Raw genomic sequence first — 144,179 nt, 5'->3', positions numbered from 1 at the left:
GCTTCCAAAGAAACAAGGGCTCATTTAATTAATATAAAATATATTGTATATATATTGTATATTAGGCTGGCATTTACTTTCGCACCTTATAATATATCATTCTAAACATCTTCTTTAGCACCTTTAATGCCCAGTAAACAGTAGACTTAGTAGCTGGGGTAATGTTCAAAGAAGAACAAGTAAAAAGCACATCAATTAAAATAAAAAGCTAATACAGACAATAATGTTATTGATCTCACTGCCCTAGGAGCAGAAACCAGACGTTTGAGGGAGGTGCTGATGAGAAAACAAAAGAAGGCTTTAATTCCAGTTTTGTTGCTCCACTGCACCAGATTGAAGCCCAGAGAGCTTTCCTCCACTCCCCTGCTGAGACAGGCTGTGGCAGAATAGCTGGGGCTTTCAGTCAGGCTTCACTTCAGGCTCAGAAACAGGGGAGTTGTGAGCTGGTGGGGTTCCTCCTGGGCAGGGGGCGGATGATCTTCCAGGACCCCTGTTCTGTTTCTGCTCCGGGTTACACTGGCGATAGTAGGGGGGTTCTTCATCTTTAAGTCCCTAAAGGGTGTCCTTACCCTCTGGTTGAACCTCAATTAAAAAGAGGTTGATATCAAACAGAACCATTCACCCCTTTAATCAGCCTTTAGAAGGACAATGGAGATGGGAAGAAAGAAAGAAAGAAAGAAAGAAAGAAAGAAAGAAAGAAAGAAAGAAAGAAAGAAAGAAAGAAAGAAAGAAATTTTGACTAATTTAGACTCAATATTAACTGATAGGAGAATTGAATCTATTTCTATTTCTGACGTATGATATTTATCAAAGACAAAATACATAAAAATTACTTACTTTCTTTTTGAAAAAACATTTTCTGTTTTCTGTCTTACTGAGAAAACAGCCACAGCCAATTTTCAATTGCAAATAGAGCAACATCTTCTTGAAAAATCACATATTCTGAAACTGTAGATGAAAATAAATAAATGCAAATCTATCCTTGCTTGCAAGTTTGCCTGTCATTAACTTTCATTTCTTGACAGTCTGAAGCAAAATGAGCAACAACAACAAAAAAAAGCAGTTTTAAACTTTGCTTTTGTCTCCCACACCTTTTCCTGCTCTTGGGGTTAGCTACCTTGTAGGTACAACACAAACACTGCTGGTCTCAATTTCATCAACATTGTTGCTACACTTAAGTGCAGTAACCTAATCCCCTCTGAAACAGAAGGGTTTCAACCTTAGCCAGCGGGCTGGGAGGGGAGGAGAGAGCCGAGTACAAGTGGAGGAGGGTGTTGTCACCGCACTTTACACCATTATAGCATACTGTAGAAGTGGTGGGAGCTGGAGGGTCATTTAGATAGGGTTCCTCTACCCGAGGTGTTAAATTCAAAACCACATTTATTATGGCAAAAAAAAATGCTTTTTCTTTCAGCATCTGCTCACTTAACTTTAATTATAGCTTCCTTTCAGGGAGCGTAGGCCATTAAGCTGGGCTTGGTCCTTAACTCTATTTCCTCTCAGCGTATAGCGTGGAGCACTGTGTCATGGCTGGATACAGCTCTGATATGTGGAAAGGTAAAATTTATTCTTCCTCTTTTGCTGTGCCAGTAAACACTCCACTCGAGATCTATAATCTCATAGGACTGAGACAAACATTTTGAAGTAGATCTTTCAAAAAGGAAGAAAAAACCAGCAGCAATATGAAAGGCTTGCTTGTAGTCACTGTAAACACAATGGACTTATTTATGACTATGCCGCGTGTTTGAATGCCACTAAAGCACATACATGCACATTTGTTTGTGCACATATGTGTTTATCTTTCTATAGGCCTTGCACTTGGCCCATATTTTTCTTCATTGTGCTCCCAGTACCCCACTGGGGAGGAAGAAGAGGGAGATTAACTGTGTTTCCTGTTGGTGAGGCTTTGATGTTAAGTCCTGGGGGAAATGCTGTTCACTCACATTTTCCCTTCATCTACTGTGTGTCATTCAACGTGTACACCACCTCCAAAGTCACCAAGCCCTTCACGCTGTTAGCTACCTGCTTTTAGAGACATCAGTCGTGTTGTAAGCCATTACGTTTGACTTAAACTTGGGGGGAAAGTTTTTTATTCTGCCTGAACTGTTTTCATTAAAAATAAGAGGGAGGTTTAAGGAAGAACAAACAATAAATGATGGCCTGTTGATAGATCTGTAGCACTTAATACACAACGCAGAAATGATCTATTATAAAATAACCAAAGCTTATGACACAGCATTAATTAGTTGCTGTGAGGAGTGTTTGATGGACACTGGGTGTATTTATGGGTGTAGTTCAGGCAGCTTGGTTGTGCAGCACTCAGTACTGCCAACACATGGCAAGAAACTTACAGAGTTCAAGACATCCGTGTTATGTAAGGCACTTTTTCCCACTACCCACACACAGGTCGGATCTCCTTTGCCTCCAGAACTGCCTTAAATTCTTCATGGCATAGATTCAACAAGGTGCTGCTAAGATTTTGGACCATATTGACATGATAGGATCACAACGTTGGTGATGCAAATTTCATATTTCACTGGATTTGAGTACAGTGAAATCATTGTCACGTTCAGGAAACCAGTGAGCTTTGTGACATTATTCTGCTGGAAGCAGCCATCAGAGGGTCGATACACTGTGGCCATAAAAGGATGAACATGGTCAGCAACAACACTCAGGTAGGCTGTGATGATTATCAGCTGGTAGTAAGAGACCCAAGAAAATATCACCCACACCCTTACACCACCATCACAAGCCTGGACCTTTGATGCAAGGCAGGAATGATCCATGGTTTCATGTTGTTAACACAGAATTCTGACCCTGTGTCACAGTTACCAGGTGGATGTGGAGAAAGGGAAGAGAGGACCCAAACGCAGGACTCGCAGGTTGGTTGAAGATGAGTACAGTGTTTATTAACAGAACTGAACATGAACAACTGGGCTGACCGGAACTGGGAACACACACGCAGAATAGACGATGATGCGACCAGGAACCGAGGGAAACTCGGTTCTTGGTCGGCTTAAATACACAGGATAATGACAATAACAAGAAACAGGTGAGTACACAGCTGAACTTAATCTAACTAGTGACAGATAGGTAGTAGAACTGAACATAATGCACACAGACAGATGACTAACACAATAAGATGAGAAACAGGGATGGAAAACTATACAGTGACAAAATCCAACTGAAAACACTGGACCCAGGAACCCTAACACCTTGTGATTCATATGTTGCACCAGAAATCAAGATCAGATAAGTTTTGGTAAGTCTTTGCAAACTGTAGCCTCAGTTCATGTTCTTAGGTAGCAGGAGCGGCACCTGTTGTGGCCTTTTAGCGCTGAAGCCCACCTGCTTCAAGGGCTTGAGAAAGGTTTAATATGTTGTCTGATCAGAGATCATCTTCTGCATACTTTGGTTGTAATGAGTAGTTATTTGAGTTACTGTTGCCATCCAAACAGCCTGAAGCAGTCTGGCCAGTCTCATCTGACATCTAACATCAAAAAAAGGCATTTTTGCCCAGAGAACTGCCGCTCACTGGATATTTTCTCTTTTCAGAGCACTCTCTCAACAACCGTGCCTCATTCAAAGTCACTTAAATCACCTTTCTTCCCTATTGCGGTGCTCAGCTTGAAATTCAGCAGGTTATCGTGACCGCGTCTACATGCCTAAATGCACGTAGTTCCAGCAATGTGATTGACTGTTTAGATATCTGTATTAACATGAAGTTGAACAGGTTTAACTTAAGAATGTAGGTAATGAGTGTATGTAAGGCTTATTGAGTTCAAGTGTAATGAAATTTGTTATAAATGACCAGAATAACACTGAAGCAGAATAAAACACTTTTATCACACACATTATTCTTACCAAAACCTCAAAATGTTACTGTGACCATCATATAGTTAGCCCATCAGCAGCCCGTGACTGGATCATATTACATCAGTAGCAATCAGACCTCACTTCAAACTGTTGACCCATAAATTAATACTCCTCCTTAAGACTTGTAAACAGACTTTGATGTAAAATATGTGGCTACACTTTTAATGCAAGGTCTAACCACATTTAGCTTAGGGGCACCTACCTACTGGTTCCCCATGAATTTTCAAGTTACTCAGGCATTTCTGTATGACTCTAGTGATAGTAATTCCATTACATAACCAAAACTCAATTCGTATAGATCTTTAAAAAAAAAAAAATAATAATAATATATATATATATACGAGTGATACAATATATTCTTCTCATACTAAAGTAATTTCCCCAACAAATTTAATTATCAACTTGGCATTTGCATTCAACAGCATTTCCTTGTCTTACTTCGCCTTGATGACCAAACGGTCTCTGGGTCCAATTTGTTGGGAGCATTTTTAAATATGCTGTTCTATCTGTTTAAGCAAATGTACTTCAAATAATGTGTTTTGACACTGCAGGATTTATGGTTTTGTGAAGCTACCGCATATCAGCTCTTGATATGCATACGCAGTATTACATCTGCAACCTTCTGAGGAACTTTTCTGCAAAGAGGGTATTTTAATACAGCATTTCAGCTTTTTGCACTCTGGTGATTAGGATGGGGACACTAGATGAGCTGCTGTTCTTTCATGTTGGAGACGACCGTGGAAAGCACAGTACTGCGGCTTTTATTATAAGCTCTGGATACTAGACCTGTCATGACACAGCATATTGAGATCGGTGTTTTAAGGTTAATATGGGAACCTCAAAAGCACAAAGAAGTGAGGAGACAGCTAACAATTTAGATGGTGGCACAGCTGCAAAGGCTTGGGACCAGGAATGCTACATATATGCATACATGTCTGCGTTTTCTCTACTTTAGGAAATTCTTTCTTCACTGAAAACTGAAGATACTGTATATTCAAACTATATAATATATCAATATAAAATACAAGTTAGTCATTTTAGTCATAGATCCAGCTTTATAGGAATGCCACTTATTCTAATTGAAGCACCATTTAGTGTTATAGGCAAACTATTAAGCCTTTGGTCTCTGTGGCAGCTGGAGCACTCTTTCGAGCTGTCAGTAAGATTGACGATTGAGACAGTACATGAATTTCAAATCCTAGAGGAACATAAGGGGCTGGCAACATAAACAGGTATGAAACTCCAGTAAAAGGACTCAGAAGAAGGCAATTAAGAGCTCTAAATGTAAATCAGCTGCATGCACCATACTCCCACTTTTCCAGTCTGTGGATCGTGGTGAACTGAAGAGGCCCCCTCCTCTCATTTGTCCAGCCCTCCTGCTCAGTCATCAGGGACTGGCTCAAGAAAAAACTGGGTTCCTGGGCCTTGGCAATCAATTACAGGTCCTCTAACCCCAAAGTAAGAATAGAGGATGCCAGGATGGGGGGTAAATGCAAACAGATAGACATAAGCACGCATACACAAACACAAACAATATTTGTATATCTGAGCATTGAAGTGAAGCCAAGCATGGCTGTGATGACCCCTTTTCACACATCAACAAACACCATTTATCTTGGATGAGTACTGGTCTCATGTTGAGGAGCTTTTTTTGCCTTAAATATCAGTTGTTTATTAAGCATGAGCGTGTATTTAATAGAGTCCCCTCTTTGTTTATTCACAGAGAATGACAAAAAAAAAACCCCAAAGGAATTAGATTTTTTTTTTTTAAAAATGCTGTTAATTTTCTATATAAAAATGTTCCTACCCTCTGGTCTGGTCAAGCTAGTGTATTGATGTCTTTTTTTGTTTTCCTTCTTTTGAGAGAGAAGGAGACTCCAGATTGGACAGGGTTGATGAGAGGACTACGATTTACCAGATGGCACATTGTGTGTTCTTGTTTCTTGGCAGTCTGACCCTACTGAATATTGAGATGAGACACCAGCTTGGGTTTTCAGGAAAAAAGTGTGAAATTTCTTGGAGTCAGTGTATTGATCTGTCACCTTCTGCATTGGATCGGAGGAACGGTCTTAAAAACTGTCAAGGGAAAAAAAATTTAATGAAGCAAATATGAAATCCTTACGATTAAAATAGGCTGTTGAACAGCTACAAGGGCACGATTTAATGATTTGCTAAGCTACAGGTCTAAAAAGAATCGCCGTTCTTTATTCATCCTGCATCCGCACATCAATCAAACACTTGCTATTACTGAACATTGTGTTTAAGGGGATAGTTTTGACTTCCTTCTCATACGCATTCCTCATTAAAGAGAGAAACATATCTGGCTTGCAGGCCTGCCTGAGGTTTTACAAAAGCTAACTTGAAAAGGCCTCGGCACAGGTCTTTTCATCAGGGGACCTGGACTCTTTCATTAACCTCTTACAACAGTGCAGGAGACAACAGGCAGCTGGACTGCATTTGGGCACAGATTGGAACCGACCATGTGTTTGGCTGGGAGCGCGGTGATGAGGTGAACTCGGATGTAGAAAAGGAAGTTTCCAAAAATAACGTCCTTGCCACTTAACTGGATCACTGACTCTCATTACAAAGCAAGGGATGCTATATTGTATTAAATAATAACTCATCTAGCTTATGCTTGAGGATAATATATCTTTCAAAATCAGAAAGAAGAATAGATTTGGTCATGACATAAATATATATACCCCAAAAGCCCTGGTTAACATCAATGAGGCAGTGTGTGTTGGCTGATGACGACATGGCTGTTTATGAGATGCTCTCAGTGGGAAGTAAGGCAGTGGCTGGGGTGCCACCTTGAGGTTTACAAATGTACTCATATTTAGTTTGTGATGTGTGATTGAAGAGTGGAAAAAGCACAGACTGTTAACTGTATTTCAAAAAAAATGAAAGAAATATTCTTATTTTAAACAGGTTTTAAAATATATTTTTGATTTCTACATTGCACTAGAAAGGACTGATAGTGGTTAGTTGATTAAAAGTGGGATGACTGAGTGAAACCTTTCACTGGGAAATTCTTTGGAAAGTGTTTTCTCCTCAACTTTAGCAACTCGGTGACTTTCCTTATTAGGACTCAAGACCGAGAACACCCAACATCACCATGCACTACACAGTAGACGTACTGCACCCTCATTCTGTGCCAGACAAAGAAATGGGTGAACTGGAGAGCGCCCCAGCTGTATGTCACAGTCGGAGACAGTGGAAGTGCATCGACAATTCAGCTTCCAACTGCAGGACACATGCTGGTAAATTTATAGAAGTATTAAACATTAAATGCTCTGATGCAATTGCGATTTCATGACAGGGAAATGGGATACTTAATAACTCTCTGAGTGAACAACTTTCAAGCTTGATATGAGCTACAATTAGGTCAAACTGGCTGGTGCATTAGCAGAAGGACAAGAGGCAGTTTTAGGACTTTTCTTCTCTGGGATGGGTGAAACGCAGCATTAATCACAGTAATGTTGCTGCAGTGGCGCAAGAGACAGCCCATGACGCCTTCTCTGCATAATTTTCTAAAGCGAACACTGTGCTCTCCTATTAATTTATGTACTGCTACCGGGGCTGTACAGTAAAGCCTTCTGAAGATGCTTATAGAGATGTGCTTCACAGGCTGGATGATAATACATTTGGCTCACTGCAGAAACTTTGCTGTAGTGCTGCCATATATATATTCACGGACTTTTGTAAAGTCTTCAGTGCACCCAACTTCTGAGAGCATGGGACAAAGAGGAGATTATCCTGTCCACAATAACTTCAGAATGAAGAAAGAGGCACCAAGCTGTCTTTCTGTTTCTGTTCTGCAGCAACCTATCTTCCAGCTCATTAATCACTGTAGCATTTCTGTTTATTCACAGTATTACTGCTCATTCCCTCATTTATTTCAGTACCATTTAACAAACTACATTAAATAATGGAGTGTGCCTTTTAAAAAGAAAATTAACTGTCAGAGCCATTCATTTAACTCCCAAATCCTTGTAACTCCAGTGTTATACTAGCTGGGAGTGAAATAATGTGCAATGTCACTTTTATGGTGTTTTTTTCAATGCTGAAATATTTTTAATGGACTTAAATCAGCTGTCTCGACATAATAAATACAAATCCTCAAAAGTTTATGAATGTAGCAGTCCATGATGAAAAACAAGCAAGCAAAACAAAACTGCCTTTCTAGAGTACATGATGGATTTCAACCACTTAAGTGGCAGATAGATAGATAGATAGATAGATAGATAGATAGATAGATAGATAAAAGCATTTAAAAATTATTGTATATTTTAAATATGGCAATCTACAGTGCTCACTTGACTAAAGATATTGTATAACTATAGTCTTATTGCACTACTATATTTGCACTCATGGATTATGAATGAGGTATCAGTGCAGCAGGATCAGTTCAAGTGCAGTCCAAGAGCATCACTGCAGCACACTTCACATAATGTGGTGATCCTATTCATATGTCCAGTGAAAACATTAATAAATAAAACAAAAGGAAGCACACTTTTTTTACAACTAAGATTCCGTCAAAATTAAAACAATGTTTGCTTTTATTTCCTTGTTAATAATAAGTTCGGCAAAGTTTCCTCACTTCATTTCTAGCAATTAAAATAATATTACCAAATGTTTCGTTTCTAACAACATGTGTCAGCAGAACAGGACAGAATGAACACAAGACAACGTAGACTGAAATACTAAATCCAATAAGCCATTCTGCAGGTTACACAGAACTGAGCAGTTTAGGAAACAGCACACTGACAAAGATGCTCTCCTCTTCTACATGTCTGCAAGGCAGAAGTCCATACAGTTTGTGCTATCCATCGGATCTGCTGAAACAGCAGTGTACCTCTCAGTGCTTCCCATCTTCTGACAGTCAGCCTGATATGGAAGGCAGCATGGAAGAGAGAATCAATTAGAGGCCCATGCACTGGAATGACAGCAGGGATGGAGTAGGTTTGGAGAGCAAGGACTGGAATATTCTCTGGAAATTGTCAGTTAAGCAAAAATAATGACAATCAGATGTATCTTTATCTCTCCTCCAATCAGTCTCGAGATTCTTTTAGAAGTGCACACACAGCAGACTCGCATGCACTGACACACACGCACACACTTTTTTAAGGTACATCAAGTAACAGCATAAACGTGAAAAGCTTATTGACAAAATCAGGGCAGTCTGGCATTAGAGTTGGCATTAAGGATTAAATTATAATGTTTAACCAGAATTAAATAGGTACAGTTACCTATTTCTAACTTTTTTCTTTTTTTAAATTTACAAATGTGTACATTCATTGATGCAATGGTGCCACACAAAATGCAAACAAAAAGTCAACAGAAAGCAAAAACTACTTGGATTACGGACCCGGTACCTTGTGCATCACTGGATCACTTCACCTACCATCCTCTTGCCATACTATACAGACAAAACGTGCTAAGCTACCTACACATTACACCAAGAGGAGCTGCTGATCCATGAAAAAATACATGCCATGAAGCTCCCGGTTCACAGGTTTTGTGCTGATGTTAATGTCAGAGAAGGTTTGGAGCTCTGCAGTAACTAGTAAGAGAGTTGACAGTATACACTATACACCTCAGCATTCAGTTACTCTGCTATGAAACTTTATGTGATTTGCTACTTTATGGCTGATTTGCTGTGGTTCCTAAACACTTCCACTTTGTGATAATACAACTTGCACTTAATAGTGGAATATTTAGGTCGGAAGAAATTTAACAAGCTGACTTGTTACAACAACTGTGGCATCCTACATCCAACAGTGGTTGTAGGATGCTACTGAACTTTACACTGTGGGTCACATACAGCCCACTTTGATGTGAAGTGGACCAGACCAGTAAAGGGAAATTATATATGTGTAAAGTTACAGAACTGTCCCCTAATTCTACATTTAGAATATAAAGTTTTCCAAGTTCACAGAGAATGTCGGATGGATGGATGGATGGATGGATGGATGGATGGGAAAAGCTGTCAAATATATTTAATTACCGTTAAAAGTTCAAAATCTATGCACTCTTTAACATTTTCTAATGCTGCTGAGTGGTTCGGATTGGAGTTTTTGCCAGGGTAATTCTGGTCCCCAGGCCTAATGTTTGACACCCCTGTTTTAGCCCAACCCATTCTTTTGCAAAGTTTATACAGTAAAGGCAGACTGCATGACTAGGCGTTTGGTTTTGTACACCTGAGTCAATGGGACTGAAAACACAAGAATTTTGGACGTGTGCAGTTAGTGCTTTTAGCTTGAATTTCATTTTGGGAATGATTCAGAGTTGCAGAGAGCCAAATCTGGCAAGTAGCCACATTGTTATTGAATAATGTGTTTGTGTGACTAAAAAAACGTATGATGTTCAAATGAGCTGTGAGAGTGCGCCAACACACATGCACCTGTTTGTGCATGTGTGTTGTTTGTGCCCTCAGACACTTCAGGGGCATGACAGTAGAGATCCTTGCTGACAGTTTTGGGGAATGAATTCTTGGTGCACAACCCTGTTAATGTTTTTTTAGGTGGTAAAAGTGCTCCTGTTTGTGCTTTTGACCTAATGCACCACCTCTGGGTTTGGACACTCAGGACTATTCTGCTGGAGGCTGCTGGTCTCTGGATCATAGCCAGTGAGACCCAGGTTTCACCACCAGTGGCTATCCTAAACTGAAAGGTTGGTCAGTTTGACCAAAAAGTTTGATGTCTGCTTTGTGCAACACTGAGATATATGGTAAATCAAGGGGGGGGAAGTGCTGAAAGTAATCCAGGGTGCACAAGGGGGTGAACAGTTCTACTTGTATATAATATATACATGCAGAAGAAGAAGAGAGTTAGCATAAAGTAAAAAGAATTTAATAATCAATGTAACACCACAATCTAGAACAAGATACATGAAGACAACTTAATGCATACCAATTTATAATTTTATTGTTAAGAAACTTACCTGCATAGCAAAACAACAGTTTTAGGAAACCTTTCTCATTTTGCTGGATTAAATAGATGCTGTGAGAACAATTCATTTATGTTACAATAAGAGAAAATGCACTCAGTGGGTAAATTAAAAAAAAAAATTAAATATAAAACACTCTCTGACTTGCAGGCAAACTATTTATTTCATGACAAAGACGGTGCTGAGATGGTACACAAGCCTTCAAAACCTCTTTGAGTTGTACAAGACTAGCAATCACTTCCCACACTCATTTAAATGGAAGTGAGTTCTGCTATAAGAATCTATCCAATAAAAACAAGGCCGTAGATGAACAGGCTTATTAGTGGCACTGAAATGTATACCTTCCACGTGGCACTGCTAAAGCATTCAATCATCTCCATGATTTTCTCTCTATTAGTCCCAAGTATAAGTCACTTAACCACTTTATATAAATTCAAACACTGTAACTTTTTATTTCCAAGTGATAAGAAAATACAGAAGTGTCATCATACAATGCATTTAATGTTCTGCAGCACAGGGCTCTAAAATGCATTTACTGCTCAGTAAATCTTTTTAATAAATGAAAAAGTAGGAAAAAATCAATACTAAACAAATAGAAATTAGAAAGCACCTGACAGCGCACACACACACACACACACACACACACACACACACACACTGAATATTGTTCATAGCTCTTTTTATTTACTGGAGAATATAACTCATTAATGGATAAAAGCTTATAAGTCTGTACAAGTAAAGTGGCAGAGAACGAATCCATAATAAAATACACATATTTTATGTTTAAAATGTATTTGCCCCTTTGCACCCAAACACATCCAAACAGCATGCAGACATGTGATATACAGAATGTGGGTGAGTAAAGTAAAACGTTAATAGATGCTGGCAAAATTCACTAAAATATCAGTGAATGGCAACAAGGCAGTGCACAGACAGTGTACAGGTGAGCTATAAAGATCTCTCAGCATGGGTGACATACAAAAGGCAGCAATGACATTCTCTAAAGTGTAGGAAATAACAAACATGTCTGCTTTTAAGTTACACTCAAAAAAAACATCATGGCCCGTGACAATGACATTTTAATTAATGAGTCGGGGTGCCAGTCAGATCCGATGAGTAAAATTAAACTTATACAAAAGAAACAAGATGATGAAAGTGATTTTTTCCTCTTTTTTGTGACTGGTTACAATAAAATGTAACGTTCATGTGGCTCAATAATATGAAATAAATATCAAAGGTAACAACAAGACATTAACAGCATTTTGTACACTTGTACATTTGCACATTACCCCCCAGAAAGTCCAAAAACGTCCGGCTGAATTGAGCTAGAGCATTACTGCCTGCATAACTAAGACACAGACCTCATGATGCACACAACACATAAGAGCAGCTAAAACTGGGTCTATCAGTGCCGATCCTAGCTGCTCCCCTCAGATACACATTTTGAACTGTACTGACTGCAGTCGTCTTTTGTGTTGTTTTCACTGTCACGGTCATTCAGACAGACACTCCTTTCTAGTCTGAGTCACAGACAAGATAAGGATGTTCTATTACAGTCATTTACTGACTTTCGACTCACCCCATCTTTTTTCCTTCTTTTTCTTTTTGCATTACTAAAATGAACAAATGCAACTCAGTTAAAATGAAGATGAAAGGAAATCACATTTAAAGAGAGAGAGTGAGTGTTTGTTCAGCTTGCTAATCATGAGGAAATAGCTGAGCATCATAAAGGGCCGTACCATTTACTACAAAGTGCAGTAGCTTACATTCATTTCCACCATACGCATGAGAAGTTGAACATCACAAGTGATACATTTCTTTTCAAAACCTATGCAAAATATTAGTGTTTATTATAAAAGTATTTATCTGTGGTAATCGTGATCAGCTGTTGATTAACATTTGAAAAATCTACACCGCACAACTGCACGGCAGTAATTTAACTTGCAACAGTGAAGGTAATGATGTTCACAGTGATGAACTGTGAACCAGTTGTGGCAGTTCAATGAATGACTGACATATACTTTTATGTATTTAGTTGGGTTGATTAATTTCCCTCACTCATGGTTCCCTGTCAGAATCCACACATTCCCACACTGAGTGCTCGGGCTTTGGATTCCTCAAGAAAGTTCTTCTGGGAGCGAGGCAGCTCTACCAGGCTGGGGTGAAATCCACTAATCGGCTTTCGTGGTCAAACGTGATAAAGCTGCAGCCAGGATCAGGACAATTTGCAGTGCGCCAGTTTCTGCCTGTCCTGTGCAAGCTGCATATCCACAGAGCAGCAGCTCAGCATCTTCCTCTTTTAAAAAAAAAAAGAAAAAAAAAAGATTTCATTATTATCAGGGCTGGATTGGCAGACTCTTGTGGAATAACCCTGTTGTGAAGAGCCCGCTTTGCTCATATCTGCAGCTGGTGGCTCAGTGGAAGCGGAGAGCTAAGATGGAGCTTCTCAGTGTGGGGTCCTTCCAGCAGCTCCGCACACAAGAAAAGGCAGCTATTGCAGCACATCTGTGCAAACGGGGGTTTGTTATCATACAGACAACTGCGGATGGGAAAAGAAATGGTGTATATAAATTTTGAAGAAATGAGACACGAGTGAAACATATAAGTCGTGATATTAAGGCTTGAGTTATTTTTGTTAGTGTTATGATCACTTTCATGTTACTTTTTTTAATTTTTTTCCCCCGAGAGCCAGGATACTGTGGCATTAACTTACAACAAAAATGTTGAAAATGCAAATTGAGTGGCAGGAAATCTGACAGGAGGTCTTCTCAGGAACCCCTCCAGCACTGATGAAAAAAAAGATAGAAATGGTCTCTTTCATTCAGGCCAAATGTTTTTATTACGGAGGAAATTTTGACATGTCACAGTAGGGAAAGCAAAGTTTTAAATGGAAAATGGAAAAAAACAGGCTGACTTCGATTCTCTGTAACGGCTTCAGTTTCAACATGCTACTATTGTACATGATGGCTTTCGATAGACACCTGAAAAAACAAACTCATTAGAATAATAATCAAACTGTGCTTTTCTTTCCTTCTTTCCGTCTTTCTCTTTTTTTCAGATTTACAGCTGCAAACATTAGTTTTTGCAGCTTGCAGGTGTACTGAGCCAACTCTGGATCTGACTGAAATGCTCCAGCTTCTGTGTAACCTGAGCTTTTATACAACTTTAGCCATGAAAGCAAAGACAGCTCTGAAGCCTTTCAAGTTTTTATTTTTGTAAAAAAAATTTGAATTAGACTTTGTACAATGTCAACAAAAAGTCTATTAAATACACAGCCCTTACATGACCACAAACCTTCAATATTTGATCATTAACATTCCACATTCAGCTATCTCAGCTTTGTACAGACAAAGTTAGCTCGGCTTTGAAAAGACAGTGTCTGAATACTGTGCAGTATTCATTATTGAAATCAACCTCAGACCTGAAAGACTTTAAGTATTGACTTTCACTTTGGTTTAAAGCAGCTCTGGTGCAGCTTTTCCTCAACATCTCGATTAGTAATATGTTCTCCCTCTGAGGCTCATTATCAAGCCCAACACCTGACTTCCTTTTGTACTTTAGGACCAGACGTGCCCCTTATCAAAGATACCAGAAATGTTTCAGGCGCATTTTGTATCCTCATTTAATAAAAGGGAGAAATTTCGTCCAGTGCGGGGACACCTCATGTTTTAATTAAGAGAGAACTTGTGGTTTAAAAAATATATATATATTTGCAAAACATAGACAGAGGGAAATTTAAATCCAGATTACAACAAATGAGTTTGTTACACTTTTGGGATCAGCAGCACAAGGTGCACATCAACAGAAAAAAGAGGGAGAAACACTTTATCTGGTTCTTAGACTGATTAATAGTTGCTGAATACTTCAACTTTGGACAGGTTTGCAGTGCAATTAATCACAAGTTTCATTGTAGGTCTTAAATCAAGAGGGGCAATTCTGGACTCAAGTAATTTTTAGAATATTGCTACCATTATTTTTGAACAGGTCCTACTTTCCCCAAAGCCCTTTCCTAGAGAGCAGTTATCTACTTATAGCAGCTGGAGTGTGCACTGAAGCATTTCTGGTGTTAGATCCAGGAAAAGGGCAGAGAGCGCCTATTCTGACTGTGATCAGAAGATGCTGTGACTCAGCTTGTTCAAAGACAATAAACTTGTGTCTCCAGTCAGTGTAAAATGCCTAGAAATATACATAATATTATTGTATTATTGTGTAGTTTTATTATCATAGGGTGGCAAAGTAAGTGGTCAGCACTGTCACCTCACAGCGAGAAGCTCCTTGATTTATTCTGTTTTTCCCACTATGAAAACTGGGATAGGCTCCAGCCCCCCACAGCCTTATGGTGGATAGGCTTTTAGTAAGATGGATGGATTATTATTACAGCCGGTTTTAAAATACCCTTGATTTCTGCAAAGTCAAATCATGAAGTGTTTTGTGCCCATAGGTGGATTATCTGGACATTATGTCAAAGTTCATAACAGCAGTGGACTAAACACAGTCAACGGTCACCTGATCCACAGAAGTGAGGTGGGCAAACCGAATGGCTGGCAGCTGCTGGCCTAAATACCTAACCTTCACTGTTACTTTTAGGCTACCCTGAAAAACATATCTTCAGCTCATACCTTTGGAAATTTATCACAGTATTGCCACGACTGTCATATTATACGATCTAAATTTTTATGTTATATAATTTACAGGTTCAGCTCAGTTCTAGTTTATACTCACAAAACTCACAACAGAAGTAATATCAGTGTTGTACACTACTGTCTAAAAGTCAGTCACCCTTCATTTCTTCATATTTTGCTTCCAGACTTCCAGACTTCTTTTAAAGTGGTCCTGAGCAATAGTTCTCCAAGATTTCTTAAGGTCTTAAGGTAGCTGTCAAGAAGCCATCAAAAGTTATACTGAAAATGAATCCAAACTTGAGGTTTTTGGTTCACAATAATGATCCAAAACACACTCCCAACGCAGTAAAAGCATACTTGGATAGACAAACCCACAGTGGAACACTATCAGCCATGGATTGGCCTCCCCAGAGTCTGGACGGCAACATTATTGAAGCAATGTGAGATCATCTTGACAGAGAATGAATAAAAAGCATCCAACACCGAAACAAGAGCTTTGAATATCCTTAAAGAAGCTTGCAAGCCTGACAAGAAAGCTCGTCTAAGAGAGTTCAGGCTGTGTTTAGGAAGGAAGGTGGTCAAAATGGACTCTGAATGTAAAGAGGGAGTATAAAATGTAAAGAGATGAGGAGTGACTAAAGACTGGAACAGTACTGTATGTATCAGTTATGTTGTAAGGTGAAGACCCTACAAAATTATAGATAGCAGCTCAACAATCTGAAAATCACCTATGAGACCTTGCCAAAAGCAGGCTCACGGAGGGAAGCCATCTGCCATGCGTTGGGTAAGTGGAAAGCAAAACAGGTGCAGCTTAGATTTTTAAAAGCAATTTTTTTAATAGCACAAAGTTCACACATTGTTGACAAACATGTAAAAATTTATTTTCTGCTTTTTAGCATGTTCTTTTTTTCTTTTTTTAAACTTTTGAAGAGAAAATGTAAAGAAAAGGGTGGGAGGAAGAAACTTTAAAAGCAGTAAAAGCAATAAACATGAAGTGAAAAATAGTTATTTGTGGCAGCAGAGAGGTCGACAGGATCCAGACTGGAAAAGAAAGATTAATCCAAAAGGTAGATAACTCAATTTAATTATGGTTTAAGGTTAGGCTATTTATCATTTATCAGAGATAATGGCATAAGTACTACTAAACAATAACAGTGATATAAAAACATTGCTTAATAAGTAAAGGTCAGCTATTACGCTGACTGTTACTACTATGGATCTGTGAAGAAATACTCCAGGTTGAGCTCATTTGAAAAGTAATTTGCTTGATAAAGCCTTCATCTGTTGAAATGTATTTATTCCGGGGGAGTATGTGCACTCTCTGTGTCTGAGTAAGTTTTATGCAGTAAAGGAAGAAAAAAGCACAGCATCAAACTGGCATCTCTGGCATTTATTATTCTATCACACTACTACATAAACATCTCTCTGCTCTTGCAATTAGTCTTTTATCTACTGTTGCCAGTTTTATCTGCACAGAAGCGATTTAGAAATTATTTATTTAAAGCCACGTCAAAGAAAGAAGGGCTTTAATATTAAAACAAAAAGACAGAATAAAGGGAATACAAGTGTTTCAAAAAAGAAGAAGACGTTATGGCTGTGTGTACAGTATATGTGAACAGAAGGGGAGCGCCACGGTTCTGACATCATTTTCAGATAGTGTGCCAGCTCTGCAGCCAGGCACAGATTTCTTGCCACAGCCCTTACACATCACATGTGTAGACGCAAGGACCCCATGCCCTTTGGGTAAATACATCGCAAGACCAGACTGCACGTTAATATCCACAACACATCGGGTAATATCCGCTCTCTGGTCCACTGGGAAAATAGTACTGTTGACTCTCTGTTTTTGAACTGGCTGTGAACTTTTGCCTCTTTTTTTTTTTTCTTTCACTCGCTCTTCCCTAACGTATGAATTTAGGTTTGCAGCGTGGTGTAAAGGGGCAATAACTGTTACATGCTTGTTTAGCAAACACGTCAGCACAAAAAGAAAGGGAATGACTGATCTGAGATTTTTTTTCTTCATCTACTCTGTGGTGAGCAAAATGAAATAAATGATCTATGGGAGTTTGTTTGGGGGTTTTTTTGTTTTTGTTTTTTTTTTTGACTGGTTGCAGTTTTGAAGTAATGCTTCTTGGCCAGTGAGTCAGCTTTCCGCCTTTTAAAATGCAAACATCACAAATTTAATTACCCTAAATAAACACAAATTTCACATATTTGACACTCTGCAGTTAGCTGATGGCCATAACAATCAAATAAAAAGAAATTATGGTGGCCATAACAACTAGCCAAAATATTTCTGCTTCTTTTCTCCCCTCTACTACTCATCCTGTTTAATGGAGTTAGTCCACTATTTTCCTTGTTTCTGTTAACTGCTTCACCGCTGTTGCTTCCTCATCACTAATTTTATTGCTCGTACTTTCTCCTTTGGTTTCATTGCCCCACGCCCTCTCTCGTGTCTACCTCCCCATTCAAAAAAAAAAAGAAAGAAAACACGGGCTCCGAGGCGTCCTTTTTGTCATTGGCAGCGATGACCTCCACGTTCCCCCTGGCACAGGGTCAATTATTCACTGCTCGGGAAATACACCTGTGTCCCTCGTGAATCTCCCCGACAACCAGCCGCCAGAAAAAAATGAGTCTATTACCATGGTGGTGCCAGGTGATGGATTTCATGTTCACTAGTGGAGCGCAGGTAAAATCCTGGGGAAGCCACTCAAGGTGACCTTCACAGCTAAGGCAACTTTACTAGTCGTGTGTGCAGACATACAGACTCCCATAGGGAAGTATCAGAGGAGTGGATTGGCGCATGTGAGGCTTGTTTGTTTATTGTGGGCATGCTGTAAACCTGAACGACCTTGAGCTGTGAATTCCTCTATAAGACATTCCCTGGTGGACTATGATGCCTGCGTAATAGCTATTAGACCAATAAAACCATAGTCCACAAGCCTTTTGCACTGAGCTGTGACTTAATAAAACCTGTATCACTAAATCTTTGCATTGTCCAGTATGAATGATTTCTGCTCCTTTTCAGCTTTAACTGTACAGCATCGCTCAGAATAATATGATAAAACTTTACGACTGCTGTAAAAGAGTATTGTGAAGTGTTAAAAAATGTATTCGAAAGCCGGGGTCTGCTAGGAGTAAAGTATCACCTTCGCTGCACATTCGCATTACCCACTAGTGAGGTGGCATCTGCAGTGCTCAAGGCAGGATGGCAGCAATGCAGGATAGCACCAAACCAAGCTGTTAGGCCTGCTGTCTGCTAATCCATTCCAGTGTGGCAGCACAGCCAGTGACCCCCCTCCCCATGCAAGCAGCACTTCAGGTCAACAGATATGGTCAATACATGTGGTCAGAACATGTGGTCAGGACAACAGTTGTATTGGACCATGTGAGACTCAGTAATAGGGTATTTGTTATGTGCGCGCATATGTGTGTGTGTGTCATTTTTTGGCTTTGTGTTCTTTCCCTCCCTCCCCTGCCTTCATGTCAGCAGCTATACGCCTTCATGTGTACGTTTAAGGCCGTATGTCCTTTTGTCTTTGTGCACGTATGCATGTTCACATGGAGCATGTTTCCAGGGGGACTTGGCTGAATACATGGACAGGTGAGAGATGTAGGGGGAACAGGCAGGTTTTTGGAACAGCCTCGCCTCTCTGTAACTTTGGACTGTAGATGTGTCTGTCTTAATACCAGCGTGTGTCAGCTGTCCTCAGCATGCAGAGGCACTGGAGTGTACAGCTCCAGTCTGCTGCTCCTCGGCCTCACTTGTTTCCCAGTCGCTCCTGGGCCCGCCAACCAGGCCAGACATGGCACAGGCAGAATACAAACGCCACACGACTCAGGCTTGGTCACCCAACTCTTGCTTTTGTTCAAAAACTAATCCTGTTATAGTTTTTGCTCAAAAATTAAGCTATTTTCCTGGAAATGTTCTTACCTTTTTTCACATAAAGGTATTTAATTTATATGCAAAGGTTTCACAAAGCTTGAAAATAATAAAATAAGTTTGGCTTTTTATGGTCAAAATGCAGTTTACTCAATTTATTCATTAGTTTGAGAGTTGATGTAAAAATGAGACCACCGAGTTTTGAACTACATACAGTGGAAGGGTTCAAGGAACACAAGTGTGAAACATTTATAGTACGCTTACAGTTTTATGGGAAGTTTTATTGCCCATCTGCCTTGGGCACAGCTGCAAGTGATTGAATTTACTCATACAGTATTTCTGAAATTCCTATAGAAAAATAATTAATTGCTCAGTTTATATATTTGAATACCTGCTTAATTTTAATCACCACAGAGATCAGAAGCATTAATGTGGTTTTAGCTTTAATCTATATTTTACCCATGATTATTTTATATCCCTTTCAAACAGGCTTATAAAAGCATGCATAAGTCTGGCTAATAAATTCTCTTATATACTGTTACAAAAACCTCTTTATCTTCTAATCTTGTCATGGGTAATGGTGTCTATGAACATGTTGCTCATGACTAATAGGCATGTCAGTTAATGAGATATGAGACAATACGCTTATGCAGCATACTTCAGTATCTGTCATCAATCACTCAGGCCAAGGTCATGTGATTTGGTTTTATACTGACAAAAAAAAGGTCCACACAGAGCACATGGTCAGATGCTCAGACCTCCACAAATACAGATCAGTGCACCATGTTGATTTCTGTCAGTGTTGTTTAGTAATCCAAAAGTGGGCAGTTTTTAAATCCATGCTAACAATACTAATGTTTTTTTTTCCAGCTAGGCCTAGCTGCAGTACAAATAGATGGATTATATTAAAATTTCATGGTTGCATGCATTTTTTTTCTAATGAATGAAGCGCACATTTATGAACTGCACTGGAGTCTGCTGTACTAGATTAGGGTGGATTTCAGACACAAAGCGAACAGCTCTCACTCGTGAGACTGCCAGGTTTGGATCCAGAGTCCCATCTGTGCTGGTTTGGAATGCATTTCCTATTGCAGCGCTGGTGCGTTAAACACACTGACTTTTCTAACATTTATACAATTCATTCAGATAAATAGTTTAAAAGATCTCTGCACCACATGCAGGAGGGTGTGGAGGGGCACAAGTTAGGATTACAGAGTGATAGTGGCTAAAATAGCACCCCCTGAAGGCACGTGGATGAATTATGAATCTGCATGAAAAAGACAAAGCGTGTCTCCACACAAAGGCCCCTGCACACCCACCTACTGAGTATGATGAGCTCAAACAGCTGTTTATTGATTTATTTGGTGCTTAATGACAATAGCCATAATAATGTTGTTGTTATCACTCTTTTGGTAACGAAAAATAGATTTTAATCCAGTGTTTTGAGGGTTGGTAGCCAGGGGAGGAGGGGAGGGCTCCCCTTTTATTTACATTTGTAACACAGAAGGGCATTTAAGCCTCGTCCTCAGAGTTCTGATAATGAACTCATGTGTTACGACATTTAAACAGGCAGGTCTGAGCAGCTTCTCATAACTCAGAAAGGTTATTCTCTGGCAGCAGATAGAGATAAATGTCAGCAACATTGGTGAGGCTTTATACTGAAATGGAGCAGATATGATGCTAGCTGCTGATATTTACAAAGCCCAGTCTAGTGAAGAATTGGGGGAGATTTGGTTTGGTTCTCACAGTGATTCTTGTCCAGCCCTGGAGCTGATTTAAAGAAGAGGCAGAATGATCCCCTCAAATGTCAGTCAAGGTGGGTATTTCTTTCTGTACGGCATGTAAATAAACACAACAGATTTGCTAAATCGGACAAATACAACATTTTGAGGATTCGGTTCATGTATCTGTTGCATTTGGTTAGATTGTGTCCCCTCTAAGTGACATGGCTTGTAGACCAAAATTCATCTCAGTCTAGTGTCATTAATCCGGGGAGAACCTGAGGCATGTCTCTGCAAGAGGTTAACCCCAGAACTCAAATGAGGGATTGCAGGAGGGAAAAGGAGGAGAGAACAGAGGAAGGCCAATTTGTGCGTTAGCCCAGCAGCAGGAGAGGCAGGCACTTAATTCTGTGGAAGCGCATCATTATATGCACCATTTACCAGATGCCTATTTAACATGCAATAATTAGATCACTCAGTTTGGAGAGAGAGAAAAAAAAGAAAAGCAAGACAGGACTACTTAAATAGGGTCCCTTGCCATAACATTAGCAACCCCCCACAGGGTCACTTGTCAAAACTGCTTGTGAGATTAATTCTTTGGAGTGTTGAGGAGAAAAATGTATAGGCAGGCTCCTTTTTTGTCCTTTGTTCTTTGTTCTAAAGTTATACAATCAAATGAAAAATATCACACATATAAACTTTTTACAGTATCACTGACCCATATTTTCAGAAAATGAAAGTGAATTGCATTCAAAAATCAATGTACAGCCTGCATAACAAATATTTTATGGTAATGATTGACAAAATGGTGAATAATAATTAAGACTGGATTCCATTTTTAGGATTTATGTTGATCAAAGACACAGCAGAGGGAGGGCTCTAGAAATGCTCATTTTTTCCCCCTCTGTGATTCATTTAAAATGATTTCTTGGAGTCGGTTTATATATTTTTTTCTCAATCATTGCCAGCTGGGAAAGACTCCAGCACCCTACCCAGACCTTCTACAGGATAAAGCAGGTATAGCTAATGGACGGATAGATCTTTGTGTGTGTTTAACAAATCCCATAATTAGATTTTTAAAGGGGACCTAATATGCTTATCTCCAGCTCCAGATTTTTATTCTGTCACTCCACTAAAGCAGCTCCAGTAAGTAACTGCTAAAGTTCAATTTTATCATAATCGCTCCTAATCTCTCGTGAGATGTCTGCGGCTTCTGCAAACAGAATTTGGTGCTTGTCAGCGCCTCCTTCTTGGCTTGGCATTGCAGTGGTTCTGAAAACAGATTTGAAACCTATTTAAAAAAAAAACAAACATCATTTCTTATTTTCAAAACAAAATGTATACTTTGATGTGCACACTGCACTCATTCCAATCCCCTTTTCCACCCAAATGAAGAATCTAAAAAATAATGACTTTCTTATTTTATATTCTAATAAGAATATTTGAAATCGTGTGTGCCCAGTATGTTTATCGACCAGTACAGGCTGGGCACATGGTTATGTGATATATGACCAACTGGGGAGTGACACATCTAAACCTAGATGTTCTTGGTACCTAAACAGGAAGAGTCCAAATTTTGGGTGATGTTTCAAGTTTTTCATCATCCAGTGTCACAAACAACCACTATGAAAGACACAATAAAACATTATCATAACAAATAAGTTTAAAACTAAAGGCAAGGCAAGGCAAGGCAAGTTTATTTATATAGCACAATTCAACAACAAGGTGATTCAAAGTGCTTTACAGAGACATTAAAAACAAAAACAAATAAAAAGCATGATTTAAAATTGATTAAGACAAGCAAACAAACAAACAAACAAACAAAACAGCATTTAAAATCAAAAATCAAACAGTAGATAAAATCAGAACAGTAGATAAAGTCAGTAGTTAAAATGTAAGTTTTGAAATTTAAGCTTAAAAGTGTGGATTTGGTGTTTTATTCAAATGCAGCTGAGAATAGGTGAGTCTTCAACCTGGATTTAAATAAACTGAGTGTTTCAGCTGATCTGAGGCTTTCTGGGAGTTTGTTCCAGATATATGGAGCATAAAAGCTGAATGCAGCTTCTCCGTGTTTGGTTCTGACTCTGGGAACTGATAAAAAACCGGATCCAGATGACCTGAGGGATCTGGAAGGTTCATACTGGGTCAGGAGGTCACTGATGTATTTTGGTCCTAAACCATTCAGAGCTTTATAGACCAGCATCAGAACTTTAAAGTCTATCCTCTGACGGACAGGCAGCCAGTGTAAAGACCTCAGAGCTGGACTGATGTGGTCCACTTTTTTGGTCTTAGTGAGGACTCGAGCAGCAGAGTTCTGAATGAGCTGTAGTTGTCTGACTGATTTTTTAGGTAGACCTGTAAAGATGCTGTTACAGTAATCAAGCCTACTAAAGATGAATGCATGGACTAGCTTTTCCAGGTCCTGTTGAGACATCAGATCTTTTATCCTTGAAATATTCTTGAGGTGATAGTAAGCTGATTTTGTTATTGTCTTAATGTGTTTTTCTAAGTTTAGGTCTGCATCCATCACTACACCCAAATTTCTCGCCTGGTTGGTGGTTTTTAGGTGTATAGATTGAAGTTCTCTGGTGACCTGTAATCGTTTTTCTTTGGCACCAAAGACTATTACTTCAGTTTTGTTTTTGTTTAGCTGGAGAAAATTGTGGCACAACCAGTCATTAATTTCCTCAATGCATTTACCAAGAGCCTGTACAGGGCCTCGGTCTCCTGGTGACATTGTGATATATATTTGTGTGTCATCTGCGTAGCTATGATAGTTTATTTTGTTGTTCTTTATAATCTGTGCCAGTGGGAGCATGTAGATGTTAAACAGAAGGGGTCCCAAGATGGAACCTTGGGGAACTCCACATGTGATACTTGTCTGCTCAGATGTGAAGTTACCTATTGATACAAAGTATTTCCTGTTTTCTAAGTATGTTTTGAACCAGTTTAGTACAGTTCCTGAAAGACCTGCCCAGTTCTCCAGTCGTTTGAGTAATATGTTGTGGTCAACTGTATCAAATGCTGCACTGAGATCCAGTAAAACTAAGACTGACATTTTTCCACTGTCTGTATTCAGACATATGTCATTAAACACTTTGGTCAGAGCGGTTTCAGTGCTGTGGTTCTGTCTAAAACCTGACTGGAAGGCATCATAGCAGTTATTCTGTGTTAAGAAGTAATTGAGCTGTTGAGAAACTGCTTTTTCAATGATCTTACTTAAAAATGGGAGGTTTGAGATCGGCCTGTAGTTATTCATTTGTGTCTTGTCAAGATTGTCCTTTTTCAGTATAGGTTTAATTACAGCAGTTTTTAGTGATTCTGGAAACACACCTGACAAAAAAAAGTAAACTGTTAAAAAAAAAACCACACATGACAGTAATTGAACCATAACAATAAACTGCTTACTGACTCATGTATCACACAAATAAAATGTCATAAATAATTGGTGGTTTAAAACCATAGAGAGCGGAAGCAAAGAAAAAATATGCATTATAAAATTGATTGGAATGAGAGAAAGCTTCCCTCTTCTTACTAAAAAAATTAACATTACCCCAGTCTCTTGGGGTGAGGGGTGGGGCTGTCTGTAGGGAAAAAATAGCTTGTTAGACATGAGCTAAAACCCTTTTAAGTATGCTAATATAACCTCATTAGCCTGCTGTTACTGTTGACCGCTTTTACACTTTAGCCATTAAGTCAACTTTGTTGGGGGGGAGCAACTCTAGGTCTAGGTGTCAGGGTTGTGAGGTCTTCACTCAAGACCTGCAACAACTGATAATGAACAGTGAAGTGGAGAGCACATTTAACATGATAATCTTTTAGCATCACTCTACGCAAAGAGAAACATACTGGCTTTTGGCTGTGTTTGGTTCCAAAAACTAGACTGTATTATTAATAAGTTAAATTTATATTCCATGTCTTTTTTTTTTTTTTTACAACCAATAAAGCATTTTAAACAGCATTAAAACTTGAACACAGTCCTAAGCGGAGTCAAAATATTTGCACTTCCTGAAAAGTTGATTGATATCCATACAGTACTTAAAAGCAGATTGCTGTTTGTGACTAGGATTTAAGGAAAACTCTGCCAGCTGTTGTGGATAGAGCTGGAAACACAGCAGACTAAAAATATGGAAACGCATAAAAGGTCCACTCTGAACTCTTTCTGTTTTATATGAATATTTAACTACGTACAGTCACAATTACCTGTTTTATCTCGAGCCTGTCGCTGAGTGCAATACTGTTACCTAACTAATACCTTACAACTTCCTACTGTTGTTATCGACTTTTTTGTGTGACGTGTCGTGGTCCTCTTCATGTCTCCAATTTCCTCTTTTCTCCCTACCTTCTGTGCTCCCCTGTCTCAGTCTTATTTGTCTTGTAGTACTTCCTGTTTTACTTTGGAGGTTAGTTGGGGTTTTTGCCCTCCTTGTTCCTGTTTGTCTGTCCAGCTTTAAATTGTTTCTGCCTGTACTGCGTTTCCACCAGTGTCTCATTTCCTAATCCCTCTGTGCATATTTAGTCTTGTTTTTTATTTGTCGCTTTTGACATTGATCAGTTGCTTTTCCTTTGATGTCCATCAGCTGTGTTCGTGTGCTTCTCACTCTGTCCCCTGTGTTTATGTTTAGTTTTTGCATTTTTAATGTTATTTTGTCAGGCTGTGGTAAATCAGCTTTAATTTTAAGAAGAAAGCTCACCTTGGCTGCTTTTCATTGAGTTTTTCATGTGCCTTTGGGTCCTATTCTGAGTAATACTTGATGAGCCAAAACTCGAGCTCTCTGCAAGTCCTAAGAAGCAGATGTTGAGTGCTGTGCCTTTATTGGTGCTGTTATGCAGACATTAATGAAGTAACTTATGGAAGGGAGAAGCCGAAATAGGTCATCATAAACTTTTAGCCCTTTTTGTGGGTGGTCCGTGCTCATTTTAGCCCAGGAGAGCCATGGAGTGCTAGGAACACCCCCTGGGCTGAGGAGAGTGAGTGATACCTGAGGAGGAAATGGCCCGAGGACGACAGTGTCCACCATGCCTATATTCTGTAAAGCTCTATAGAATAGACTAATGCATTAACAGAGGACGGAGCGCGCTTCATTTAGGAGCTGGAAAAGTGTGAAGTGAACCTGTAGTCATTCACTGAAACCTGAGATGTACAGTAGTGTACATACAGTATATATTACAATGAAAAACAGTTTTACATCATAAACCTCTGTAATGATCAAAGTAAGATGTTTGGGGGAAAGAATCAGCCAGCCTGAAACTTCACTTCTTTGTCCCAAAAGTCTGCAGTTGAACGTTGGCTTCATACCACAACATAAAATGTCACTAATTATAACGTGTGATGATAATGCCTAATAATAAATTATAAGCGTTGCTGTCAGCAAAGTCAACAGACAACTTGATTACTTAAACAAATCAGGTTGTTTTCTGGAAACATCACCAAGCAGTAAGTCAGCTCTTCTTCATGTAGAAGTTAAAGGTGTTTTGTTGTTAATGCAGCCATTGTCATCTGAACTGTCAGTGTCAACCTGAAAAGATTTACTCATTTAATAATAGAAAGAGCCTTTATATGACCGTGTCCCTGGGATTGGCCCACTTTGATTGGCCATTTCGCCTTGCAGATAAAATGAAACTACCTTCAACATAATTTATTGATGCAATTTTGTTGGACAGTCCAAAAGCTCATATTTGATATGACAGTTTGATGTGGGTGTGTGTGCACGCATGTGTGCACATGTAAAAGTGTAATAAATACAGACATTACATTTGAAGCCAGCTGTAATTTGTACAGTTCCTGAAAGTCTGCTGACTTCAAACAAACTGTTTCAAGCTGATAAAGTTACAATATTGTCACACAACAAAAACTACATCCCCATGCTGAGCTGCCTCGGGTTGTTTAATTTACTGACAACTGACACTAATAAGATTACATACCAAAAACAGATATTATTTAACAAATTAAAAATGGATTTTCCTCTTTTCTTGTGGCTTTTAGTACAACATTTTACCGTATGAGAGCTTCCCACTTGTAGCAATAACAGCCACGTTTTTGTGTAAACCTTGCTAACATTGGGTTGGACTCAGTGTTAGCTCAATTCTGCATGGCACAGATTCAACAATGTGCTGGAAATATTCCTCAGTTATTTTATCCCTTTTGACATGATAGCATCACACAGTTCCTGCAGATTTGCCGATTTCCATGAAGCGATTCTCCCTTTCTACCACTTCCCAAAAGTGCACTATTGGAATGAGATCTGGTGATTGTGGAGACCATTTAAGTACAGTAAGGTCATTGTTGTGTTCAGGGAACCACTTCTGAGATATTTTGAGCTCTGTGACATGGTGTATTATCCTGTTGGAAGCAGTTATCAGAATATGGTCAAGAAGGCAGTACATGGTCAGCAATAACTGGTAATAAGACACCCTTACACCTCCATCAGCCCGAGCTGTTATGACTCCAAGCTTTCATGTTGTTTACGCTGAATTCTACCTTACCATCTGAATGTTGCAGCAGATTTTGAGAATCCAAGTTTATCAGCCAAGTTTGGTGAGCACTTGTGGCCTCAGTTTCTTGTTCTTAGCTGACTGGAGGAGGTTTTAAGTGTTGTACTTTCAGACATGCTTTCATTGTAATGAACATTTTTTTGTTTTTTTTGTTTTTTTGAGTTAATGTTGTCTTCCTATCAGTTCAAATCAGTTTGTTCATTCTCCTCTGACCTCTGGGATCATTCAGAGAATTGTGGCTGTTGTTTCTGGACCGTTCTCTTAAACCCTAGAGATGGTTTTGTGGGAAAATCCCAGTAGATCAGCAGTTTCTGAAATATTCAGACCACACCTTCTGACACCAACAACCGCATTCAAAGTCACCTAAAATCACCTTTTTCTCTAGTTCCGATACCCAGTTTGAACTGCAGCAGGTTGTCTCAACCACATCACCATGTCTAAGTGTGCTGAGCTGCTACCATGTGATTAGCTGATCAGATATTTGGGGTGTACCTAATGAAGTGGCTGCAAGTGAATAAGGAAGAAACTGATCAAAACATCAGCGAATTAAAAAAAATGTTTTCACCATCTAAGACATAATTATTTCAGTATTATCAGTGTCTTGTTCATAGTACCATGGCTGCAGGTCACTGGAGTGATTAGCATGTGACCTCTCTATAATTCCACGCATCTTTATATAATCAGTACATTATGAAAAGGGCAATGCTGGCTTTTCAACTTGCAGAGACCTTGGAAAGTTAAACCGCTTTCTAGCATGTAAACAGAGTCTATAAATGATCAGCTATGTGAGCATTAAACAGAAAATTACATATATTTCACACCAACACGCTGCTCTTGGACGCGATGTGACAGCATGGTTTGCGCGGGGTTATCTTTACAGACCGAGGGGTCCTATTACTTAAATGAGCGCTATTAGTGTCTCTGTGGGGACTGCTGCATCCACCAAACTCGCAAACCTGCTCACAGACTGAAAAACAGCTTTTGTTATCCCACCCCTCTATTGCCCCGCAGTTTCTTACTGATTTACATACAAATTGATCTTGAGGTAAATCAGATGTCACTTTTCTCCGGGTCACAGAGAACACGCTGAGATAATGAAATCAGGGTCCGCTGAGTGCTACACTTGCACAAGCTACCAGATGGGACTCTCCTTTAATGCAATGCCTCGGATTCGGTGTGTGCGTATGGGTGAGTGCACACACATGTTGGTGCAAATGCACGTATATGCACGCGTGTTTGCTTAGGGAAAAAATTGTTTAACAAATTCTATTTATTTTGCCAATAAAAAGGAAATGTGTGTGCTCATGTGTGATCATTTCCTTGACAGCTCTGTATAGAATACATGCTTCCCCTGTGACTTTGAAGATTGCTCTGATTTGCTCCCTGATTAAATTCGGTGCTTGCTGTCTGCTCTTGCTTGAGATAAAAATTATAAAATCAAAACATTCTGTGATTTTTGTGCTGCTTGATGGCTCCTTTTTTAATATACAGCAGATGAATAGTGTAAAGTTCTTTTTTATCAGCACAGTTAATCACCCCCTCAGTGGATTCCTCTAGGCTTCCCTCAGACAACTAAATGACAGACAGTCTTTTATGAAGATGGAAGGACCAATGAGGTGACAATTATAAGGAAAAGAACCTGACTGATCATCATACTGCATTAATGCAGAGATAGCAAAGAGCAAACCATTATGCCCCACGTTTTAGGAAATGATAAGTGTTGATAAAAGGCACTGTATCTCCTTAAAACAACTTTGGCTCATTTTGGCTATAAATATGCTCAAAAAAATTTTAAAGGGAGGTTTTATCATCTCGGTTTAACACCAAATTAGTTAAATTCAAGGATACCAATTTGTCCAGTAAGGAAGTATTGTTTTTACTGTGAAGTCATTGCACCTGATGTATCTCCCAGCAGTGTCACGAGTGTGGAGGAGACGCCGGGAGACAGAGGTGTAGAAGGATGTCAACTTCAAAGCAGGACCAATATCTGTTCCTCTGTGCCAGGAGAAACAGGAGGAGCACCACCAGAGCCCTACAGCTAAACTGTCAAAATCAGACTCTGTGAGGTCCTGAGATCCTTCAGGGAGACTCATCACATTCTGTGATGATCAGTGTTAGGGCCATTACTCAAAACAAGTAATGCTTTACACATTAGGCTTTACTTTTCTGGAATGGAAAGCAGTATATATATATTTTATTTAATTATAGTAATTAGAGACCTAAAATGCATTGTCGCATATTACCAATTAACAAGGCTAGATCCCATACGCCAATACTACTGTATCCTAACAAAGACACACAAAATCTTTCTCTTAGTGTTTAAATTTGAAGACAAAGAAACACAAAGAAGAACCATCAAGAGCATGTCCTACTGTAGTAACATTTACAGGTAGAAATTGAGGCTAAGGTGCTTCAAGCCTGACTGCTCATCACTGCTCTCAATACCAGCTGAATTTCAGGTTGTAACTGCTGGGCTGCGCTCAGATTTATCGTCACTCTGGGCTCTTCGCTCATGTATTAACATGCTGTCTGTACAAATGCTAGCAAAGTTGTGTTAGCAATGTTATTCAATTACAGTTGTCAGTTACTTTGGAACTTATTACCCCCACGATTGGTGTTAGCACATATGGGTGCCAACCTGGGCTGTCTGTGCAATCTGAATGGGCTGCAGGTACATTTTTTGGAACCAGCAGCAACAACAATGCTAGCGAAAAGCAAAACTAGAGAAAACTCAGTAAGCAAGTAATAAGGAGTAACCAGTGGTCTGCAGCCACCACCTGTAAAAGCATTCTTTTTTGTGGTTTATTGTGCTGTTGCCTCTCCAGTTTACCTGTTCTCACTTTCATTCACACCAAAGCAGGTGAAACAGCTTCACATGTGCTTGCTAACTGGACAGATTGGCATCCCTGAAGTTTAACTAACTTTTTGTTACACTTTGATGATCGAGTGTCCTCATAGATTTTTTTGACCAGTGTAGAATTTCTAACAACATTGCACAATATTTTTGATTAATGCACTCTTTTCAGCCTTTCAGCAACAAGCATCAGTTCATTTCTGTACGGTCAGAAAACTTGGTGAAACTCATTTGAGTTTTGTCATTTATCATAGTAGACACTATACATATTACACCTGTCAAAGTTCTGTTTCTCTTATAATCACGTGAAGACTGGTTTCAAGACTTTCAATGCATTGTGTAAGCAATTTAAAACATATTCCCAAGGTTTTCTTTTTCCTCTTTAAAAACACTAAATGTTTGGGTTATTTTATCTAGGTCGCAATAGCTTTAAAAAAAAATGCTCTTTAATAGACAAATCTAAGACTTCAGAGCTTCCAAAAGTGAATCCACTTCACTGCAAACTTTTATAATCAATGCATAGCCACACCGAGATAATGGACTTTTGAAAAAAGTAGAAGAAAAAAGGAAAAACTAGGCGCAGTTCATTGGAATGGATTTAGCTATCTCAAGCAAGTTTCAAGTCTTTTGATTTCCATACAGCATCTTTGCATGAAAAGCATGAATAGCTGTCTGGAGGGCAGGGACCAAATTTAAAACACTGTGTGTGCTTTGAAAAATGGTTGAAAATTGCATTAAGCCTGCACAAAACAGGTTACTTCTATAGATCTTGTACATGTTTTCATATTGTTTAAATGTGTATGTCCTTTAGAGGAAAAAGTAACTACAGCTGCAGTTGACAGTCAAATGAAGATTTAAAATAAATGTAGGGACTCTGCAGGCCTCCTGTGTTGTAATTCCTCTGCTTCAAATCATAAATACAATGAAAAGAAAGAGAGGAATGATGTAAGGCCTAGAAGTCATCAGTCAGACTGACAACCTTGAAATGGAACAATACCGTTGTCTCCACCCCTCCTGGGCTGCAGACTGTTTTAGTATTTGTTAAATAACTCTTGCATTCATGAGGCTGCTTCCGAGTGCTCGCTCCAAACATATACTGTGGCAATCAGGGGAATGTTAAAAATGACTGTTAATCTGTTCGTTTCAGACCACAGCGCTCGCTCATTACAATCCAGGTTCCGAGTAGAATAAATGCAAAAAACAATGATGTGTCCTTTATGCTAATGTATCTTTATCTTATAGCAAAACAAATATTTAATGTTTGAGATATTATAATATAATGACTCATTATACCTGAAGTCGTGGTAAAAATAAAGTACATCTTCTTTAAATTCTAGAGTTTAGTAATGAAGACATAATAAAAAGTTATTTGTCCTTAGCAGCTCTTAATATGAGATAAATACAACCTCAACTGGGCTACAACACTTGAAATATTATACTTTGTTGTTATTTACTAAACTGCGATTAAGCAAAAATGGAGAAGTAATGTGTGAAAAATGAAGTGCACCCTTACTGCTTCCACTGGAAATAAAAGGGTAGGTAGCAGCGAGGTGTTGCTAATCAAATGCACTTGATTAATTAACTGTCAGCAAGTATGTGCACTTCGGTAATAACAGGAGTTTTGGGCAGTTTTCTTGTCTCAATTATTCAGGGACCAGCAAACACCAGCTATTCGTTAACAGAATGCTAGTTTTCCCAGGAGTGGACATCCCAGCTAGTTTATGCTAAGATCATAATGCTCAGAGGAACTGCAAAAACCCAGAAGTTACATCTCACACTCTACAGGCCTCAGTTAGTATGTTAAAAGTTAAAGGTTTGGGGCAGAACAATTCAAAATAAGACCAAAGAAGTATGGCTTGTTTGAAAGGATGTTTCAGGACAGCTTAGCTTTGCTGCATTGCATCTGAATGAACAACAAGACTTCTGGAACAATATCCTTTGGACAGATGAGGCCTGTCATGGTTACTGATGCTGGACTCAATAGGCAGGACTCTGTACTGTGCAGTCAAACAGTTTATTTACAACACCGGTGGATAATATACATATATACAGTGATAAAGGGAGAAGAGGTGCCAGGGATTCCAAGGGCAAGTCCGGGGCGGGGAAAGAGGGGTTTGGGTTTGTTTTGCAGCCACAGCAAACTGGTCACCTTGCAGTCAATTCCTCTGGATACCAAAGTATTCTAGAGTTGAATGTGAGGTCATTTGACATCTGACAACTAAACCTTGGCCAAAATTGGGTCATGAAATAAGACTACGATCCCAAGTACACCAACAAGCCTGCAACAGAATGATTTAACAGGAAAAGAATGAATGTGTTGTAATGGCCCGGCCAAAGTTCAGACCCCAAACTGATTGAAATGCTGTGCAGGAGATGTGCATAAATTTACAAACCACAGTGAACTAATGCAATGTTGTAAATAAGTGTGAGCGGACCAGAACAATGTGAGAGTGAAAAAGTCATTCAGAAAATAGTTACTTCAAATTCACTGCTACTGCTAAAAGTGGCTCTGCAAGATATCGAATCATGGGGTGTACTTACTTTTCACAGTTCTTTGGCTTTTTTTGTCATGTGTAGTTTGTCTCAGGTCCTGTTTACCTTATTTTAAAACCTGGTAAGGACTGGAGTATTTTTTTTTTTATTTTTCCAGATATGTAAAACCTGAAAGTGTACTTTCGTTTTACCATGACTGTAACTGAGTTTAAAAAATGTAATATTATTTAACGTGATGTCATAGTCAGTTGGGATAAAATGTGATGAGCAAAGACATTTGAACGACTCAGCATCGATTCCCTCTACATACTGCTGCCAGTATATGAGTACAGTCTAGTATAAGAGAGTTCATAATGAAGCAGTAGTTTATTTTACTCTCAGTGGGCAGTGAGGGCAGTATCTGGCCAGTTCCTCTGCTATGAGGAAGATAAATCAAAGGAACAATAACAAAAATGACCACAGACCTCTCTGGGACCAGGCTGAACTGCTAAATGTGATAAAGGTGAGGCCTCACGAGCTCTGAGCCAATGGTAGTGCAGTTCTCGGCGTAATAAATTTAACACAAATTGCTTGCTTTAATTGGGTTCGTGATCTGTGGACTACAGTGTCAGGAGCCTCCAGTAAAAAGGGCTGACAAATGAGACACACCGATTTCTAGCACCATTTAGTGTCGTTATAAAGACTGGGAAAATATTGGAGATGTCTGCAGAAAAAGAAAGGCTTTGTATCACCTGGATGGGGAAAACCGGGCAGGCCTTATAGGAAATACTTTGATTTGTAATAAAGAACTGTGGACCCGGAAAAAGATCCTAAATTAGTCTAACAAACCTAACTAGCGGTAATAAAAGTGTTTGTGTTCTCATTATCTGCAACATTATTGTATGTTGTAGATAATGATGTCAGCGAGAGACCAGAAATGCAATTAAGAGTTCTGCAAGCAAGTATGGTACAGTCATTCTTCTGGATCTTTTCTATTTAGCTGTGAGCAAGGTACCACAATAGAGTTTCCTGCACTCCATCCTTGTATTTTGAAGCACAGTTGATTATGTTATTGACTTCTTACATTACGTCTTGAGCAAAGCTGATACTCAGTATGAGTTCTAGACATAATTTTAAGGTACTCTGTGAAGTTTCTGGCCTTTAGTAGAGATGTGAACCAAAGTTTTACGAAGATTTATATTTAGCCATTCAACTGTGCCGATGGTGTGAAGGCTTCAGACTATTCCTTTGATCTACAAGTGAAGGTAATGTAGCAAGAAATATAGCAAGGAGTGAGCAAAGGCAATAAAAAGGAGGACTGCAAAGTCTAGTGCATAAATATGGAAGCAAACACTGCATGTAAAATAATGTTTTTGTAAAGATTTTACAAAGTTTTATGAAGAAAGAGTGCACAATGCACCTTTGCCTTTAAGTCCAGTGATTGCTCTAAGCGATTATCAGCATTCAAAGCAGTTCAAACAAAGAACCTGTAATCCTGTAGATTAGTTTCATAAGATGTGGTAGATTATTTTTACAAGATGACGGTATAATCATAGTCTGAAAAAGTGCATAATTTTAGAAGAGCTTACTCTTTGTGTGTTTTTTTATGAAAGAAGAATGAAAACATTTCTGAAAAGTCAGTGTGGCGAGACCTAGAATAGCAAGCAGGAGCTACGTCAGGGACATAATGACACGCACCAGCTGGGGTTGCGGAAAACAGCTTGTACTCCTACATCCAGAATCAGCGCGGCCACAGTGTGACAGACACAGGATCACACAGACGAGAAATTCAGTCAGATGTTGAGGAAAGTTGTGAAACTACTGTAGTTAAGAAAGGCCTGTGTTGTTGTTGTTGTTGTTGTTGTTGTTGTTTTTACTTAAATTTAGGAATTAAATGTAGAAAAAAGGCTTTGCAAAAGTATTGAGCGACTTCTCATTTCTTTATCATTTCTTTATATTTTTTCTTCCAAGAGCCAGACTTTTGTGTCATTTTGTGTCACTCCAGACTTTAAAAGTTTGTCTTTGGACACTTGCTGTTTTTTTTTACTCATTTTCAGTTCAGTCCTTGTACCTGACTGTTTTAAGCCTCTTAACTCTGACCTATAATTTGTTCCTTTTTTTTTTCTTTTTTTTTTGAATCTATGAACAAAGAAAAAGCCTAGTTTGACAGGCATAATACAGCATAAAAATAATAGTGCTATTAGCAAAAAGCCTGGCATATCTTGCATGGTGTGGAGCACATCCTTAAACCACCTAAAACCTATCTACAGCAGATGAACAGTATCAGAAAGTCATGTTCATAAAAAATAGGGGAAAAACCTGACACAGGACCTGACACAGGACCTGACACAGGACCTGAGAGAAGCCTCTGACCCTTCACGCATCTACTGTTCAGCAAAGCATAATCAGAAATGGTCTCAGTGGAGGGGTGTCTGTCAATAAGCCACATGTAGGGAAGAGAGAAAAGGCTGGGTTATGCCAAATTACACAAGAACTGGACTGAAAACCAGTGGCAGCAGGTGGCGTGATGAATCACATGTGAAAATCTTAATCATCAAAATCATCATCAATACATATGCAGAACTGTGAAGCACTGTCAGGGTTTTGCTCTAAACTGGGTCTAAACTTCAGTAGTGATTGGGATCTTATTTAAACTGGTAGAATCATGAAGCCAGAAAAGTAACCTCTGTGCAATGTTCCACCATGCAATACCATATGGGAAACATCTGATTGGAAATAAGGAGTGCCTTGAGACTGTTGCAAACGACCATATGATATTTCTAGTCTTTGTGCACCAGATATGAAAGTGTATTCAGTGTATAGACCCTTTTTTCCCCAAAACCTGTAAACCTGCATAAGCTGTATATAAAAATATATGGTGATGATTTGTTAACTATATAAACCTTCCCTATACTCAGCTGAAATTAAATAAGCCTATTGGAACTACTGTGGTGCTGTAGTAGCAGCAAAAGTGTCCAAACTTTCAATATGGCATGACACACTGGGTCAAGTTAGTTTCATTCAATCATTCATTCATTCATTGGTAGTAAAAGAAAGAGGAAATAAAAGGTACTGACCATTATTGTCCCAACATGAAGACATGGTATTACAAGCCAGACAGACCCACAAGTGGAACCAGCAAGTAAAAGAAGTGTTCCTCCGCCCTGAGGACCAGCTCAATGTCAGTTTTACACAACAACACACACTTGCACACCTGCACACAGACATGCATACGGAGTCTAGACTGGGTCCTGGGGCAACGAGGGATGTGATAAAGAAATCTCTGTCCAATGATATCTTCCACTGATAACTATGTGTGAAGGTCATTTGTCCCCTGCGTTGGCAAGACTCTCAATAAATCACAGTGGAATTGGCATGATGGGTATTCGCGTAGGCAGCTACTGCCTCCCAGTCTTTCCACCCTTCCATCTTCTCCTTGTTGCCAGTAACCCAAGCAGATGTGTACGATAAATAATGACACATCTGGGCAATTTCATCTGTTACAGTACAGTTGGAGCAGACATTCCATGGTCACTATCCTGTGAGACGACTTCATTTTTTTTCTGCCTTCCAGTATTTTGACATTTCAGTGTAGTGAGTTATGGGAACCTACCTTTATTCTGGCTACAGTGATAAGTTCTTTAGTTCTTTACTTGGCTTTTGACATTGTAGATAATAATAATTGTTCATTTGATGATTATTCCCACATTCACTTCTTATTCATGCTTGTTTAGAATCAATTGCAAAACGTTTGACTGTTTATAAATATTGCAGAGAAAAGTTAATATACCTAAAATGTATTTTAGACATCACTTTATAGCAATTTATTGTATGTATATAGCACACATATGCCTTTCCTTCTATTTCTTGGCTGCAAGCAGTTGCCAGGCAACCAGCAGAGACTCTGGGAGGTTACTGATGCCGGCCAAGAAAAAGTTGCACACTGAGCATTGGAGGTCCTACTAACCGGAATTTTGAAACTAAGCTAAACTAACTGGCTGCTTGCTGCAGCTCCATTTTTTAACAGCCAGAGAGCAGTTAAGCATATTTCCCAAATGTCAAAGTGTTTCGTTAACAACTGATGTCAGATGCTTGCCAAAATTAATATGCTTCTCCACAAGTTGTCATGCCAAATGTGACATCTGTTATTGCAGTTTTGGAAAACAGTGGTGAGACATTTTTGTGCACCTTTTTTCATGCGAACCAGGGGATATGACGCATTTTGACAGCGAGCGCTAATGTTAGGACTTACACTTCACTGAGCAGCAGGCCAAAAAAAAAAAAAAATCACGATTCCAGGCTGAAGGATGATCTAAAACATTAATGCATTTCACTAAATGAGCTGCTCATTGTAAAGAATCGCTTTCTAGATTATCTATTAATAAGGTTGAATCTTAAATCAGTCCTTTATTTAACCTCTTCACTGTGATGCTTTTGCTGTGTTTCACATAGAGGACAAAGACACGCCAAAGGCATGAAACCAGGCTGAACCAAAATTGTTTTCTCACATTCTTATGCAGATAGCGGTTACGTGCGTGTGTGTGCGTTGTGCGTACACATGTGCACACATCTGCTTGTGCATGTGTGTATGAGTGTGTCCCTGTGCACGCCCAGGCACAACACTCATAACAAGTGAGTGTGCGTGTGTGTGCATGGGGTGTACTTATAAGAGCAGCAGGTTTGGCCCCCGAGGCGATGACAAAGCGATCAAACTCTATGTGTCACATATAAATTGCTTTGACCTTTTTTTCCTCTCAGACTCATGGCTCGATGGCAACAAGGGACATTTTACCCAACTGGAAAGAGTGCTCAAGTCTGCAAAACATGAGGAAATGGCAAGCGAGGAAATTAACAGTGGTAAGTGTTTGTCCTCTACGGGGTCAAAACGCACCACTTTGTTCCCTTGTGTTTGTGCTTTGCCAATTTTTCAAGAAGACATCTGAAAAAGCTTACGCGTTGATTTCAACACTGTGTTCTGAGAGAAAATTAAATTAGTATACAGACTGCATGATTGTGGACAACAAAATGTTGCTCTCTATTTCAAACTCTTGCTGTTGCCAAGCAGACAGGTCAGCAGTGTTCATTCATTTGCAACAGAGCTGCCCACTTATGTAGCATTTGCTATTATACCACTTAAACCCATTAAGCAGAGTGGCCATTTTGTTTTGGAGCCCATGGTTGTCACACTCTTGACCACTTTCATACATTTCAATTCTTGATGGCCGCATAAGTAGCCTTCAGAAATGAACTTGTTGTCTATGGTGGCCATCTGGCCAAAAGTCATGTATATAAATGGACCTGGAGACACTTGACTTCTGTAGCTATCAGCCGTGATTACTCTCTTGGCCTAATACAATATTCATGCATTAGAGAGGGCTTGCATTACTTTCTTTCTCCTCCTCACGCTGCCATCGGTAATTGAAATTTCTGAAGTGCGGCATGTTTAATAATGGAATTAATTTCCCGTGCAATGTGTATGTGATTGGCCATGCACAAGGAGCTGAGAGAGCCGGCTCCATTTCAAGGAGAAAAAGGCAGACTGTGCCATATTGCTAGATTTATGAATTTATGACAGAAGGAATGATAGCCACATTATTTAAGATTACATTTATGATGATCATATTTAATTCTTTGCTATATAATAGTGCCATGAGGACATACGTCTAATACAATTTGACTTTATTTTTTATTCCAGCAGCATAAACAGCTATTATAGGCAAAGGCAGCAGTGTGTGACTGCTGCTGTTTTGGGGGGTTTTTTGTTTTTGTTTTGGGGGTTTTTTTGCTTTTTTTCTCCCCCAATCCATACAACAAACATCAATTGCGTGAGGAAAGAAAATGAAAAACAAGCTAAAAAGAGAACATGAAGAAACTAGAAGAAAGGCACAAAGTTATGAGGAGCACTTTAAAATAAATGTAGCAGATGTGGGCGGGAGACCGAGCCTCGTGTGAAGGCTAATGATCAAGCTGGTTTGACTTTTCAAGCAGTTAATGTGGAACAGACTGTTCCTGGCAAGACAAGTCCAAATGACAGGCCATCACAGCAAAAAGAACAAAGGAGGAGCTCTCCTAAGAAAAGAAAAGTGTTCATATGGGAATAGTCATGTTTGGAATCTGTTTGGAAGATTTTCTGGATACCTTTGTTCCCCACCCACACTCTGATTGGAAACCTCTTGTCCTTAAGGCATCTCCTCCCTGTTTGCTAGTTAAACCGCAAATAAGATGAGTGCTTCTAAATATCACAATATAACATGATGATTTTCATGCATTGATTTGTTAGGAAAACACTGGACAAGTGCACAATTAATTTTCCTGCTTTACAGTTGACAGCAAGGGTTGAGGCTGGCACAAGGGGAGGGGTCAGTGCAATGAGAGTGTAATGGAAACAGTGGGCTCAGCACAATAATGCTGTATGTCCCGGCCGAGGCATATTAGACTAATGAAATGTTCACAGGCTGTAATTGGTGTAATGAGAGGGCAGACTGCAACGAAGGGTGAGAAACATAGGGCCGCAATTAAGGGCTGCAGAGCAGAAACTAGAGAAGGTATAATTTAAGAAATTAGAAAAGTTGGAACTTTATATTTCCACAAAAGAAAATAGGTTCAGTAGCTGAGAAAAATAGTACAAAATGTCCTTTGGAGAACAATTTTGTACTTCAATCAATGATCAGACGTGAACATTACTCAAATTAGCCAGAGGTGATTATTCGATATGGGAACATCTGATAATTGGATTTTCCAAATTCCCACAAAAAACTGCTGCACTTCTTTATAATTTTGTCATTCAATGGTTTTCACTAAACACGTCCTGAGTACATTATTAAAGCACGAAAAATATGGTTTTTGAGGCAAAAAACAAGACATTTCTGCTCGTGAAACAGAAAAAGTCATATGGTCGTACAGTCGTATTTAGCGACTTGAAGCTACAGCATAGTAATTTCCACCAAATAACCACAAATCTTGCAACTATAAAAGGTACTGCCCACACGCTCTCTGACAATTTCACAGTTCGGGAATGAACATAGACTACCAACAAACACTAACAAATCATAAAATGCAAGGATGCCGTGAGGAACACAAATAATTTAGTACCAGAATGAGTGGGAGGAAGAGAGCAAGAGCAAGAACAAAACGAGAAACACAAAAGGTGAGAAAGCATCAAAGAATGACGAGACTGGGAGAGAGCGAGTTAAACCAAGACGTTTGTGGGCAAAGTGAGTTCAATTCAAATACCCAATGATTACGTCTCTTAACGTGTCAAGTACATTTCCATTTAAAGTGCTTGCTTAAACACCCATGAAGAGGTGCTCTACGGGCGTGCCGCACACAGTAATAGCTGGAGGTCTCCTAAGACCCTCAAGCCTTGTAATGGCCATGTTCTTCCTCAGCACCTTGCCTCTCTGGCTCTGCTTTAAACAGTGTAATGTGTCTGTGCAAATGTAAGTCCAAAATTCCCTTTTCATTATCTTGGTTTCTCCATCATGCCCTTAAAGGCAAATGGAATAAAATCATCATTTTACTGAGCTCCCCCTTAAGGTGGTCTTCTTTAGCAGCACTGCAACGTTTCCAGTCATTGTTATTTTTTTGTGATTCATGAAAGTCCAGTTCTGACCACTTGCATTTGGGAGTCCATGATCCATGCCGGACCCCATCTGCTGTGACGAACAGACAATGCCACCCTTCAAATCTAAGAGCTGGGGTGAGCAAAGATTGTATTTGTGCGGCTTTTCAGCGTCAGCTTTTTTTGCTCTAAATGTACTTCGTTAGAAGCCTCATGGGGGAGATTTTGTGCAAACCACACTGTCACGAGCATTCATGTGCTTACACTAATGACCCAGTCCAATTTAACACTGCTGTTTGATCCATGGGTTGAAGCTACAGTTATGTTCCCCTAATGAAAGTTGGGTGAGTTTTATATTTGCTTGCTTTACTTATTCTCTGAGGAAGTTTGAGGTCGGTGCAAATGGTCAGAAAAGGAGTTTCAGTGACCCTGCTGGCCATCACAATATGCCTGATAGGCTGAGTCTTTATTGTTTCTGTTGTATCTGCTCCCTCTTCAGCACATTTTGAGCATTTTAAGGACATTTCTTATCACTGTTACGCAGATGACATTCAGTTGTTTATCTCTTTTAAGTCCCAAGAGGTTTCTAAATTACACATCCATGCATACTGTAGGTGCTTAGACTCAATTAAAAAGTGGATGGCTGATAATATTCTTCAGTTTAATGAAAAGAAAAGAAAAGTCCTTGTTTGTGTCTCCAAAAGATTTCTGTCTAAGATCATAGAAAATCAAGGTCCCCTTGTCATGTTTTGGTAAATCTTCCATCAGCAACCTTGGAGTGACTTTTGATGCTGCGCTCACTTTAGATGCTCACATTAAACCTCTGGTTCACTCTTACTTTTATCACATAAGAAATATTGCCAAGTTGAGTTACTCTGTGTCACACACTGACTTGGAGATTGTTATTCATGCCTCATCATGTCTGGATTACTGTAATTCATTGTTCACTTGTCTTAACAAAACCCCACTGGAACGTCTGCAGGTTGTTCAGAACTTCAATAATTCAGCGAGTAAATGGTAAAAAGGTAAATGGCCTGTATTTGTATAGCGCTTTACTTAGTCCCTAAGGACCCCAACGCGCTTTACACTACATTCAGTCATCCACCCATTCACACACACATTCACACACTGGTGATGGCAAGCTACATTGTAGCCACAGCTGCTAATCCAGTAGTAGCTAATCCAGTTTCACCGGCTCCCCATCAAGTTCACTTTAAGATTCTGGTTTTGACTTTGAGAGCTCTGCATGGACAAGCACCAGCATACATCAGTGAACTTTTACATCCATGCAGCCTGAGCAGGACCCTGAGGTCACATGATCAAGGCCTGCTGGCTGTGCATCATTCAAGGCTGAAAACTAAAGGACACTTAGCTTTAAAACTGGAAGAGTTCCAGGATTTCACAGGAGCATTTCCCTGATGTGGGCATCAGCACAATTCAAATCAGGTATGTTTTTTTGATTTTTTAATGGAGAAGATGAGGAACTTAATGATTGAACCTTTTATATTTACTCCACTACAGTATGCTGACTAGCCATTTGCTGACTTTGTTTGTATTTTTTGTTGTTGTAAAGATTGTGTGAAGCAGATCAGAGCTTTTGTTCCCCAAACAGCCGTCTGGTTGTGAAAGTGATGCTGAACACAAACAGGAAACTTGCAGACCATTAAACCAAAACAATGAGGCGAACGATACTAAAACAGAGGTAAAATGCAGTGTTAGGTACTATTTCTCTAATTAGATACATTACACATAACATAACTCAGACTTTAACGTAGTAGGATGTGTCTCTACATAGAAAGGACCCACATGGCTTGTAGTATAAAGTGTTTTGTGACACTAATGCCACCCTGCATCTCAGTGTGGGCAGAGGTTGGTGTACAGACATAAAAATGTTGGTATCACTGATATAGTTTTGATTCTTGATAGCAATGGGTGACCAAACCCTAGAGGAACAGCTGACACATGCTGACCCAAACAGATCTCAAACCTAGGTATGGTTTTAGCTCACTGAGTCCACCTGAAAGGGGCAATGCTCATTTGACCCACTTGTAACAGAAAGGAAAAACTGACTGGTGCAGATTTAAAGCGAGAGAGTTAATGCACTGGGAAAACCAGCTGACATCTTCTCAGGTGATGGCTACAGGAAATGTGAATCAGCCTCAGCCACCTGATTTCTAAGCAAATTTAGCTTTGCCAGTTTTTCTTATTAATGGTATCCATCTCCACCTGCAGGATAGGTTGTCACATTAACACATCATACATATTGACTTGTCACAGCAACAAAAGCAGAGCAGGTGGCCTGAGGAAAGGTGACACCAACATTAGCTGCTATTAGTGGTCACACCAGATCTAGTGAAAAAAAACTGCATAAAAAAGCAGAAAATGCCTTGTTAATTATCTTCTGGTGCATTATCCTTTCTTTTTAGAGAGGTTTATATTAAAATTTATATAGGAAAAATTTGCAAAAATTAAAAACCATGAATTGCTTTATTTTAGTTTTTTGTTTGTTTGTTTTTTAACTGTACACAGGTGTGGAACCACTAAGTGGATTTACCTGAGCAAGGATCTGCCTTATTGCCTAGATAAAGTTTCCATTTTCAGTGAAAAACATTAATTTTTTAAAAAAGTTGAGGAAAAAAAACCCAAAATAACCAAATTTACATTAGCATGCCACATTACCGTTCATTATTTATTTGTAAACTTAATGAAACATGAAAGTTTCTTAATCCTGAAGCACATTCACACCAGCGTTCCTGCTGGCTGCATTCAGCATTGATAATCCTGGCACTCCCTGCAGGTCCGTGTATTAAAATGCACCGCTGATGTTTGCCTTTGTGGAAAGGCCTTTATTATTAAAGTGCCCTCACCTGCTAACACATTACAGCCCGTAAACAACATGAATGATGTGCTGAGCACTGCAACCTAACACACATTTATTAAATTACACTTTTCATCCACACATCAGCTTTCTCCTTTGATTCATTTCCTTTAATGAGTTTGCTGATGTAGACTGGCATGCTGTAATGAAAAGGTAAAGACAAGCAAGCAGGAGAGCCATAAATAAGTCTCAGAGCATGAGGAATAATGACAGGAGTTTAATGTCCAATTAGATTAAAAGGCTCTCTGACACAAAAGCGGGATGCTGAGTGCACTGCTCAATGAGCCTGTGAGCGACATTGATTAACGCTAAACGGATCTATTACTCTCATCCATGGACCTGATCAACAGCTCTACCTGCCACTTCTCTAACACTATAAATGTGTGTACAGTTGTACCTTCAGCTTCGTCTTCTGCTACCTCTTCTTCCTTTGGCTGCTTCCTTTAGGGGTCGCCACAGTAGACTGTCTGCCTCCATACGGGCCTTGTATGGATTATCCTGATCCACATGTTTGATTTAGTAAATATTTTATTCCAGATACCCTTAGTGAGACAATTCTCCTTATTTATCCTGTTTCAGGACAACCAAGATGACAAGCTTCCTGTAATCTTGTAGCTGGGTTGTATACTTGTATCCATATATTTCTGCAGGCAAATTTTTCTGCCTATCAGTTGGGTAGATGAACTGGCAACTAATATAAAAAAAATTGTTTGTGCATTTTTCCAAAGACATGCAGGTTATTTTTTCCCTTAATAATTCTGATGCTTGCAAAAGCAAGGTGGCTTTGGCGTCTATTTTTGCAGATATAAGAGGCAAGAGAGTTTTCTTCTTGTGAAGCCGAGCAGAGGCCTGATAACATTCCACTTTATTGGCTCTAGCTGAAAAAACATGATAGTCTGTCTATCATCATATTTGTTTTCAGACACTTGTCAGCCTCAGCTTGCATCTTCTGTTTGAGCTGAACATGAGAGAGAGGGTTGCAGAGGTGTTAAATCTGCTTTGCTGCAGGGGAAGAAAACTACCTTGTAGTTGTGGCTCCTCATTATTCTGCCAGCAGAGCTTTGCTCTGTTGAGGAGAGATAGATGGAAAGATGACAGATGCCCTCCTGTGGAGGAGTATGTCAGCACCTTTGACATAAAGCACAGTCTGCATTAACATTCACAGTTACCATTGTGTGATGTGCACTGCACCACGGAGATCAAAAAGGCAATATTATATAACAAAAGGCATCGTACGCGTCTAACGTTTGAGGTTTCTCTCTAGGATCTCTACAGTATTTATTATAGGTCAGAAACCATGTGTGAATCATTAATAATATACTTGAGAGAATGTTAGATGCCTGCTGCCTGACTTTACTTTTTTATTACAATGCAAATGCGCTCTAAATCTTTTTAGAATGACATAATCATCATTGTTCTGAGGCTGATTTTCTAATAAATACAACATGTGTCATGTCCCATTTCCACAATTCATGTATTGTGGGATTATTTTTCCCCCTGCCTACTGTTACACTAAACAGCAAGGAAGAAAAATTGCACTATGCTTGTGCCAAATTCAAAAAAATGAGGACTCGAACTAGAGAAGCAAAGTGATTCACAATGGGACGAACCACGCTGTGATGATAGAAAATTACAAGGAATAATATGAAGTCACTACAATGCAGACTTGCTGATAGAGATTTTCCAGGCAACAAAACAAAACCATTTTATAAAATCACTGATTATAATTTCTAGCTACTTGTTTTGTGTTTTGTTGGCTCGCAGCGTCATTTGCAAGACTGTATTAACATTGCAATTTACAATATCATTTGTAACCATCAAATGTTTGGCATTCTGAGATGTTTTTTTCCAGTAATTGGTGGTCATATGTAAAAGGAAATATTCTCCTATTCAAATCAACATCATTAAGTGTGTTGCAGCACAGTGACAAAAAATGGTTGTTATCCGTGGAGGTTGGGAGACACTGACCCTAGTCTTCTCTGCAAGCATCTCATCAGTGATATTCCAGGTAAGTCAGAAATTCTTGTTACGTGGTTTGTAACCGTGAAAATCCATTTCACATTAAAAATGTATACAGAGTAGGCACGAACAAACCACCTCTCCGAGATAATTTATAATAAACACAGCCTGAATTCAAATTCAGATCATGTGCACTCATTTGCATATGTTATTGGTTAATTACAACATGCCAGTCACATAATGTTTTCATTACATATTTGTATCTGAAATTGCTGCTGCCACATTTTAGACTCAGAAGTCTGAAGTCATATTCACATCAAACAGCACTGAAGAAAATTTTGTTTGGGGACAAAAATGCATTTTGTCTGGTGGTCCGTAGCACAGATAGTCTATCACACCTTTCTCCATTATTTGTGAACCAATCTAATGTCTTCATTTTTTAAAAATGCCCCAAGAATGTGACTAAATTATTTTTCCTTTATAATGGCCAGCTTTGTCTTATTCCATTACACACTGCACAGCAGATAGGATTATGTCTCAGGCCAAAAGGATACCTGTGCCTCCCCACCTCTGCCTGCAATATATTTAAGCACAGTAACATCCATTAGATTGCCGGGACCCTGAGTTTTCTAGCTGAACATTGTAGTGTAATCACTTGGTCTCGTGACTCATTTCACCAGTGGTATTAATGTTGTGCCCCGTCGCTCTAGTTGCTGCAATAACTAGGGCAAATGAGACAAAGTAATCCATTTGTAACTAACAGCTACATAGTCCTAAAATATCAAAGTCTTATAAATAGCTTTGTCTAGTAAATACCTGGGTTATATTTTCACCTCCATCAGTTCTTCAGAAGGGACAATTTAGAGCTGAGAGACACAATCTCTCATCCTGGTCTACCCTGGGGTCTCATCGCAGTAGGACATGCCCTAGAAATCTCACCAAGGAGGTTTTCCGGAGGCGTCCCAGTCAAATGCCCTAACTACATCAAATGGCTCCTTTTGATGGAGAGGAGCTGTGACTTCTCCTCCTCACCCTATTTCTAAGTCTGAGCTCAGACACCTTTTGGAGGAAGTTCATTTCTGTCACTTGTATCTATAATGTTGTTCTTTTAGTCATTAGCCACAGTTCCTGGCCATAGGTAAGTGTGGGAACATAAATAAATCACTGCCTTCGCCTTCACACTCTGCTTCTTCTCCGGCACAGCAGATGGCCCAGCATCCATATCACTGCACATCCTGCACCAACTTGTCTGTCAATCTTTTGCTCCACTTTCCCCCCCACATGTGAACAAGGCCTGAAGATATTTAAACTCCTCCACCCACCTGGAGTAGGTACTCATACATTGTATCAGTTGTTTTGGGGTTTTTGTTACTTTCTCAGTGTCCTCTTTCCTGGTAATGGGCGAGTCATCCCCCTCCTCCCCAGACTCTGTTTCCCCTATGGAAGGTGTGATGGCAGCATTGTGGAGATCATAAAAGTATTCCTTCCAACCCCTGACTATGTCCCCAGCTGAGGTCAGCAACACTTCATTGTCACTGCATATACTATTCGGCAGAACACCGCTTCCCCCTCCTGAGTCATCAGACACTTTGCCAGAGTCATTTCAATGCCAGTAGAAAGTCTTTCTCCATGGTATAGTGTTTTTGCATCAGCCATTGCCAAAGCCACACTCCGCTTGGCCCGACTCTGTCAGCTGTCTCCACAGTCTCACAAGCTAACCAAGTTTGAATTTATTATTCGACCTCAGGCTCCCTTCACCTCTGGTGTCCACTCTGTGGTTCAGGGCGTGCTGACCATCTGCAGATCTGCGCAGCAACCCCAGCAGTACATCTGCAAAACTCAACGACCCAAATTTCACTCAAAATGCTTTTGAAATGATAGTAGTTGAAGATTTTTCAGACCACATCACACCCAAGCCCTAGGGCCCTTTCTATAGGTTGAACACAGACCCGTGTAGTGCTTTCCTTAGGGGATAAGACCACCAAATAATCAACCATGAGCCCCTCCAGGCTTTGCTCTAGAGTGGGGCCCCACTCACCCTCTCATGGGCAAGGTGATGTGCTCTGTTAATTTTCTCTTTATAGGGGTCTCGTGGCCCCACACCTAGGAGTAATTTGCCTTGGAAGACCCTACCAGGGGGGAACTGCCCCTAACGTCATAGTCACTGAGATCACTTGGACACAGAACCCCTTCAACCACAGTAAGATGGTAATTGGTGGAGGAGCACAGAGGGGTTTTTCAGGTCTTATTCTGAACATTCCTGATTTCTGTAGCCCCAAAAAACAAGTTGATAAATTCAGTAAAAGCTATTTATTCATGAGGGGAAAAACCAAGCTAAAATATTCCTGGCTTCAGAGGTTTGTGATAATTATACATCTTCTTGTATGTCTTACCTGGACATCAAATGTTGGGATGTGTTTAAAAATGCCAAGAAAAAAAATCTGAATTTGCAAGGCTCCTTTCATGAAATTTTAATTAATATAATTTGTGTTCTTCCTTATCATATTAGTTTAGTTCATCTGAGAAAGCAACAAAACACTGCGGTTTAATGAGTTCTTAATGCTTTGAAAACATTTTGCAAGGCCATGCTTTTCACCTTCTGAAGACTAAATATTGAGCTTCTTTTTTTTTTAAATCCCTTCCCTACCTTCTGCTCAAGGGGTGCAGAAAATAGTGCACTATTAGCACTGGTGGAGCAGAAAACCATTCAGCTGCACTTTTTCCACATAGGTTTGAATCAATTTGTTTTCTCACTCTTCATAAGTGCCTCACCTAGCCAATGTTATTGCTTAATTTATTTCTTGGCAGTGGATAAAGTCACATACACACCCACACGTTTCTATATCTGGAGCTTCCTTTCCACCTCTTCATAGCATTCAAACTTCATATCACCAAGACAACGCCACTGCATAGTTGTGTGTACCTAGTTATATGCACATAGTGTACTCAGAGAAGTTTCTTTCACTTTCTTCAGTTTTTCTTCTGCTTTTGTTTTTGCAAGAATGGAAATCTCTGACTTAAGAAATATACAACTGAAGTAAGAGTTATATCCTGCACGTTGTTGGCGTGTATCGCGTCACAACACAATGTTTTTGCTGGTGGTATATTCCACTTAAAGCATCGTTGCAGAGAAGACGTAACATCCATCAAGTCTTACCTCAGCAGCGGAAGAGAAGTGGCTTTGTGAAGCAGTAAAATTACAAGTTACATTGTTCTAATATCAGAAAAACTTAATTAACTAGGTGAGCCTTAGGGGATCATTCAAAATGCCTCCCCAAGCAACAGCAGAGAGCACGAATGACCCCAAGCTACGACAGACCTGCTTACTGATACAGAAAATGTGATTGCTTTTCATATTCCAGTGAATTTTCAACATTTCCCATTTTACCTCGGGATACTCAGACTCCGAACGCATCAGAATAGGTACGGTGCAACACGAAGGGGCCGCACGCATGGGCGTTATTAGCTAAATGAATTTTAATAAATAACGCCCGAGACATAATGAAACATAAGACAATATGAAAGATGAGATTAAATGCTTTTTGAAGTATGTGAGACAGATAATGGGATACGGCGGTGAAACAGATGAGTTTAAGGAGGTGCGTAATACTGCGTGTTCAATTTATATGTAAATCAAACCTCCTAATAGAATGACCTCGACCAGGTGCCAGAGGATAGGAAAACGATCCCACCCAAAAGCATTTCTGAATTTTGAAATCTCGTGAGCTTCCACTGGAACACGGTGTCAACCTGGTGCTACAATAACCCATTAGAGAGTAGGCTGATTAGATGATTTATTTCTGTTACCACACAGCACCTACAACAATCTGCACGACACATATCAGTGACTCAGTCTCTGCTGGGTGTACGTGTACAGGTACTTTCAGCAGGAAGCAGGTTGTCCTCTCCACCTATATATGTGTATGTGTAAGGTGAATGGATATGTGACAGACATACCACCACTCTCTCCAAGTGATCTCTGTCACCTTTTTGTCCTGTGCTCGTCTCAAACACAGATCATATATGTCTGTCATACCGACCCTCTTTGTTAGGGAGACGGGAGAGGATAATCAGGAGAGGACAAATGATGTGCTGCAAATCCCCTGCTGCGTGACATTTGACCGTGCATGCACTGTAGACAAGCTAGCCTGTCCTCAGACGCTGCATAGCTACAGCCTAAAATGAAAAATAGATCTGAAATTATCAGAAAAAATAGTATGCATATCTCAGCAATTTATTTAAATTAAGAGTTTTTTAAATTATTTTATTGTGGGTGTTTTCTGTGAAGTCATTATAGTATCTCTGTCTATCAGTCACTAATGGCATGGAGCAGTGGGAGGCCAGGACACCTGCGTCTGCTGCCTGATAATGAATATGATGAAGATGGATAATACTTTACCCTGTCTGAAACCACGCTCTCAGCTAGGGAGTGATTACTCTAGTAATTGGGATCCGTGGTGGCTGCCGCTGGAGATGCTTGTGATGAGGCTGTCTCAACTGCAATGTAGATAACATTTACATTATTAAAACCCAGAGACACAACACCACAAATCAGCGCTAACAACCTTAAAATCAGATTTGTGACCTTTCATTGTAGATTTGTATGTATAGTATAAGAAATTCTTCCTAGAGTGAGCTTTCGGGGACTCAGTTAAGATATGTTCACATCAGGTTCAAAAAGCTTCAGAATTGATGGGCTCAGTGAAGCAAAAGAACCTAACTGACTCTGACATGCTTCACCTGGGATTTCTCTAAACTTCTCACACAGTAATCTTCTGCCACACCTGTCTGGACACAAGTGCATGCTAAAAACAACACTGATATGCTAGTCATATAAAACAGACTGGAACAAAACAAAATACTTTTTTGGCCATTTGTATTAGTTGTGTTAGTCAGACAGACTGTATACAGTAAACTGATATAGCCTCAATTTTATCAATTATGGGTTTGTGAAGTCTCATTTTGAGGCTCAAATCATTAGCTAATGCATCGTCAGCTAATGCTAGCAAGCCTGTTTAGCAAGCTATACACTACTAACTGGTGCAAAGTAACCTTTGAGTAAAATACAGTATTACACTCTAACAAACCAGTATAGATCTAATGGGCAGGCCCTTTTCTTTGACTCAAATTAACTGTGGTGAGCCTTTGCAGACATATAACAGCTACAGCCACCTTTGACAGCACACCTGTCACTCACAGTGGCAATGCTACTAATAATGCAAAACTTTAACTCCTGATCAAATTTGATTGGGTGACTTATAAAAAAAATCACCCCCTGTACAAATTTCATGAAGGGAGGAGTTACATATGCTAGACTCAAAGTATGTTTATTTCTGCATTGCATTTTATATTTTAAAATATACCTTGTGAATAAGGGAGCAGTCGAAATTAGCTTCTTTTTTTAACTGCAGCTTTGGCTAACTTTTGGGATTAGCCTCAGGTAGTCATTTGAGGAACTGCTATTAATGCACTGCGTCATTGGCTTCATTTTATTCTTTGTTGTCTCAGAGTATGAGCTTCTAGTTCATCTAAGAAACCCAGAGACACAACAACACAAATCAGTGTTGACCAGTTTGTGACCTTTCATTGTGTATTTGTGTGACCGCTCCACCTTAGTTTGCCATAGTGAACATTCAGCTACATTAGAGCTCCATGGGTATTCTGTTATTTCTGGGGTAAAAACAAGAGATTTATGAAGATCCCAGAGTGGTCATTACCAACTGGCACCACTTTTTTTCCATTTTAGTGCAGTTTCCCATAATTCCCAAGAGACACTGGGTGCCCTCTAGGAAGTGTCCAAGTGCATAGTGGGTGCTGAGACTAAAGAGGGGGGTGCTGTTAATGACCATCTGCTCAGAGAGCAACCTTTTTAATGAAGACGGATGTTGGGAGGCTCTGACCAGGGGGCTACAGGCAGGGGTCTAATGACACATCCTTCTATGTCTGGACCTTCTAGGTTGTCTTACATGACCTGACAGCCCTCACAATCGCACTTGTACCAAAGACTTCAAACAAGCTTCCTGAAACTGCAAGTACTCACACACACTTACAAGCTTGCACTATGTCACTTAATGGTGAATGGTGAGGACACACATCTTAAGCAGTTTAAAACTATAGTAAACTTAGACTGTATAAAGAATACATGATGAAAAAAAACAACTGCTATTCAAAGCTTTTCAAAAGTAAAATGTAAGTAGAAATGCATGCTTGTATCTTGTTGTATGCTTAATTTTCATGCTGAGAAGATCAGAGGGGTCACTACAAATGTGCCCACATGAAGAGGCTCTAGGTCTGGTGCACAAAAGTATTACAAGTAAAAAGAAAGCATTAGGCTTTGTGACTGAGCCACATCATGTAATGGTTTACTAACACAGATTTAATTGGATTTCTGTTACTTAAATTAAATTCCTTTTCGCTTTTGATCCACAACTTCTGTTGCCCGATCTTCTTTTCACTCTTTGTGTTTGTATTGAAGTCTTGGGAAATGTTTCTGTTGATTGGGCAGTGTCAGAGTGAACCCTGTGATTGTGCTCGAAAGCTCAGGCCTCTTCGTCCTAGATGCGATTCCAGAGCTTCGGTGGTAATAACATCCAAAAAGGAAGGAGAGAGCTTATAGCACCAACACCCTTAGGCTTCACCCTGAATGTACGCTCAAATTAAAAACAAGCCCATGGCCTTAACAGCACTTCTAAACATGGGGGCTGATGTGTCAGCAGTCTTTTATTAGAGTCATCCTGTTCAGAAACACAGCAGGGAGGGAGGGAAAAAGACAGAGCCCGGCGGAGAAAACATGGAGTCCTACATTCCCTGCCGTCCTTTATTTTATTTCATCAGTCATCACTTTTCTGTAAAGATTATTAGACTAGTCAACTAAGATTGATGGATGGAGATGAAAGATGCTCAGAAGCCCATCTCTTTCACACTCATCTTCATCTGGGTGCTGGTTCTGACAGTAGAGGAGCAGAGGAGGAGATGGATGGATGGGTCTTATCTTCCTACTGTACTTCATGTGCAGCAAAAGGTGCTGCTGCTCTTAAGAGCACACTATTAATGGTTCTTTTTGTTGTTTAGACATCTAACAAAACATTAATTTAACACTTTTGGCTATATAACAACATAACTAATGCTAATATTTATGGGAAACTTTTAACGCAGTCTCGGTTATGAATACTGTACTCAAGATTTAATATCCTGAGAGAAAGCATGTGAGGTGCCGCAGGCTAATAGGAGCCGTTATAATGAGGGATGATACCAATAAATTGATATCTCCTACACTCGCTACTGTACACCCTCCTGCTGCAGTTAAAAGGATTGACTCAGCCTTCACTAACCTTGTATTTGACTTGAACTGTCATTAGCGAATCAAAAGTAGATTAATTAATCACGGGTCCACTGGGGTGTACATTACCTTAAGTGACTATTGTAATATAACTTAAAGAGAAATCACCCATGATTTCTCATCTTGACACCAGAATGAATGCTTTGCTACTTCCAGTAGTGCTGATGCTGTCATCAAGAGGCAGAAAATGGATTCTGTAAGTGGTGGAGAGTCTATTACTGCATTAATTCTGCAACAAATGGGAGCTCTTCAGAAATGGTCAACACTTAAATCTCATCAGACCTTTTTTTCATTGTATTGCATTAAGTCCCCATTCTTTATTCTCCTCCTAACACTTTCTTAAAACCTCCAGAAAGATGTCATGTTTAACATAAGGTGCTCTAACCTGTAAATATCATCCATTATGTGCATATGTGTGAATGTCAGAGCACTTGTTGACTGCTCCAAGTGGCAGCATTTGGTGCTGAAAAGAACAGTAAGTGCATATCTGTGTTGTTTCTCTGCCTCTGGCTCAGGTGTTTTGCCATCCTGTTACACAATGACTTTTTGTAAACACACTGTGACTTGCTCACTCGAAAGAAGAATAAGCCAAATCGGTGCTCAAAGCAAACAAGATCCCTGAAAGACGGGGTATATTTGATATAATTATGCAAACAAGCAGCAGTCTTTTTCTTTGTGACCTTCGTAAACATCATTCTTTGTCCTTTGTTGCATGCCCTTTTTTCCCCCATATTCTTCTTACTGCATCTGAGAATCTGTGGAGCTATTGTCACAACAAGATTTGATCCACTCATTGGTGTACTAACAGTATCCCCTGCTGGCAAAAGAGGGAACACATACACAGCGACCTGTTCTGCACTCACTGCTGTTATTGAAAAGATGGAAATAAAATGTTTGTGAAGGCATCATGATGTGAAAAATATGTAAAGTGGTCGAGTAAAATGCAACACTGTGATAAACTGAAGACACTGAATACATGCAGGGCCTAGTTTGCTTTTACAGATTGAAGTGCAGCAATTAGATATTATCCCTTTAGAGCCCCTAGAGGTAGGCAGGCTACTCGATCAGCCTCATTCATCAACATCATCAACCAGTTCATAATCAGCTGCTTTCCTGGTGCAAACTTAAAAGTTTTGATGCATGCAGTTTAATTAAAATGAAAAAACTAAGAAAAAAACAAAGACCAAGCAACATAGCCGCTTAATTGCTTAATTTGGATAATACAGTGAAAAGCTGATAAGACATAAGGAATTAATGGCTCTTATACAACCCATCATTCTGATCGATGGATTCACAGCAGTGATTATGAGTGACTGTCGACTCCAACTATTCAAGCACCACTCAGTCTGTGTGCTGTATTTGCACTTGTATTTTCAGTAAGTCCATGCTGTCTGTCTGACAATAAGTTCATCATTACTACAGATTGCGAATCTGAACCCCCCCTTCTCAATTTATCTTCCCCTAAAAAAAAAGGGGGGGGGGGGGGCAGCCACCTGCCCTCCTTCTATAAACATTCTGGTTTCCATGCCAGCCTGGAGCAGGATCCACAGAGCAAACACTCCAGCAGCCAGCAGAAAAGAGCCCAACAATGTGGAGGGCTGGAGGAGGAGAAGGAAGAGAAGGAAAGCGTAAGAGGGCGGGTGGGTGTGTGTGTGTGTGTGTGTGTGTGTGTGTGTGTGTGTGTGTGTGTGTGGGAAGGGGGGGCAAAGCAGGTACAGCAGATCCATGCAACACAAAGTCACAAAGCAACGTACAAATTATGACTTGTGCTGAATGGCAACCAAGCAAAGATTTGTAGAGTCAAACTTATAATTAAATCAATATAATTAAATCGCTGTGACTGGAGAGGTCCGTCAGCGATACAAAGGAGAAACGAACGAATTTCTGCAATTTGGATTGAGCAAAGTATGAGTTGCAGTAATTGCACTGGACAAGAATTTTGATTGGATTTTCCTCCTTTTCAGAGCAAACTTAAAAGATTTTTCAGATCCTCGGCGTAAGCGTGCAATAAAAACACCAATAAATCACCTTTAAAAAGAGAAAAAAAGTAGGCCACTGAGCTGGCTCACACTCTTTCCCTTACTCACAGCTGATGATTTACCTCAAAGTCTTTCACATGACACCAAAGATTACCTGAAGCCATATTAAAATGTGAAATCGGTGCGCGAGGTGGATGTTTAAAAACCTTTCTCCAAAAAAAAAAAAAAACCGAAACGACTTAAAAAAAATAAATAGGTGAGAGTTTCTCTGTAACAAGTACATATATAAATATATATGTGATAAAGAATATGTGTTAAAAATGTATCACGGTGGCGCGTGTGCTCACCTGAACGCATTGCCTCGCGTGCACGCTCACAAGCACATTAAGGGCTACAACAAAAAAAATTTAATTATTGACTCTTAAGGTGCACTCAGTCTGAAATGACGTCGCTGATATAATGCCGTGTCAAGGGCAAAAGAGTAATCGGGAAAGTTCCTGGAAACGGAGTGAGCTGGGACGCCGCGGATTCCGCAGAGGTTTCGCTGCCCTGCTCCGCGCACACCGAGAGAAACGCGACAGTTGATCACCCGGTAGTTACCCAGATTACAGTCACAGCGGAGGACTGGAGGAGCCATTCATCCTGACATGAAACTTCAGGGGAAAGTATTTGCGACAACAACAACAGCAGCAGCCGCAGGTAACTTCATGCGTCATGAATTATAGCGAACCCAAAACTTCACTGCAGAGGTCATAGTTGTAACCAGTTTGAGCACTTTTCTAGATGAGTAGATGCTTTCAGTATAGAAAAGTGAAAACACTATAGGCTTACGTGTAAGAAAGTTCCTGTTTATGGTCCTGAATACATTAACACTTACTGATCACGTTTTTTATTTGAATTAACCATGTTTTATTCTAGGATAGCTTTGCTTGATGATTAATATGCTTTTAGGTTTTCAAGAGGAAACATTGTAATCTTATTACAAATATACAGAGCTAGTTATGGTTGAGTGGTTCTGTGCCAAAGTACACAGACTGTACATTGTTGGTTTACTTTTAAAATGCTTTATTTAGATATGTTATTGCACATATACCGTATGTTTTATGTTTTGTTGTGCTTGGGTTATTTCCTAGGTGTGAGCCTTGGTTTACCAGTTTCTGTATAAAGCAAACACAACTACTTGAATCAGCTTCCTTCTGCACTCCAGACTTTTGGGAAATCTGCCATAGCCATGAGCGGGAAAGGGTGTCAGCTCCTGGTGTCACCTTGTAATGTGTCCCCATCGCTAAGTGTGATCAGAGGACACCAGTCCCAGTCCATCAGGATGCCTGTATCTTCCTCTCAGCAGAGCAACCTTAGTTCCTCTTCTGGGAGAATGCAGAAAGTGAAAAGAGGGACCGTTCATTCCTTTGCCTGTGAAAAACAGAGTGAAACTCATGTTATGCTGCCAAGCCTGAGTCTTCGCAGACAGGTGTTGACCAATGGAAAACATCTAAACATGCCGAGTAGATCCCCGCACCAGCAACCACCTACTCAACATCCTATAAACACAAAAGGGGCAACTGCCATACAGACAAGACTCTCTGACAGCTTTAAAGGTAAAAAAAAAAAAAAAGAATTGTCTACTCAATTCTAACTAACCCACTTGTGTGAGGAAAATGTAAATGAGACTTTCTAGCTTTAAAACAGTGTAATACTCTGAAAGCGCAGCTCAGCACACAATCTGTCTCAATTTTAACTGAGAAATCAGGGTGCACATATCCCATAAAAAAATAAAAAATAAAACAATAGCAGTAATGTTTTCAAACTTCTTCCCTTCCCTGGAGCCAAAAGTGTACTTTTCCTCTGCATTCTTGACATCTTCTGTATTTTTTTCCTTCTGTTAGACATCTTGTTCTCATATTTACTAACAATTTACCAAGCACAGGGCCTAAAAGTGCAGTTTTCCACAGAAAAGTGCAAGCAGATGAAGAGCTCATTAGTGATTAACAGAGCAGATAGTGTCTCTGTCCTGGTTGGTGAGGGAAATAATCTGCTCTATAATATTAGTTAAAGAATAGCCCACTTAATGTGCGGTATTTCAGTTTGAATTATTGTTTTCAGTGGCTTTTCCTGACAGTGGCGTAATGTTATTGCAAAGCTTTAAACTGATTTGTGAACATTTGTTTTTGCTTAGCTTGCATATCCCATGTGGATATTTTGCTTATTTAATTCTGGGCTTGTGTCCAGCAGATTGCTCTCTGTCTGGGCCTACCATGGATGTATTTGGTCAAGCAGCTGCTGTTAATGTAACAGTGACCAGCAGTCCCATGGCTCTTGTCAAAGGCCAGCCATATACTGCAGGACCCGCAGTGCCTCACCCTCCTCCGCAGTCTCATAGTGTGCCGGTTCCCCTCTCTGACACCAGGTGAGTGATATCAGTAAATGTTATGTGCCGATAAAAGAGTTAAGAGTGTTGCTCAAGTGAATCACAACCATTTTTTTCAGGTCCTTACTGTCCAGAGAATCCTTGGCATCCACCACCCTCAGTCTGTTTGAAACACAGTCAATGTTTAGTGGCAGACATGACTGGCCATATGGTTACCGTGTGCTTCCTCCTCTGGGATTACCTCAGTGCTCTGCCCAAGCCAGCGAGGGCGGCGAGCAGCTCAGCCTTTCTCCTGGCACGGCCATGTCGGGCACGACCATATCCGGTGGCACAAGCACTTCTGCCTCCTTGCCTTCATACCTCTTTGCAGGTGAGGCCGGAAGCCCCAGACAGACACGCGCTAAGAAGAGAGCACTCTCCATGTCGCCTTTGTCAGATGTCATGGGTATAGATTTTAACTCCATTATACGCACATCACCTACCTCACTTGTAGCATATATCAACGGTTATACCTCTCCAGCCTCCCACCCCACACTCTCACCTGTTCAGTCCGAGAGTTACGGTCACTTCCTGGGCGTGAGAGGCCGCTGCATCCCACAGAGCCATCTGTACAGCATGACAGGCTCTTCACAAGCTCTGGCCCCGCAGTCGACATGTGGAAATATGCAGATGCTTGAGGAGGGAATGGGCCTGGAAAGCCAGATGGCTAACATGGTGGTGGAACAGCAGTGCCTCCCAGATGAAGAAGGGGTGCTGGAGAAGACCTCAGACAGCTGCAGCCCAGCCGCCAATAAAATGCTGCTACCTCTACAGTTAGAGCCATCGCTGTTGACTCCTGTCTCAGAATCCACTCCTCCACATGGGCCTCCACCACCCTACCACTCACACCAGCACATTCACCTCTCCAGACATCAGTGCAAAAAAAAGCCCCTTACTCAGGACCCTGTCACAAAGGGTGCCATTCCCCCGGTCCATCCCAGGCACGGGGTCAGTTTTTTACCCCAGATTCCAATGCTGGAGGAAGAAGAAGGAGAACTGGAGGAGTATGGGGCTCACTGCTGCAGGTGGTTGGACTGCAATGCAGTTTATGACCAAAAGGAGGAGTTGGTAAGGCACATAGAAAAGCTGCATGTGGACCAGCGGAAGGCTGAGGATTTCACATGTTACTGGGCAGCCTGTCCACGCAACTTCAAGCCATTCAATGCACGATACAAGCTTCTTATCCACATGAGGGTCCATTCAGGAGAAAAACCCAACAAATGCTCGGTATATCTTGCAGACATTTCTATATTCATTCAAGTTTTCATGCAACTAAATTCAATATTTTACTTTTTTTCTTTGCATCTTGAAAAAACAAAAATGCTGCACGCTATCTCACTTGAAACAACACGCAGATAGCAAGGCTTGCTTTTAATCAGATGAATATGTATTTTACTCAACTGGTGAAAAAAGCTGAGTAAATACAGTCAAAGCAAGTAGACAATGAATGTCAAGGCTCGCTGCTTTCAGTTCGGATTGTTGCTTCAAAGCCACCGTGCCTAGTTTCCAGCAAATTCCTTCATGTGCCCAGAGTTTATAGCCAGTGTTTAGATCAGAAATATAGGCTCCCTCTCTTCTTCTAACTTAAGCCATGGAATAATTAGCACAGCTCTGTGATAATTGACATGGGAGTTAACTCCATTATATCCGTATTATATCAGCACAAAGGAGGCACAGAACAGAACTTTAGATCTGGCATGGCACTACAGCCCTCTCGTAGCAACTCTGCCTGTCAGCTGCCAGGAGTTTGCCAGGTCACCATCTGACAAACTTGGCGGTGGTTCTGGGAAGGTTGATGCCCTGTAGTCAGGAGCTGTTTGGCTAGTGAGACAGACTTTATCCATCCATGATTATTAATGAAGATTTGTGTCTCCGAGATAAGTGATGTAATTCTCTTAGATCTGTTGCGGTTTAATAATCTATTTACTGGTTGGTTTTTCCATCCTAGAGTCAAAATCCAATGTAAAAACAAGACTATGAGTCCATATTCACGTTGTAGCACCAAATTCCTTCTAGAAGTAAGTTACAACACTTGGCAGCCATCATTTACCAATTTAAAAAATTATACTTCTACCACCATCTTTGCCGTTGTTGTATTCACTCATAGATTTCAATTCAGGCTGTGCTTTGAGCTAAATGCTAACGTGTAAATATTAAGCAGATATTATCTTTTCATAAGCTTTTAACAGAAAAATTGTAATACAAAGATTTATGATAACATCTTCTAGTTTCTTCTAAATTGGCCCGTTGGGATGATGGTAGTTACAAGTCATCCTCATAAGACCACAAAACCCTCTGAAAATCTTATAATAAGGTTAGATCTAAAGATACTTTTAATTTTTAATGTCTGGCAGTACAGGAGGAAAAGGTTGATGATCAATAACAATAGCCAATATGTCTAGTTATATCAAGTTTTATGTTGTCTTTTCAGTGGACGATTTACTGTAGTAAACAGCTTGAGCCACCCTGCATTTCTTTATATTTTGCTTGGAAAATTGGAAACAGGCGCAGTGACTAATTTAAACATGCTCAAACATACATGGAAAATTAGGCAAAAAGACAGTTTATACAATTCTGATGAGCTTGAAAATCAATATTTGGTATGATCACTGTTATTCACCTTTATTCTTCATAACGGATTGAACTCTTTTAGGCAGCTTTCATGTGATTTATTTAAGTAGTCTTTGTAATAGTTCTACAGAGTTCTTGGAGGACATTCAATGTGTTTTACTTTTTGTTCTGTTCACTTTCACAATGATCCCAAAGTGCTTCAATAATGTTGAGCTCCAGGCACTGTGGAGGCCAATCCATGACTGATAGTTTGGGCATGCTTTCATTGAACTGGCAGTGTGTTTGCCATCAGAGTCATGCTGGAATATGAAGCCACTGGCAGTCAGTTCCTTTCCATATAGCACTGCATGGTGGATTAAAATCTGGTACTTGGTGATAGTATTTTTTGTGTTGACACTGTGACCATCACCAACACCATAACTGAGACAGATGACTATAGGCACTAACTGTTGTACCTGTCTCCTGACATTTTTCATATTGGTGAGGAAAATAATTTAATTTAAAGTATGGAGCAATCTCTTCACAAGACTTGTTGCTACTGATTTTCAGGCCAGTTCTTGTGTAATTTGGCATACTTCACCCTTTTCTCCCTTCCTTACGAATTTCTGATGAGGCTTCAATGAACAGTAGATGGACCAACTGAAGGGCCAGATGGATTTCTTAGGTCCTATGCCAGGTTTTTGCTGGAAATTTTTTCTGTTTTTTAAGGACGTGACTTTTAGATACTGTTCTGCTGTAGAGTTGGGCTTTTTTTTAAAGCTTGCAACTTTTTCTTTTGTCCTTCACATCAGAAAAAAATACTATTTTATTTTTTGGCATTTTCCATGGACTTATCTTTTTCAGCTTTTCAGTTTTACTAAAGAAATGGGAACAAATTACATGTTTTTGTGACAGGCTGCTAGTAAAAAAGTGCACAAAGATACAATTTAGAATTTGTTCTTTGTTAAGTTGTCTGTTGTGGGTAGACACAACCTGTTCATCCCTTGATTAAGGTCGCTATTTAGTCTCGTATGATTCATAAATCAATGTCAAGTGGCTTAAGAAACAAAAAACTTTCCTTTAACATGGTGAGGTACAAGGATTAAACTGAAAATGAGTTTTTAAAAAAGCAATTAATGTCCAAAAAAAACTTTGAAAGCCTGGAGAACTATTGCTCAAGACCACTTTAAAAAATTACAAGAAAGTCTGGCAAAATATAAAGAAATGAGGGTTGGTTCAAGGGGATCGCCGAAGTAGTGAGGACTCATTGCCTGGAAAATGTGGCTCTCTTCAACCACTATTTGTTGAGATGTTTTATGAAAAGACATAAATGTCAAACTACTAAAATCAGTAGAATACGTTACCTCGGACCTTTAAATGTCTGGACCCAACACGTTTGGTAATTGTTGAAATATTAAATTTTAAACCAAAGTAATAAAAAAAAGTTGATACCATCAACACTTCTGCACTTTTACTTATAGTCAGGCAGGTAAAATAAAATGTTTGAATTGTATTATCTGCTTTGCTTTGTCATCACTCTCGCTGTGAAAATACCAAAGTAAGTTGATTAATTAACAAACCACCGGCCAAACATGCTTCATGTCGCTGCTTTCATCAAGTTAATTTTTAACAGCGTGCATGCCTGCAGTCGACCTTTTGATCCAAAATACTCACTTATTAGTTGAAACCAGGTCTGTTGCCATGGGGCTGCAATCATTGGATGGGTTTGCATTCCCTGTAATCATTCAATAATGATTCAATCCAGTGGGTACAACCTACTTGCTAAAAGCAGAACTGATACGACGTCTGCAACAGAATAATTCTAAGAATAAGAAGAAAACACATTTAAACTTATTGCGCATGTGCCTTAATAAGATATTTTTATTTAAGGTCATGGCTAAACATTATTGCTGTAATTCATTCTTTTTTTTTCTCTGCTTATATGAACATATTCATTAACCAGAATACAATTCAAAGGTTATTAATAAGGTTTTTGCTAGATATTAAAACAAAATGAGAAAAGTTAGGAGAGCAACTGATACATTTATATTTAGAGAAACTGACATCCAGGATGTAGAGCCTTGCTTTTCTCAGGGAATTACTGGCAGGTAAAAAAAAAAAATGCTTTATAGGTTTATGAAATGTTCAAGCCCGCACCACAAGAAAGAGGTAGCTCTTGTTACACAGTAAAGATAGGGCAGGCCCAGACTTGCACCTGATATCTGACAGTCTGTTTAATGATGATTGATGAGTTTGTTAATGTATGCCTGGGTTTGTGCGTCTCTATGATTTAAGCATGTAAGATTTTAAAGGGATAGTTTGAGTCCAAACAACAGATTTTCACAGCCATGATGTGGCAGCAAGATTTTTTTTATTTTTTGATTTTTTTTATATATTCTGTGCTGTTTGCACAGATTGCATGGCTCCTCAGGTGGTAGAGACATGCCTCGTTCTCTGGTATGAGTCGCTTGTACATTGTGGAAGCAGTGTTTTCTAATATCACCACGACTCTGAAAGTAATAATTTAAAAAATATATCCATCTTACTTACCTTACCTAATTTTCATTAATCAGAATTTGAAATATGACAGATTGATAATAGTGTATATCAAGTAACACAATAATTAATTTTGCCTGCTTTTCCTTCAATATCAGCCAGTGTCTTTTTCGATGTATGATGATGAAATTGGAGTTTCTTCACTTTAAATGTCCTTACATGAGCCACTTGTAACCTGATCACTTGCCAATGCCACTAAAGGCATGCCTGATGAGATTTCAGGTCTGGCAACATTTTAAGAGCCATTTTTACAATAGTTCAGAGTGATCTAACTCAGTCATCACTTCAAAATAATTCATATTTTTTTTGTTTGTTTGTGTTTTTCTGAGAGGCTGCAGAGTCTCACTTAAAATGTTCAATTCCATGTGAAATTTAGAAGTAAGTGACGGCAGAGAGAGAAAAAACAATAGTAGTCAATACGATCAAGAAAGGAGCAGAAATATCACTTGTGAAACAGCGAAGAGTGGATTCCAGAGTGAATTGACCTCAGAGTAACACTGGGCACCGGGCAGAGTCTGCTGGCACAGACTGGAGCTGTCATTGTTCAGCCAGGGCATTAGTACCTGCCAGGGCCTGTCAGAAGCTGGCTGTAACACTCATCAACACTGAGGAGCCATACTGCTTTCTTTTCAGGCCAAATGTCCCTTGTTACAGACTAAAAAGCCCCCTATGCTTTATGAGAGCTTCGTGAGACAGACAGAAAGAAAGAGAGTTACACAGTTACCTTCCCTTCAGATAGTCCTGGAGTCCTGGCAGGGATTCAGCTGCATGCTGGTTCTCACTTGTCTGTCCACTGTGGCTCTGAGAGACTATTTATCTCTGTCTATGCTGTTTTTTTTCTAGAGGCAGTTTGGTTTGGGGGTATTTTGTTAATTCTTTTCTTTACCGTGTATTTAGGATTGGTCTATTTTGCCAATGCAACCCTTTGTAAGGGAACAATCAGAATTGGAAAGAGTGCTCCATTATTCTCATGCACTGAAAGAGGTTATGTAAAGCATTTGATTGGTTGTTCCATTGTACCGTTTTGTTACGTTTTTAATGCAGTGCATTTGCCTTGAGAAATTATTACGAATTCTTTGTATCTGGTCTTCGGCAGCCTGGACCAAATGCGTTTTCCAGCTTCCGTGCAACGTGCAAAAAATGATCGGCATAACAGCGAGTTGGAACAATAGTTTTGCTGGAAACATTTAGCAAACTGTGATGTGAAAAATATGTTGTTGTGAGGTTAATTGCAAACAGTATGTGCTCGTTAGTGTTCTAGAGAATAGATGTTGATAATAAATAGCAGTCGTGATGAAAAAAGATTAGCAATTAATTTAGCTTCGGCAGTGATGACTGAGAGGTATCAGTATGTGAGGAATTCAGTGTTGGAGGAAAAATAACAATATCAGACATGGTCTATGTGTTTTGTCCATGAGGCTTACTAAAGACATTCCAAACCCCCCTGTGAGCAGGAAGAGGGAGAGTAAGGTCCTGGCCTTACCAAAGACAAGCTTTGATGATTCACATATTTCCACAATGAAGTCACTGTGGTCACATTATACTGCAGAAGTAGTTGTTTTCTTCGTTGGAATTACCAGGGCATTAGTATTTTCCAGAAGCTCCAGCCACTGAGCATGTGGGAGGTCATGTGTATGATGCTGTTGCAGCGTATTTCTTTAATTTTTAGTCATCAGATTTACAGTAAATCTATCAAGTCTACTAAAAAGTCAACTCTTTTCTTTTACTTTTTTCTTCTTTTTTTTCTGTTTCAACCAACTGCTGTCAAGGTTATACAAGGCAGAAGATTGAAAACACACAAGAACAAAAACAATAGACGTATGAGTGTAAAAACACTGACCCCTGCTGGTGTTGCTACCAGCATCAAAGGTATTAATTTACTTCAAATTCTGTATTTGTGTGAAATGTAAACCAAAGGGTTTATATATTTTTATATATAATTATATATAATTATTCCTCTTAATTTCTAGTACTTTTGCAAATTTGTCACACCTAAATGTTTCAGATCATCAAACAAATCTTAATATTAGGCAAAGATTACCTGAGTAAATACAAAATGCTATATAAATCGTGCTTTTATGATTTATTTTGTAAAGGAAAAAAGCTATCCAGGGCTACCAGGTCCTATATATGTGAAAAAGGTCACTACACTCCTAAATCTAAAAGTTGGTTATGACACTTTTGGCAGCAACAACTGCAATCAGGAATTTGCAGCAACTAACAATGAGTCTTTCACATTGCTGTGGAAGAATTTTGTCCCACTCTTCTCTGCAGAGTTGTTTTAATTCAGCTACATCAAAGGATTTAAGGTCATGCCAAAGCATCTCAATCAAATTTAAAGCTTTCACTAGGCCACTCCAAAACCTTTGTTTTTTATGAACCATTCAGAGGTGGGCTTGCTGGCGTGTTTCAGGTCATTATCCTGCTGCATAACGCAAATTCTCTTGAGCTTCAGAGCATGATAAACTGATGGGTGGACATTCTCCTTCGTGACTTTCTGGTAGAGAGCAGAATTCATGGTTCTGACATTTACTGCAAGTTGTCCAGGTCCTAAACCAGCAAACAGGCACCAGACCATCACACTGCCACGTTTCTTAACTGCATGCTTTGTTAAGATGTAACGGGACTCAAACCTTCTAAACAGTTCAGCTTTTGTCTCATCAAAATATTTTCACAAAAGTGATGTATGATCTTTTTGATCAGCAGTGGTTTTCTCCTTGAAACTTGCCCATGGATGCCGTTTTCGCCCAGTTTCTTTCTTATTGTTGACTCATAAACACTAACTTTAATTGAAGCATGTGATGCCTGCAGTTGTTTAATAGGTTGTTCGTGGTTGTTTTGTGACATCCTGGATTAGTCGTTGATATGTTCTTGGAGTAATGTTGCTAGGGAAGTTTCACCAATGTTCCAAGTTTTCTCCATTTGTGCCTCGGTGTGGCTAGTGAAACTGAACTCAGCTCCCCAAAAAAATTTGGTTAATCAGTTAGCTCAGAGGGGAGGGGAGGGGCAGTTACTTTTTCACACAGGACCAGGTAGGTTTGGATAGTTTTTTTCCCTTAATAAACAAAATCATTATTTACAACCATTTTTATTTACTTGGGTTATATTTTTCTAATATTAAAATTTGTTTGATTATCTGAAACACTCAAGTGTGACAAATATGCAAAAACTAAGAAATGAAAAAGGAATCAAAAACTCTTTCAGTGGACTGTAGTTGTATGTGCCTTTTCTCCAACAAAAATAAATCCTAACGCTTTCCAAACACTCAAGTCCATTTTTCAAAACATTTGATTTATATGTACAATTCCACACAATGATTACAACCTTTGTAGGTAGATGACAGTGTTCTTGCATGATATTAAAAACAGAACTTGCTGTTCACTACAGCAAGTTCTAATTCTGATTACATAACAAACTTGCTGTAAAATCACCTCAGTCTGCCCCAAGTATTTGTCCATTCTGAGGTGTTACTGATTCAAAGCTCATCTCCAATCATCCATGAAACTAGCAGTGAACAGTAAGGCTTACTTGAATGTCAGCTAAAAATAAAGGACAGTAAATTTTCTGTTCAGTATTTCTTCGCCCTCTTAGGTCAGCTGCCTTTTGTCAGACACTGATATGCCAAACACATACTCAACAACACATTGGACTTTTCTTTTTAAAGTGCTATTTAAAATGCTGCTAATCTGTGAAAAAACTTTTACTGTATTTTCAGTTCGAAGGTTGCAACAAGGCTTTCTCTCGGCTCGAAAATCTAAAGATCCACCTGCGTAGCCACACGGGGGAAAAACCTTATCTTTGTCAGCACCCAGGCTGCCACAAGGCTTTCAGCAACTCGAGTGACAGAGCTAAGCACCAGCGTACACACCTGGACACAGTGAGCGGCAACCCAGCAACAACGCATGTACAATTATGCATGGTATTTCAGTAATTTGCATCATCGTGGGCTTACATGTGTGTTTATATGTGCTTGTGCAGAAGCCATATGCATGCCAGGTGCCTGGCTGTGCAAAGCGTTACACTGATCCCAGCTCCTTGAGGAAACATATGAAGTCCCACTCAACAAAAGAACGACACTTACGAAAGAAGGCAAGTACCATGTCTCCATAACACTGCAAAGAGAGTTGTTCTTGCCAATACATTACCTACAATGCAGAGTATTAATACCCAGAAACATCACACTGAGTGAACAACGTACCGATCACTGACTGAAAAATTAAACTGGATTAATAAAAGACCTTATGTGAACCTCAGTGAGTGAGGACTACCACACTTTGTCAATAGTTAAATTATGAAGAGAGAAGAGACCACGTTAATGAGAGAGCTACACGTTTCATTTCATTGTGCTGTCTTTTGTCTTAATTAACTCAAGGCACTATATGTGAAGTGCCTTCCATCCCACTCTGTTTACTCTGCAACTTAAGCGTACGCAGAAAAATGTACTTCACTTCAACCTGACTTTTATTAACTTACATGTAGGTGTGCAAGCTGTTAAATAAAAATAACTAGCAATATACTTATGTTAACATTGGCATAACGTGCACAAAAGCTACATGCAGTTTTGTAGTTCTATTTCGCAGCCTTTATTTTACACTTAAGGCCACTCCATTATTTAGTTTCTCTTTAGAGCCCACAAGTGTTGCAGTTTGGATTTTGCCACGAATGTGAGCGATGCTCTTTAGCACCCAAAGTTTCTGTCGCCATAGATACGGACAAAAGAAGATAAGTTGTTACTAAAAAAAGGTGACACTTTATAAAAGTCTCGCATCTTCTCAACTTTTTTCATTTAGAAGTTAAATAACGAATCTTTGTTGTACATGTGATTTTCAAGAACAGCTGGATTTTATATTTGTTTGAGATTAACGACACGTGCAGAATCTTTGCCATATACAATATAGCAACACTCACGAGGATCTTATAGCCTTTTTTTTCTCCGTCTTTGTGAATTTATGAAGGCCGTAAATGGGCTTGAGTCCAAAGTACAATTAAAAGGGCTTTCTCAGATACTGAAGTGATGAAACTAGGTCCAGAATGGTTTGGCATGCGTCACATCTTGGCCGGATTCCCACTGAAGATGCTTTGAATTAACCTTAATATAGCTTTTGTTTATTTTCATAGAAAATAATAGCTAAACTTCACTCGGTATGACTGACTTTCCATGTTAGCGTTTAAACATTTAAAAAATAACAAGTGCTCAATATGACCTGTCACATAAGGCATGAAAATAATGTCAAATATGAGAGACTTGAAGGTGTTTTACTCATACATGAAAAGAAAACTAAAACTCATCACACATGATTTCACAACATTTCAAAACTATTCATTATAAATGTTTAATGGCTGTAGAACTAGACACTAAATATTACAGCAATGCTAATACTGAACTGTTATCATCACTCCTTATGTTGTTTATGTTTACTTTTTATTTGTATAGATAAAATCCACTGCTGATGTGACCCAGGACACCCTGACAGACTGTTTAACCATCCACCCTCTGCAGCCAAGCCTCTCTCCTCTGGCAAAGCTAGACAACAACTTGAACCTATCGCCTGGTGCCTCCCATGAGTCATACTCCGGTATGTGTAAGCTATATATATATATATATATATATATATGTATATAGTTGGGGGGGGGGGGTTGTAAAGTAAGCATATGTCCCTGCAACCATGTGCACATAATAGGTTTATCCATTAGATTTAGGCTGTGGTGGACAGCCCTGAAGTGTCTGTCATCTCTGTTCCCCAGCTGCTCCACAGGGAGAAGACTCCTGCAGCAATCCTCACCTGAGTCTGTTGTTCTCCTCCTCCTTGCAAGATAATTACAGGTACTGCTCCATCTAGATTTTGTTTAATGTCATTATAGTCATCTCACTGTTATAGGAATAGCTTCATTTTCATGTTTTATATTTAATTAGCTTCAGTATTGGTGTTGTCTTTTCATTTTGTATTCCCACTGGCACAGTTAGAAGTCTAACCATGACTGATTTAAATTCTTCACAAACCTTTCTCTCTCTCTGTTTCTCTCTCTTGATTAACTGAAACAGTCGACTTAAACATTGGTTGTCATGGATTCAAGACTCTAAGCTCATAATCAGAATAAGTTTAAAAGAAACCACCCTGATGAAGGAGTCCAAAGGCTAGTTGTTTTTTGTTCTTGTTGTTGCCGTTCTTTTTTTATTTGGTGTGTGGGTGGATCATATGGCAGAGGAGAGGCTTCTTTCTTTTTTTTCTTTTTTTGGGGGGGGGGTTGGGAATGACCAGCAACACATTTTACTTGTGGACCCATAGGAAAACATCCCTTCATCTATACACTTCAATGCATGTGATAAAGGATTTCTGTCGTCCCGAGCAGCCAGATGCTCACGACTCCTTGCTGGCATTTATTGTCCTAATATCAGCGGTAGGCCGAAGCATTCACTGCAGGACGCGGTGTGGACATTCAGCATGTGAAAGAAAACCTTACTTTGCCTCATTGGTCTCAACTGCTAGCATTAATGGATGCTATAGCCACCGACAAGAGTAGCTGAGGAATTCAATAAGTGAATCATAAAATCCCCAAAAATACAATTTGAGGTTGAATGGGAGGAGAGGGTGCTATAATTACCTTTTAGACGTTAAATCAATTGTAAAATCCTGGTTGCCATTTTTGTACACTTTTCTGTGATTCCTTTCAGTTCCCACTCAGTCTGTGGATTGTCTGCAAGCTTTGGCCTGTTTATACTTGATAAACTTGATAGACACAAGCAGACATGCTAATGTGTTACTTGGCCCAAATGAAAGCAGAGGAGTAGACTGCAGTGGGCCTTGGATGATATTTAAATGTACTCTTTCTGCAATTACAAAAAAACCCCGTATATTTATAAAAGTAATGTTGATGACTATTTCTGACTGGTAGAAAGTAATATATGAAGATTAAAAGAAAATGTACGTTGCCTGGAGTAAAGCAGGCAGACTGTTTTGCTTACACTGTGATGGTTGATAATAGCATGAATGAGCTTGTGCTGCACAGATTGCAGTGTGTAGATGGCATGGTGTAATACATCATTAAGTACCGACAGAGTACATATGTTATGCTTAGACGAACTACCAATCACAGCGAATGAATCTGCATGAACTCTGTAACTTAAAAACCTGAGATTAGCAGCACTGCACATGCTTTTCCATTCAGAGCAGAAAATAAAGAGCACACGTGTCTTCACTGGCGAACAAAAGTTATGTTAGGCAGAGAATTAAAAAGAGAAAAAGGTGAAGCCAGCTGCATGGGAAGTCGTGCCACATATGAAGTGAAAGCTGTAATTCTTCATTCATTACATGAATGTAGCAAAGATTGAGTTTGAGATGACAGCAGGAGATGTTCTCCATTCTTTTAAGTGGTTTGTAAAATACAAGCAATATATTAAAAAAAAAAAAAAAAAAAAAAGCTAAGCTAATTTATATAAAATGATCTTAATTCTACAAGCAGAGTATTCATTTTACTGTGAAATATTTCAGGTTTGTTGATCCTTCCCCTTGCCAGCTCTTCCCTGGGGACCAGTGCAGACCTTGTTCTTCCACCTGCCTCCCGCATCCTCCCTGTGGGACATCCCTGCAGAACAGCTGTGATTTGAAGCAGGTTAGCCAGCCTCCTGACATGGCAAATCGCAGCCCAGGTTTGAAATCACATTATTCTTCAAGTTTGTCAAAATACTCATGTAAACGCAGTTACGCCCGAAGGGAGGTTTTTTTTTGTTGTTGTTGTTGTTTTTTCTGAGAAGTGTGCAAATGTGAAGAGCCTATTAGCAAATGTGTGGGCGGTTTGACAGTCTGTTTAAATGGATTTTCTCACATGCACAATAATCGTGCAGTTTATCTTTATTTTTATGATGTGTAGCAGGTGGCTGGTGATTTTTCTAGTTAGACATAATCAGGCAGCTTCACTTTGTGTACCTTTAAATAGATATCACCTTACCTCTCCCCCCCTCCCAGTCTTGACAACGACGGTGTTGTTTACAAGGTGTTCAGAAACAGTTTTTTAGGTTTAATGCTGCTTTTCTACTGGATTATAGCATTATAGTATCTAAAAACTACATTCTTAAATTGTGCTCTTTGTCATAGTAAGAATGAAAGGGTGATGTGGCTTGTTCTCTAATGGAATATTTGCTTATGACCGTATGCACATTCATACCTTTAATGACGGCCTCTCTTCAGCTCGTAATAATCCTAACAATGTGACTCAAGCAAATCTTTAAATAACCTCTACATAAATGCATGTATTTTTATATTTCCGTGTGTGTGTGTGTGTGTGTGTGTGTGTGTGTGTGTGTGCAGGATTTGGTGTCCACTATCAAGCAGAAAATTTAGCTGCTAATCAAGAATTACATGGAGGGGATTTCTTCAGTGTGATGGACCAGGACACAAGTCACATCTCCTGCATCTATACAGAGGGATGATCTGGCTCACGTGTGGGTTCCTTTCCTTTTGAACTGCTCTGTGTTTAATGAGAAGAAGACATACGTGACACTGGAACCTGGAGGAAGCTTCTTTTACAAAAGAACATTCAATCATAAAACAGCTCCCCGAGTTAAGTCAAAATTGAGGAATTGACTCTTACACCCAACTGCAGCTAAATTCCTGTAAATGTACCGTACTGTCTGACTCAACACCCAGGCTCCTATTCCCAGTAATCAATGTAAATTAATGTCTGTGCCTCGAAGATTTTTATGTTTAGAGTAATTTAGGTTATTTCCTCACTTGTGTGCAACAAGTAGTGAGCACTTTGAGTAGTTTATGTTGGCATTTTGCATAATATTGAACACTGCGATCAAAGTATGCAAGGAACCGTTTATTAAGGTTTTTTCTTAGAATCATGGCTGTGTAACTACGTAGCAAGAATGCCATTGACTGTAATGTTCATGAGCTGTTGTTTGAATTTAGTAATCTGCTGTGAGTGTGAGTGAACAATGATTTTAAATGTTTTTAAATATTTTTATTAAGCTTTTTCCTTACTACAGTTTGTGTCCACACAGCAAGAAAATTACATTGTGGAACCCACACAAGCTTCTGGAGATAAAGCACTTTTACAGTATATATATGTGTGTGTATATATACGCTTTAATTGTTGCCTGTTTCTTTATTTATTGCATTGGATTTCAGTGCAAATGTTGCTAACCAATGTATATTGTAATAACGCCAGCATCACGGGGTATTTTCAAACATTCAGGATACTTGGGCATGCACTGATAAATGCCACTTTAGAGGTTTTAGAGGTTTTTGTATTCAGCGCAAGTTTAGCTGTAATAATAGCAGTCTGTCTTACATAATTCTAGTTTTCTTTAAAAAAAACAAAAAAAAAATGGTAAATGAGCCTGTGTGCCAGAATGTGTGAAAATGATGACTTTACTATTTGTGATAAACCATGTGGATCATTTCAGACAATTCTTCTGAGTCTTGGGTATGTATCAAACACTAACACTTTCATCTGCACCACTGATTTTAAATGGACATCTAAAAACATGTTTTGTTTTTTTTGCTTTGGGTTGAGCTGGTAGTGGAAGGGTTTTTAAGCTTTATTACCATGCAAACAAGCAAGCACAAAAATATATTGTATTCGCAATTAACACAAAGGAAATTTTTAAATCTGCAGCAACCCATATGATTTCAAAATCAGCTAACATCTTGCATGCAAAACCACCGACGTGGTGTTTATGTGTTTTGTTGTTTGGAGGAATGCTTGTTTTAGGAACAGTGGAGAGTAATTAACATGAGTGCTTGGGTCAAATGTGTAAATGATTTGGATGAACAGGCTAATTTTCATCTGCAGTCTCAGGCAGGTTAATGGAATGTATATACATTAAAAGAAAACTCAAAAACAAATGCATGTGAGCACAGATCAAACCTATAAGCATTTATATTATAAAACATGAAAGTGGCACACCAGTGGAGAATTTAAAACATTGGTGGTTATGATAACTTACAAAAGCAATGGCACATAAATGCAATCATTACACTGGGAGTAGTTCGTGAAAGAGGAGGTAAATCAAACGTTCTCTTGCTAGGCAGTTCTCAAACACTGTGTGAGTCAGTTCATTCAAGTTTCTGACTGACATTTTTTTTTTTTTTGAAAACTTACCACACTGATCATTTACGAGGACACCCGCTTGCTTTTACATATTGAATATCACAGTACTCATATAATACAAAATTAAAGGTACGAGTTGTTGAGTTTTTGTGGCTCACGAAACCATGTGAAAAAGTACGAATAGTGAATTTATAAAACTGCTTTAAATAGCAGCAATGAATCTTATTCAAAGGAAAACTCATGTAACTGTTCTTATGTGTTTGACTCTGTTAGATTATTAACTATACCTAGATTTATTTGCATTATGCAAAACAAGACAAAGTTAAAAGGAACAAGAGATCGACTCCTTTGTGATAAGTATTACAAGAAAATTATGAAGGCAATAAGCTAATGTAAATTACAAAAATAATTAACTGCCAACTGCTGTGTTTCAGTATAAAAAACGTGCAAGGGTCCATTTGGCTACAGTCTTCACAGCAGTGCTTTCTTCTTGTTTGAAATTGAAAGAACAAACTGTTTTACTTGAAAATAATTTTTAGCAAGAGAGTCATGCTTCAGATGGGGGTTTCTGTAGTTGCTTAGCAACAACAACAACAGCTTTTCTAAAAAGCATCTGTTTAGTACTGTAAATCAAAAAAAAAAAAAAAGCAGTGCAGTGTGCAGTGGACACAGGTGGTTGGTTAAGCTTTCTACGCAGTAGGAAGCCTCTTAACAATGCTGTCTTTTGTTTGTTCACTTGTCCCAGTTTTAAAGTTGTGCAGGTATTACCAAAATGCTCCTCATAAAATTAAGGGAGCAATTAAATCAGAACACTTGAATCAAACATCTGATCTTAGTGAATAACATGTTTCAAGTTGAAAATCTTTACTAGCATATGCCGTGTGATTTGTTGACGATAAAAAAAACAGCCTATGGAAAACAAAATCCTTCATCCTCTGAGTGAGGATGATTAAAAATGACACCAAAAAGCAAAATTATTTCAGCAATAAGTAGCATAATTGTGAATAATATATCAAGAGCTTTTTTTTCCACTTTGGCTAATGAAAACTTCAGGTTTTAACTAAAACAACCAATTGTTTTGCAGCATGTCAGAAAGGTCATAACCAAAGACCACGAGGTAGCACAGTAACAATATGCATCACTACAACGTACCTGTTCACAAAGTGAGATGCAATTACTAAATTTAAAACTAGTTGGATAGTAAGAATTTTGGCAGAAATGCTAAATTGTGGTCAGTAAATAGTAAGGAGAACAGTGGAGAATGGCTGTCAAGTAGTGAGTAAGACACACAAAGCATCGACTGTGGACAAAAAGGTCCCAAAAGGATCATGGCCTGTTCTAAACATAAAACTGTGACAAGCATTTCTTCCCTAAATTCTGAGTCTGATTAAACACAATAACAAAAGGAAAAATAAACATGTATCTGTAGAAAACTAAACTCATTCAATGAGAGAGAAAAGGACTCGAGCCCTTAAGAGAGAGCTTTGATTCTTGCTGTAACAAATAATAGTTACTGGGATTATTAAAATTTACAATTAACCATATCTTAATCTATCTCTGTCTTTGATCACAATGCAAATAATAACAATAATATCTTGCAAATTGCAAAATTGCCTACAAAAGAATTACACGCTGGAATCACCATCAGCATATGGCCAGATCATAATTATGATAGTACAGAAACGAAGTAATGAAGTCACATTATTAGCGTTATTATGGAGGTCCTAAATCGTGGTTGGATGTCCTCATAAAATTTGCCTGAGAGAAACAAAAATCTTAGTTAAAGACTTATATTAAAAGAATACAACATCGTCTTTGCACCTGAAACTAATTGTTAGTAATTTCTTGGTTTCTTTTTTTATTTAACATCCTTATATATGAAGAAATAAAATGATTAGATGGTTTTGTGTTTAATTAAGTTTTAGGTGCGCTATAATCTCCTCCCACCTGCCTGTAAGGTTGCGCGCTGCAGTTTTATAGCAACTGTTGCCCAGTGAGGCAGCGCCATAGTCACCGTAGTCCTGGCGACTGTAACCCACCAACAACAACCTCTCTCTCCATCATTACCACCTCCTCCACCATCCTCATCTTCATCAACTAGTCCACAGCTCAGGTTTGCTTAAACTCTTTACTATTTTTAGCCAACGCACAGTTCTCTTCTGGCGTCACGTTGTAGTTTGTTTGGTTCTTTTGAAGAAAATATTATCGCTCGGGTTTATGTTTGTCTGCTGATGAATGAAGGCTCGATGAATCGCTGGGGTAGTTTGCTAGCGAGGGTGTTTCTTTGTAACGTGTTAGCCTGCTTGCTAACGTTGCCTGTAATGCCCACTGGTGTGAGAGGTCCTGTTCGCTACCGGGAGCTAGCTACGGCCTCTTACTGCGTTGTGTGAGGCTAAAACTGGCCGAAACGCGTCCAGCTGGACTGGAAATTGTGTTTTCTGCGTAACTTATTTGTTTAAACTTGTCATGCTGAATGGTAGCGTAGGTCTTGGCTAGTCAGTGATGCTAACTGGTCAGCTGGAGCAGGAGCAGGTGTCTGTTGCTAACGCCAGCGATGCCTTCTGGTATCTCTCTCTCTCTCTTTTTTTTTCTTTTTTTTTTTGGGAGGGGGTAACGTTATGGGGATATTGCAAGTTTGTGTTTCGGGTGGTTCAGCTGTTTGCTCATACAAGATCAGTGCGTCGATTAGCAATGGAAAGTGCTGTGAGCTAGCCTTCCACACACACTTACTGCTATTGACAATAGCTAAGCCATTACTTTCCCTTTTGTCTTAGGGAGCAAGATAGCTTCGCTAGCTCTCCATCTGCCCTCTTTGTGGCATCAGATGGCAATGATAAGCTGACTGATAACGCAAGGCTAAGTTTTGCAGTAGGCAGCTTTGAGGGAAAACAACACTTAACGGATTATCCTTTAAACAGCGTGATGTTTTCTTGACTCGTTTTGTTAATCTGTATTATTGATTCAGCAAATGGACCGGTAACAGTTAATACACCCCATCCTCACAATAAGAATAATGCAGAATTACTGATTCCGTGTTAAAGACAGAAATTCATTTTTGTATTTTTATTATTCATCTTTTTGTACCCTGAGTATCAAAGAATGGAAGGAGGGTTAAGTGTGTTGTTTTTATTATGGCACTCAACAGAAAGGAGGTTGTTTGGGGGTTTGTTTGTTTGTGGGCATTCCAGGCTGCTTTTGAGTTGAGTAAAACTATTCTGTTTTTGTATTTCATTCACGTTTTGAACATTCCTTAATCTGATTGCAGTTTCTTATAAAAAAGTAGGTTTCTTAACGTTGCATCACAATTACTCTCAAGTCCACCTGTTCACCTGCAACCTCTGATTCCCCTTAGGCAAGAGAACAGGTGTGTGTGTGTGTGTGTGTGTGTGCTGAGAAGGGAAAGATGGGCACATCTGCAGCATTGTGGGGACTCTTTACCATCTTCCCTTATTTGTATGCATCCATCATAGAGAGGGCATCCAGAAACAATAAACTACAACTGTTGGTCATCTTTGGCTTTTTCACTGCGATTGCTTATGTATTTTGTACGAGAAACGCTTGTCTCTCACATGCAGCTGGACCTCACTGCACCAGAGTAATTCATACCACCTGTAAAATAAAAGCTAAAGCTCAAAATAATGTTAATGTATTAATCTGTTTGCATATACAACCCAAAATAGGTCATCCCTCCCACCAAATGCACACACACATAAACAGGATGTTGGAGACTGCTAGTTATAAGATCATGTTACCACTTACCTGTAGTCCACTAGGGCAGAAATAGTACCATGCCACCTGCTGCCTGGATCCTGTTGCATTTCCAATCACTTAAAGAGGGGCTGATTAATTCAATTATTCAGTCAGCCATTTTCATCGCTCGGCAGCACGTTTGTTTTGTTATTTGCCACAGCTTTTCAACAGTAATGTAAAAAGGGGGACACGTAAAGATTATAAAGGATGCATTTAGATGACCATAGTTATCAGCACTTAATTTTCCAGCTATGCGTTTTTGGGCATATCAGTGTTTTAATGTTTAATGCTTGCCTTTTATTTATGCAGGTTTTTCACATCAAAATCAGAATCGGCAGTCCTTACAAGCAACTCCTGCTTTACGATCTTAGAACGCAGCTCCTAAACAAACGTGGTACTTTGCATACCCCCTACCCCCTCCCTTTTCAGCTCCCAATTACATCTCACAGGTGCTGTACGAGCGGTGATCGTGGTGCTGTGTTTGTGTGAGAGAGAGAAAGAGCGATAGAAAGCGAGACTTTGAGTATGGTGTACTTTTCAAGCTTGTTCACCTGTTCTTATGTCTTGGCTTAGTGCATAAGAACTCCAACTTTGTCATACATAATCATTAGAGAGGCAAATTATAGTTCTTTGTATTTTCTGGTAGCTGCGACTGTGAACCTTCCCTGCTTTACTATTTGTTGCCTGTGGCATTAGCGGGAGAAACTGAGGAGGGGAAAAAAACTCTGAGCAAAATGTTGCACTCCTTGGTGGCTTTTGTTCCTCTGAGTCTTTGTAGGGCTTGCACTTGCTCAGTGGAGCACAGCATTTAAGTGGGCCACAAGGGAGTGCCTGAATGGTGTGGCAGGAGGTGTATGAATGTGTGTGTGTGTGTGTGTGTGTCTTTATGGAGGGGGCTGAGGTGAGGCAGCAAGAGTGTTCTGCGGTGCAGGGTCTATTTTCCTACGATTAGGTGGGATCAGTTGTACTTGAGATTTCCACCTGCATTGTGGAATATAAGCCTACGTCCTCTCTCAAAGTAGTTCCTTTCTCAGCATTCATATGCGGATGGTTGACAGATTAAAGGAAAAACCTAAACTCTTGACCCTTGTTATGCTGTGGGGGACATTCTGCTGATGCGGTTTGGGTCCACTTGCCCCCTTAGATGGAAAGGTCACTACAAATCAATACAAAGTTATTCCAAGTGGTCACCTTTATCTTATGATGAAACATTTCTATTTTGAAGGGAGTGGTGTTTTCCAATATCAGACTCCCCTTTGCACAAGGGCAAACAAGTTTACCAAATAAATCAGCGGGTATGAAAACAATGTGAATTATTAACTGCGGCTTGCCATAAGCAGATCATTTGAACATCCATTGTAGATTTCTGACGGACAGTGTTAGACAGTCTGTGCCACCATGACCAAAACAGCAAATGAGGTAAGAATGCCAGTCCTAGAGATACAGAGTCTTATAGGAATAAAATCAAGACACAATGATGCCGTGTGAGGAAATGGTGGCTAAACACCTGTGATAGACACTATCATGGTTTTTCCTATAAACTAAAAGCTGAAGTTTGTGAGGTGTGGCACTTTAATAGGGTTGGTAGCTTGGATTCACCAGCTTTTAAACCAAGTTACTGGTTTGTTGTAGCATGCATGTAAAGGTTTCAGCGTATTGTCCTAACTTTCAGTGTCTTAAGGAGATTGCAGAATGTAAATATTTCAGCTGAGCAGTAGTTTACTTTTCTGTCAGCCTGATTTTTGCCTTTTTCACTACCGTTTCTTTACACGTCTTGATGGTGAATGTATTTATGCTCTCCTCAAATATATTAAAAACTGTCATGCTGAAGCAGAATGCTTTGTTTTAGGAATCCCAGCACGCCTATATCTTAAAAAGAAAATTCTGGTGCAGATTTTCCTTTTGCCCTGCTATTTCTTTCATTTTCATTGCACCTACTACTGTTGACTCTACCCTGTTGTTTTCGTTTGAGGTTAGTCACCCCAACAAGAATCAAGTGATCATTTTTGTCTAAAGAGAGGAGCCAGTGTCAGGTGAAGGGACAGATCTAGCTGTCCCTGCAGAGATTTGAAGCTGTTGGGAGACCCAGCTTAATTAACCAAGAGAGGCTTGTTCATGGAAACTGTGGTGGGAAGGAGGTGGCCTTTCCCTAGAAAGGAAAGGAATGGAGGCGAGCGTAGCCATACTATTATTAACTCACAAACACAGGTTCACCATCAGGTTTGTTCTCCCTATTGTCCTTAATTTCACAAAGTCTGTCTTAGTAGGTATATAAATGCAGTCTTAAATTTAAGATGTAGAATATAGATGTACAATATAGCTCTTTGATTAGTACTAAACCCATCTGGTAAAGACCTATAATGAGGTATTTTGTTCTTGGCAGTTTTTTTTTTTTTTTTTTAATACTATTTCATGCAAGTCTCAAGTAACATAAACCTGTGAAAGTAGTGCCTGTTAGAGAAATGAGAAGCAGCATCTGTTTGGAGTTTGTTAAATATTAACTTGGTTTATGGCTGTGAACATGGAGACAGGATCATGCGTCACTGAAGCATGAGGCTCTCGGCACACTGAGTACCAGAGGGCAGAAACAGGTGTTTCCGTAGGATTGGTCTAGAGCTGTTTTATTAGCATTGATTTCAGTAAAACATACAAGGCTCTGTGATGATACCTAAGGTTTCCTACATTTTATGTCCTGGCCTAACCAAATCATGTGGATTGGGTGGTGCATCAAAAGCATTTGCCTATTAGAACTGGTGTTCATTGATCTTTGATAGCACACTAGCATTAGCTGTGTGCTACACTGATAATTGCAAGTAATATAAACCCCCTATTTAGCTGTGAATAGAGTATTAAGTTTTTTGTTTTTTCGGGGTGGGCAGAGGCACGATGAACACTAAGGTACATTACCTTTTCTTTTAACAACAATCTATGCATGTTTGGTAACTGAAAAGTCAGACGTTAAATTTGAGGAGCAAACAAAGCAGGTATTCCATTCTTGATGTAGGCTTTTTTTAGCTGCTCAAACAGTTTGGGGCCTTATTTGTCATATTTTGCTTTCGTAATGGTCCAGATGATCGAGTCACCAGATCCAGACTACAGACAGGCCAGTTTAGCAGATTTGAACTCATAACCATGCTATTGTGATGCACAACGTGGTTAGGCAGGAAATAAACCCTTTTCTGTAAAAAGATTCCCCAAATCGCACCATATTTTCCCCTCAAAGTTATATATATCACTCAGCATTAATGTGTATTCCATAGATATGCGTTGCACAGCCATATTGGTATGCTGGGCTTGTGAACTGTTTGCATTTAAAAAGCTGAATGGTCTGTTTCTTTTTTTTTTTTTTTTTTTTCTTTTTTTTTCACTCCAGAGGTGTTTGCTGCTTCCAAAAATCATTTCCCTGGTCAAACCTCAGGACAGTCTTTCCACTTTACCTCAATCCATCCACCCATACAGAAAACACTATGATTATACAGGGTCTCTTGTTTGTTTGTTTGTTTGTTTGTTTTGTTCTTTTTTTAATTTTGTTTTTCTCTTTTTTAAATACATCAACAAACTGTGTTCAAGGACATTAAATTCACAAGTTTTCATGAGTCCATGATTTCATTTCCACAACTGAGTTGTGCCTGTCCTCAATGCAGTACTCCACAAGGCCTTGAAGGTCTTGTCTGTTCAGCCTTATATCACAGATGATGAAACTCCCCCCAGTTTCTTTGTAATTTTACATTGATGAGCTTTAACCTGTACCTATTTGTCCATAAAAGTCTTTCACGCTCAAGGATTCCTCTATGCTGCTGGTGAAGTGACACAATTCACCAGGTTTTATCTTTACATAACTTACAAAGTCTCTTGTTACTCTGGTCGCGACTTTTTCTAAATGTGTTGCTGGTGCCAAATTCAAAATTTTCACACATTTTTGAGCATAGCTTTTCTTATGTTCAGCACTATATTAGATTAAATACATTATTATTAACAAAATATTGTCCTGTGTTAATTTTAAACTTCTGATAAACTGGTCTGTAAAAAGCTGCTTTACCGGTTAGACTATCAGGTCTGCAATGATTTTGTGTTTTCCCTTTCTTGTTTAGGCGCCATGCAGACCCCTGAAGCAGGCGCTGACTCCACCTCCACTGTCCCTCTTCAGACCACTGTGCCTGTCCAGCCTACTGGCTCCACCCAGCAGGTCCCCGTCCAGCAGCAGGTACGTCCAGCCTGCCTGGTGCCAGTGCACATGAAATGGATGTTTGTATTACTTAGTTCAATATAGAAGTGTAGTAAACAAGTTGATTAATTAATAACCTTTGCGATTTATCTTTCCAGGCCCAGACTGTTCAACAGGTTCAGCATGTTTACCCAGCACAGGTGCAGTATGTCGAGGAAAACAGTGGCGTCTTCACCAATGGCACCATGTGAGTCACTTAGCCAGACTGCTCATACACCACTCCACAGATATTAACGTAAAATCTCTGAAGCCTGTTCTTTCTCCTCCCCGGTCTCTTCACACCATCATTCATGTCACAAGCACATGATGTTGATGGGAGTGCATGGTTGTTTTTGTGTTAGATTTCTTTTCTTCGTGGTGTGGAGACCTGTGTTTGATGGTGCTTAGTCACCTGAAAATGACCTGAAGTAGTCTTTTCTTTTAAATGGTGAGGCTTTCCAAGAGTCTCTTGAGTCTGGGGAATAGAGTTAGATGCACACTCAATAACAAGCCCAATCCGATATATAACGCAAACAAAATGCAGAATTACGGCTATGCCGTGTTATATCAGCTGCGATAATACATGATATATAAGTGTCTTATCATGACATCGTCGCTGTAGCAACTACATGCTTTAATGTTCCCTAGCATGTACAGCAGTGACACAAGCACAGTCATGTCATTGCGTGAGGCCCATCTCAGCGTCCGATGTCGATTTACCTCAAACACAATACTTTGCAAAATATGCAAAAAAAAAACTTTTCCACTCTAAGTTTAAACAACAAACATGATTCACCGTTTGACAGAAAAATATACTGTCGAGCACAACCGGGCTGTTCCAGAGGATGTTAGCAGCTGGTCATGTGCAACCCAAAAGTAAACAAATGACTCAAGAAAGCATCAGTATCTGCACTCCTTAGTTGCACTACATGGAACAGGAAGAACAAAGTGTGGATGGACATTATTGATTCGGTTTCATGGTAGAAAAGCATGACTTTAAGCGGCTGGTTAAAAAGCTCGATCCAAGATAGAACATCACAAATAGAAAATATTTTTCAGTTGTATAATGTGACAATTGGTGTTGAGCCTTTTTCTTCCTATTTTACTTCTAATGTCCAGGGAAAATGCTGCTTAAGCTACTTTTGTGCTTACTTGACTTATGCTATGTCACTGTATATCATGCTGGTGGTTGATGTTTCAATAGAGTCACATTTCAAATTAGGTAGTGTGTAGTGCTAACCAGTGAACCACTGTCGCACTTAATTATCTTAAAAGCACAAAATCCACAATAACACCTATTTTAAATTGTCTGTAAAATAAATTTACCATGTATAAACGTTTGTAGTTTTTATATCCTTACTTTGGGCACACTGGCTGATTGTTGTCATCTCTTCTAAACAGAAGAACCTACTCCTACTCAGAGCCACAGCTATACAGCCAGAACAGTGGAGGGAACTACTTTGACACACAGGGCAGCTCAGCACAGGTGTCCACTGTGGTGACGTCACATGGCATGACCAACAATGGAGGAGGGGGCACTGGAGGAATGAGCATGGGTCTGGCGGGGGGTCAGGTAATCAGCAGCAGTTCTGGGGCTTACCTCATGGACAGTGCTGGACCCCACCCTGCAACCCAGACCGCACGAGCTTCACCAGCTACTGTAAGTTGCATAGCATCGACTGTGTGGGTCCTCAGTCTACCTTTCCCTCTTTGCATTTGTGTGTTTGTTTCTTGATCTGAGTAGTGTTATGTAGTTTGATGTGATTTGGTAACTTATAAATTTTGCCTGGTAAGATCCAGGCCAGCAATAGTTTGCTTGGAATCTCCCTATTAGCATAAATGCTGTTTCTGTCATGCTTCATCTATCTATGCACTAGTTTGATCCGAAATGTGGATCGGCCATTTCTTAATTAGAGTTCCAAATTTAAACTTTGAAGTTATGTCATGTGTGCAAAATTTTCATCTGTGCACATATTGTACCATATCATACATAGACAATTTTAGCGTGCTACTCTTCCTTCATTGTGTGGCGTGTGCTTTATCTCTGGTCATTATGTCATGCTGATGTATGAAATGCACTGTGTAGGCTGGGAGTTTCTGGAGTGATATAACTTCTACCGGCAGTGTTCACTATCATCTTTAATGTTATTTTATTAATAAATTAGGCCATGCTTATGGAAAATCGTAGCCTTTTTATTTTGCTATGATGATCTGAATTCACTGTAAGAAAATATTTTGCATTTTAGAAAATATCTACTCATAAAACAACATGTGCAGTCAGGTTTCACAAGACTCTATGCAAGTCTATGAAGACCTACGTGCACCCTTATTGCTTTGCATAGGAATTAAGAGGCTAAGTAGCAGCCAGGTGCTGCTAATTATACGTTATTAATTGATCATCAGCAAGTGTGAGCACCTCTATAAAAGCAGAAGTTTGCTGGTTTGGAGCATTCAGGTGTGGGTTAACACAATGTCACAATCTTTCCAGCAATTTACCCCAAGACTGTGCAATAATCAGAGAAATTGCAAAAAAGAAGAAGAAGAAAATGACAGGCCTCAGTTAGCATTTTAAATGTTAAAATTCATTACCAGACAATTAGAAAAAGATTGAAGAAGTGTGGTTTGTTGGGAAGGGTGGCCAGGAGAAAGCCTCTTCTCTTTAAAAAGAAGAACATGGTGGCTAGTTTTCAGTTTGCAAAGTTGTATCCGAACAAACCAGAAGACTTCTTCATCACTATCTTTTGGATGGACGATACCAGAATGGAGATGTTTGACCATATGGCACAGCACCACATTTGGCAAAAGCCAAACACAGCATATCAGCACAATCACCAGATACCAGCTGTTAGGCACGGTGGTGGAGGGCTGAGGATTTGGGCTTGTTTTGCAGTTTGTAGTGATCGAGTTCACCATGAACTCCTCTGTAGACCAAAATACTCTAGAATCAAGTGTCGGGCCATCTGTCCAACAGCTAAAGCTTGCCCAAACTGAGTCATGCAACACAATGATGAGCCCAAGCCCAGTACCAGCTCTATAACAGAATGGCTGAAAAAGAAAAGAATCAAGGTGTTACAGTGGCCTAGTCAAAGTCCAGCCCTCAATCTAAATGAGATCTGGACTTTTATGCAAGAGAGCTGTGCATAACTAAATATCTGCAAACCAGAAAGAACTAAACCAACGCTGTACAGGAGAGTGTGCCAAAATTCTTCCATAACATTGAGAGACACTGATAGTCATACTGAAAAGCTGTTGCTGGTAAAAATGTTTCTACAAGGTGTTGAATCACCGGGTCTACTTAGTTTTTCGCTGAACTTTTATGTACACTTCATCGAAATTATTAGCTTTCAAACAGTCTTTTAAGAGTCGTATTTCCAACTACTGCATATCTGACTTTGGAAGTAAGTGTTCTTGCACTACAGTGACCTGCTGAGAACTAAGAGCCAGGCGTACATACTATGCAATCACCCTCACTTGAGCTAAGTATTTGGTTTTTACTTTAATATATACTATTGGAATCACGCTGAGACACAGCACATATTTACCAGAAGAGCACTAAAAAGTTTTGAACTGAGAATGGTTAACTTTATGCCCCTCCTGTAAAATAAGAGCCAGTCTGGTATTACAGAGTCATTGTCATCTGGAAAGGTTTTCCTGAATGACAGGTTGTCCTGCTCTGCTTGGGTTTAGCGGTGCTTGCTTTGGAGTCTTTTCTAGATTACCTTTTTTTATTTTCGCTTGTGGCCTATTAATGTGTGTACATCAACTCTTTATTTTTCTTGCTTTTGTTTTCATTTTCCCCTCTTACATTTTGTTGTCCTGTGCTTCGTGGTTTATCAGATTGAAATGGCGATTGAGACTCTCCAAAAATCTGAGGGTTTATCCAGTCAGAGAAGCTCGCTGCTCAACAGCCATGTAAGTTGCTTTTATGAACGCTCGCCCACGTCTAACCTTAACTTTTGCTAAACTCACTCTCTTGCTGCCTCTCTCCAGTCTCTGTACATTTAAGTTCAGTGTGGTGCCTGCTATTTTCGTTGCTGATTTTAATTATTACCGCTTTAAATTTTCTGGCTGCTATAGAAGCTTTTGCAGAGCAGTGATGGAACAGTATTATATTTACTAACTGTTGGCCTAAGGTTTTTGTAAGGACCAACATGGGAGTCTGTTAAGTTAAAAAAAGAAGATTAAAAAAAAAAATGTCATCAAAAACAATTCTTTCTTGCTGTTGTAGCTCCAGTGGCTGTTGGACAACTACGAGACAGCAGAGGGAGTAAGTCTGCCACGATCCACTCTCTACAATCATTATCTGCGCCATTGCCAGGAGCAGAAATTGGACCCTGTAAATGCAGCTTCTTTTGGCAAACTCATCCGCTCCATCTTCATGGGTCTCCGTACAAGACGCCTCGGGACAAGGTTAGCGCCTTTTGTCTTCTTCTTAAGTAAAGAAAAGCTGTTACATTAGGGATTTGACATTTTAATCTATTAGAAATATGCCCGCCTCCTCACTGTGAGTCTATCAGTGTTTTTTAACTTTGGGGTTTGTGTTGCAGAGGGAACTCCAAATATCATTACTATGGTATACGTGTGAAACCAGATTCCCCACTCAACAGACTTCAAGAAGACATGCAGTACATGGCACTCAGACAGCAGCCTGTTCAGCAGAAACAGAGGTAGAGCACACACAGCCTGGACTGCAATATTAGCAAGTTGTAGTTTTAGTAGGGAGGAAGCAATGTGATTTTGGTATTGGGGGTTTTTTGTTATTGTTTTTTGTTTTTTTTGTTTTTTTAAGGTTCAAGCCAGTGCAGAAGTTTGATGGTGGCTCTGGGGAGAATTACTCAGGTGGAGGGCAGCACCATCCTGGTGCTGCAGAGCAGACAGTTATAGCACAGAGCCAGCACCACCAGCAGTTCCTAGGTCAGCGGCTTTTCTTTTTATCCAAAAGTCTGTTTAAAAAAGGAAAAAATGAACTGACATATACTGGCTATTATGTCTTTTAGATGATTCTGTTGTGTTCACTTCCAACAGATGCGTCGCGGGCACTCCCCGACTTTGTAGAGCTGGACCTTGGACAGAGCAATACAGAGAACATCAGCCTAGATGATGTGAAAGCTCTCCAGTCCCTTTACAGAGAGCACTGTGAGGTTAGACAAAGTGCTTTTTATATTCAATGCAGCGTCTCACACACACATGGCACACTGGGAACTTAAGTTGATGTCACAAAGGAAACGGGTCAGGATCCTCTTTCATGCTAAAAGATGGCTGAGTAATCCCTTTCAATGTTATCGCCTTCATTGATGCGTCATCGTGTGTGTGTGTGTGTGTGTGTGTGTGTGTGTGTGTGTGTGTGTGTGTGTGTGTGTGTGTTTGTCTATTAACCCGGGCTTAACTTAATTTCTGCAGGGCCCACACGTTTTCCACTTATTTTGTAATAAGACTGTTTTTCTCTGTCAAAGTAAGGTCAGTTTTGTTTTCTTTATCAATCATAACACCATCTTTTTTCTTAATCAAGAACTACAGTAAATGGGCTCTTACTTACATGGTGCTTTTCTACTCACTTTGAGCAGTCAAAGCACTTTCTCACTACAAGTCTCATTCACCCAATCTCAGACACATTCATACAGTGCTTTTTTTTTTTTCTTCTTTCTTTCTTTCGATCTGTGTGTAAGCACTTTTTAAAATGTTTTTTTTTTATCTGACATTCACACTTACACTCTGATGGCTGTATCGTGCCCAAGGATCCTTCGACACACGGACTAGAGTAGCCAGGGATCGATCCACCGACCTTCAAATGTGTATACCTGCTCTACCATCTGAGCCACGGCCGCCCCACAAAAAGCTGCTAATACTAAAAATACAGTAAAGTACAGTTTTGCTTAATTTAAAGAAGTCTGTGAATTTAAAGTTTTGTTGGGGTTTTTTGGATTGAGAGTGGGGGAACTTTCGAAAAGATCAGGTGTGACAGAGATCTGTAAATGCCAGCAGCTGACATTTTGAAACAGAACGTTCTCCTCAACTCTGATAATGACCCAGAAACTAGGGATCAAATCATCCACAAGTGTTGACCACAGCTCTAAATTTTCATTTTATCCAAATTAAAAAAGTTAAACAAAAATAAAATGTCCTTACAAACCCATAGTAGTGTGTAACCTTGCAGATAGTTTGGTATTTTAATGTCCGTGTTAGAGGTTTCCGCTTGTTAATACAAAAGGAATGGAATTTCATTTTAGCACTAAATGCAATGGAAAAAACTGACAATATAACAGAATTGACTGGTAATAGTTTTTAGAAGTCATTATTTTCAAAAGAACAAAGAAAGCAGTATCAGTCATGACTGTTCTCTTTTCATTTCAGGCTATCCTGGATGTGGTTGTCAACCTCCAGTTCAGTCTGATTGAGAAGCTGTGGCAGACATTCTGGCGTTATTCTCCCCCTGACACTGTAGAGGGTGCTACTGTCACAGAAAACAGGTGAGGTCAAGTAAATGATATACATGCAGTATGTTGTGTCTGAAGGAGAAATATTAAAATATTTAATGTCAGAAATAAAATTTAAAAAACGGGTTAATCTGGGGTGGGGGTTTGTTTTGTTTTGTTTTGTTTTTCATTTTGCAGCAGCATAAGTGAGATTGAAGCGCGGCTCCCCAAATCACAGCTATTGGTGCTGTGCAGAAACGAAACTGTACTCAAGTGGATGAGCACCTGTGACCATTTAATGTACCAGGCCCTTGTGGAGATCCTTATTCCTGATGTCCTGAGACCCATTCCCAGTGAGCCACAGTCACACATGACTCATGGTTTATTTGTTTGTTGTGTTAATGTTTATGACAGCTCAATCATTAATGCAGTGTTGTCAGATTTGCCTTTCTGTATCATTTGTCAGGTGCCTTGACTCAAGCCATTCGCAATTTTGCCAAAAGCCTGGAAGGTTGGCTCACTAATGCCATGAATGCCATTCCACAGAGAATGATCCAGACCAAGGTATGTTATTGCAGATGTTTGTATTTGGCTGTATGGCTCTCAGATCACATACTTAGAAAGCATGAGTGTGTTCCTCACCCTTAAGTATGCATACATCGAAATCTAGAGACTGAGATCAACAGCAAGGAGATGGTTTGTAAAGTAGCTTGCAGATGTATAGCAATTGTGTGCAGGCTAAATAAGGTGAAGTAGTTCTACCAAAGTAAGATTTGCAGTAGGATGCATTAAAGCTTATCAGGTACATAAATAAAACTTAATTGAATTATGGTGGCTGGCACTGAGCTCAAATGATTTTGTTGGATTGCGGCTGAGCATAACTTCAAGGCCTGGCTGTAATAACACTATGGTTTATTAATAGATAACATGAATACCTAGAGCAGACTAATGTGTTTACGATACGTATGCATGTGTACTTAAAAAAAGATAACATCTGGGCTCTTGTTTCTTTTAACAGATTGCCGCTGTTAGTGCCTTTGCGCAAACATTGCGCAGATATACATCTCTGAACCACCTGGCTCAGGCGGCACGTGCTGTGTTGCAAAACACATCACAGATCAACCAGATGCTCAGCGATCTCAATCGTGTTGACTTTGCCAATGTACAGGTAAGAACTAAAGATCTTAACTACTGTGTCAAAGAATAGACACTTATTCATTTTTTGTCGATTGTTTTCTGAAAATGTCCAAATAAAACCCCTGTGTGACTGTTGCATAGGAGCAGGCATCGTGGGTGTGCCAGTGTGAGGAAGGAATGGTTCAGCACTTGGAGCAGGACTTCAAGGCCACATTACAGCAGCAAAGCTCTCTGGAGCAATGGGCAGCGTGGCTAGACAATGTGGTCACTCAGGTCCTCAAGCCCTATGAGCACCGGCCCAGCTTCCCCAGGGCAGCTCGACAGTTCCTGCTAAAATGGTCCTTCTACAGGTCTGTGGTAGAGGGTGGGAAATAAGTGTATTCTGAGACACACATGAGAGTGTGCAGCATTGTTTTGAAAAGACAAAAACACTTTGGTGTTTTATATTTCTGCAGCTCGATGGTGATCAGGGACCTGACCCTACGCAGTGCTGCCAGCTTTGGTTCCTTCCACCTGATTCGACTGCTGTATGACGAATACATGTTTTACCTGGTGGAACATCGTGTGGCTCAAGCTACTGGAGAGACACCTATTGGTGTCATGGGGGAGGTAAAGATGTTGCATATCTTGTTTTCTCTTTACTCTCTCTGACTTTTTAAAATTATGTTTCATAGTTAGTGCCATTGTCATACACTATATTAAATAACAACCTGTGAAATCATAGAAACCACTAAACAGAAAATTCTTTATGATAATTGTTTGTCTTTGCAGTTTGACAGTCTCAACACCTTATCCCTTACTAACATTGACAAAGGTATGTAAAATGATAATATTTGCTACAAATATTGTGAGATTTTTTTATGTCATTGAATTGTGATGATTTTTGCATCTTCAGTCGTCTCTAAAGCTTCCTTTTAATGCATGTGTTTGCTGTTTTCTCCTGTCTAGATGAAACAAGTGGGATGGACAGTGACTTAGAAGAGGACACGGAGGAGTCCGGGGAGCCTCTTGCCAAGCGGGAGAAGTCAGAGCACGAGGTAATCCAGGTGATCCAGGTCGGGGCACTAGAAGATGGGTCCCACCCTGTGGTGGGTGTTGTCCAGCCTGGTGTACTTCACTCTTTGCCGCAGCCCCCACAGGACCACACTGAGCACATCCTTACCCCCTCTGTTGGTACTCCAACCATCCGCCACTGCAGCACCACGGGCAACACCTATGCCTCTGTTTGAGGGTCTGGGGGCACAGCCGACCTTGTCTGGCCTCTTTTTGCCCTGTTACTCTTCACATATCTTTCTCTTTGTAAGTCTTGGTGTTTGTGTCCTTTTTCACACATTGTCTCTGTTTGCACCGGTGTGGATGTGCTCTCCTCTTCCAGCCGGGTCAGTGGAGGAGCAATGAAGTGCTGATACACTGGCCACGCTGTTCTGTCCTTGTCTTACTGCTTAGATTCTGGATGTGCTGTCATCCGTTAAGTCTGTGCTCGGCAGCTGATGGAAGGGACCTGAAGGAAAAGGACTAATTCGACCCGTTAAATGTTTCCCGTTTCTGCCTCTGTCTGTGTATGCAGATGGGTTTTATCCCGAAGACAAATTACTACTGATAACTACTGATGTCTCAGAGCTCAAATCCATGTCACTAGTCCCAGTGGAGCAAAGGCATTGATTGACTCAAGACCTTACCTATTGTACATAATAGTTTTGCTATACTTTCAATTAATATTACATAAAAAAGAAATCATGGTGCTATCATTGTGTTTTGGGTTTTTGTTTCGTTTTTCCTTAATTTTCTAGTTAATCCTCCTAATTTTAGTATGATTTCATGTTGTCACACATTCCAACTGCTGATACACTTTTGGTTGAACAAAAATGTTTCTGTATGTAGCTAACAAAACTGACAAAGATACAACTTTATATATGATTTTTAATTAAGGATCATGGGGCAGTTTTTTCCGTTCCCTTTGAGAATGATTTAGTAGCCACCCACCGATAAACACTTATAGCTTTTAGCCACATAAAAACTAAGAAAAAAAACCCTAAAGAGATGTCACTGCTGCTACTCTTGTATATAGGAAATTGAGAAGAAAGGCTGTTAAAAAGGAAAAAAAAAGTCTCTAATGCTAGCTTTTCTATGCACCCTGTGCATAACGCTTGCCTTCGTTCATTTTAGATGCTCTGTAATTCTGTTTATGTGACAAGCTGTAATCTTGAAAACAACTCACCCGACACGTTCCCCTGTTTTTGCAATTTCTGTCTTAATGAAATTCCTTAAGTTTGCAGTGGACCAAAAACTAACGCAAGGAAACTGAAGAGTGAGCCAACTGGGGCCGCACAGAAGTTGTTTCCTGTCCAACAGTGCCATGTTGCAGAGCAGAAGGAATGTCAGGGATTTAATGTACCTCGGCTTTATCATAGTGCCTTATCTTTAAATGCAGCTGCCCGTGTAGTCCTGACTGTGTGCTGTAGAGAGCCTACAGCCCTTCTGCATTGTCCAAGCCACAGATTTGGCTTTTCTGGTGACTCGTGGCTGGATTTGGGCTGGCTCATCAGTGTTGAGACCAAGGGATGCAGGCGCAGACACGCCCGTTGTTTCCTCCAGCTCAGCTCTACTTAGCCCACTACTTATCTGAATCGTGGTCTGTAGCCTCTCCCCTGCCCTCACTCTGCCCTCTCAAGGCCTATTCTTGCATTATTAGCCTTCGTTTTTGTGTGAAGTGTGTGAACGTGCGTGTTTGTGAACATGGATGCTTATGTGTGCGCTGCGTTTTTATGTACGCATGTGTGTGTTTATGCCTGTGCGTCTGTGTGCTTGTGTGTATTTGTTGGAACACATCCATCAGTCACCCTACCTCAAACCAGTGGTGCCAGCCCTTTGACGCGTGCAGCACAGTCACCTAACCTTATTGCACACACACCACTGTACTGCACAAATCTCAACGCGATAGAGAAAATCTGCATTGCTTTTCTCTCACCTCTGACACACGTTCCTTTCAATTTTTAGCCCGTGACATGCTTCATTCTTTGTTCCCTGTTTAAAGATCATCTTTGTACAGTGGACCAAAAGTAGATATTTTCTGATATTCAAAGAGATATAGAGATATATATATGTATAGTATATATAATGATGATACACTACATATATTTGTTGTTGGGGTTTTTTTGTTTTGTTTTTTAACGTGGTTGATCTGATTGTTTCTATGTGAATGTTTCTTATGGTAGCTCATCTGTAATTAGTTCATAGACTGTGAAATGGGAAAGGCATGGTGACTAACTTCTGATTCCTTAGACTACATCTATACTTGAACTGTTATAGCCTTCTATGTTGTGGAGAATATTGAGATTAATCCTCTAAATAGGAACATTTTGTTACTAAAATAAATCTGTTCTTATTTTTTCATGCTTGTTGAAATGCTCTGTACAATTTCTCTGCAAAAATGTTTATTTATTGATATTTATTGTGATTTTTTTGTTTGTTTTTTGTTTTTGTTAAATTGCTTATGCATATGTTATAATGGGTACTAATGATAACTCTTGATTATTCCGCTGAAAAAAGAGCAGATCTGTACAGAAAGGCTGGATTTTCTTTTCTTTTCTATTTTTTTTTGTCATTTATGTCGATTTAAGGGTAAAAAAAAATGCTGTTATCACAGCCCTTCAGCGGCTATCTTTAGATGCTAGCAGTACACTGGTACTTTTTGTTTTTAGTCTTGCTTGTGTGCCTGTGTAGAAAACATGCTTAACATTAGGGAAGTGTGGGAAAGTGCAAATGTCTTTTCAGCTATTGGGTCAGTGGACTCTACTTGATGTTCAGCCTTTTGGGGATAAGGGCATCTGAAAAGTAAATTCTGACATTTCCAAACCCAGCTTCCTCACCAATTAAACCTATGCTACATCTGTAATACTAGCCCTGCTTGCCCTGCCAACGTGTAACACTAGCCGCACTTGTCCTGCTGGCTTAAAAAAAAAAGTCACTGATCGTATTGTAGAACTAGGCTCACATAAATCTAAGATTTTAACTGTATTGAATAGGAACAGCTTGAAAAGTCTCCAAAAAGAGCCAAGCAAACAGAGCGTCGGACGAGACACTGCCGCCCTGACTCTCAATATTAAACTGAGTGCAACTTAAGAGAACAGAGAAAGTAATGAAAAATGTCCAATAAATGGAGAATTTATTAATCTCTTTTATATTGTGGAAATCCTTATATTAATATGTGTTCACGTAATTGAAAAAATGAAATGCACCATTCCCACAGGCTCCTTTAATGGGGTTGTGTCTATAAAATGTTCAAATTTGTTGTAAATCTGGGTGTACTGTTAGGAATAAAGGTTTTGCAGAATACTTTTCTTCTTTGCTTGGCAATGGCATTTTTACCTTTCTCCAGCTGGATTATGTTATCATCACTCAGAGATGAAAAGTTATTTTGTGCATTCGAAGTGAAAATGGCTTAAAATGGATTTACTGGTTTTCCTTTAGGATCAAAAGTGCTTTCTGGCCTTGCACACCCTGCCATGTGCTGCTAGAAGCTTCTTATTTTTCTATCTCTCTCACTAAGTCTGGCTCTTTACCCAGTTTACTTTTACCAGATTGAGAAAGCCAAATCAGCATCTGGCACCATCTCAAAGCCTGCCTCTTTCCCAAAAGCTGGACCAATGTTAATGCAGCCAACACTATTATACTTTATTTCTGAGTGTCTTTGAGATTGATGAAGATTGTTTTTGTAACCACTGTTTGCAAATTTCCAACTAAGACCCTAGTGAAAGCTGAGAATTGCCTCTTCAGCTGAACAATATGGCAGCTTCACTGACCCATAGCGGACTCCAGTGCCTTTAATTTCACCCCGGCCAGAGCAGTGGGCCTTGGTGACTATTGGGTCTCTGGTGGGCTACAGATAGAGGCTACAGAGCAGACATTTCCTTGCACAGGTGCTGCCTATAAGAATGCTGAGGAAGCATAAAGACGTCCTCAGACTGGACTCCTGATTATTTACTGGATTTGAGACACACACACACACACACACACACACAGACAGACGCTCATGTTGCTCATGGTAGATTGCCTGCATTTTATTGTACAGAACTGGTTAATGAACCATGATAAAAACTGTAAGTAAAATGCTCTCTCATTAATTTTTTTTTTCTCATGATCGTGATTTGTTTTGAATATTTTCTGAATGCTGTGACCCGTTTTGAGATTTGTAATTTTCCTTTTTTTTTTTTCTTTTTTTTTTTTTTCTAAGTGCCATTTGACAGTCTAGTGAGTCGTGGCCATCTGTAGCACCCTCTAATGCAAGCACAAGCATTTGGGAGTGGCGTTTAGGGAAGGTTTCTATTTGGCTTCACCCTAGACAAGTGTGTGTATATATATCAAAAACAGAAAAGGTATATTTATTTGTGTCTTAACTATTTCATTTGTTCTTTTGGTGAACATTTTATCTGATATGTTGGCTCAAAGTGCTTTTGTGATTACTTTTTCCCCCTTTTTTTGGATAATGTATAGTATCTGATATAATATATACACACAAACTTCATGTGACTTTCCTTTTGTGTGCTGTTAAGTTTTCTTCATATAATGTATATTTTTCAAAATTGGCAAAGCAAACCAACGTGTGTAGGATGATTTGTATCGTGTATTTTGCATAAAAAAAGCAAAAAAAAAAACAAGGATGATTCGGGGGCTTTTATATTTACGACATTATCATTTAGTGTGTCGTATTGATGATCATAGAAACTATTAAAGACACATGTAGTTTGTTTTTCTGAATATTTCAGATCTCAGCTCAGGCTAGCTTTAGTGTTGTTTTTCTTAAAATTTGTGACTTGTCTTTGCAGTAATAAACGTTTTCTTGTTCAAAGCCGGCGTCCTTTTTAACAAGCTTGATCCACTCACCGAGCGATGCCCATTAAATTTTATTCAACCATATGCATACATATAAACATCAATAGCATTCGAACTCTGTATGTATTCAGATTGTATGGCAGAATTGTAAAGAAAAGCATGAAGTTGCATTTCTTGAAAATTGTACAGCATTTTTTTTTTTTTATCGTTTTTTAGAACGGGTGGTTCATCACTGTAAAAGTAGCAAAAAGAGTATAAAATACTGCAACAGCTGTAGGTAAACAGAGCTCCAGATAACAAAAGTATTGTTTGATCAATAATGCTGAACAAAACTAGAATGGTTCTGATAATTAAAACAGAGCTTGTACAAGCGACATAATACTGAAATGACTACGGTCCAATAACCTTTTCGCTTTTTTTGGCATCAATATGGCTTACACTTCCTCTCACAGTTCACCCCTCAGTTACTCAGCTAGAATACGTTAAAATAAAAATGGGTAATTGTGAGCCATCTTAAAGAAATACTCCACCTAAAGTGTCTCTAAAGTACTGAAGTCAGCCAAAAACCAATCAAACCTGCTGCGGGTGAGTGTTTGAAAGTAAAAACAGATTTTGGGCAGATAGCACATAAACCGCAAGTAGTTTGCAATGAAAACCCTTCAGCTATGCTAACAGATTATATGATTACGACAAGTAACCACAAATGAGACTTATGAAGAAGACAAATTAATTACAAATTAATAAAGTGCTAAAAGACACTAAGCTAGTAAAAGAAATACAGTAACATATCAACACAGGCGTGAGATTTTTATTTTTACTATTTCCTAATTTCAATGAAAATTTGGCTTGGAAAATTTTCAGTCCAAGCCATTACTTTCTCAGGGTTAGAACAGCCTTGACTGGTTGTAAAAAAAAAAAAAGGAAAGTTTTATGGCGTTGAAAGAGAAACTGAGTTCATCTAAAATGGGCTTTTCAAAATGCTCTGTTATTACAAAACAAAAATTCAAAAGGAGAATATAAATCATAGCACATCAAACAAGGACTGCCAGCACTGGAAAAATAAGCAAGATTACAGTTTACGAGAGCATGGGTAATGTATAACATAATTTTACATTAATGTCCTGATCTGTGAGGGGGAAATAACTCCATGTACATGAAGCCGTATAAGAGAGCCATAAGAGGAGGACTGGACCGGCTGTATACTCCAGCTGAAATCACATTTAGGATGAGTTGGGATCAAACACCTAAATTGTTTGAGAGCCAAATATTTCACTAAATAATTTACGCAAGAAAATGGATGAATTGGCTTCGCACAGCATCAACATTAATGCTGCACTAATATTCTCAGTGAAAATATTTTCTTTAATTCTTATCATTGTACCTTGAGTGTTTTTGTAACCTCAGCCTTGAGGTTAGAGAGGCACAGGCCGTGTTCGTTTGATGTTAAGCAGCCTCGCTTAGTAAACAATCAGCTTCCTTTTTCATGGCCGTCCTCTTCCACTGCGCTGCGAGTCCTCCCAGTGTGACTCACATGTTCCTCCAGCTGTTTGGAAGTCACTGAAACTGCAAACCTGGAGTCTCTCAGTATTCTGGAAACTGCTTGCAGTGCTGGATTTTAAAGAAGTGTGTTTTGGAGTATACTGCTGGCCTTCATGTCCTCCTTCCTACTCCTAGAAACTATTAACCATCCCCGTGTTTGCAGTCCTCCTTTGGCACTCCAGGCTTATAGTTGGAGTTTTTCTCTTAAGAGTAGAGTCTGATTTTTTTTTTGTTCTGTTTTTAACTGTTATTTTTCATTTATTAAGTTTTTTAGTTTTTTCCTAATACAGTTCATATGTTTTAACTCAGTCAAGAGGTTGAGGGTCAGCTATGGGCATGGTGTGCAGAACTTCGTCTAGTAGTTGCAGGGCTCGGTGTAAATGGATCTCAATCCAACAGGGTGTCTCTTTAATGCTTTGCCGTGGGTAGTCCGGCCCCCAGCCCTTCACGAAGCTCATCCGGAGGATGCACAGCCTGCGCAGGTCATCGACCCCAATGCCTGCAGCAGCTGACAGACCTGCAGGGGAAATTACAAGCGGCAATTTTTAGATCGATGTGGCACTACAGGCCAAACCAAAGCAGAGAAACGTGAGGCAACTGAATCTGTGTGACTGTGGAACATACTAAGTAGGTACAGTTACCACACAGAGACTACTACTAATATACTCGTTCGTCCCACTCACATCAGGTTGCATATTGTACTGCATTTCCACTAAATTTAATTTAGTCTTCTAGCCTTACTGACTACTCAAAGCACTGCAGACTAAAGGTCATCCATTCATACAGTGCTTTACTCTACACCCTTCAAGCACTTTTTCTACCTTTCATCCATGCACAATTGAGCTAAATATGCATGTAGCCAGATGAAGCCCACACAGGAAGAACATGCAAGACGCACACAGAAAAGACTCAGTCTACCCACTGCACCACCGGTCAGCTATAAAGAAGTTTTTTTCATTATCATCATCACTATCATTGACAGTTAAAGAAAATTAAGTTGTTTTTAAAAAGTCTCACAAAACAGTCTGACAAAACCAACAAGTAAAGGAAGGAAAACATTGTTTGCTTTAATGCATAAAAAGAGGAACTGTGCATAACAGGTTATGAATAAATAAATTTTACCACTCAAGGATCTTTCACTTTCCTCATCTCAAAAGTGCTTTGATCAGAGTTTCTTGTCTGATATTTAACATTTACCAAACATAAATAGAGCTTGTCATAAAAACACAAGTAATCATAACAATATACTTGTTCAAGGCTAAGAGTGGCAGTAAGAAGTCTCACTGATCGCAGGGGCGATGCCTCCCACGGAGCCTGGACCTGGAATATTCCCAGCGACTGCAGCTGCTTGCGCTGCAGCTGCTGCCTGAGCCGTCGCTGCCTGCTGCTGCATCTGCCTGTGGCACTGACGCAAGTCAAACACCTGGCAGGGGACAAGGCAAATGCTAAAAATCTGTCTACAAATATTGAGAGACTCTGTGTATATATGGTCAAAATTCTCTACTAGTACAACGAAAAAGGGACACTTCACATAATCTACTGAGATTATCATTAGTCCAAATCTCATAATTATGCTATTCGCACCTTAATGTAAGCACTGGGGTAGATCTTGTGAACTGCGTCGCCAGGCGCGCGTCCAGCCTCTCGGTCCAGATAATAGCTCTGCACAAACACTGCGTGATCACTCAGACAGCGCACCCAGACATCTCCTTCACCTTTGCACTCCAGCTGCACACCTTTGCCGATGTGGAGCCTAACGACATGAAGGACAGGAAGTAAATAGTAACCATATTTGACATGAATTTCTTCACTAAACAATATCATGATATATTTTAAAGTGAGTGACATAGTACCTGGCTCTCTCTATGTTCTCCGTCCTGTGGACATTGCTCAGTTGACCCAAGCAGAAGCGATCCCCTCCTGATGGATCGACATAGCCATCCACAGTCACTATTGGACATGTGGATGGAACTTTAAACGTCTCCCCAACTTGGACATCCATCTCAAAGTATGCAATCGAACACCAATATTCTGGAGCTGAAACAACCAGCAAGCAACCAGAGGTCAATCAAGTTCACTCATAGCACAATTAGGGATAAAAAAAATTTAAAAAGCAAACTGTCTTTGATCTTCTTCTTAGTACTTACCAGGGTGGTTGGATATGGGTGGCTGGAATGCAATTTCATTGGTAACAGGCCCTGTAAATCATGTTGAAAATAATTACACGTGTATTTAAACAGAGAGATTTTATTTAGAAATGAGTATTGAACACATAGCAGCTAGAGCTAAAAATGACCAAAAGAGGCTGACTCATAAACGTAATGCACTGACCAGACGTCGAAGGTGAAGACTATTTTACAAATTTTCAAATCAACTTTTAAATTTGATAAGCTTAACTCCACTCACACATTAGAAGTATTATCTCTAATATCTTCAATAACTCATAAATAAACCATCACCTATTTGGCTTCACGTCTCTGTAGAATACTAATGTGTTCTGCTACAGCAGCCAGTCTTTAACTAAACTACTTAACAAGGTTAATTAGCCTAATAGCACATTTGTCTCCACTGGCTTGAACGCAGAAAATTACAAATGAATTTATCAGATTTGACTTGTCCAAGCTGTGCAGAACTTGTGCATGTTTTATATTCACTCACAGTAATGCCCTGTGTGAGGCATGGGCGGATGATGCTGTAGGTGCCCATTCTGGTGCTGAGGCACCGCTGGGGTGAAGCTGGGGTTTCTGCTCCAGTTCGGGGTAGGATCTGTAAGCATACATTTAAAACAGCTCCATTAATAAATAGCTTAAAACAAAAGACTGAATAAAATTAACTTTGGTTAAATAAGTAATCAAATTAATTCATTTCCTTAAAAAATGCTTATTTAAATCTAACAAACACCAAGTGTAAAACAGCAACATTTAGATTCACAGTGTTTTTAAAGTAGCTGGATTATTTTAATTTTGCAGAAGGTGCTGACACTGTTTCGTGACTTACTTGAGGGTCCGGCACTAATGGTCGAGAAAGCAGAAGTAGAAGCTGAACTGCTGCCCTCTGATGGGGGAAGTAGAGCAGGGCTGTTGAATGTTTCCTGTGGGCCCGGCCTCGACGGTGGATGCTGGATCGTCGGCAGGTGATTTTCAGAGCTGGAGTGAGATGGCTGGTTATCGTAGTCATACTCATCCTTTACTAAGAGTGGACCTAGCAGAACAGGACGTGGTTAGAACTGAAGAACATTCACAGAAATCTATGTTGAGCAAACAGAAAATGCTCACCCTACCTGAACTTGAGAGGGTCAGTCCTGATAAGTCTGCAAACACATTTAACAGCGAGACATTTTAATCAGCATCACTCTAAGTGTGGCTTAATAATCAGAGTAAAAATTAGGCAAGAAACTTGGATATTTTAACTAAATATTATGTATAAATATAAGATATGTTATCAAAGAAAATGATCACATTGAATAAACCGTAACATTCTTATATAAACCCTTTATTAGTACTCTATATATTAATTAATAACTCAAAAATTAAAATCTACTCACCAATTCCAGGAGAGACAACCCTCTCGTAGTGGTATGGGTTGACACAAACATTGTCACACTTCAGGTCAAACGCATACTGGCAATATTTCACGTGTTTTAACTCATTCTTGTGTAGATCAGGCCATCGCCATAATCTGGCATAGACAACGTGGGGAAACCCTTTCCGCCCCGCCACCTAGAGCAAAGAGGTGCATCAAATTAGACAGGTCCTTAAGTTTTCCAATTTACAATCACAGAGTGTAACACCAACAAACACAGAAGTATGAATTTGCTACTTTACCTGTAGGCGTCCATCCAGAGTCCGCTGTATGGTGACACACTTGCTAGGATGAGCTCCATTTGTAGTGATGGCTGTAATAAGGGAATCCAGCTCATCTTTCTTCTCCTTGAGCTTCTTGACGAGGCTCTCAATAGCTCGCTTAGCGAAGCTTTCACTCTCTCCTCCCTGACGGTGGCACATGAGGCTGTGCACAATGCTCAAGCAGGCATCATTACTCGTGGGGGTGCTTGTGATTGACATCTTGCTCCTTAGGTTTCAACCTTGGGGAGGCTTTCCAGCTGTATCCTCTTTACCTTTACCAGAAGAAATGAGAAGGTAAAATTACTGTCGAGCCACTGTTGCCCAAATTTAGCAACCTAAAGCAGGAGGAGAACTGTCTTCAGTGAGAGTTGAGATAATAATCAGGATTTCACACCACAATTCATAAAGTAAAAATCAATCTGTGAATCACCTCAGGTGGGGGAGAAAACTAACTGACAAAACACTCAATGTACTGGCCACAGAAAGAAGAGTTTTTCTGGCAACTTTTCCAAAGAAGACTGCTCAAGGTTGTCTCTGTATCTTTGATTCAATACTTTATGCACATATGAACAGGTGCTGATAACAATGTTGTCATTCTGACATCTGAGTTGTAAGGCACATAATTAATTTGTAACCACTGCTTTAAAGTTCCCATTCATCCATTAGCAACACTGCATTGACAAATACAGTATGTTGTACGGGGAGCAAAATAACTTCAGTTTCTGAAAAAATAAATTGATACTCAGTTAAAGTTTTACTTATTACTACAGTCTCACAAAAAAAATGTAACTAGCCTTTGTCCTAATAAAGTCATTCCATCTTAAATCAGTGTAAACATTCTGCTTGACCAATTTGTAAAATTTGAACTTAAATGTTTATATATGTTTTTCTTTGAACTCTGGGGCCATGCTCGAGATACGAGCATGAAATTTTCTTACCATAAAAGCCAATCAGAGTCTGCAATTTGGGACTAAGATAAAAGAAAAGTTCACATTTCTAATTGTCTGTTTTCGGTATCTGTCACAAATTACAACCCCTAGTTCCCTATAACGCTAAAAGAGGCTAGTGATAATTTCAGGCTTTTATCTTTAATAGTTTTTGAGATATTCGTGTTCAAACAAGGCCTCAAATTTAAAAGTGGGGAAAAACGTGCTGAAAGTTGACAGATTTTTGAAAAATATGTGTCTTTACAAGTATTACATATATGAAGCTAAAACTTCACACCCACAATTATACCTGTACAAACTATGGATCATTACATTTTTAGGCAAATCGGAGATGAATGAGCAGAAAAATGTTTTGTTTTTTAAAAACTGGTGAATTAAGATGAAATCACCATATAGCTAATGGAAGCGGGTAACTTTATATTTCCTCTATCCCTTATACCCCAGTATGATGCAGCCCAGCCTGGTCGGTACTACACTGCTCATGATCATGAATAACTGTGTATTCATATTAATGCACGTTTAGCAAATGAACAATTAATGAACAGAATAAGGAGAGCCAGCAATTTCCAGTTCATCCTCTGTTAGCATTAGCTAACACTGGGTTACTCGTCAACTAATTCTATATATAAATCACAACACAAATCAAAGAGGAAATGTTGCGCACTTACAGTGATACCACCGAGCTGTAGCCTTGTTCCTGGATGCAGGAGATAATATATGGTTTACTTTATCTACGAAGTGCCAGCGTTAACTAGCTCGCCTTAGCGTTATTTCGGCTAGCTTGCTAGCACACGCTAACCTTCATCAACTTCACGCCTAGCTCGCGAGGGTCTTCTGTGATGGACCCAAACCTAAAAACCTCATCAAACGTTTCAGTGTAATACTCGCTAAACTCGCACTCGTTTATATGTTCGACTTCTTATACTTTACTGATAATGTGAGGGGGGAATATAAATGCTAACAACAACGCGTTTTACTAGCTAGTTAGCCAGGAAAATAAACAAAAAAAATCTCCACCCACCACGCTCCATCTGCGCATGCCCACGCAGGAGATGACAGGCGTGCCGCTGCGGTGCTGTTGTTTATTTTACAGTAAAGACAGTGAAAATCGCCGCGCTGCTGTGAGCTTAAAGCTCATATCTGAGAGCGAAAAGTGACTAAATTGTTACAGCGAACCGATTCATTTTTCAAGTATCAAAGTCTCAGTGAGTTCTGGGATATTCTACGTGTACACTGCACCAAATATTAAATTATTAAAAAAAAAAAAAGATGTGTTCCTCTGTACTTGATCAGATATTATTTATGTTATTCATACCATGACTTACTGTCATAAGGCGACAAAAGTCAAAATTTCATCAAAGGATGGGGCTGATTTACAGATATGGCAAACGAGAAACTGCTCTACTGGTTTGTGTGTGTGGTTGAAAGATGTCATGTGCGGCCTGTGGGTATTTAAAGATGACTCAGAGTACTATGTAACAGTCAGAAGCTGGGTGTTTTTTGTTTGTTTTATTTGTTTGTTTGTTTGTTTTTTACCTCAGAGGTCTTGAGCAACTTGAGCTTAACCATTTATTAAAAGAAAACCTATAAAATAAGATGTTGATTCCATGTGTCCGTGTTGCTCATCATTAACAGTGTCTGCAACAAGCAGTTTTTGCTCTTTTGCAGACTTTGTTTTGTTACCCCTAGCAAACCAATGTTTTGAACAGCATGGCTTTGTGATCAAAGCCACAATTAACTGGGCCTGAGAGATGCATAGAATACATACAAGCATAGAAAAAAACATTAGTCTTGGGGTTTATTTGTATGCTACATATGCTGGCTTTATTGTGTGAAATTGCTTTATGTTTAACATTAATATCTGTCATTGCTACATATATAAGTTTAAGTATTTAACATTTTTTTCAGATGCAGAGTTAAACTGGAGACAATGAGTCGAGTCTCAATCTGGGACTGTGAAAAATGACCTTTGGTTGGGCTAAATTAAATGGGCTACACAGAGAGATCATTTAATTTCATCTACTCACATTTACTTTATGTCTCCAGCTATTTTCAATTATGGTGGATCAAACTATAATCATTAAACAAAAGCTATGATTTCAAATAATTGATTAAAAACAACCGGGACACTTACACACTAGTTTTTCCAGGAAGATCTTTTCTGCTTCAGCATACAAATAAACATTTATTTCCTGTTGCATGCCACTAGTTTCTACCTGTAAATGCATGGCCAATCATGTCCCAGTCAGCTTTAACATGAAGCTACTTCCCACTGTTAACAGAGCAGTGTTTTAGTGACGTTTTTCTCAGTTGCTTTGACTCATATGAATAGTTTTACTCTCCCAAATTAGACATCACCAATTGTGTAAGTCGGCTGATCTAAATGACAAAAATCAATCAATATGCTAACAAGTCAATTGTGTATTAAAACATTTTACAGTGGTAACATTATACTTTTCCTAAAACAGCTCATACATGCAGCATAACACTATGTATATATAAACTGCAAAAGACCGTAACTCATCTCAAATCTGTGATTCATGTGTCAAAATCAAGATTTTGCATGAGCGTATAAGTCTGTGCAGCCAAAATAAAAAATTCCTTTGGCACAGTGCAAACCAGGGGGGTGGAAACGGTTAGCTATTTTGTCACAATGACTCTTGAAGTGTGTTACTCATTGTCTAATTTCCTAAGAGTTTTGTTCTGCAACGCTTCACTGACATTGAACTCCTGCTGTGCCACACTGTTAATTTTCTGAGTATAACAGACTGACATTTTGTAGTAGTTATGAAATGTTGCATTCAAAAGCAAGGTTGGAAAGAAAAAAAAAATTGCTTTCATGTCAAAAAGAACGTTTTCACAGGACTCAATGCAATCCTGTGAATAACTAAGGAGATTTTTATTGCTTCTTTTAGTGCTGTTAATCAAATACACTCTATGATCATCAGAAAGTGTGAGCATCTTTATAAAAGAAGAAGTTTGAGCACATTCAGCTGTGTGCTAACCCAAAGCCAAGGAGGAAAGAGATCAACAATGACCTTGGAGAAGCAGGAAGGGTTATTTATTATTATTATTATTATTATTATTATTATTATTATTATTATTATTATTATTATTATTATTATTAACCTTTATTTAACCGGGAAAAAAAACTCTTGAGACTAAAAATGTCCTGGCCAAGCAGGACAGCAGTGCCATCATAATTTCCATAAATGAATAGCACATACACAAACAAATCCATTCACCAGCTAAGTGTGTATGGATACATGATCCTAAATACACCAACAAATCTAACAAAGAAATCTGAAAAAGAAACAAATCAAGATGTCCCAGACAAGTCCTCAACCTGGCTGAAGTCCTTAAGAGAGCTGAGCATAAACAGTTGCCAAGAAAATCTTAATGAACTGAAGCAATAATGTGGGCCAGAATTCCTCCATAACAGTGTGAAAATTGATACAGTCATACAGAAAACAATCATCTCGAGTTATTAATACTAAAGGTGGATTTACAATAACAGGCCGTACTTAGCTTTTCATAGAAATCCTGGTAAAACCTTTTTACGTGGATGTAAACAACAGACACAGTAAGAAAAAGACAGAAATTGTACACAGCACAGAACAAAATCCTAATGATCTGCAACATGTAAGGCATGGCTGTCGACACAGAGCACAGGCCTACTGTGTACAATAATACGTTATAGTAACAAATCAGTGCTGGAAATTGAGGGTGATCCTGACGCTTGCCTGGGCAACAGATTTTTATCCACAATCTTTTCTCCTACATCTTCCTTTATACTGTTGTGCTCTGTTTTTACTTTCCTTTACATTGCTATATCATCACATATCCTTATTCTTATGGGCAGGCTGTTGCCCGCATTAAATGTTTATCTTAGCAGCTCCTCCAACACCACAAATTACTGTAACTCTGCTGCGCTCAAGCTCTATAAAAATGCTTTACAGTCTTCATACTCATGACTTCTAATGTGTGTGTTTGGCAGATTTTGACAAATAAACAGGCTATTCTGAATATGATGACTCACACAATGCGGTAGTGCTGCATTAATTTGGACAATTAAAGTATTGAACTGTTATAAATGTCTGTTTCGCTCACACAGACATAAGCAGGCTGTAACTCTTCACACTGTAAACAATTGCACTTAGTCATTTGCCTTATTATTTATTATGAGCGCATGTTTAGGGGGATTTTACGTATTTTGAAAACTTCAGCAGAAATATTCAAAAGCAACTTGAGCAAAAGAATATATAGAAACTTGCAGATGATGTTTGAAGCACACAATGCTGTTCGGCCAGCATTACACTGAACGAGAGAACGATGTGTCCTTTACATTATATGCAAATATAATGGCAGAATAAAGCAGAATGCAGAACCACGTGTTCTTGAAGAGTATTTCTTTGAGTACAATACAATAAAAAACACAACAGCAGTCAGCTATCATCACAAAATTAATAGTCTGTAATAGCAGCTACTCAGTGTCAGTCAACATATGCAGCACACAATTATTATGGAATTAGAAGGTGAAGAATACACCTACACAGTCCACTATTGTTCTGAAAGAATATGCATTTTTACCACCCTGGTTTTATACAGCATCAAAGTAATGCTGTGACTCAGCGGGTAAAATTTCATTTTGACAGTTAAAACATTTTGGAGGTTAATAGTGTTTTGTTTCATGAATGAACTGTTGTGGAAAGTGCATGTTCAGTACTGAGAAATCTAAAAAGGGGCCAAGAAACATAAAAGAAATGGTCTAACATGAACAGAAAGCTTTTCAAATGTCACGTTCTGTACCTTTAATCTGCAACTGCTGTAACAGCGAGCTTGACCTTTTATGGGTTTTGCTGCCTTGGAAGAAAGGAAAGCCTATTTAATGAATGTTTCGTAGATATTTTAGGCTTAGTAGAAAGTGTTTACATGTAAAATGTTTAACCTTAATGAGATTATGTTTATAATTTTAAAAAAAAACACTTTGCAGAAATGAAAGTTCTTAATGATAAGAAAAACAAACAGTAAGACTTTTTCTTGTCATGAATTTTCATTAAAGCTCTCCTTTTGGCTTCATTCTTGGTATATATTTGTGGCTCATGCTTTAGGCTTACAGTTTTTCTCAGTCACTTTGGTGCTTTTCTCAGATCAAAATGAAAATTCTCAAAACTATTAGTGCAACCTCCACAACATTTAGTCATTTGTGCAATTTCTCCTTCCTCTGAACAAATTGCAAATGCTCTTGGACATGTATCAGGTGCTTTCATACAATTCTCTCCCATCGACAACATTATCATTTGCTTATGTCATGTCAGTCAAAATGAACTATACTTTTGGATGCTAAATAGTAGTTCCCAATAAAACTAATAGTCTTTATTTCATTGCTTGAGTCATTACATACAAAATTGGTGCATTAGTTTTCAAATGCTGTCAAGCAAATGTTATACCTTTTTTCATTATTTTTTCCTGTCCCCGAAATTGAACAATTTCTCTCATGCCATAGTCCCTGAGAATGAGAGGGGTGGATGTCAACTCAACAAGTATGTTGTTGTGTGGGATAATGTCCCTTTTCACTACTCACATCTGGTCAGACAGTGGTTTGCAGCACATGACAGAATACCTGTTGAATATCTCCCTCCCTACTCCCCATTTCTTAATCCGATGGAGGAGTTGTTGTCTGCCTGGAGGTGGAAGGTTTATGACCGGCATTCACATGCACAAATGGCCCTGCTAGCAGCCATGGATGCAGCATGTGACGACATCACAGCAGAGTCATGCAGAGGATGGATTCGCCACTCCAGGAGATACTTTCCTCGTTGCATTGCAAGGGATGATATCCGCTGTGATGTAGATGAGAATATGTGGCCAGACAGACAGGAACGTCCGAATGTGCCAGAATGATTTACGTATGTTCAGTTACAATATGTACTGTTATATTGTTCACATTTGTGCACAGCTCTACCAAAAGGGTGTTTCTCACGTTTATTCTAAATACGTGACTGTAGAGTATTTTTCTTTTGCACAATGTTGTAGAATTACAAAAATCCTACACAGTAAAAATGTGAAACATGCGTATTCAGTGTCTTGTACTCACTTACTTCCATAACTACAGGAATGTCTAACTTTACTGTATATTTTACTGTACATGGCTGTGCAAAAAGTGTATAGTGCTGTCTTGAGCATTTTCAGGTAGTGTTACCGAGTTCTGACCTTTTTTTGCATTGGAAGACACTGAGAGAATACTGTACACTGTCATAATGAAAACATGACAAAGCCATTTGATTATCTTGTTCATCAAGATGGTGTCAAGACTTCTCATTTTGATGACACTGACAGTTTCATTGACATGAATACTTGCTTTTGAGGACTGGATTATCGATTTTGAGCAAGTGACCTGCTTTTGCAGGTTATCCACTAGGTTTTGCAGTTTGCACTAATTGTTTTGAGAAATACACTAACTGCTGTGCAAATGTTAATAGTGATGTGAGAAAAGCACCAAAGCGACTGAGAAAAACTGTAAAATAAAATATTTCCCACATCCATTTTAAATAAGTTCCACAATGATAAATTAATCCATTCACTGCCTGTCCGTATCTCTGCCCTGCACACTTGGCCCATGTAAATCTGTTCGTTGCGTGAGGATCCTATTAAGTTCCACAGTGTTATTCCATTATTGTTATCTACTTCCGACTGTTAACAGCAAAAGCTAGGTGATGATGTGACATGTATTTTTTCCATTTGTACCGTTGCCTTGGCCTTGATAAGAGTGTAAGCATGCCAGTGTCAAAAAAGGGAAGTGGGAGGGTTCAGAGGGCAGCAGGGAACCTGATGGCCGAATTGTCATTAGGACAAGCTGGCGCTCGAGACCAGGAATCTGACACCACCTTCTCACAAATGCTACCACTTGGAGTGGCGTCTCATCCTGAGTGATGGCCTACAAGACTCCAGGCTCTGACACCTCTTTATCACTCTGGTATGGAAGCGGGCAGAGTGAGGCCCGCCAGGCATGTGGCGCTAGAGGGACGGGGATTACGGCTGACTGATGGGGAGTGCGGTGATTACCTGACAATGAAATATGTTGCACAAGCTCAAAAACTGCTCAGTGAACATATTTGTTTTCAGATATTTTATTTTTTTCCCAACCGTATTAGCATTTATGTCGAAAGCCAAAAAGCAAGATATGAACGGCTGGTATAAAGCATGATTTCACAGCAGTCGACTGCAAGATTAAGCAAGAGAAATAACATTTTTCAGACATGAAGCCCCCGAAGAGCTCCAACACACCGTAAAATCCTCTCCTGGTCAAAAGCCATCGAAAATACATTTTCTGCAAGTATGGCAAGCAAATAGGAGAAAAAATGTCACAGTCTTTAAATCATCTGGCTGGCTCCAACATGCCACAGGGCAAAGAAGGAAATTATGTCATTTAGAAATTTGTGGCTGAACATCTCAATATAAAGCATTTCAGCAGGATTGTTATTCAAATAACACATGAGGCTTTTCATAATTTAAAAAAAAAAACACATTACAGTTTATGTAGTGCATAAAATATGTATAAATTATTGAAATAAATATAGATATTGAAGAAAATGTGGAGACTTACAAAGGAAGTTTTTTGTTTAATTTCTCTCAGAATCCCAAAATATTCAGAAGGTTATTGCTGTTGTCTGCATTATTTAGCTTTTTGGCTTACTCCTCATGATGTGGCATGAGACGGGAACAACATTTATACTTTGATTTTCAGATATTTGCTGTCAGACAATCGTTTCCTCTCTCTTGTTTCGACTACAGTAATAGATGATTGTGGTTAATGATTTGCAGCATTATATCGAAAGGCTTATAGTCTACATTAATATAAGGATTATTGATTTATCTTTATACAATTGCAAATTTACATCATGTGTTCATTTCTAATTTACAACTAAGTCCTGACCTGTGCTTTTTACACACCAATGCATAAGATCTTAGATCTTAGATAGATAGATAGATAGATAGATAGATAGATAGATAGATAGATAGATAGATAGATAGATAGATAGATAGATAGATAGATAGATAGATAGATAGATAGATAGATAGATAGATAGATAGATAGATAGATAGATAGAGATGTTTCTAAGATGATGACTTTTAGATCCATCACAACACAGTCTTAGTAATACGTAATACTCTGAGGACTATCTGCAGCCACACTCTGCCACCACCATTCCCTCATACTTGTGGTTGAAAGTAATCGCTCCATTATCGTGATAAAGTAGTGAGATTGGCTCCAACTTTGTGGGTACACAGCAGGCACGCGCTGCTCTATCTGGATTCTTTATACTCAGCAGCGTCTGCACTATGGCATGTTTGGTGGGGGAGACCTCAGAAGTCATAGGCGGGTTGCATACGCCATTGCACTTGTACGCTTCGTAGCCCAGAGGTTGGATGATCCATGAATCCCAGCCAATGTCTTTAAAATCCACAAAGAGAGGTGTTCTTTTGCATGACTCGCTCTTAACATTGCGACGGATTCGAGGAGGTGCGTCATAGATAAGGTTGGACTGCGGTTGCATGAGAGACTGTTGGTTTAGCTCGTCCTGTTTAGCATGGCCGTTTTTGTGATTAACATGCTCCCAGAAGGGTTCTTGGCCCCTGCCCATGTTCTCAGGAAGGTCATTCTCGTGGTTAATCATTTGGATGAGCTCTTGTTTGTCCTGTTTGCGGTCTCTGCTCTGATCATCTGAGAACACAATCATTATTGTATTGTGTTTCCCGTCCAAGCTCCTGTCAATGTCCACCAAAGTTTCTGCCTCCTCTGTGGCCTCTTGTGTGGCCCCTTCATCCTCTGACCCCATACATGCAAGATGAACCTCGAGTCTGTGAGTTGCACACCCTGACTTCCGCCAGAGTGTAACCACATGCGTCAGTTCAAATGACACCCAGCTATTATCTTTTGCACGGATATGCTTTGTCACCAGTTCCTCCAGATCCTTCATCTCCAACACCTCCTCTTTATCCCTCCTTCTTCCTTCTTTCCCCACCTCTTTAGTCCAAACAACTCCCTCATGTATTTTGTAGATTGTCACCTTGCAATCAAAGCCAGCAGATGGTCTTTGGGCCTTCCAGACCAAAGTGAAAAGTCGAAGTTCAGCTAATGTTATTCGTTCGTGGTGAGGCAAAGAGATATTAAACAGCAAGGGATATATCCTTATACCCCTGGGTGTTATACCGTAGGGGGATGAATCTGAAATTAAAGGATGAAAAAGCGTGCTTCAAACTTTTTGTATGAATGTGCGTGGTCAGACTTAAGGCACTCTCACTCATAAATTGTCAGGATGAAATAAAACAATGATAATTAGCATTTACAGTACATCACTTTCCCCTCCATAAGTCAAAACTGTTGAATAATTTAAATTCCTGAACACAACATTAAACGTGACAAATATTTCCAAAACAAAAAGAAGCTTGTACCTTCATTATTGAAGCTGCGCACAATGTTGGCTGATGGCACAGCAGTCCGGTCATTAGCAAATCGGTTGTACAGCTCAAGCATGTACTCTGGCGGCTCTTTGTGAGCAGCAATTTGCCGGGTCTGGGGCCTCAGCTTTGTGAGGTTCAGCGTAGACAGAAACTGGCTTAGAAAGTCCTGTGCATCAACCAGTGGATTATCAACCACAACACTACCAAGTGATGCCCTGTGATGGTTCTCAGCGGGGTTGATAGGACTGCTCAAGCTCAGATGAATGATCACCAGAAGCAAGTAGATAAACCCAAGGTTGGAGAAAAGTGAAGTGATCATGGCTGAATGGAGGAAATGCTTAATTCCAAAGAGTAGACATCAGAAAGGAAGATGAGAGCCTTTGGAGAAAACACCTGCAGAAAGTGCAACCTTGTTCCAGAGGTTTCTCTGTTAAAAGCCAACAGGTTGCAGTTGGGGACAAAGGGAAAACAGCTTTGCCCTTGTTGATCTGGTGGTTAGGTTCTGAGGGCAGGGCTGTGCTGACCAATGTGCTGTACATGTTTGGAGATCGCTAAAGCATGGGCTGCCCTCTCTCTCTGCACAAGGATCTTATGACATTTAGTGCACTGATATTCTCATTTACATGCAGTGAATTTAGGCAAAAAAAAGTTGTAAAAACAGAGTAGAATGTAAAATCAAATAATCTTCCGTGTGATTTGGGTGGTTTTCCATATTTTTTAACCACAAAGTGAATTTTACATATAGCACATAGGCTTTCATATAACTCATGCAACCCATATTTATACTTGATACTTTAACTTTCATCTCATAATCTCATAGATGTCTCATATTTATTTATTCAAGCTTTACCCCGTGGGTTGCGTGAAACATTTCAATTCGTCGTACATTCTGTACGTATTGCAGAATTAAGAGAAAAGTTGAATTTGACTTTGACTGCACTTGCAAAACGAATTAAAAACAAAATACACTGGAAATGACTTCAGTTTTTGTCTTTGAGAGTTTTTCTTAGCACTTCCTGCCTGATGTTGAGACTGATCTCAACATGACTGTGACCCACTAAATGCAGGTAATAGATTACAAATTGACTGATGTATTGACAGTTATTTTTATTGTGTCTTCCTACTGTTATTTTATCTGTGCTGTGATTTTGTTCTTTAAGTCCTTGTAAGGTGTCCTTAAGTGTGGTGAAAGGCACCTATATATTAAATCGATTATTGTTATTAATATTAAATAAAAAGTATTAGCATTTTATGGTTTGCAATCTTCACAAAATGTCTCAGTATCTCAATTTTTGATTCGCCCTCTTAAATAAGATTAAACATTTTTACAAGGGTGATGAAATCATAATCCTGTTTGTGCATGGTTTTATTTGATTTTTGTATCCACAGCGGGAGTAGTTTTGTGAATTAGCCGTGCTCCGGAACACATGTGAAAAAATTCAAAATACTGTTTGTATGTAGGCTGGTTTATGAGATATTATATATTACTTTCATCTGTTACCTGTCTAATACAGCTATTAATGGGCTTGTTTAAATAATCTTTGATGTCTTTGACACTATCTTTGAAACTATAGGCACTCTTTCTTTGCTTAAATTATTCTCCTAGCTTTCCTCAAGGAAAACCAAAGCCAAATATCATTCGCATCATATGTAATGATATCTTGAGGCAGCTTATAAGCGTCGCCTGGAGTGCTGCTGTGTTCAAAGTTCTGCAGAAAAGAGTGTCACAAAATTGCAAACTGAGTGCAAAGCAGACAATGAGCATTCAGTTTCGGCATGCTTGGTAAACAAATTAGTGTCATAGTGTGAATGCTTTCAGAAAGACAGCTTCAATAATCGCTGTTTAAGCATTCGGAAAAAAAATCTGTCTGACTAGTGGGAGGTGTTTAATCTAACAGGTGCACACTGATAAAACAGAACACGGCATAAACTTCAGTCTGGAAAATAAAAAGAAAAGCAGAAATGAGAAATTATGCACATAATTTATTTTCATTTTCATTCAACATCGCAATGCAAAAAGGATCACTGCAAAGCAGAGTTGTATTGAATGTAGGATCGCTTACTGGTCTTTGCTAATACACATAAATAACTTTTAATTAATAACATGAGTATTACAATAAACATTACAATATAAATGCCTAAATTTAGAATATTAACAGTCCTTTGTTACACATGTACAATCCCATTTTTCCTCTCGTGAAACAAATGGAATAGAGACACAGAGATTGGCAAATAGCCATACAGTCTACTCAGATTAATCGAGAAAAACAAAATTCCAAGTATATTTCGATGGTTAGGTCAGTGATAGCCTTAATCCTACATGTTTTAAACACTTAACAAAAATAGTTTGGAAATGAACTTAGATCAGAATCTATTTTAACCCCAAAACCTACTGATGTGAACAACATCAAATCCACATTATTTTAGAATTGAATAGCTTGAGAAACAAGAAGTATACTGTAGCTAAGGAGTAAAATACAAATTGCACATGTCATATTCTTTGGAGTTACGATTCACCGCAGTTTGCATATTTGGGCTATTTCATATATCATACTTAATCCCTCGTAAATTTCAGGAATCCAGTACACCTATAGCATCCCGAAAAGCCATAAAATCTATCAGCAAATAAACATGGATACATGTAGGCATTTGGCACATCTTATTATTATGTAAACAAAGGAAATCATTTTAAAGTGGATCTGTTTGTTTCTCTGTACAAGAATGTTCAGGTGGCACGAGTCCAGGTATCCTCAGTGGAAAATGTCTCTGCAGGATTTGACTGGTTTGATTGGCCGTGCTGTTACGTTTACACCCAGGAGTCCAGTGGTGGAGGTTTGTTATCCATGAGGCCCACAGCAGGCCTGCCAGCTCTGATGAAGTGCTTTCTTTCACTTATCGCCTAGGCCGATTTGCATGAGAAAAACAAGCCACAAGAAAGAAATCCTTCAAAACAAAATTCTGTAACCAAGTTTCAATCTGCTAATCCTACATGCTGTAGCAGTTACTCTGTTAAATTACAGTAAAATGGCAGATATATTTGTCAGTTTTCAGCTGCAACCGTTTTTTTTTTTTTTTTTCAGTGCACTGACTGCATAAAGCACCGTTCACACAAGTAGCCCAGCCCACAGCCCAGAAGGCTTCCAGGCATCACATGACAGAAAGTGCACACGAGAATGCAAATGTCCAGCGCTGAGATCTCAAACATTAGCACATCTTTAACCTGTCAGCTACCTAATAATAAAAAATAATGTGATATTGGAGTGTGCCAATGTGCAATTACTGCAGACATATTTTATATTGTCACGTGGTCAGCCTCCTGAATGGTCTATGCAAACGGCCGATTGAGCACAAACAGCATTTCAAGGAGTATGAATGTCCACGAAGCTGTGTGTTACATGTGAGAAAGGACAACTATATAAACTATCCTGATGAGATTCTTCCTAAAATGTCCAAAGTGCATTTGTGAAAGTTTCTTACTGTAAAAGAAAAATGACTGCACTGTGCTCTGTTGAATACAAGCTTTACTGTAAGGTGCTGTAAACTGGTTGGTTGTCATATATTATTCCTACTGTAATCTCCATAAACAGTTTATCACAATAAAATATAGACTGTGTACACCTGACTCAAGTAACCTGAATTTATTTTCGTGTCTTTTTTCAAACTATGATGATATATCCTTCTCTTTTTCGCTTTATTAAACATTTCATCAGCTACCCTGAAAATGAGAGCAGGGCAGTTTAATAACTGATTAGTAACTACAGGCCTCCCATAGTTCTCAATAAATGGAAAAACCGAACCTGCATCCAGAGCAAGGTTTTAATAATGCTTTTTTTTTAAAGCATCAGAAAAGCATTAAATGAAAGCATTAAAATGAGAAGAACTTAAACATTTAGGCTTTGTGCACTGTTATCCTGTAAATATGCACAGCCCAGTATCATTTAAAGCTCTTCTTCGCATGTTAGCTGCCTTTTGTTCTGTTCTCTGTCAGATAGATCACACTTCAATAATGTTGAGGTCGGGGCTCTGGGGTGGCCAATCCACGACTGATAGGGTGTCATTGTTGTTGTCTTTCTATGCACGTATGTGTTTTTACTGCATTGCCAGTGTGTTTGCTAGATGAAACCGAAATTTCAAATTCAGAGTTGAGACTCCATAACTTCTGTTTCCACTGGCTTTCAGGCAACATTTCTGTAGTTGGGGAATACTTCAGCCTTTTCTTCCTGTTTCCCTTCCTTGAGAAAAGCATCCTGACAGTTATCCTTCCATACAGACCATTTCTGATGAAGGGCCAAAAAAAACCTTGTGAAAATGGTCAGGTACAAGGACTGGACTACAAACGAGTGAGAAAGCAGCCAATGTCCAAAGAAAAACTATGAAGGCCCTTCGGAAAGCCCAGAGAACTATTGCTCAAGACCCTTGTGGCTCTTTGGAAGCAAAATATAATGAAATTAACAGGTCACTCAAGACTTCTGCACAATACTACATCTATTTAGCACCAGAAGGGTCCAAGCAAAGTCAGTGTTAAATGTTAAAAAGCCGGATTACCTGAAGAGTGTCTCTTTCCACAACAACGGGCGCCTTTCCATCTCCAATTCTATCATTTGGCTCCAAGCTTGAATAAACATCTGCAAGAGAAAAATCCTATTATATCGATAGTATCATTTCTTGAAACTGATACTGATCAGCTTCGTTTTGCATTTCCAGTGGCAGCTGTAGCGTTTAATCATTATGGTGCTGTGAGCATTACAATAACACCATCTATCCATTTTATTCCACTCCAGGGTCACTGAGGGGCTCGAGCCTCTCCCAGTAGTAACAAGGACAAGACTATTACACAAACACTAGAATTTAACCTCACCTTAGACATTTTGGGGGCCACTAAAGTGAAGATAATTGCACACTCAGACATGATGATGTGATAATAAGAGTTTATGAATAGCCTAAAAATCTATAACCATTAATCAGACACATTTTCAGTCAGTGTGTGGCAGTCTTAATCTAAAAAATCCCATCTTAAATGCATCAATCTTCACTCAACAGGATTTTTTTACTAATAAGCAATTAAGATAAACTATATTCATGTCAATTTCTATGCATGTTATTCATTTATTTAGTATCTGTTTAGGGGGGGCACATACAAGCTAAGAAAAGGTAAAAGGTGTGTAACTTTTACCTTACAAATTTGCTTTGTGCCATTTAAAACCAAAAAGCTCAGAGAAAAACAAGCAAATGCAATAATTCACTGAGAAGATTGCCCAAAAACCTCCACCCTTCACCAACCCCTAAAGGATGTTTAAGTGGTGTTTATGTTTTGCAAAACAGCCCTGAGAGAGAAGAGAGTAAACCTGTTTTAAGGGGAAGCTAGAGGTCGCTCTTGACGTGGGAAAGTGGGTGTCCTTCTGAAATCAAATGTGACTGGTGATGCATGAGCCTGTCCTGCCTCCAGGAGAGACTGTTCAGGCTAATAAGCCGAGTCTGTGCACTGATAACCTTGGCGGCACATCACTGGTTTGGGGCAGTGTTTAAGAAGAATGTAGTCCGGGACTGCGAATGTTTATGTCTTTGTCCGTGACATGAGAAGAACCTCAGTGTGTTTGACAGCTTTTTTGTTCCCAGAGCTAGAGGACACTTTTCTCATTTAGATGATGATTTAATAAAAATTCACTGAAGGAATGCACGCTGCAATTTTCTGACCTTGAGTTTTGTCCATGAGAGGCAAGGTGATGTCATCACTTCCTTGCTTTCCGCTCTTGGATTTTTTTGGCACTCCGGTAGTTGTGGGCTTTGAAAGACGACAAACGTAACATTACTGGATGACGGATGGTTTGCTTTTTGTGATGTTCTAATTTTATAAAGTGGCACGACACTGAAATCCTCTGCTAAGTGGCTTAAAGCTTACTATAAACACTGCTTTTCTGCATATAAATCAAGGCCAAAAATACACTCTCAACCTTTCTTTCTTTCCTTTTTTCCACACAGATCTTCTTGTTTCTTCCTTATAACTATTTGGCAGCATGCATTGCCATGTGTAAAAAGGTTTGAATGATCATGCTTGTGTTAAAATCAGTCTTTTCTTGAAGTTTTAAATTGGCACAAAATCAACACGGATACCTTAAAGTGGCTCTTGTTCCAGCCGGCTTTGTTCAGAGTGTTTCTCAAGTCCTTGTAGGCCCATATTGTCTGAAGCACATGGGAGGCTGCCTTTGTCTCCCGTGCTGATTGGCTGACAACGGATCATATTGGATATTGTATAAAAAAAGCAGAGGAAATCTCTAAGACAGTAACGTCTCAATGATTAAACTCTAAATGCACTGGAACATGGCGAGACGATGCACTGAGGCAGAAGTCTAAGAAGATATTACGGCCAATAAAACTACGATGATACTATCTTTTTTCTGTTTTAGCTATAAAAATGTTATTTGATCAGCCTTTTTTTATTATTTAAGCTTATATATTTAAAAATGTGTAGATGTATAAGATTTGGTTTTTAACCTTGACTTATTGATGGCCACCAGCTTCTGCACAGCATGACCCTGAATGAGCAGCCGCGCGTTCTCTGGGTTATCTGTGATGATCTCGTGAATAGTGTTCAGTATGGACACCACCGTATCCCCCTCGAGATTCTTCGCTGGATGCTGCTGCCCACACGGCAGATTACTGACGAGGTCCCTCAGAGCATAGTTCCCTGCAACCAGAGACAGACAACGATGAAAATGTTAGCTCGGCTATGCGAATAGAGCCAAACGTATACAGGCGTTAGAAACCTGTACCTATTAAATCTTTGTTTCTTCTGTCCATAGCCAGGTTGCGAAGAGCAATGGCCACAGCTCGCACAGCTTTGTCCACGTCTGAGCGCAGGAGCTCGACCAGAATAGGCAGACCTTTCTCTTTTCTCACTGTCGCCCGGATATAGCTGGACCACTTCAGATGGAAAAAAAGAAATGAAAAATAGCAGAGGGAAGACGTCGTGGTTTTTGGTTGTTTGTTTCTTAGCCCTCATAAAAATGAAGCAATATTTTCCAGTGAAATTCCACTGAAATATAAAAAAAAATAAATGTTTGTTTATTCAAATAATGACTGAATAAGGAAGATATGCTTGTTATAAACTGAATGGGTTTAACCAGATTTTTAAGTGTATAAATCTTGAAACTGTAAGGTAAAATACAGGAGGCTAGCTTTGGCTGCTCCCTTCACAAGGGGGTCACCACAGCGGGTAGCTCCACATACATGATTTGGCAAATTTTTTACACTGGATGCCCTTCCTGAAGGGATTTGCATCTCCTGCTGGGATCAACATGGTTAGGCGAATGTGCCAACCACTACACTATGGTAAAATCTAAAAATAAATACATAAATGAATAAGAAATCCAATTATGCACTTTTATCTGCTCTCTTTTGACATGATTAGCTGTAAAAAAAAAAAAAAAAAGTCATTTTATTTTTGGAGCGGCCTTCTTCTTAAATGGTAGTGACATTCATGGTGCACTATATGTTACAAAGCACATTAGTTAGAAGACCTATGGACCCACTTGGGGGGGGGACACAGTGGCAAAAGCTATTTTGGATGCTGATGACAAGGTCAGACTAGAGAGTAAGCTGCGTAATGATGTCGCCTGAAAAAACAAAACCAACCAGTCAAGAAAAGAAAGCTTCGCATATCCCCAAGGAAGGACTTGAAGAGGTTGTCTCTTTTGACTGTGCGCTGCAGTGATTGGAATAGAGGATAAATCGATCGCTCCAGTTTAATTCACTTACGGTATTTCTTTAGGATAGAACTTTATTTTAAGCATCTTCTTCTCTTCTCCTAATGTACGTGCATTTATTTAGTGATTTTGTAATCTTTCTGACCACTCAAAGCATTTCAGACAGCAAGTCACATTTGAAGCATTACAGTCACGCAGTACTTCATCTAACCCAGATCCACAGCACACAAATTAACCTAACATGCATGTCTTTGGAGCATGCACAATGGAGAGCAAACTCCACACAGAAAGGTTCCAGCTGGGATATGAACCAAGAGCTGTCTTGCTGTGAGGCAACAGTGCCAACCTCTTCAACACCCCTTTTTAAGGCTCTTCTTTAGCTATATTTTTTATAGCTTCTCTATAACAATAGAGAGTATCAATCAAAGCAAGTGTCACCTTAAAACTGCATTCATTTAAAGTTTAAACACTTCACAACAGCAACCCAGGTAGTTGTGCGTATAAGAGATAACTCTTCTATCTACTCACAGCCCAGTGTCCCGCAGCGAGGTTCTGCAGCGCTCCTGCAGCTGCCTCCAGGGTGTTGTGGTTGTGACTGCAGGTGAGAAGAGAGAGGTAAAGCCTCACCACCTCCGGCTGGTACAGCAGCTCCAACCCTTGAACACAAAGTCAGAGAAATATTACTCTAAAAAACAAAAAGAAGAAGAAGAAGTTCCCAAACCAGTTTGCAAATATATGTTTTTGTTCAAGACATTTGTCTATGTAGGTCAGTTCAGGTCAGCAGGTTGGTAGGTCAGAGGCTAAATATATATTGTTTAATGGAAGAGTGTGGTAGAAAATTACTACTCCAGCTGACTCCCTACTGCAGAGACTTTTTTTTCTGTACTAAGCCAGGGGAGCGGAGGCTGCTGGATGCCTGACAAGTATAATAAAGCTGACCCTGAACCATAACATGCTTGTCATTCTGATTTGCATTCACAGACTGCAGCGTGGGAGGCATAAGCTGTTCTCTGATCTCTTTTCTAATGACAGCCAGATCCACATATACAGTATTCAAGCATACGGTACAATAGTGATTTCTGTTCTTTTCTCTTTTTTTTATCTTATACAATACCACATAAAGACATGTGGGTCATCCAGTGTTTTGAGCAAATGCCAGATAAAACGTTCAGTCTTTGAGTTGATGGGCTATTTTGTTTTAGTAATGAAATTCTCCACAAGTGGCGCAGGTGCTGATGTGTGGCTTTGCATTTCAATGAATTCTCTTTGAGGCCATGCCAAAATCATGCTCACACAGCAAATAATGTAACGCAGAAAGCAGGTACTGATGACTGATAATAATGATAGACAGTGGAAGTCCTTCTTAATACAGTTACCTTTCAGCTATTTACAGTAAGCCTGATGCAAAGGTACTCTACATTTGTTGTATTTAAAGTGCAGTGTGAGGCTTATTACTGTATTATTGGATACCTTTCATTAGCTCTGTACATTTTGGCAAATCCAATGTACTGTATTTTCTGTCCATAAATCCATTTTTCCAACCTGCACATCACAGATACACACATGCACACAAACACCGGTTTTTAGACAGAGATAATGTCAACAAATTGATCGTGGTATCACAACATCACCGCTACGGACAGATTCTGGAGGAATAAGCAGACTGACCTTGATTGAACCACTCTTCTGATTAATGTGATTTGAAGGGAAAGAAGAAAGAACAATGTCAGAACAATGTAATTATGCCGCAAAAACGGACACATCAGCAGAAAACACATTGCTCCTCCGTGTAGCAAGACACTGAGCAACTCATCAGACTAATGTTTTGCTCACAGAGGTATTTGTCAGCTTTAGCATTGCTGAGAACCATAAAACTTTAAATCACTGTTAACTCAAACCCTAATGGTTCCCCATTAAGTTGTTTCCTTCTCCACAGATTGCTGCAGCCTATCAATTCTCAGCAACATGTCTAATTTTTATTTAGGTATATAATGTTAAAAATAATGGTCCAGCCTTCGCTGTCCTTATTGTTGCATCAGTGGCATGGTGCAAAAATTGCATAACTGATGTAACAAAGCATATCTAGGCGTTTTCCAATTTCTGAACCTTGCATTCCAGCCCAAAAGTAAAATCTATCATCAGCTCCTCCGTCTGCAGGAATATGAAATATTCAGACTCTGAGAGGCATAAAGGGATAATAAAGAAATGTGAGGCCTAACAGCAAAAAAGGCAAAACGAACGATCTGGTCAGAGATTACAGCTGTAAAGTGTAAACAAACAAAATGTATCCCGCTGAATATTAGTACAGAAAATGTTTGTCAAGCACTGAAAAGGGAGGAAGAAGAGAATAAACATTTTGATAGTAAACTGTCCATCCCTCATAAAATTACTGCGGATATGTTTTAGACATTTTCACCTTGTATACAGCATATAGAGTCCTAGTTTTGAGTCACACATGCTATGATGTATCTTACCAACCTTTGGGTCTTTTTCCTGAAAAACAGTCCGGTTCATTTTTCTTTGGATGCCCGATGGATCTCATGAGATGATTTCCGTGGGGCTCCTGAAATCGCTCCGCTCCTGGTATTTCTTTGTGAACGTGATAGGACAGGTTCCGAAGGATGCAGACGCAGTTCTCCACCGACTACGTGAAGAGCAGTGATGAAAGATTGCAGTTTAAAAAATGTATAGAAAAATAATTCTTTAAATACCACACCAGATACATTAGATTAGAGTCTCCTTATAAAAAGGAGAGTTTTGAGAAAATCTCAAGAGCTTTGAAGAACCTCATCCATACTTAGATTGCTTTGATGATGTTTAATAACCGTCTGAATCTGGTGCCGTTTCCAATATTAACTTAAATTTGAGACTAAAGCAACTTGACTTTCAGTGGATTTTCTATTTCAAGTACTTCATAGTTAAAGTACTTCAATAAATATACTCACAAACCATCCCTAAACTCTAAAAGACAGAACATTTTAAAAAATTAATAAAAACAGAACTTCCACTTAAGCAGTAAGAGAGACTAAACATGGGTTTAATTAGAAAGACAGACACTAATAAAGCATTTTTTACCCCTAAACAATGAGCTCAAGTAATAAGCCAATATGACCGGGGTTTAAAGATTTTGTGCTCCGGTCTCCCAATAGCAGGATCAGAGAAAAAAAAATCTGTGGCCCGGAGCAATACATCCCGATATACCCCATCCATCCTCTGTCCACTGACACTGAAACGAACAAACTGAGAGCAACACAAACAGTTTTCCCTAAGTGGAATTTCTACAAACTGTTGTTTAGAGCAGCACTTGAATCCCCCTTGTTAAGTTTTATGGGCATTACATAAAGAGCTGTATTTATACCCATGGTGTACTTGTTGTGCTGTGCAGGTTCAAAATAACTCAAAATACTTTACTAACTGTAATAGTCAAGTAGTAGATAAATATTTTATAAATGAACACTATAGATAGCTATGTTTATTCTACTGCTAAAAATCATGAAAAGTAGTTTTAAAAGCAAAAGGGCATAGAATTTAAAAGTCAAAATTATGCGGCTAAAACTGTACAGATTGGGAGAGCTGTGGAAAAAATAGTTCAATATTTAGTTAAATTTCTTGGGTACATGGCTGAGACATTTAGGTTCTGTGTCCAAATGGTGGAGTAAATGTGAAGTTTACCAAACTGGCCCAAGCACTGACAGGTCAGCTGGGTAAAATGAATTGTAACAATATTACAATATTAAAGACCATTTTAAATAAGTTTGGAGCATGACTGGTAGTGTTGAAGAGTTACTGAAGTTCATCTGTCGGGCACGTTTGTTGGGCATGTCCAGTACATCTTTTCATCCCAAGAGCGATACAAGCAATTAATCATTCCATCAAGTGACTCCCACAGACCTGTTTGGATTCACAATTATAAGTACCTCACTACTTTGTTAAAGGGTTGGTAAACAGTGGTTTATAAAAATGTATATGACTGTATAGTAGAGGTGTAAGTAGATATAAAGAGTTATTAAGGTTAAAAACTATATGGTGTATAAACATGCAGTCAGTGATAATGTCACAAATATGCAGCTACACTGTTGTATATTAGGAGTCACCAGCATCACCAGTTATGATGTCACAATTTTAAGCATGGTTACATTTCTCTGCAGCTTTGAGAAATAATTGTCATCATTAGAAGCTACATTTAGATTTTTATTTACTCTTAAACTTGAAATAAGAGTAGTGACTGCAGCGACCTTATTGTCTGTGTCCTTGTTGACAACAGCTGACTGAAGGGCATGAAGGAGCGCAGCCACCAACCCCTCACACTCTCTCAGTCTCTGTCGAGCCTCGGCCCCATCTGAGCTGACGTTCCTGCAGAAACAACTTTGTTTGCAAAGCTGCACAAACTCCATCACAAGTGAGCTTTTACCGGCTGTTTGTCATATGTTCCACAACGGCCGGCGGGGTTACCTCAGACATCCAGAGGTGTTCTTGAAGACTGTGGTCCACTCGGCGCTCTGCAGTTTCGAGGGGTCTGCTAAGTCTCTCTTCCAGCCTGAGTGTGGGATGATGATTTCATCAGTCAGTGTTTGAAGTCCGTGGTTGATTACCATCATCTTTAGTGGCTCATGTGATGAGAGGTTCCACAGGGTGCCTGCAGTGATAGAATGCAATTATGAATAAAGAATAAAGTTGAAGAAGTAGCTTTAAAAAAAATCAGCGATACCTGTCACTAACTCTTTGACCTCCATGCTGCTGGTCTTCCTCAGCAGCCTAACTAAAGCTTGGATTCCATCACAGTTCTTGATGGCCATCTTATTATTGTGGTCTTTCCCGAAAGATATGTTGCGCAGTGCACCGCAGGCCTTGCGGTGGACTTCTGCCTTAGGATGGTCTAATAGTCCCACCAGAATTGGCACTCCATTCAGGTGGCGGACCTCTTGCTTGATTCGGTCATTCTCATAACACAGGTGCTGCAGATAGGCTGCTGCGTTGGACTTGACCGGGTCCATTGGGTGGCTGAGCATGGAGATCACCTCATGCAGGTTGGGATCTCTCCAACGCGGGTCTCTTCGGATACTGTCCAGGCTGACCATGCTGCTTCGTTTGTGGGGTAACTGCAGGGTCTGCGCTCGACACATGGCCTGGAAGAAAGGATTCAGGTTCCCCTCCAGCTGTGCCATGAAGGCGTCGTCGTAGCCACTTCTATAGAGACAGATATACACACACACACATTCATGTGTGGATCAGGATTGATAACAATACATCTCATATATCAAGTCATCTGGAACATGTGTTTACTTCCTTGCTAAAAGTGGAGATTATTAATAAGCGTTTTTTTTAGCTAGTACCAGTACCAAAATTAGCCAGTAGCCGCTTACCTCTTCCTTTGTAGCTTAATAAACAATGTGCCTAAATTTGCTTGTGCATTTTGGTTGTGTAGTGGCCACAAATTTAAAACTTTAGCATTTTTTTTCACCTTTGAACAAAAGCCAGGTTATCTCTTTGCTCCTGCATACAGAATTTATGCTTAGCTATGCTAACAATCACATAGCTTCATACTCATAGTACTGTATGTGAGGTGGTATCTTTCGTCTGCATATTCTCAACAAGAAAGTGAATCATTTCCCAAAAACTATCGTATTGTTTCTTTAAAATTCAACAGGCTTAATTAAGCAGATTCACATTACAATCACTGTGTCTAATAGATTGAGCTTCAGTAAATTTACAGGTGTTGTATCTTTGGTAAACAGTTCTGTCTGTCTGCGCGAGCGAAGGAAAAGCTTCTGGCAGCCAATAACAGGTGAAACCTCCTTATTTATCAACTTTGCAGCAGGCTGCCATCCCCGATTGATACCAGCTGCTACTTAACTGCTGTCCATCTGTCTTTCTATTATCCAGGCTGACTCGAGACTGGAGCAAAGACAGAATCTGGATGTTTGTGCAGGTAAATAATTTAGTATATAGTATTATCATGGTGGGTCCTGTGAGATTGGAATTTGGCAACCTGTTGGAATTGATAAAAGATTAGATGTACATATTTAAAATGTTAGGTTGTGAGATTTATAATATTTTTTTCGGAAATTGTCAGGAATTTTTCTAGAAAACGTGTCAATAACCTTTTGCTTTAATCATGCTAGAAAAACTAATCTGTTGTAGTGTGGATATATGCTTGCTATGAATGTCAAAGGTCAACTGGCTTTTCAGATTAGCTTCAGTTTGTAGAGGCCATTTGTAAAAGGTGAACTCATTACCAGAGACCTTCCTGATATTTCAATAAACCAAACTGCTCCTTTGCCTCCGACTAGCCCCTCCTCAAAACACACACATGAATTACCCTAAATAAACTCACTCCACACCAAACCCGCTCAACTGCTTCACTTAAGAATGTCCTGTTAAATCTTCACCTCTATAGTGTAGAGACTGACTGACAAACCAACACGAATATATTACAAATTACAAATTCTCCCCTCAAATTATCTACATAAGGACTGATCTGTATTTGTCCCCATCTGTAGGCCACAATGAAAAAATAGAAACACACTGTGGGATCCATAACATGTCATCTAATGTATCATTACCTACCTGGTTCTCGAGGGCTCCCTGAGAAGCTCCATGGTGGTGATTGGCCTAAACTGGTGGATTCCCCCCAGTGTTGGGTAATTTAGAGGTGGGTGGTTGGTCTTCATATCCACAGGGTTTTCTCCCCGTTCACTGTGGCCGTCCTGTTCTGGCTGGCTGCTCAGGCCTGCAGAGGCGTAGCTGTCTCTGAGGAAGGGTAAGGTGTAGTGAGCCCCTGACTGGAAGTTTTTGGCGGACCAGTAGCCATGGAGGTTAATTCGGGACAGGCTTCCATATCCTGCACATAAGTCACCCCCGATACCTCTGTAGGCATCAGGTAGGGCGTACACTGCGCTCTGACTGTCTGGGTTAGCTGACTGAGGCTCAGAAGGCTGCACTATCAGCTGGGGTTGTGGGGGTGCCATGGTAGTGCTGATGGTTGTTGTGGTTGGTGTAACAGCCTCAGAGGGCTGAGTGCTTGTTTCAGGAGTAGGTTGTTCAGTGGTAGCGTCATCTCGAACCACTGATGGTGATGTGAGATCGGGTGAGACTGATGTCTGCAGGTTCTCCTGCTGTATCTCTGTAGATTCTTGGGTCTCACTCGTGGCCTTTTCACCCTCTTGTTCCACAGCCTTGGACTCCTACAAAGATAGACGCAGCTGTTATTCCAGTCTTATCAGAATCTGTGTTAGTCTTCCCACTTTTCTTTCTTTCCTTTTAATCCCAGAAAATTGGTGTTTACAGTGACATCGGGAGGTATTTGGTCTGGATGTACTACAGTTGCACAAAATTGTTTCTGTTACCTGCAGTGTGTTAATCATTTTGTTTTTAACTCTACAGCATATCCCATTTCTTATAGTGATGATCAATCATCATCTTTTTAGCACATCCCTGGCTTAGTGAGCCTACAGTAAATAATGACTTCTTTGTTTCTGCCAAAGGATAATGAATTCCCCTTAGTTGAAAATGAGTTTAGATTGGAATCCAGCAAAAGAAGTTGAGGCCCAGCCACTGTTTAGAAGCAGAGTCAATTGCTGGAAATTTAATTGTCTGGTGTAGTAAATTGATTTTTACTTTAACTCTTGGATTGCAGAGTGTACGATAACTTATTGTCAAATTAAACTAACCATATTCAATTCTATGACCAATGATTAATACACCTTTTAAGTCTGTTGACTTGCCAATCAATCAAAATCTACATTAACAAGGTGCATTAAGTTACCAGGTGGTGGCAAAATGTGACCGTAAAGTCATTAACCTCAGTGTCTGTCTGCTGTGGGGTGTCGGTTTCTGTGGAGCTTTCATTGGTCGAGGTCATCACAGAGGCAATGGAAGTGGGCGTGTCCAGTTCGTCACTGACTGATGGGTTATCCAGAGCTCCTTCTTTGGCTTCCTGAGACAAAGACAGTGGAGGAGGCCCCTCTGCACTCTGCTCCTAAATAATAAAAAAAAGAACCACGTAAAGCTTTGTCAGTGATCACATTAATGGTGTGTATTGTGTACAACCCGACCCGATCAATTAGTCAGCGTTACTAGGAAATGCATTGACTAATATGAAAAATGGGGAAAAAATACATAACATTATTCAGAAAAAGTAATTTAGAATAGGTTTTGTGAAATAGTTTGTCCAGCAGCACATGCAGCAGTGTATCAACACAGCTGAGCAGATGATGGTGGGGAGCCAAGCAGCGGCTGTTTTATGAAATGTTAAACAATTGCCCCATCATTTTGCTTTGTCACTATACTAACTATAGCGTATTCTGTCTTTATATATAGTTGTGGTCAGAAGCTTAAATACACTCATCATGGACAAATGTCATGCTAAAAAAACAAGAATTAAGTGCAGAAGTTTCTGTGGAATCCATAAAGGTTAAAATCATACATACTGGCTCAAATCGTCCTTAATAAGTTGCACTTCAACCAGATGCTTTTGGTAGCTAACGACAAGCTTCTGGGATCATTCTAGGTGGATATTTGACCACTCTTCTTGGCAGAATTGTGTTAGAATTTATTTAAATTGTTTGGTCCAGCTTTCAAGCGTAGTCCATACATTTTTGTAGTTTTAAGTTAGGGTTTGAGTTTGTAATTCTTGGTCCTTTTTTAAGAATTTCCATATTTATGATTTGCTATGTTCTTGTAATGTTGTTTTGGATTATGTGCTGGAGTTTATAGTTTGTTTGTCTTTTTGGAAGGTTATATTTTGGTTCTTGAGTTCTAATTATCATGTCTTTCCTATGTCTTTTTGTCAGCTCTCCATCTTTAATCGCTTGGTGTTTAGTACTTACTATGGTTGGGTCCCTGGGCCTAGGACCCAGTGTTTTCAATGTTGTCTTGTTTGTGCATTCCCTGGCTTATCTTTATATTGCTGTACCACCTGATTCTGTTCACCTGTGTCTTCTTTTTCCCATCTGTGTCTTCTCTCCCTAATTACCTTGTGTGTGTATGTAAGCCCTCAGTTTTCCTTAGTTCCTTGTCGTGTCATACTGTTGTGTTTCCTCCATATCATTATTCCAATATCTGGACTCTAGCCATGTGAATTTCCTGCCTCAGGCCCAATAAAAGCCCCACTTTATTTTAGTTAAGTCCTCGAAGTCTGCTTTCTCCACCTTCACACTCCTTATGACAGGTTGAGGTCAAGACTTTGACAAGGCTATTCCAGAGCTTTATGCTAACCTGCTCTATCTATTCCAAAACCTGTTTTTTGGGAGGATCATTTCCAGCTGGAACACCAAACTAAAGTGCTTTTAGCTATCTAGCTGTTGGTTTAAGGTGAAGTTGAAGAATTTGGAGATAGTCCTAGCCTTCACCACTGGGAGCAAAACTGTCCAACAGTATAAGGCTCTCACCACCATGCTTGTCAGCTAGTACTGTGTTTTTAGGTTTGAAAGCTTCATCTGTACTCCTCCAAATATATGTCTTGTCAAATAGCTCATCCATTGTCTGTTGACCATAAAACTTCACTTGAGCCTTGGCTATTCCTGAACATCTAACAAATTTCCTCTCATCTGAGGGTGACATTTTGGGTCTTCTTCCAGACCTTGGGAAAGTGGTGACACATCCAAATGTTTTAAGTACAATTGTCTGAACTAACGATCTTGGAATATGCAGTTTTTTAGAAATGGCTCCTTCCTAACTTGCATAAATCTCCAATTTTCCATCTTAGATCTTCACTGAGTTCCTTGGGATTTCTCATTGTTCTGATTATTGGTCAGTCCAGTGAGAGCTATCAAACAAATCATTTTTATGCTGGCAAAGAGAAATTCACTCATGAAAATCATGATCACTAATGAGAATTTAATAAGCCCTGGCCTTGTCCATTTTTAAAGACTTGTGCACTTGAGCACCCTATTCTTGTATTTTAAAGTGATTAAAGATATATGCTGTCATTCCACCCTGGAAAAGGAACAGCTTAAAGAAATCATTTAACACCCCAAATTATCATGACATTCATGCCCATGATGACAGTGTGTAGACGTCTGACCAAAATATAACATAAGAATATATAGGATATATTTACATATACATATTTGATAGTATATAATGAAATCCAACTGCCTAAAATTGAGAAATATATTGCTGGCCATGCTCTAATGTGCATAATTCTTACAATGCATTAAAAAGGACATTGCAATTTAGTAAACAACATTATGATAGCATACTGTGTCATTAAAGCAATTGCACATAATAAGGAAGCTGCACTTAATGTTGGGTTGTGAGCAGAGTCAGTGCTGAGAGCTCATCTCTTTTCAATTATCATGTAATTTATGTAATTCAAAACACAAACTGTGAATTCCTGATGAAAAATATACTCACTTTTTAAATTAAACTAATAAAGGAAAAAAAAAAAACACAACAATCTCTCTGTGTATGAGCTGTTTTGTGAACTGTAATCTAATTGGGCAAAATGTCCACTGGGAAAACAATGACTCAAGCTGGTTCAGGGCAGTTCTGTCCATGATCATGCCTATCATGCACAAAAAAAGAGAGAGAGAGAAAGTAAAAGAAACGTAGCAACATAATAAGGAACCCTAAAAGGAAGCCTTATATGCATACTAGAGTGCACAATACAGAATCAGTTGGCTTGTTTCTGCCATCTTGTAATCTAATCAAAAATATCTAGAATCCCTGGATATATGCATAATTGCTTTCTTACTTATGTGCACTGGAGTGTGCTTCCATTTGTTTTAGCTGTAATAGGCAATTCCTGAACTTTCACACTCAATTCCCGTTAAAATTGAGAAACTACTCCCCTTATTTAAACTGATAAAGTTATCAGCCAACTTTCTCAGCACTTGTGAAAACTTAAAACGTTATGACTTTAGGGAGCGAAATTATCTTTCTATATTAAAAAAATATATATTTGACAGTCATTTTACAAGGAAGCTTTCAAAGACTAAGCAAAGATAGAGTGCTGTGAAAAAGTATTTGCCCTCAGTTTTTGCCCTTGATTTCTTAGTTTTTCGCATACTAGTCACACTCAAATGTTTCAGATCATCAGACTATTTTTACTATTAGACAAAGGTAACCTGGGGAAACACAATCTAAAGAAACCCAAGAGCCGCTAGGAAACAAAGTCGTGACATCTATCAGTCTAGAAAGCATTGCAAAGCCATTTCTAAGGCTTTGGGACTTCCCGAACCACCTAATCAAAGCCGTAATCAAAAAAATGGAGAAAACTTGAAACAGTGATGAGCTTTTCTAGGAGTGGCCAGCCTACCAAAATGACTCCAGGACAGCTCATCCAGGAGGTCACAGAAGAACCCAGAATAACATCTAGGCCTCACTCACATCGGCTAAGTTCAGAGTTAATCATTCAGCAATAAGAAAGAGACTGGGGAAAAGTGGGATCCATGGAAGAGTTTCAAGGAGAAACCACTGCTGACCAAAAAGATCACAAAGGTTCGTCCCAAATTTTCCAAAAAACATTTTGATGATCCCCAAGACTGATTTGAAAATATTAAAAATAATATACATGTGTGATGATCTAGGGCTGTGTTGGTGCTTCAGGATCTGGATAATATGCTATAATTGATGGACCCATAAATTTTTCTCTCTACCAGGAAATCCTGAAGGAGAATCACCAGCCATCAGTTCAAGCGCTTACTAAAGTTATTTTAGTCTAATGTTAATTAGACTAAATGCATTCTTAACTATTTTTTCTATGATATTCTGAATCTTGTAAGTGTGACAAATATGCAGTAAATAAATAAATCAGAAAATGAGGAAGGGGGCAAATGCTTTTTTACAGCACTGTATATTTATTACTTGACATATATTGCCCCATCTTCGGTGCTTGCAAACTGAAGTGGATGGGATAATGCTGAGTTCCTCAGAATTAAGTATGCATCAGATCAGCTCCACTGGCTGAAACATCATGCAGGTAATACTGGTTCCTCTGTGTTGTTAAAAACTGTATCTACCTTATTCGCAATGTGTTAAGTAAGAATTTCTTGAAATGGCCCATTAGCGAAACTCTGAGCAGAGCGACACTGTAATGGCACTGTACGAGTCTCAGACAGTTAATTACTTAAAACAAATCGGTGAAATGTGGTTTAGCATCTCTGAGCCCTGAGCTGTGCTACTGCTCTGGTACAAAATGTGGATATTTCCATAATTTAATCTTGTTTATTTCAGGCAGAAGTTAAATTTCCCCTCCAATTTAACAAAACTGGTTTCATTAAGCAGAGTGGATTAATTATTGAACATCTTGGTCTGAGAAATAACTGGAGGAACTTTTTGACTGTAAACACATTTTCAGCTGACTTTAAACTTCACATTTATTTCAGTATGTGTCTGCAGAAATTTGATTAACGGCTCTGCTCATTGTAATAAATGGCTAATGTACATCCTTGAGTCTTCAAGACCCTCTGAGTGAAGAGTTAAAATTATACAGGCAATAATGAAAGCACCCAATCAAAACAGTAGAGTACAATTAAAATCTTTTATAATGAAGAAAATCATTCAACTGCATCATCAGTGAACCATCCTCAACAAGTCCTCTAACTAATCTAAATCAATTTTCCCCGTGATCACTCAATGGCACATGCACAATATACTGAGATAAAACAAAATAAACTGTTAAATCTCCCCAAGCTTTCCTCTTTCTGAGGCTGCGGCATTAAACTGAACAAGAGGCGAGAACTAAAATCCACTGCATTAAATCAGGCTGCAGTGAGCAGCTAACTGAATGTGTGGAGAGAGCGAAAGAGAGCCTGATTCGCTTTCAGACACCTCACCAAACACAAGAGCCCCTCATATCCATGTGCAAAATGTGTCAGTGGGGAGTGGAGATGAAAGGGTCACCCAGGAGAAACTGGCAGCGGGGGGATGATCCTAGCCTGAACACCTCTGGGGGAGGCTGATTGGATATTGTTAGGCAGCATTAAATGAAGGCCTGGCCAAAAGACAGAAGGGGTACTACTGTCCTCTACAGAAGGCTTGATTAAGGATTTGCAGGATGTTAATAGGCTGGACAGTGGCCTGTGTGCTGTCTCTGTCTGATTCAAGCTCCAGGGAAGGCCAGGCCCCTGTGAGTCAAAGCTCATTTAAATAACTCACTGCACCATCACTAAGTATGCTCGCAGAGCCAAATAGGTCAAGATGATGATTCTGAATCCAACTGAGATTTAAAGGGGGGAAAAACGAGGTATAGTATATAGATGTTAGGTGCAGTGGTGCAGGGACAGAATGACATGATTAGAATCTTGTTCCCATCAACTCTCAGAATCGAGGCCAGCAGCAGCAGCACTCAGGGTTTTATTTTGGGAGAAAGAGGCTGATCTAATGCTGACTAAGTTCAGATTTTGGTGACCAGCTCAAGGGCATGACAGACACAAGCCATGATTCAATCTGGTCTCAGGTCTATTTTAAAAAAAAGAACAACGGGCATTCTTGATTGCATTTACATGTGAGGGTCAAAGTCATTTAGGAGTGATCAAACTGGGGTATAAATTTGCTTAAACAGACAGCTTGTCTTTATCCGAACGGAGGATTGAAACAGTAATGCTGCCACGGGATAATAAAACATGACATCAGCCTGCTGATGTCAGAAGACATTAGTCACAACTTTGTCACAACTCATCTGCCCTCTACTATCTGTTGAATCAGTGATGCTTAAGCGCAAATGTGCAGAATAGTGAGTTAAAATTGCACTGAAATGGCAGACGCTTTAATAAACTCCTCTTATTTGTGGCTAGTTTCCTGCAGAAGGGCCATTATGCAATGCATCATGTTTAAGCTTGATGTAGCCACGCTTCTCTCTTTGAAAGAAATACTGATTCAAAATGACAATCCAGAGTGAAAAAAATGGGGAGAGGAAATTCTTCCTCAACATTTCCATCAGGAGCCAGATTTCACTCCTGATTACAGGCTGATCCTCAAATAGTTAAATGCTGCATGGTCAGATTTAATGTCTCACTGATACAGTACATCATGGCAATGCACTTACCAGAGTGTGTGCAGCATCCCCCCCCCCCCGCCACCCCCCACACCCCTCAAGAGGAACAACCTTTCCTCTTAATGCAATCAGATATGATCCCCCTCATGATATTGCCTACAACAAAAAAAAAAGCATGCATGTTCACACGAGCACACTCACAAACATGCGCACACTTGATGAAGACCTTAGCGTCATGTCCCCATGCACGCAAGGAGACCGCACCGACCAGCAGCGAGAGGTAAGGAGGTGAAGCTACTGATGCCTGTTTCATTCATCATGACAGAGGCAGAATGCAAAGCTGTGGATTGCTACAGTTTTCTCTCTGCAGGAAGAAAAAAAACTGATGGGCAAAAAAAAAAAGAGGGAGGGTACAGAGCAAATAGAGCCATTCCACCACACACACTTACCTCTTTCACTTCAGCAGGCATTGCCAAACCTTTTCTGCTTCCCCACAAATGATGAACAAGATGCGTCCCCCAGTGAGACTTGTGTTTCTCTGCCTCTGCTGAATATTGCCTTGACTCTCTTTCAGCATCTGAGGCAGTTCAAACATGAGCAGCCATCCTTCCTCCCTGCTTGCACTAACACACGTCCGCGCTCTCTCTCTCTCTCTCTCCCTCTCTCCCTCCCGCTCTCCCTCTCTCTGCCTCTATTACTCTTTCTCTCACAAACACACACTAGACGCACCATGCACACATTTGCTCAACACAGACGTTCCCTCGCATGCACTCTCTCTTTCTCACACACACACAAACACACACACGCACACATGCTCTGAGCGAGAATGAACGCGGGGCTCTCTCTCATTACTGCACTCCTCCTCTGATCTGTACTGCAGTTAATGTGTGCGCTATTAGCGAGGTGCTGAATCAACTGTGTGATGCCGAGCTGAGGCAAGTGCAGAGCCCCGCAATCCCTGTGCTCTCCCCAATATTTTCTGCCAGCTCTGGTCCAAGGAAACACGTGTACACACATGCACTCACACTTACAAGTGTGTACTACGCACACACATGCAGCTACACACCATCCCCTGTGGGCTCACAAGCTGATGCAGCTGGAGCAGAGCAGCCCGCACTAGTTCAGTACTATGTCACCCATGTGCAGCATAACAAGGAACAAGGGGGATCTGAGCAGTGGAGGGATGGTAGCATGGCTAAACACTGCATGCAGCACTGGACAGAGGAACAGGCTCCGTGATTAGTGAACTAAAAGATTAGCTCAGAAAAGTGAAACAGACAAATCAAGCCCCTTTTCACAGCCTATCACTGTCTGCCAGCAAAGCCACCTCATTCTGTACCTGCTCAATTCATTATCATTTAGTTTAAATGCCCCCCCCCCCCCCCCCCCCCAAAAAAAAAAAAAAGAAAAGGCACACTAAAACAGCAGGTGAGGTAAATGCTGCACCTTTTTTTAGGTGTCATCACCATAAAATTTTGAATTACTCATTGCAGATGTCCTTTGTGAATATCACAGCTGATCTGAGGCATAATCCACCACTCGACTAGACCATGATAAAGTCCTCTGTCTTACTTACTTTCTCAGATGAAAAAAAAAGCAGTCCAGGACATCTTCCAATTTTCCACCAGACCACTTGTACTGAGACAGCAGTAATTCACATAAAAAATGATTTGCTATCATCCACAGACCAGTGCTCTCCAGCTGTCTGTCTTATTGATTTAAGAGAACCCCTCGCTATCATTGATCTTTCATATTGCATAGTCTTTCACAGTCTACAGCTTGTCCTTCTCTAATCTAACACATCTGCATCTTTGAAGAGTGTTTCTTTTAACAGTAAGGCAATCATCCTTTCCTCTTTGTCATTTCATGTAATCCTTTGTTAGTGAAAAACCTGTCGTGTGCAATTTAATTTAAAATATACACATCAGTGGAGTATCTACTAAAATCACTCATGTGGCTCTTCCAAAGGAGCCTTCGTTTTCATGTCTCAGAGATCAACAGATTATGCTTAATACAACATTTTCATGAAATTAAAAAAAAAACAATGCAAAAGAAAATCAAAGCAACATCCATAGAACGTGATCACATTAGTAAGATCTGTATATATATAATATAGATAGATAGATAGATAGATAGATAGATAGATAGATAGATAGATAGATAGATAGATAGATAGATAGATAGATAGATAGATAGATAGATAGATAGATAGATAGATAGATAGATAGATAGATAGATAGATAGATCCCTCACATTTTTGTAAATATTTTGTTATATCTTTTAATGGGACAATATTGAAGATATGACACTTTGATACAATGTAAAGCAGTCAGTGTGCAGCTTGTATAACAGTGTAAATTTGGTGTCCCCTCTAAATAACTCAACACACAGCCATTACTGCCTAAACCGCTGTCAACAAAAGTGAGTACACCCAGGGGCGGATCTAGAAGGGTGGCATGGGGTGGCAAGTGCCACCCTAAAATGATCCCTTGCCACCCCAAGTGCCACCTCAGTTTTGCATATGACAGTGTTGTTTATTAAAATAAGATAGCATTAACAGTTTGAGCGTAGTTACAGTCAACAGTGAATATAAATGCTAAAACTGAATATATTGCATAGTGTCCCCCCTTCCACCATTAACAAATGGTTCAGCCCATAACAGGACCGGCTTTTTTCTTGTTTTCAGTAGCACCAGATGCTTATGATTGTGCCAGAGCACATTTTGAACAACACCATGGGAATTTCGGATTTTACACAGGTGGCTGGATGTTACACTCTGGAAATGGAAGGAAGGTGAGTGTTATTAACCCTCTGTGGTCCACAGACACGCTGCACCTCCAAATCACATGACTGATGTAAGCTGACATAGCAACAAGCTGCAGCCACGCTGAGTCTCTATTTCAGCCCACATTGAAAGCTCTGACTTCAAAGTTTTTTAATTTTAATTACAGGCCAGTAAATCCAGAGTTATGATAATATATATAAGCCACGCTTTTTTCTAAATACTGTCGTCACGTTTTTGTGTGTGTGTTTTTTAAGCGTTTTCTAAGGACAGCGCGAAAACAGTAAAGAAAGGAAAAAAAGCCACCTCTTTCCTATTGGTGGAAAAATGTACCATGTTGAATTTTAAAAAAAAGTCAACACATGGGATTTGGTTGTTTAGGAAGAGGGGAGAGTTTGGGGCATGACGGTAACGGCAGCGAGACAGAGCGAGTGAGAGAGCGAGTTAGAGAGAGAGAGAGTTTTTAGATGTGGGAGATTTGTGACGTTTAGTGTGGAGTATATACTTAGTGTGTTGTGTTGTCTTGTGTAGTTGTTCTGTTGTGTAGTCGTTTTGTTTTGTGTGTCAGTGAGGGCACTAATGAATGTCACAAAGGCACATTTGCAACGTAAACACTGTCACTAAGTAGAAAACCAGCGGAGTGATACACCTCCTGTTGTCAGGCCTGCAGGTTTATCCCTGTGCGGTTCTCCTCTGTCTTTTGGTGGACAAACTGTTTTTTACTGTGACACATAATTTGTGGGGCATCTCATTGCGAAACCTGATTATTCTCTCATTTTAGTATTAGTTATATTTTTAAATGGTTGTACAAAATGAAAAAAAAAAAAAACCCCGCAGGTGAATTGGCTGCATTTTTAGATAAATAATTGTATATGTTTACAAAATGTACAATTTATATTTGCATTTCAAGTTATAAAAATTTACTCAACATGTCTGTGGGTTTATTACCGTAAAGAATACTACTAGCATTTTAAGTTCTTTGTGTGATTTCAGATCAGTAATACTAATGCAGTATGTCAGTGAAAAAAAAACAACTAAATCCAGTTGAGCTGAAAAGAATGATCCCAAACAAGGCAAGGAGGAAAAAATAAAATGAAACAATTTGAGGGTAAAATACAAACGTAAACTCAAAAGGAGTCAAAAATGGCCTGTTGTATTTCAGACCTCAGTGGGTTAATCCAACAAATCATGAAAAATTAGGTTTAAATTTTTGTTCATGACAGTGCAGATTTCTGACATTTTGTGTAATTTAAGCTGTAACAATGTGACTGTTTTCTAACAAAAAACAATGAAACTTAAGTTAGACTTGTGTTCGTAAATGAACCGCCCCATGTTGTGTAGCTTTCTGGATTTTAGACTTATTGGGCTACATATTTATTTATTATACAGTCTATACAGTACATAACTGTATATGTGTCTTTCTGGCTGCTGTTACAACCAAATTTCCCCTTGTGGGACAATTAAAGGATTATTCTATTCTATTCTATAACATCAAAACTCACATGTTTTATGTAACTAAAGTGTGTAATTATGTGGGCTACAGACAATAATTAAGTTATAGACTATGTTTATATGAAAAACATGTATACTTACTGCATTTGAATCATTTTAACCATATGTAACCACCTGCATATGTGTTTGGGGGAAAAAGGCGTTAATTTTGCCACCCCATTTGATTTCTCTGCCACCCTCATGCCACCCTAAGAAAATTTCTCTAGATCCGCCCCTGAGTACACCCCTTAGTGAAAATGTCCAAATTGTGCCCAATTAGCCATTTTCCCTCCCTGGTGTCATGTGACAAGTTAGTTTTACAAGGTCTCAGGTGTAAATGGGGAACAGGTGTGTTGAATTTGGTGTTATTGCTCTCACACACTCTCATACTGGTCTCTGGAAGTCTAACATGGCACATCATGGCAAAGAATTCTCTGAGGATCTGAAAAAAAAGAATTGTTACTCTACATAAAGATGGCCTAGGCTATAAGAAGTTTGCCAACACCCTGAAACTGAGCTGCAGCACGGTGGTCGAGACCATACAGCAGTTTAACAGGACAGGTTCCACTCAGAACAAACCTCGCCATGATCGACCAAAGAAGTTGAGTGCACGTGCTCAGTGTCATATCCAGAAGTTGTCTTTTAAAAATAGATGTATGAGTGCTGTCAGCATTGCTGCAGAGGTTGGAGATGTGGAGGGTCAGCCTGTCAGTGCTCAGACCGTACGCCACACACTGCATCACATGGCTGTCCTCCAAGAAGGAAGCCTCTTCTAAAGATAATGCACAAGAAAGCCTGTAAACAGTTTGCTGAAGACAAGCAGACTAAGGACATGGATTACCTGTGGTCTGATGAGACCAAGACAAACTTATTTGGTTCAGATGGGTCAGGGGTGTGTGGCAGCAACCAGGTGAGGAGTACAAAGACAAGTGTGTCTTGCCTACAGTCAAGCACGGTGGTAGGATGTCATTGTTTGGGGCTGCATGAGTGCTGCTGGCACTGGGGAGCTACAGTAAATTGAGGGAATGGATTTGTGGATGGCAACATGTACTGTGACATATTGAAGCAGAGCATGATCCCCTCCCTTCAGAAACCTGGCCACAGGACAGTATTCCAACATGATAACGACCCCAAACACGCCTCCATAAAGACCAGTGCCTTGCTAAATAAACTGAGGGTAAAAGTACTTGACTGCCCAAGCATGTCTCCAGACTTAAACTCTATTGAGCATCTGTGGGGCATCCTCAAATGGAAAGTGGGGGAGCGCAAGGTCTCTAACATCCACCAGCTCCATGATGTCATCAGGGAGGAGTGGAAGAGGATTCCAGTGGCACCCTGTGAAGCTCTAGTGAACTCCATGCCCTTGTTGCCAGCGGTTTAGACATTAATGGCTGTATGTTGAGTTATTTTGAGGTGCCAGCAAATTTACACTGTTATACAAGCTGTACACCGACTACTTTACATTGTATCAAAGTGTCATCTCTTCAATGTTGTCCCATGAAAAGATTAAAATAAGAATAAAATAAGAATAAGAATAAAGTATTTACAAAAATGTGAGGGGTGTACTCACTATTGTGAGATACTGTATATATTACTTCAGCTCAGTTTTATACTTAGAATTGCTTTCCTAAACAGCTTTCATCACCAAACCTGCATTTCTGCTTACTACATTTCTGTAATTCAGAGGTGCAAAAAATAATTTTAGCTGATCTTTTGCTTTTTTTCCCCCCTAAAATAATCTTCACTATCACTATCCACTGTAGATATGAAAACTGTTACAGCTGTTGAGTCTGGATAGGAGTGCAAAGAGGCAGACTGATATACACGTACAAGTCAATCAATGTGGATTTTGCGAAATCCATAAACAAAACTAATGAAGTCCTACACACAGTTTAATAAAGTAAAGAACATAAAACCAAGTGAGCGAACAGAATGGTAACCATATGGCAAGACAAATTCTCGGGGGAAGGACTATTTATACACATGAGATAATCAAGGCATTGAAATACTAAGGAATGAATGAGAATCAGAATCAAAATATTAAACAAAACTAAGAACGAAATAGTAAACAAAAATTCAAGCCATAAAAACACAAGATCCTGGTACCACGTCAGGGATCATGACAAAGAAAAATATGGTGGAGGATTTCAGAGAGGATTTGGTCACAAATCAAAACATGATTATTAGTCAGTCAGCAGATGATGCAAAACTTTGTGAATGGGACGGAGATGGATTTTTTTAATAGCTCACAAACCTAGAGAGTGCTCTTTAAACCAAACACCTATTAAATCTTAATCTTACATCTTGACCAAGCCTTGTCTCAATTTGTTCCAGTTTGTTTAAAAAAAAAAAAACATGAATATATTCAGGCCTATTTCAAGTTATAAGTGACCAGATTTAATATTTGATACTGACAGATGAATTTGAGTTAGTGTGAGAGAATGACGCTGCTGAGCTCTTTAAATGTGAATTATGATGGATGAGGCCTTTTAATTTTTAAAATGAATTTGATGACATTTATTGACATTTACAAGGTTGTGAATTTTGGGAAATTACTTTGACTTTACTACACTTAAGGGTACAGAATGCCAGCTGTATTAATCTGTGAGCCAAGACTAATCTGTCTTTTTCTATGGGCTTCTTTCCATATTTCAGATCTTAAACTTGCAACAGATTGCGCATAAGCATTAAATAAGTCTAAACCGCAAATTTCACTCAAGGAGTTTTTTCTTTATTTTGTCTACAGGCTGAATAGAGAAATTGCTTCACTGCTGAATGACAGTAAGAGCTGCTGTGGCACAAAGAGTCTGTACCCACCTCATATACACACATCTTTTCAGTGTGACAGCATGTGTTGCCTGCAGGCTCCTTCATTTTTACTGAACTGCTTTTAACTTCCAGCCGTTAACTTCAGCCTGAATTAACCCTCCTACAGTGAACTCATTACTCAGTCCATCCACTTAAGTGGCCTTTCTGGATTCAAACCCCAAGTGACCATTTACCCTCTCTCACCCATGTGAGCCTCAGCACACCAACTACCATAGACATTTTCAGTGTTTGGAGACCTTCCTCTGCTGGGTTTGCCACATGTTTAATCATCAGGTGTCATTCATCTACCATGGCATTCATCTACCATGGCATTCATTTAAAAATAAGCACCAAATAAATGTCCAGTACTACAGCAAAACATAATGACAGTAGCAGCAAAAAAAAAAAAAAAGAGGATGAGTATGAGGATGTAATAAATAAGCCATATGAGCTAAATAAATTAGTTTTCTCTGCTTTGACCCAGACAGCAAAGTCCAGCTCAGACATGTGCAGACGTCAATACTTCAGCAGCTGTTGATAAAACAGCACGTGGGGGTGTGAAATGGTGTTGCTGAAAGATTTCATGTGTAGGAAATAAATCATCTACTTAAGAATAACATCAAAATAAAAGTATTTCCTGTAGTCCAGGTACACTGAAAAGGGACATGAATTTATTGATTTTAAAAGAAATATGACCAAATTCCTTGATAACATCTGCAAAGTCTTGATGCTGCTGTGCATTTTTATTTGTTTAATCAGTTAGTGAACAGATCATAAACACTGTAGAGTGCCATTAAATATTAGAGAGTGCGGGGGTGTGGGGACATTAACATTCAGGAATTTTCCATGATGTTGCTGCTGTAATCACTGCAAAATACGCGCAACACACCTAAGACTGCTTGCTGATTTTTGAAGAAAATACTTTCAATTTGTCAGTTTTTAAAGAAATTTTATATTAATATTATATTTTTCTTGGGTACTTTTATTCAAGACTTTTATTTGTGACAAGAAAAAAACAAATCAAGGTCTGATCAACAGCTCAAGTGGATAAAGATGAGGCGTGACACCATCAGAGGAGACTGTACTGTCAAAAATGACATCAAGACTTAAAATTTGCTTGAAAACAGCTGGTAGAGAGAGGAGAGCAGCATTTGGCTTTAAATAGATATAAACCTGGGTGTCATCAGCATAGCAGAGCTGCCCCTAATTAGTGCCTCACTCTGGCCAGTTTGGACTGATAATTTTGTGCTTAAATAAACATTTTTCATTTAATCAGAGAGGACGTGAACCAGTTAAGCACAACCTGAATCAACAGCTTACTAGTGTTGTTTCCATTCCTGTTACTTATTTGGTATTATTTTTGAAAAGCATTAATAATATACAATCCTGCATCTCATGATTTGAGTGATGATTTATTGTTTTACTTATTATTCAATAGATATACAGTATCGTCAGAGGTTTTAGACACACCCATCAATGGGTGGGTTTGTTTTCTATGTTGTGTGGTAAAACCACCGCCTGGATTTAACTAAGCAAGTGAAAGTATACCACTGAATAATGACTGGAGTTATTAATATATGTTGCTGACAACAGATTATTTAATTATGTTTGAATGCATATCTGGTGGGTTGAAAAAGATTTTACTCCATTTCAGGAGGGCCACATTATTAGCCTGCATCAAGTAAATGGAAAATCGAAGGAGGGTGCTCAATGCATTATTAAAACTTGGAAGAATCATTTTGAACTGGCAGATTCAAAGAAGAGATGTGGTCTGGAAAAAAATCTTGAAATTGTAAAAAGTCAACTGTAAAAATCACAGCGAAGTCACAGCCAAGCGAAAAGACTCAGAGGATTGGAAATTTGAGAATATCTGGGATGTGCTGGAGAAGACTTTACACAGCGGCCCAATTCTCCAATCGTCGATGCCAGATCTTGGTAAAACAAGCTTGTGACACTGCATCAGCTAATTGAAACGATGCCACAGCGAATGTGTGCCACCATGAAAGCTAAAGTCTGTCCAATGAAATATTCAAGTGTACAACTTTTATTGACAGGTCAGTGTATTTATATTAGATATTATGCAAATAAAAAGTCAAAAAAAGGAGGGAAAAGTAGGTTATTGTATAATTGTGCCGTGCTAAGGCAGTTGAAACAAAATTATAACTATAATCCCCCATTTTCCATAGACTTCCATAAACATTGCATATGCCTTACACAGGTGTATATTTATATACATAAAAATTGAATACTGTGTTAGTCCATGGACTAGATTGAAATGTTCACTGTCCTCCCTCGCCATATTTATTCATGTGTCTTTGGTACTTTGCAAATGCTTTTTGCATTTTTTCCCATGTTTTATGTTTATACTTCTTTATTCAGTGACACTGATTAATGCAATAACAGCCGCATTATTTTAAGGTTCATCAACCTGTCTCGCAGTATCCGATCAGGGTCTGTGGATCATGGTGGAAAACTGCACCATGCATCTAGACAAGGATTCAGCTATCAGTGTGGTTTTGTATTCAGTGACTCTACTTTAGTTTCCAAGGGATACACTGCTCTTAAACCTGAAGCACATCTCAGATCATAATAGAAAGACTGCAATACATGTATGAGATTTTAAATAGTCCATCATTTTGCTGTGTTGTTTAGAAATGTGAGAACTGACTTTCTGAGATAAATAGGAGATTTCTGTCTTCTTTGTTTCCATGGTCTCCAATATTTCTTTATTCAATCAGTGCAATTGGGAACAGAATGTAAAACTGGACTCTATCGTTGCTAAAAATACAACAGCCAGCACTATATGCAGAAATTTGTATACAGTTTGCACATTTTCTATTAGACAAAGACAAATCACTGAAAACTGGGGCAATCTATGTTTATAGGTAAATGCGTTATTTTACATACTCGGGTCAGATAAATAGATGTTTGTGCTGAGCTGCATTGTTTTATAACACTACCACTGCACTATGACAAATCAGAAACCTTTTTAATTCTACCCTTTGCAGCTTTGCACACACAGGCCATTCAAACAAGTCCCTCTTTGAGAATCGCACCATGAAAGGGTTAAAACTTTCCACAGATTCAAGGTTTAAAGATTTTTTTTCGTGCCTTTTATGATAGTTTAATAGTCTAACAAGTGCAATTTATTCTTTTGTCACAAACTGATGAATTACAAGACTTTCCTTGAAACTCAGAAAGCCGGGACCCTTTGTGGCGAATACAAAGTATTTTGCAGTCACACTACAGCTGAAACCCTCTGACTTATTTTGAATGTTATTGTCCATGCGATCCACACTCTCTATCAGTTAAGGTCACTGTTGAGTGCTTAGAATCTATTTAATATATGAGCATTTGCCAAGACTCCAACCAACTATTATACCAGGAAATATCTTCATCTCATACATTTTCTCACATCTTTTATTAATTTCCCACACCTTTACGCAAATATGCACATGAAACTATGTTTTCTAAAGTAAAGAGTGAATAGTAACCCTGTTCTGCACTGTTTATTACTTTATCTGAAACACACACGCGCACTTCTGCGGTCACACACACCACCTTTAAGTTTAAATAATGCCGTTTGTGGCTGCTGTGCATGTAATGAAGGCTACTAAATTGCTCCTACAGTATGGCAGAGATGAATGTAATTATTGCTCCCCATAATCTAAACACACTGAGGCTGAGCAGTACAGTGCAGCAAGAAGGGTCTGTTGACAAACACCCACAGAGAAGAAAACATATTACATTACACTGTGTATTGTGATACATTAATTGCAATGAAATGCCCACACAGTCTTTGGTGCTCAGCGGGGCATTTCACAACCTTTTCCTGCAGCCGCACAGAGGCACACGGTCAATGCAGACTTCTGTCCTAATTAAACCCCCGCACTACCCACCTCTGCTCTGTTCAGGCTGGCATCTGCAGCTGAGGCTAATTCATTTCAATACCGAGACAAAACATCTATAAAGACTTTACAAAAAAAAGAAAAAAAAAGGAAAGAAAAGCACGGGAAATTGGTGCCAGCAGTGTTGAATGCTGCTCATATTTCAGATGGTGGTGCCACCCAGAGCGCATAATAACGCTGGAAATACCAGAAAAGGTCACCGATTCGGCTCCAGGAGAGAAAGGTCAGCTTTCATTTTCATATTCAAATATTTAAAGATGATCTACACATTTATTTTCAGCGAGTGAAACTTAAGAAGAAGAAGAAATCTGTGCAAATCCTGCTGCTTCTAGAGGGGCTCCTGTCAGACTGAGAGGCTGTCTTCAGACTATAGATGGCAAAGCTTTACCTTGTGTCCTGACTTTTCACTTTGACTAAATGCTGCGCCCCGTTGGCAGCCTGTAGAAACAGCAATAGTTGCCTCCCAGCATCACCTGCACGGAGAGCAACTTTGCTTCAAGCGTTGCTACGTGGCATCCCCTTCCCAGTGACTTTATAAATAATGTAAATATTATAAAATGTGCCCCCGTCTGATGAAGAAAAAGAGCAAGTGCTGCTATTAATCCAAATCCTCCTTGTCGAGTGTCACTGCAGCGACTTCTTAATCACACCAACAGAGAGCCCGGGGAGGGAAATGAAATGCATCAGTGCCACTGCAGCTGAAAATGACAATCAGCTAGTTCAGCGATGCCTCTAATCATCAGGCATATCAATGAGGTGGAAAGAAATAGAGAGCGAGGGAGGAAGATACAGCTCCACAGTCATTGGCACGAATGTAGGTCAGTCAGCTGCAATTGAAGAAGTTTCATCAAAGATTTAGGCGACTTCCGGATTGATTGGGATCAAATCAGATCATGTAAGAGGTTACCACGAGTCCAGCAAGCGATTTCCTTTTTTTCCCATAACATGTATGTAAGAAGACCAGCAGCACTGCAGAAAAGAAGCATTTATCCAGAGGCACAAAGCATATATTACAGAGTACAGCTCAATAGTTTAAGTACTGAATATTAATTGTTATATAATTAGAGTTTTTCTTTTGATTAACGCAGAAGCGGTGCTCGGGACACTAAAAAGTGAAGCTACTGCTGCTTTGACTGACACAAAAATGAGACCGAAACATTTCTGATAAGAAAGCCGAGGAAGCACAAAAGAGAAAAAGCCTGCGCTCAAAAACCCCGCGTGGTGGGTTGTGCGTTTCTTCACTCTACGGGGGAAACAATTACAGAAACAAATAACTCTTTAAACGCGCACACAAACCCTTTAATGACTGTTTAAAGTTGGATGTGTCATTTAAATCCGCCAGCATGCATATTTGGGGTTTATTTTTTATTTTTTATTTTTTTGCACAGCAACCAAGCTGCAATAGTTTCGCACTTTGAGATTAAAGCAGAGACAATGTAGATTAGACAGACATGTTTGTAATGGACGGTAAAAATAGCATGATGTAAGATGGAGGGCTTTCCAGACAACACAGCCTGCACAGAATACTTTTGATCCCTTTCCTCTAACTCAACGACCTGCAATCCCGTCTTTGCACAGCATCCCTGTCATTACCGTCATTATCACTTTACCCCCGGCTAGAAAAAAAAAAGAAGGCTGGAGATGGGGAGACGGGGGAGGAGGGCGAGACAGCAAGAAAACAACAGAGCGAAGGAGGAAAAAACATCACATCATGGCATCCAAATGCATTTCATTAAAGTGAGTGATTTCTACAGCACACGCATGAGTAAGATTTGAAGTTGAAAGGGTGAAAAGTGGAAAATATGAAAACCACAAGAATGATGTATGCTTCTGGATATGTAGCCTCAAATGAAATGCATAGCACATGCATGTGATGTGATGTGTGGGTTTCTGCTACTGTGTTGTGTGTTCATCTGTCACAATGGGATTGTGATGCTTCATTGTGTCCCTGATGTACATTTGAACAAGTACAAGGCATTAGCGCTTTAAATTAAACCATCCTTAAAAAGGAAACCTGACCAAGTGTGAAAATCGTCGCCGAGATTTGTTCGTGTGTTGATTGATGCCATTGTTTTAAGTTTCAGTGGAGCAGAAACAGAAACGTGTTCTCCCTTTTAAGCCCGTGGCATCTATCTCAGCGCTGAGCTGTCTTTTTTTTTTTTTTTTTTAATGTGATGTTTGCCCACGCTGTTTCCCAGACATTTTCATAACGACATCTGTCCAGAGTGGAAAGAAAAATCTCAATTCAGCCACGCAAAAA

At 39.4% G+C, this 144,179-nt stretch overlaps 5 protein-coding genes across 6 annotated transcripts; 2 read left to right on the top strand and 3 right to left on the bottom strand.

Annotated features, from left to right (window-relative positions):
* Positions 1 to 55,818: 55,818 nt before the first annotated feature.
* Positions 55,819 to 70,528, top strand: glis3 (GLIS family zinc finger 3). Its single transcript, XM_063478519.1, has 9 exons — positions 55,819 to 56,185; positions 56,817 to 56,994; positions 57,075 to 58,221; positions 65,816 to 65,977; positions 66,079 to 66,189; positions 67,535 to 67,676; positions 67,846 to 67,924; positions 69,591 to 69,748; positions 70,407 to 70,528. The coding sequence occupies exons 1-9, from the start codon at positions 55,819 to 55,821 to the stop codon at positions 70,526 to 70,528; spliced, it is 2,466 nt and encodes an 821-aa protein (XP_063334589.1).
* Positions 70,529 to 74,154: 3,626 nt separating this feature from the next.
* rfx3 (regulatory factor X, 3 (influences HLA class II expression)) lies at positions 74,155 to 93,434 on the top strand. Its single transcript, XM_063478520.1, has 17 exons — positions 74,155 to 74,269; positions 79,998 to 80,110; positions 80,230 to 80,318; positions 81,512 to 81,770; positions 83,948 to 84,022; positions 84,339 to 84,520; positions 84,658 to 84,777; positions 84,900 to 85,024; positions 85,136 to 85,251; positions 86,462 to 86,577; positions 86,722 to 86,876; positions 86,990 to 87,087; positions 87,542 to 87,691; positions 87,802 to 88,010; positions 88,116 to 88,269; positions 88,432 to 88,474; positions 88,609 to 93,434. Exons 2-17 carry the CDS (start codon positions 80,003 to 80,005, stop codon positions 88,887 to 88,889), a joined length of 2,280 nt encoding a protein of 759 aa, XP_063334590.1. The 5' UTR covers positions 74,155 to 74,269; positions 79,998 to 80,002; the 3' UTR covers positions 88,890 to 93,434.
* A 146-nt stretch (positions 93,435 to 93,580) lies between these two features.
* smad4a (SMAD family member 4a) lies at positions 93,581 to 100,853 on the bottom strand. Its single transcript, XM_063478521.1, has 11 exons — positions 100,492 to 100,853; positions 98,856 to 99,148; positions 98,576 to 98,750; positions 98,312 to 98,341; positions 98,029 to 98,232; positions 97,690 to 97,797; positions 97,179 to 97,229; positions 96,885 to 97,068; positions 96,616 to 96,784; positions 96,316 to 96,454; positions 93,581 to 95,548 (listed from the first exon to the last, which is right to left on the bottom strand). The coding sequence occupies exons 2-11, from the start codon at positions 99,093 to 99,095 to the stop codon at positions 95,337 to 95,339; spliced, it is 1,512 nt and encodes a 503-aa protein (XP_063334591.1). The 5' UTR covers positions 99,096 to 99,148; positions 100,492 to 100,853; the 3' UTR covers positions 93,581 to 95,336.
* A 7,150-nt stretch (positions 100,854 to 108,003) lies between these two features.
* LOC134630823 (bone morphogenetic protein 10-like) lies at positions 108,004 to 109,607 on the bottom strand. The gene is made up of 2 exons (XM_063478522.1): positions 109,280 to 109,607; positions 108,004 to 109,052 (listed from the first exon to the last, which is right to left on the bottom strand). Exons 1-2 carry the CDS (start codon positions 109,605 to 109,607, stop codon positions 108,004 to 108,006), a joined length of 1,377 nt encoding a protein of 458 aa, XP_063334592.1.
* A 1,660-nt stretch (positions 109,608 to 111,267) lies between these two features.
* arvcfa (ARVCF delta catenin family member a) lies at positions 111,268 to 131,594 on the bottom strand. 2 transcript variants are annotated; one of them, XM_063478515.1, is made up of 16 exons: positions 131,380 to 131,594; positions 124,793 to 124,969; positions 123,559 to 124,175; positions 121,700 to 122,178; positions 121,444 to 121,627; positions 121,227 to 121,344; positions 119,470 to 119,635; positions 118,660 to 118,677; positions 118,462 to 118,533; positions 117,520 to 117,647; positions 116,059 to 116,209; positions 115,781 to 115,973; positions 115,400 to 115,511; positions 114,983 to 115,070; positions 113,834 to 113,913; positions 111,268 to 112,187 (listed from the first exon to the last, which is right to left on the bottom strand). In XM_063478515.1, the coding sequence occupies exons 1-16, from the start codon at positions 131,398 to 131,400 to the stop codon at positions 112,095 to 112,097; spliced, it is 2,697 nt and encodes an 898-aa protein (XP_063334585.1). In that variant the 5' UTR covers positions 131,401 to 131,594; the 3' UTR covers positions 111,268 to 112,094. The 2 variants fall into 2 exon arrangements, with proteins under 2 accessions (XP_063334585.1, XP_063334586.1); XM_063478516.1 differs by lacking the exon at positions 118,462 to 118,533.
* Positions 131,595 to 144,179: the final 12,585 nt, after the last annotated feature.

Source organism: Pelmatolapia mariae, linkage group LG7 (assembly GCF_036321145.2).
Source record: "Pelmatolapia mariae isolate MD_Pm_ZW linkage group LG7, Pm_UMD_F_2, whole genome shotgun sequence".
Lineage (NCBI taxonomy): Eukaryota > Metazoa > Chordata > Actinopteri > Cichliformes > Cichlidae > Pelmatolapia > Pelmatolapia mariae.
The sequence above is the reverse complement of the archived record's forward strand: the minus strand, read 5'-3'. Positions and strand labels throughout refer to the sequence as shown.

Excerpts from the sequence above, each read along its gene's own strand:
- rfx3 (XM_063478520.1), top strand. The coding sequence starts at position 80,003 with ATGCAGACCCCTGAAGCAGGCGCTGACTCCACCTCCACTGTCCCTCTT. Across the intron at positions 80,319-81,511 it reads GTCTTCACCAATGGCACCAT|AAGAACCTACTCCTACTCAG; the intron begins GTGAGTCACTTA and ends TCTTCTAAACAG. Across the intron at positions 85,025-85,135 it reads GCACCACCAGCAGTTCCTAG|ATGCGTCGCGGGCACTCCCC; the intron begins GTCAGCGGCTTT and ends CACTTCCAACAG.
- arvcfa (XM_063478515.1), bottom strand. The coding sequence starts at position 131,400 with ATGCCTGCTGAAGTGAAAGAG. Across the intron at positions 117,648-118,461 it reads ATGTACAGAGCTAATGAAAG|GGTTGGAGCTGCTGTACCAG; the intron begins GTATCCAATAAT and ends TTTGTGTTCAAG. Across the intron at positions 113,914-114,982 it reads TCTCATGGACAAAACTCAAG|ATGTTTATTCAAGCTTGGAG; the intron begins GTCAGAAAATTG and ends TTTCTCTTGCAG.
- smad4a (XM_063478521.1), bottom strand. The coding sequence starts at position 99,095 with ATGTCAATCACAAGCACCCCCACGAGTAATGATGCCTGCTTGAGCATT. Across the intron at positions 97,069-97,178 it reads ACCCATATCCAACCACCCTG|CTCCAGAATATTGGTGTTCG; the intron begins GTAAGTACTAAG and ends TGGTTGTTTCAG. Across the intron at positions 96,455-96,615 it reads ACCCCAGTGCTTACATTAAG|GTGTTTGACTTGCGTCAGTG; the intron begins GTGCGAATAGCA and ends GTCCCCTGCCAG.
- glis3 (XM_063478519.1), top strand. The coding sequence starts at position 55,819 with ATGAGCGGGAAAGGGTGTCAGCTCCTGGTGTCACCTTGTAATGTGTCC. Across the intron at positions 56,186-56,816 it reads ACTCTCTGACAGCTTTAAAG|CAGATTGCTCTCTGTCTGGG; the intron begins GTAAAAAAAAAA and ends GCTTGTGTCCAG. Across the intron at positions 69,749-70,406 it reads CATGGCAAATCGCAGCCCAG|GATTTGGTGTCCACTATCAA; the intron begins GTTTGAAATCAC and ends GTGTGTGTGCAG.
- LOC134630823 (XM_063478522.1), bottom strand. The coding sequence starts at position 109,607 with ATGATCACTTCACTTTTCTCCAACCTTGGGTTTATCTACTTGCTTCTG. Across the intron at positions 109,053-109,279 it reads GCGCAGCTTCAATAATGAAG|ATTCATCCCCCTACGGTATA; the intron begins GTACAAGCTTCT and ends CTTTAATTTCAG.